Source organism: Xiphophorus couchianus, chromosome 7 (assembly GCF_001444195.1).
Source record: "Xiphophorus couchianus chromosome 7, X_couchianus-1.0, whole genome shotgun sequence".
Lineage (NCBI taxonomy): Eukaryota > Metazoa > Chordata > Actinopteri > Cyprinodontiformes > Poeciliidae > Xiphophorus > Xiphophorus couchianus.
Genome location: NC_040234.1, coordinates 35,882,973 through 36,000,659, shown reverse-complemented (window position 1 = coordinate 36,000,659; position 117,687 = coordinate 35,882,973). Strand labels below are relative to the sequence as shown.

The 117,687-nt window shown below is 40.7% G+C and overlaps 2 protein-coding genes and 1 long non-coding RNA gene across 5 annotated transcripts; all 3 read right to left on the bottom strand.

Annotated features, from left to right (window-relative positions):
- Window positions 1-3,851: 3,851 nt before the first annotated feature.
- Window positions 3,852-49,330, bottom strand: slc4a3 (solute carrier family 4 member 3). 2 transcript variants are annotated; one of them, XM_028023495.1, is made up of 23 exons: window positions 49,177-49,330; window positions 45,970-46,277; window positions 42,531-42,702; window positions 41,600-41,844; window positions 41,347-41,516; window positions 39,829-40,046; window positions 33,754-33,899; window positions 33,495-33,675; window positions 33,271-33,406; window positions 29,999-30,170; window positions 29,148-29,253; window positions 28,888-29,072; window positions 27,499-27,718; window positions 26,854-27,072; window positions 26,630-26,778; window positions 26,285-26,479; window positions 25,443-25,619; window positions 24,709-24,798; window positions 24,472-24,638; window positions 7,880-8,133; window positions 6,522-6,691; window positions 5,264-5,437; window positions 3,852-4,345 (listed from the first exon to the last, which is right to left on the bottom strand). In XM_028023495.1, exons 2-23 carry the CDS (start codon window positions 46,009-46,011, stop codon window positions 4,268-4,270), a joined length of 3,666 nt encoding a protein of 1,221 aa, XP_027879296.1. In that variant the 5' UTR covers window positions 46,012-46,277; window positions 49,177-49,330; the 3' UTR covers window positions 3,852-4,267. The 2 variants fall into 2 exon arrangements, with proteins under 2 accessions (XP_027879296.1, XP_027879297.1); XM_028023496.1 differs by lacking the exons at window positions 39,829-40,046; window positions 41,347-41,516; window positions 41,600-41,844; ... (1 more) ...; window positions 45,970-46,277; window positions 49,177-49,330 and adding an exon at window positions 36,979-37,343 and having other exon boundaries at window positions 4,188-4,345.
- A 6,164-nt stretch (window positions 49,331-55,494) lies between these two features.
- Window positions 55,495-101,134, bottom strand: col5a2a (collagen, type V, alpha 2a). 2 transcript variants are annotated; one of them, XM_028024469.1, is made up of 54 exons: window positions 100,871-101,134; window positions 79,243-79,467; window positions 77,399-77,418; window positions 77,287-77,319; window positions 77,188-77,220; window positions 77,034-77,087; window positions 75,667-75,759; window positions 75,520-75,591; window positions 73,812-73,856; window positions 73,674-73,727; window positions 73,531-73,584; window positions 71,989-72,042; window positions 71,856-71,909; window positions 71,657-71,710; window positions 70,750-70,794; window positions 70,596-70,649; window positions 70,461-70,505; window positions 69,366-69,419; window positions 69,172-69,270; window positions 69,027-69,071; window positions 68,846-68,944; window positions 68,708-68,761; window positions 68,505-68,612; window positions 68,036-68,089; window positions 67,855-67,953; window positions 67,690-67,743; window positions 66,547-66,645; window positions 66,409-66,462; window positions 66,282-66,335; window positions 66,156-66,209; window positions 65,942-65,995; window positions 65,825-65,869; window positions 65,635-65,733; window positions 64,900-65,007; window positions 64,758-64,811; window positions 64,548-64,601; window positions 63,473-63,526; window positions 63,335-63,388; window positions 63,151-63,258; window positions 62,952-63,005; window positions 62,812-62,865; window positions 61,715-61,876; window positions 61,523-61,630; window positions 61,300-61,407; window positions 60,631-60,684; window positions 60,452-60,559; window positions 60,300-60,353; window positions 60,111-60,218; window positions 58,987-59,040; window positions 58,544-58,651; window positions 58,151-58,460; window positions 57,888-58,069; window positions 57,572-57,814; window positions 55,495-56,441 (listed from the first exon to the last, which is right to left on the bottom strand). In XM_028024469.1, exons 1-54 carry the CDS (start codon window positions 100,953-100,955, stop codon window positions 56,295-56,297), a joined length of 4,485 nt encoding a protein of 1,494 aa, XP_027880270.1. In that variant the 5' UTR covers window positions 100,956-101,134; the 3' UTR covers window positions 55,495-56,294. The 2 variants fall into 2 exon arrangements, with proteins under 2 accessions (XP_027880270.1, XP_027880269.1); XM_028024468.1 differs by lacking the exon at window positions 100,871-101,134 and adding an exon at window positions 85,696-85,930.
- A 3,974-nt stretch (window positions 101,135-105,108) lies between these two features.
- LOC114148964 (uncharacterized) lies at window positions 105,109-107,477 on the bottom strand. The gene is made up of 2 exons (XR_003596396.1): window positions 106,431-107,477; window positions 105,109-105,516 (listed from the first exon to the last, which is right to left on the bottom strand). It is a non-coding gene; the product is annotated as an uncharacterized LOC114148964 (long non-coding RNA).
- Between the last annotated feature and the right edge of the window lie 10,210 nt (window positions 107,478-117,687).

Sequence of the window (117,687 nt, the reverse complement as noted above, 5' to 3'; positions counted from 1 at the left end):
GAATGATAAAAGTCTTCAGTCTGATTCTTTAATTTAAACTAGCCTTTTTTGTTGTTGTTTACAGAGACCTAAAAAAATTATTTGTTTCTGATGTTTTGTTTGGATATTTAAAATGTCTGCCAGTTTCAGTCTTAAATGTTCATTAGAATTTAAAATTGAGAATGTGTTCTTGCATTATTACACTTTAAAAACAACATTATCGATTATGGCGATAACCTCTGAGCCAATTTATCGGCTCACATTGATGTCAGCATTTTTTTCCATATTTAGTTTCATTTTTTGAACATTGGCTGTAAGGAAAATTAATAAACTATAAAACCTCTTGGTGTCCCTCAGGGACATAGATTAGGACAGAAACTAAATGCTTCAGTGTCACACCATTCATTTTTATTTCAGACAAAATATAATGTAGAACAATTGTGAACCATCTTTACAGTCATGGTGACTGAATGAATGAATGAATGCATTAGTTCATCTCTGTTGCAGTTTGTGTCTCTCCTCACACGTCCAGGTTGTGTTTACGCTTCAGGTCTTCACTCAGAGTGATGAAGGTCAATTCGACCAGAGTCAGATCACCGTGGGTGGTCCGCCTCGTTGCCATGGCGACGAAATGTGAAGAAGTCACATCATCACCGGCAGAAAATTTAAATCACTGTTTGTCTTTTCATCACTGGTATTTTAACATGGATCAGCTCCTCCAGCTGATCGTAACACGCAAACGAGTAATCAGGGTTTCCATGGTAACCTGGATACATTTGTAATCTGAAAATACATGATGATTATGACTGAATGTTGGGGCCGAAAATAAAATCATAATATTAATAAAATGTAGTGAAAACATTGCAAAACTATATATAAAAAACTAATAAATTGTTATATTTATAAAAATAATACATCATAATTTATTAGAGTAAATAATTCTTATTTATAATACTAATAATTTTAATAAATTATTTTAATAACTTATTGTAAATTAGTTAAAAATGTAATATATAATAAATCATCAAAATAATTTATTTTAACATTATAAACAATTATTTAAAAGTATATGGTACATAATTAATATCTAATTTTAATAACTGTAATAATTACTATAGCAATAATGAACTTATAATTAAAGTAAGTGAGGATAAGTATATTAAATAATTGCTATAACTAATCACATTTTTATTATGCCAAATATATAGTTTATTTTTTAATAAAAAATAAGATCATTATTTATTTTAATAATAAATTATCACATAAAGTCAAAATATTGTCAGAATAAAGTCGGTAAAAGACAGAAATAAATTCATAATGAAAGAAGAAGTCATGATGATAACGTCAAAATAATGAGAATAAAGTGGGAATATTACCAGAAGGTCAAATATTAGGAAAATGAAGCAACAGTTTTATTAGAATTTGATAAAGAAAAATAATTTTTTAAAAATTAAAATGAAGTTTGATGAATATCTTGTGAAGTTTTTAGTTTTACAAATAAAATGTTTCATCTTTTAACACCTCTATTTGTTGTTTCTTTTATTTAGAAGAAAGCCATTTTTTAATAACTATCAACGCCTTGTCTCACTAAAACAATTTTTGTCTTTATTCTCACAATATTTTGAAAAACTCTCTTACTTTGGCCCTAAAACTCCACGGCTGTAACTTGTGGGTTGTAATATTTATATTCAATATAATGTATTTTACCAACTACTAAAATAAATAAACATATTAATAATTTTCTAATTTAATAGAAAGTGTTGCACATTAGTTTTTTATGAAAAATATCTTTAAAACAGAAAAACACTAAATATCTGAGAATTTCCTATAAAATGTTCTACTTTTAGAATTAATTTATATAACAAATATAATTTACACAAACTTTAATTTCAAACGGAGATTTAGAGCCAACAGTTTTTATTTATTTGACACTTAGAAAGGTTAAATAGTCAGAGCTGCTAGTTTTAATTTATTTGAGAAAAGTTCAGATTTAAACATTAAACTAATAATTACAAATAAAAGCAGTTTGGATGTTTTTAAACGATGGGCAGGAGGCTTTGGATGTGATTTAACTGCCAAAACGTGTGAGAAAAAACCCAGAAGTGACACTCAGCTGTATGATGAGCAGAAGGAGAGGAACCCGGTGCGGTCCGGTCCGATACGAAGCGGCTCATTTCCAGGGAACCTCCTGCTGAGCGCTGGTGCAAAGCAGCTCATTAGCTGCAGGTTTGAACACACACTGCAGCAGGTGTGAGCTCCACTGCAAAGATCAGTCAGGGAAATAAACCTCCATGCATTTACAGTCTGCCTCACTTCACAGGAAACGGCGAAACGCTGCCTCTTTAATCCGGCCTCCCCTCTGAGTCGGTACATGAGTTTGGTCGTCGCTCGCTTTATGTACACAAACTGGGTGCTGGGAGTATTTACAGAGCAAAGGTCAGTTTCCTCTGAGACAGAAACCCTGCAGGCTCAAAGTGAAGTGGGGCAGTTTGTTCAGTTTTTACACAGAACGTCTTTATGAGACAATACGTTTGATTTGAGCGAAATCTGGGATGTTAAAGAGTTCAGAAAGTAATAAAATAACTTTAAATATTCAGTAATTTGTAGTTTTTCCACAGATAAAGAAACAAACAGTAATTATCACAAAACTGGGATAATAAGTTAGCTGGGATTGTTGTGTTCAGCTGAACCTTATTAGCAACGCTACTGTTAGCCCATTAGCTAACACTAGCATTACTAGCTATCCAAAAAGCTGCTGGGTTTCAGATGAGAGGATCACACTATGAAGAACTAATGAAATAACTTCCTGATCTGAGGCACTACTTCCTGTTTCCAACTCAGAGCTAACTGATTAATTTATGCTAGCAAAGAAAACATTAGCATATTAGCTAACATATTGACATTCTCTTGTTGAAATTGTGTAGAAGATTGTAGCTAAGCAGCTGGCAGTTAGCCGCTCAGGCTAACGTCATGGAGAAGCTCTTGATGCTCAACTACGGTTTTCTGCTGACGTGATTTCTTTTCATTAAGAGCGTAACGTTACGTCAAGATGATCCTGTTAGCGATTAATAAATAACACCAGAACTGCAAACTGTTTCTCAAGTTGTGCAACAATGAGTTTTTTGCATGACGGCGTATTGTAGACAAAAACAAGGAATAAATGTTCACCAAAAAATCCAGAAATTTTGAGATTAATCTCAGAAATGTTCTACAAAAAAATACAATTCTGAGTTTCAATTTGACAATTTTCAACTTTTTAAACTCAGAAATTTTATAGATTTTTCTAGAAAATTTCTGAGATTAATATAAAAAAAATTCTGAGTTTGAAAAGTCAAACATTTTCTTGCAAAAAAATTTAAATAAATCTCAGAAAATTTAAAATGTCGAGAAATTTAGATGTTTGAAACTCTGAAATTTCCAAAATTTTCTCAGAATATTTCTAAGATTAATCTGAAAAAGTTACAAAAGTCAAAAATTTGCTTGAAAAAAAAAAAACTCAGTTTGAAATCAATCTCAGAAATTTTCTAGAAAAAACTGAAAACTTTCCAATCCAAGATCGATTTCCAAATTTCTGCGTTTTTTGACAGAAATTTGCTTTTTTTTCCCGTCTACAATGGCATTAATGCACCATCGTCTTTTGGAACCAGATTTTTTAAAAGTAGATTTAAAGATCAGTATATAAATGTCACTGTAAAGCAGAAATATTGTGACGTAATCCACTAAATTCCCACCAAAACCTTTACATAACGGTTATGCAACCACACTGATTGAATTTAAAAATCAGCCATTTTTGTCCCATTTTCTGTCCTACAAAATTCAGATTTTGACTGAATTTTACACAAAATCACTAGAAAATAAACAGAGTAGAAAAATTAAGGTTGGGTGGGTGTGAATTATATATTTATAAGTTCAGGGGTCAAACTACTAACAGATTTCCTCTGAGTTTCCACCAGAAAACGACATTTAAAGACGGCCAGGAAGTTCAGCTGTCAGAAAGTTAGTTTCTAAAAGTGAAAGCGATAACGGCAGTACAGAGGAAGAGGCAGCTCATCTACAGGCAGTTCTGATTTCTCCTTACAAAAAGAAAATAAATCATGTTTGTTTCCCCATTGCAGTTTTCCCCAGACCTGCAGAGAAGTTAAAGGGACAAAAGGATCCATAAGATGTTGAAGCGTCTGGTTTCTGGATGGAAACGGAGCGAAGGTGCGTTTTCATCCAGTGTGTAACTCGGTTCAGTGTCTGTGTGCTTCGATCCGGCGGCGCCGCAGGAGGAACCGGGTTCTGATCTTCAGACGAGCATGTGGATCTCGTTGTATTCGTCTCGGCCGTCTTCGTCAAAGTTGGGGGAGTCTTCGTCGCAGTCCAGCTGCAAAGGAGAAATCGTCTTAAAATGAGCAACAAAATGGTGATTTTACACAAAAACGATAAAACTATAAAACACCTGGGTGAGGCTCAGTTATCAGTTTAATTTAAAAACCAGATTAAAACTGAAAATGGTTTTTAAGCAGAAAATCCTGTTCTGAGATTGTCCAAAGAAAAACTTGGTGAATAAGAGCTCGTCACTGATTGGCTGGCTGCTGTGATCCTTTGGAGCCTTTTGATTGGTCGAAGTAACCTTGGTAACCAAGACCAATCAATTTTCAGTCCAGGAAGACAGATTGTGTCAATACCTTAATCTAATATTTTTACAAGTTTAATATTCTATTATTATGGCTTAATCCTGGTAATAAGACTTTAACTGATAAACTGGTGAAATTCTTTATTATTAAGAAGTTATATTTTATTTGCTTCATGTAAGAAAAATAAAGCTATTTGAAAACATTTTGAACATATTGAGTATTCACACTTTAACTTTGCCATAACTGATTGAAGACAATTAATTCTGTGTTAAAAATGTAATAATGAAAAGTAATTACATTTTAATTTACAGGGTAAATTTCATATTAAAGATTAGATTAAAACTAAAACAAATTGGACGATGAAACTAATTAAAAATCTGCTCAACAGTTTTAGTGAACATTATGAAGAGGTTTTATTTGTATTTATTATACTTCTAAAGTTACTGTGATTCCAGAATAAATTTGGTCTCTTTACGGTTAAAAACTTGAAGAAAAATAAATATTTATATCTAATTATCATGTTAAAGTTAATCTTTGTAATTTCTTTAAAAAATTTCCAGTGAAAAAAAAATAAATCCAGGGTGAAATTAGCTTTAATCTGAGCAACAACATGGCCGGCGCTGGCCGCCGTGTCGCTGAACCGTGGCGGCGGCGGCCAGACGTACCGCCTGCAGCTCACGCTCCTCGAAGATCCTGGAGAGGACGAGGCGGCGCAGCGGCACGGTCATGATGAGGATGAAGGGGAAGGCCAGCGACGCCACGGTGGACTTCACCACCCACAGCGCCACGATGCAGGCCAGCTGGATGACGGTGAACATGTTCATACGCCACGTCCTCACCTGGAGCACAGAACAACCACAAAGACTCTCCTCCATCAGGGAAACAAAAATATGCGTTTCTGGCTCCATCTAGTGGACACTGGGTGAACTGATGTCAGTCTGAGGCTTCTTAGAAAAACATGTTCGTGAAAACAGACTCAAAAACGACACAAAAAAACCCAACAGAAATGCTAAAAAATATAAACATTTTGTATTTAGATGAGATTTAACAAAAACCTGATTTGTCTGTAAATATGTTCCACTTCTCTACTGGCAGTTTTATCTTCACCTGCCACTACATGAAAAAGAAAATCACCTGTTTATCCAGTTATTAATCCAATAAATAACCTGTATTGATGTTAAGCAGAAAGTTCTGAACTTTCCACACATTAGAAGGATTTTTTAGCTGCAGATTCATCCTTTCAGTTCAATTAAGTTAAAAATCAAAAATACTTTATGAACCCCAAAGGGAAATTAAATAAGAGTTTACTAAAGGAATGCTGCACTAAAGGAATTCTAAGCAGTAAAATGTTTATTTTCTTATTTCAGAAAGAAATTGATATGTGTGTTTATTTGCACATTTTAATCACAACGTTGTATATAAATGGTTAAACTTTGAAAATGTCGAGTGCATTTAGCTTTCTTTCATTAAAGTTAGAGCTTTAGCATTAGCCTCTTCTAAATACCATGTTGGTTTAGCATTAGCTTCTGCCAAATATCATACTGCTATAGCACATTAGCGCTAACTTCTGCTAAATACTTTATTGGTGTAGCACATTACTGCTAGCTTCTGCTGAGTACAACAGTTATATATTGTGCTATTTACTATATTTGTGTTGCGCTTTAGCATTAGCAGAGCTAATGTTTATGGTTAGTGCCTTTGGGTTAGCGCAGCTAACTCTTTAGCTAGCAGTTGAAAGCCACTGCTGATAATAATTAAAAATGGAGCCAAAGTTTCTGAAAGACATTTAGAAATTCTGGAGGACGGTTAACGAAGATCCGATTTAAAACAACTATTGCACCAGAATCACAGACGTCATGCGGCCAGGGAGCGAATCCGTGGCAAACCTGGAGCTGAAGCACAGATGCCACGGATCCGGGTTACCTTGGTAACGTAGATGTGGTCCGGGTGGTGCTTGGCGGGAGTCACCATGAGCGTGATGCGTTCATAGAGCTGGATGCCGGTCAGCGAGGTGACGCCCATGTAGAGGAAGATGCCGAAGAGGACGGCGAGCGGGATGTGGCGCAGGACGTCGGTCATCACGATGGACATGCCTGGAGCGACGCAAGAGAGTCACATGATCACACCGCTGGGCCGAACCCAGCCAGAAGGTTCATTACGCTCAGTCTGATCATTCTGGGTTACAGCTCACAAAAGGTAGAAACCCCGAAAGTTAAGTGGAAGGAAAAACTATTTGAAAAATATTAATGCAATTTTGGGCTGCACAGTGGCGCAGTTGGTAGCACTGTTGCCTTGCAGCAAGAAGGTCCTGGGTTCGATTCCCGGCCAGGGTCTTTCTGCATGGAGTTTGCATGTTCTCCCTGTGCATGCGTGGGTTCTCTCCGGGTACTCCGGCTTCCTCCCACAGTCCAAAAACATGACTGTTAGGTTAATTGGTCTATCTATATTCTCCCTAGGTGTGTGTTTGTGTGTGAATGGTTGTTTGTCCTGTATGTCTTTGTGTTGCCCTGCGACAGACTGGCGACCTGTCCAGGGTGAACCCCGCCTCTCGCCTGGAACGTAGCTGGAGATAGGCACCAGCAACCCTCCCGACCCCATTAGGGACAAGGGTGCACAGAAAATGGATGGATGGATAATGCAATTTTACCAACAAAACCTTCTTAAAAACAGTTTTACAAAAAAAGAAGTGGTGTTAATTTTAATTTGCCCCTATCTGTCTTATAGCTGACGAAAACCAAAGTCCTGGAAAATTTACTGGAGGGAGAAACTGCTAAGAAAACACATTAATTAAAAGATGTGTCCAATTTTACAAATAAAACTGACTAATCTTTGTTTGTATTTTAATATTTTTAGTTTACAGTGAAGGGGAAATCCAAAATTTAGAAAAATAAGTGGAAGGAAAAACTGCAAGGAAAATTACATGTTTTAGGAAAATATTAGTGCAATTTTACCAGCTGGTTTTTATTTATTTTAATGTTGATAAATTTGTCTTACAGCTGCCAAAAACTGAAAACCTGGAAAGTTAAGTGGAAGAAAAAATGTGCTAGTAAAAAGTAACATGTTAAGTGAAAAATATAGATAAATATTTCAGAACTGGTGTTTCTTTAAATTTAGATAAATTTGACCTCCAGTCAACAAAAACTCTCTTTCTCTGAAAATCATATTTTTTACCGCAGTAACATTAAATCAGCGGCAGAGCGCTGTGAGAAGACATCGATCCCCTTATATTATTATTGGAAAATTGAGTGGAAGGAAGAGCTGTGGGCTGGGTTGCTGCTCACCGACCAGCACCGCCACCAGCAGGCCGGTCAGCCGCTGCTCCTTCACCTCCTGGATCACGGGCTTCTCCCCAGGCGCCGTGGCTTTGCTCATCACCGTCAGCGCGTTGACGTGCGTCACGGAGCGCACCGTGGCGGCGGTGAGCCACGGCAGGCCGAAGAGCGGGCAGACGGCGCCGAGCACGACGATGAGCAGCAGGTCCAGGTGGAAGCCAGAGCCTTTCAACAGGCGGCGCTCCTTCTTACTGACGATCAGCCTGAGTCCAGAAAAGCAGAGAAAAATGAGCAGAACTGGCAACGACGGCAAATCAGGGCCGAAAAACACGAACAAATATCACACAAAAGACTCAGGAAGGAGATTAAACTCAGGAATATTCTGGAAAATAAACCTGGAAAATTCTGAGTTTCAAAAGTAAAAGATTCACTCAAATCAAATTTAAAAAAAAAGGAAATCAATTTCAGAAATTTTTTAGAAAAACAAACCTAGAAATTTTTGAGCTTGTCAAGAAAACTGGAATGGGGTTTGAGATCTATCCAGGTACACGCAAAAGAAGGTGCATGAAGGCCTGAAAGAAATAAAGCAATCTTGTGTTTTGATTTATAATAATTAAGTTGAACATGTATGAGTACAATTGGTAATATGTGTATGTGTATAAGTAATCACTGAATGATTCTGAAATGTATGAATAATGATCTGTAATGATAACAACAAATAATTATGGTTGATGAGTTATAATCTGAAAGAGATGTAAGTTTTAATGAATATTAGAGCTGAGATGATTTAAATGATTTCAATACTAAGTTGAATGTGGTTGATAATGTTAACAAGACAAAGAGGGCAGTTATAGAAAAGAAGGAAGTTGGAACAATACAGTCAGCAGGATGGGTGAGGCCCGGCTGACAGGAAATGTCGCAAGTAGGCAAAAGGAGGAACTTTTTGCTGGACTCAGTAAACAGGATGGGGGCCGGTACTTTCCACCGGAGAGGCAGCAGATGTTCAGGAAGTCATGCAGACCAAGCTGTACACACACACACACAGAGGAGAACAATATAAAAGGAGGCTGAAATGAGAAAGCAAGGGTTCTTTGTCCTCGGCGCTGGAAAGACGTCGATACGGGGAAGCAGATTGAGGAAACAGCAACGGACCGCACCCTGGAACCACGGGAGACTTGAGACTCCGCGCCGCCAAGAAGGGACAAGTACCGGACGCCCAAGCCCTGGTTTCTGATTCGACCGTCGGTCTTGCCTCAACCCAAATACATTGCAACAGACTTGGAGAAAAGACAAAGTTCCCGGAGGGATAAAGAGCTGGGTTTTTAAAGGATTTAAACCCATTCCACTTTGCTACTATTCTAAGGAGGATTTTTCCACATAAGGACAAAGATTCTGACCAAGGCTTCTGGATGTTCCTGTTGCTAAAGATTCATCAGCAACTGGGTGTGAGTTGAATTTGCCCCCAAAAGTCTATCTCAGAACTTGCGACATAAGTTAGGGAAAGGAGACAGCATGGTATGGTTATACATGTGGATCTTATTATACTGTTCTCGAATTTATATACAATTGATTATTGATTTGTATGTCACATATCCCTGCTTAAGCTTGCTTAATAAATTTATACTCTAAAATTCTAATGAGGTTGGTGGACATTGGAATTAATCGAGTCGTTTAATCATTTTTCAGTTCTTTTAATAAAGGTAAAACTAATGTACATGGTTCTAGTAAAGAGGAGGCTTCATAATTTCCTTTGGTGAGAGTAAAATAATGACCCAGGGACTTACATCCAAGTCACTAAATTTAGTCTAGCCGGTTCCAAGAGCGAGTTATATTTTAGAAAGCGAGCTACCGTTAACAGAAGTGGTTATTGGAATTATGCAGCTGTGAGGGCTACTCAGCTGATTGTTTCTTAACTGAAAAGGGTCGTAACTTCTGGATTGGAGGTAGTTAGAGCTAGACGAATCGCTTTCGACACCAGTTTGAATAGATCATCTCTTATAGATCTCGTTTAGGGTAATACCCAGGTCTTAGAGATTTTCCGGACCTGTTAGACAGAGAACTGGTCAGTAGTCAGCCCCGGAGGGTTGTGATGAAGTGGGCGGGGCTAGCTATTGTAGGATAACGGTCATGGCGCCCAATGTGGGGCCCCACCAAGTAGGCGGGCCCTATACACCAAGTCAGTAAAAACAGATGTGTGATTCTGAATAGCTCACTTGGATGGTTAACTCTTAGGGAATAGAGTTAACGGTGACTGATAAGGCCGTCAGTCACAACCCTTGCAGTAACTGTATAGCATGCAGGTGAGGGAAAGCTTCTACTGAGGATAAAAGACAGTATTCAGACAGTGAAGCCAGTAGCCAACACAGCCTGGACCCATCCCTACTCAAGAGCGCAAAGAGAGGCTTTGGGGGATAGGCAACTCGAAGACAAAGACAACTATGAATGAAGAAGAAAGAGGGGAACTGGATCCCCTGCCAAAGCCAGCAATGGGACAAAAGGCGAGCAACATCAGCCAGGACGGGGAGAATCATCAATCCCGTCTTTCCAAATCTACAATATCCCAACTTCCAGTAAAGTTGATATTACTCGGTGATGGACTAGATTCCTTGACTGAGATAAATAAGAAGACCATCTTTGAATCTCACTACACCCTCAAAAAGGACATGGCTCGGAGCTTGATGGAGGTCCTAGTGCGGGATCGAATATACTACTGCTCCCAGCTTAAAAATGGTCACCGACTGGGGGTCGTCAGGTGCCCAATGAAGGTTGCTAAGAAGACGGAGGTTAAAGAATGGCTGGAGTGGTTCGCTGAACTCCTTGAAGGATGGACGGATGGTGAGCTGCGGATCGTCTACAGCCCCTCCGAGAAGTATGACGGCGTAGTGAAGACAGCTACATTGGCAGCGGGCATCGACGGGATCCTGGTGGACCATCTCGCTAGAAGGGTAAGTCAGTACAAAGAGTGTAAGGAGGCCCTGCAGAGACTTTCGACCTACAAAGAGATCAAAGAAAAGGAACGAGCCCCAGACAGGGCAGAGTCGGAGGTGGCTGAGGCTCCATCCCAACTGCCCAGCAGAGCCACAACACCAACTAACCAGCCGAAGCAAGCTCCGAAGGACCTGATAGACCTGACGGGCGGCGACGACAACATCCCAGCTCTACCGGGACCATCGCGAGACGAGGAGATCCCCCCTGAACCGTCGGATGATGAAAACCACGAGGGATCGCACGTCGGCAGTCTCACTGAGGAGCAGTTGGAGCAAGCGGCCAAGGATTGGTCCCCTCAACGAGGTCGGGAGCTCGGGTTTCATCCCCGAGTCCACAGCACGGAGAGGAGGCAGCCACTGCCACCTACGGAGACTCCAGCGGGCAGCAGTTCCAGCGAGGACGGAGAGGAGTCTGATGAAGACCTGTGGGACCCCGGCCGCCCCAAGAAAAAGACCCAGAAATCGAATGCCTGGAGGATGGCCCGAGAGTTAGCAGAAATACCACCAGGGACCATCAGCGTGGGCCTGCAAAGTGGGCTCACGATTTATCAATTTATTGGAGGAATATGGGATCTTGAAGGTGACGGACTGATTGTGTTCACCAATGACAGATACAAGATCCACCACCGAAGATTCCGAAAGAGCCTTAAAAACCAAGCAGGGAAATGTTACCAAAAGGATTCACGGGTGCTAGAAGCTTCCTGTAGTGCAAAAACTAAAGGAGACGTGGTGATAATGAAGGGCTACAGTCTTCCTTATGGTGCCGTAATCCTGGTCCCAATTGATGTTTACAAGAAAGGAGAGAGTCTGGAGGAATATCGGAAGAAGATGTGGCACGGACTCGAACGGGGTCTAGTGACTGCCAGTAATGAAGGCATGAGACGAGTGATGGTGAGCGTGCGGGGACTGAAATCGGCAGATTTGCCAGGGGACACCGCCAGGTCGGTCGCAGAGAACGGAGTGGTGAATATAGCCAAGACCAACAGTCATTTCTTTGTGTTCAAAGAGGTGGTGGTGGTGGTTGACCCCAGTCTGCATCAACTCCGCACTGAGCAAGGTGTACGGATGGCAACTGAGATGGAGGAGCAGTGCCGCATCAGCCAACCATCACAGGGGGTTAAAAAATATCCCTTAAAACTTCCCCAGAGTGAGTTTTCAAACACCACCCAGACCGGCAAAGCCAAGGTTATGGAGCCACTCAGGATAAAGTTGAGGGAAGCACCTGTCGGACCAGAGTCCCACGCAGTAAGATACGTCAAAGAATTCTCATTCGAAGGAAGCCGCAGTGAACTGAAAAAACCCAACACAAACAGAGTCAAGAATGAGCAGCTGACGGTCCAGAAAGGAGAAGGACCGATGAAACCAGCTAAGATTCAACCGCTGAACTCCCCCAGGAGGGAACCTCTTCGACAACAACAGTATGAGGACATCAGCGACTCGGAGGACAGAGAAGAGCAACAGGAGATCGAACATTCTGAAGAAGAAGAAGAAGAAGAAGAGAGTGATCACGGCAGCATCTTCTCCGACCCAAAGCAACCACCGACAGGGCATAAGACACTCCGAACGGGACAGCACCGAGGTAAGAAGAAAGAAATAGAAACCTTTGACATCGAGGGTTCTTCGGAGAGACTGGCGAGAGACGTGACCTGGGGTCCGGTGCAGGCTAAAGATGGACGGCGTACGTATGTACCAGATCCCGGCAGGATGGGCCAGCAGATTGGGAGACCGAGTGATGCTCGAGGTGGAAGCGACAGTCGGGGAATGGGCTAACATCCTGATGACACCATCCTGCTCCACCCTGACAGCACACTATTCCCTGACTACCAACTTCAGGAACGCATACATTGGAATTATGTATGATGTGATGCTGCGACGGCTGAAGAAGGCTGCCTTCAAGTACTCCAGGGAAACTCGACAAAAGCTGGACGAGGTTTCGGCTGATGAAGAGGAGCCGCAGGCGACGTCTTCAGAGCCAGGACCGCAGATCCCGGTGAGACCACAAGGGGTGTCAGCCCAGCTACCTGCCACTTATACGGGGCAGGATGCTTACGCCGAGCTGAAGAATCTAAGACTGGTGATTAGGAGTAAAAACGTGGACGAAAATAATGAGGAATATTTGAAAGATGTTTGGCCAACCGTGCTGTCTACCACCAACCACGAAGGAGCCAAAAAGTTGTGGCTGACCAGCGTGACTACGGACCCGATGGTTGGAACAGAGTCAGCACAGAGCAACTATGAAAGGTTGGTGTTGGAGGACATGGACGATGAAGAATCCCAAGTAAAGAGAGCCAGAGGACGGCTGGACAAAGGAAGCCGGTTGGAACCGCTTTGGCACACGCTAAAGCAAACCGTTTCTCCTGCGAGATATGTGAAGGTACTGCGTGAGGTAACAAAAGGACGAAGAGGAGAGATTGTGTTCGTGAAACTGCCAGTGAGAAACACAACCATCGCTCAGATGGATGTGGCAGTGCAGGGATTCGACCTGGAGCAGCAGTACTACGAGGACAAAAGGAAGAAGGAGGCTAGCCAACCAGCAAAGCCACCTGGAAGGGTCAACATCAGACAGCCATCCAACTTCCAGAGCAGGCCGTTTCCACAAGGCACACAGCCATCCAATTTCCAGGGCCGGCCGTTTCAACAGGGAACACCACCATCCAATTTCCAGAACCGGCCGTTCCAGCAGAAACCACCAGGACCACAAGGGAGACCGACCAACCCGCCGGCTTCACAAAACCAGCCAGGGAAAGGTCAATTCCTGACAGATGAGGAATATAGGAAATTAAGCCCAGAACAGAGGACGGCCCTCCGTGAGTCCCGTAAAGCCGGGGCCGGAGGGTCACCAAAGTAATGGTGTCCAGGTCGCGGGTCATTTTAGAAAATGCCCACTGGGAGGGAGACGAGATCTACGCTAAAGTGGAGGGAGTGCCCTACCTGGTGGACACCGGAGCGGAGGTGTCTATGACCCGCAAAGACCTAAAAACAGCAGGACACCTGAAGGTTCAGTTTGCTAATGGAAAAATAGAAGAAATGCCATATGGGACCTGGAAAGGAGTAGTGTGGGTGAAAGGTCCCTACAATCTCCTCACAGTAAAAGACTTAGATGAACTCAGTAAAAAGAAAGGCACACATCGCCGACTGGAGCGAAGGCTGACGAGCTTGAAAGCAAGATTGGTGAAAGTCGGCCTGACCCAAACAGGATCAGGGCAGCAAGACTGGTACAAACCGATTGACATACCGACGGTGACAGAACAGAAGCTCGCAGAGAGTGACTTCTCCCCGGATGGGAAAGAGAAGCTGCGTGAGATCATCGTTACAGCGCAAGTGGCACGGTTCAAGAATGATTGTGGGGATTTGGGTCCAAAGTTTGTTCATCACATCGAAGGTGGGGTTCATCCACCTGTCCGGCAGTACCCGCTGAACCCGGGAGCAGTCGAGGAGATGGACAAGATCGTGAAGGAACTGAGCGCCCTGGAAATCATCAGAGAGGAGCTCAACCCGATCACCAACAGCCCCATCCAGGCGGTGAAGAAACCTGAATCGGCTGGAGGGGGTTGGAGACCAGTTATCAACTTCAAAGCCCTGAATCGGAGAACAATAGCGAACCGAGCCAGTTTAATCAATCCACAAGGAGCGCTGAAAACTCTTCCGAGTCAAGAAGTTCAAGTCCTGCATCGACCTGGCCAATGGATTTTTCTCTCTACGCCTCGCCAGACAGTCACAAGGTAAAACAGCATTCACCCACAAAGGCAAGAGCTACGTGTGGCAAAGGTTACCCCAGGGATACAAAAACTCCCCAAATGTATTCCAGTCAGCAGTGATGGAAGTATTGGGGGACGTAGGAGCAACTGTGTACATTGATGATGTTTTTATTGCCGATGACACAGAAGAAGAACACCTAGAGAGGCTACAAAAAGTGGTTGAAAACCTCACCAAGGCAGGTCTGAAGCTAAACCTCAAGAAATGTCAATTTGGACAGTTCCAAGTGAATTATCTGGGTTTTCAAGTCACGTCGGACTTGGGACTCTCGGATGGGTACAGAGAAAAGCTGACGAACATTCAACCACCTCAGTCAGAGAATGACTTGCAGAAAATATTGGGATTGTGCAACTATGTCAGGGACCATGTACCCAATTATCAGAAGTATGCCAGACCTCTGTACAACTGCCTGAGAAAGAGTGAGGACGACGAGACAGAAGGAAAAAGACCCTGGGTTTGGACAGCAGACAATCAACAGAACCTAGAGGAATTGAGAAGGGCCATTCAAGCAGCTGTGAGACTGGAGCCAAGAAGTTTGTCAGAAAGACTGGTGGCGGAGATCAGCTGCGAGAATGACGATGCCATGATCAAAGTGAGTAACGAAAACGGAGGCTTGGTTACCCTGTGGAGTTACACCCTGACTTCTGTTGAAAAGAAATATCCGCAGGAGGAGAAAGAGCTAGCGGTGTTAGCTCGGTATTGAGGTGTGCTGAAAGATTTAGCACAGGGACAACCTGTTAAAGTCATCACGCAAAGCCAAGTCCACAAATATCTAAGAAAAGGTACCGTGGAAAGTACTAAAGCAACTAACACACGGTGGGGAAGATGGGAGGACATCCTGCTGGACCCTGAGCTTGAAATTGGGCCAGCACAACCCACCAGTAAGAAACGACCGCCAGAGACACCTGAGAAGCCAGGACAACCGGAATGGACAATCTACACCGATGGATCCAGAAAGGGGTCCGACCAGTCGGCATACTGGGGATTTATTCTGAAGCAAGACGGCAAGGAAAAATGCCGTCAGAAAGGGAAAGCTCCCGGTAGTGCTCAAGCCGGAGAAGTAACGGCCGTACTGGAAGGATTGCTGGAGCTGGTGAAAAGGAAAATCAAGAGTGCCAGGTTAGTAACCGACAGTTACTACTGCGCTCAAGCCCTTAGAGAAGACTTGGCCATTTGGGAAGAAAATGGTTTCGAGACAGCAAAGGGCAAGCCAGTGGCACACAAAGACTTGTGGAAAAAGATTGCTGAGCTAAAACTACAGTTGGAAATAGATGTTGAGCATCAAAAAGCACACACGCATGAGGGAGCTCATTGGCGTGGGAATGATGAAGTGGACTGTTATGTCCAGCAAAGAAAGATCGTCTTTGTCGGTACCGAGAAGTGGGACAGCACTCCCAGAGGACGGGAGGTCCCAGAAGAGTACGTGGTCGAGGTCGTGCGGAGCGTGCATGAGGCCCTTGGACATGCAAGCGTACGACCTACCCGTAAGGAGCTGGAGGAGCAAGATCTTTGGATCCCAGTGAAACAAGTCCAACGCGTGCTAAGGGACTGTGAAGTATGTGGACAATACAACGCAGGTCGCCGAGGACAGCGGATGGATGGGTTATCCATCAAAAGCACGGTCCCCTGGGGTTCAGTCTGCATGGATGTTGCAGGCCCCATGGGGATAACAGGAAGAAGAGGTGAGATGTACCTCTTAGTGCTGGTGGATTCTATGTCGGGGTTTGTAACTACAAAAGCAGCCAGGAAAGCAAACGGCAATAGTGTTGTCGGTATGCTGGAACAAGTATGCAGTGCCCTGGGAATCCCGAAAGAGCTGCGCACGGATAATGGGACTCATTTCCGTAATTCACAGGTTGACCAATGGTGTCAGAAGTTTGGAGTAATGCGAGTTTACTCGCCACCCTACACCCCACAAGCTAACGGAGTGGTGGAACGAGCCATAGGGTTAGTGAAAAGCTGGATAGCTAAAAATGCTAACACCAACAGTTGGAGCACACAGGCGGTGGAAATAGGGCAGGCCCTGAACGACAGAAGCAGAGCCGAGAGGCCCGCCCCTGCAATGGAGCTCAACCAACGGCCGTTCACCACGAAGGAAGTGGGGCGGAGCTCCAGCGACAAAAAGGAGAAGCTGACACCCAGAGTGCCATTCCGAGAGGGACAGCGCGTGTGGGTCAAAGCAAGAGAGCAACCTGTAAGTGCAGCAGTAAAACCCAAGTTTGAGACAACTGACATCGTCAAGCAAGTACTGGATAGGAACACAGTATTGCTGAAAAGAAAAGGGTTTCAAGGAGTTGAGCAGCTCAAGCCAGTTCTTGACTAAAGCGAAACAGAAGCCGGTGAAATGGCCAGTGAATCATGTACCATTCCACCCTATATAGGACTGGCCACCGTGAAAGGGGTGGTTGTAATTAGGAGAACACCTTCAGGGATTTGGGCAGGACGAGCCCTGAAGAAATTGGATTGGGCTAAAAGTGGAGTCCTGTCGGAGGAGCGAGAGATGCTTATATGGGGAAGAGCTAAAAGTTGCTGTCCGGTCTGTTTAGCAGACCACCAACTCCCCATTACCTGGGAGGGACCGGGCCGCGAAAAACCCAGGCGACAGGAGGCTACCGCAGAGATGCTACAACATCTTCGCGTCTCCCCGGTTACGATTATGAACAACACGATCTGCGGGAACTGCCGGGTGGGTTACTTGCCCCGGCTTAAGCTAGAGACCCAATGGGGATTGCGGAACGAGGACCCAAAAAGTTGTTATTGCCTCTGGGATGGAGACGACCTAAGCCACTGCTCTGTGTGCAAGGACCAACTAAGGGGCGGAGACGTGATACTGACGGGTCAGGCTGATGGATGGCAAGTGACAAGGTTTTATAGCTCGCTGCGATATTACCGAACATATGGACAAGTACAACCTGGGGGTACCGCACCAGACTGACTTTGCATGGGCAATCATTGTACACCTACATCACAGTACCCGCCCCAATTGGATACAACCACGACGCATGGAACGACCAAGCATTGAAAAACGGCACCGCCCAAGGCCCGTTTCCTCGGCCGGATTATTGGCGGGTGTTCCACTGGAAGTGGGCGTGGAGGGGGTTGGAGCCTGATTTGCCCTACCCCTCTCCAATATATAAGACATTGCAGCAGGGAAGAGCCACCAGGCGGGTTGCAAAGAACCCTGCCACCCAAGGCCGCCTCAAGGTTTTGAAAAAGATCGGTGCGACGCTTGATACAGCGGATCCTAGGGAATCACTGATCTGGCCCTTGACCTAACCAGGATGGAAGAAATCTACATGAGGCGCAAGCTCACCAACCCCGACATGCTGGATGTTACATCGGATTCGGACAGCACTGCTGACACTGACGACGACTCGGAAACCTCTAACGACCCCTTGCTACGGAAAACGACTACGATAACAAGAAAATCCCTTTGCCTGAAAGGTCTGCTAACGCTTCTTGCCCTGCTGTTTGCTGCTGCTGTTCTTGCTACTATCTTCTACTTCATCGGAGTTGGACCGTGGTATCTTACGCATACAAGAGTCACCTATGGACATTCCAAGTATGCCACCTTCAACTGCTGGAATACAAGCACCACGGCTATTTTCGTGCCATGGGACAACGAAACTTCTGCCCAGAATCGAACCGGATTATTCACCAAAGACAACGGCAAAAAGTATGTGGAAAGCCGAGCCTTCAAATTGAACGTCTCCACCCTAGACGACCTTCTGAATCGGACCTGGGAGATCTACGCCTATGACTTCCTCGACACCGGAGCGCTCTGCTGGATACGGGTTCTACAACGCAAAGAACGACGGACCGTGAGATGCAACTGGATTCATCCGGATCAAGGCTTTCCAGAATGGCATTGCAACATGGCTTGTCGGTCGCTACTACTGTTGCCGAACCAAGGGTACTGGGATACCGAAGTAGTATACCCGGCCCCGCACAGGTCCTCAGGCTGTCAAACCTGGCTCCCACGAGGGGAGTTTTGGGGAGACTATCACCTGAATTGCAGAGAGGATGCCAACATCACAGAGCGACCGTGGGTTAACAGGACCTCCCAAAATGACTTTCGCGACTGGGTGACGAGGCCACCTCCCAACGAAAGTTTGTCTAACATTACGGCTTTCCTGATTCGACAAGGTCCTACACGGTTTATGTATCAAGCCGACCAGCAGCACTGTTACAGACACCACTTTCGGTGGTTGAATGCTTGCCTCTGGAATAAGTTTGTCAGGTGTACGAGCCAGAATTACATTGTTTTAGCTGTGGAAGAGTCCTGGTCAGATTTATGGCACTCTGTACGTTCAGTACGGACAGAAATTGAAACCTGGCTGAATAACACATTCCCATGGACATATATAGCCAAAGACCAAACGTTCTGTATGGGAGACTTCCCGGAGGGAACGATTCGCTCTCATGCTGGGTTAGAAGAGCTACACATTGCCAATTTGCGTACACAACCCCTTCCAACTCCTGATGAACTTCTAAACGCTCCTAAAGACGAGTTTGCAAAGATTGATAGGTGCGTCGCGAAAAGTATCTTTGACAGCCTTAACAACACTTGCTGGGTCAAAACTCACTCTTCCCAACGATGTGACCTCGTACAAACTAGCAAGGCCTTCTATTCCACCTGGAGGTATCACTGCCCTAGTCCTGACGTCCTTCCTACCGCCAAATGGGCTCTACGGGCCTGGTATGAGGATTATTCTCGGAATTGGGACTGGGAATGGTGGGGACTCCAACAAGAAGAACTTCAAGCCTGGGTTATACCCTGTCTCGGTGGATCTAACAATTATTGGATCAAGTACCAGTACCTCGCCACAGTTTATTCTAAGGACCGCATGATTTGGCCTGGAGTTTTTTGGAGACCTGAAAACTACGTCAACCCGAGACCCTGGCGCATGACTTGTAAAAATAATACACGACAAGTCCTTGAGTGTGTCATAAGCTTGGTCAGAAGACCCTGCCACGAGGTCCGAGGTTGGGAAAGCTACTGCAAACAACATTATGCTGATGAATATGACACTCACTCTTCTGAAGTTACTTGGCGCAAAATCAATGGCACATGGCGGAGGGCAATAGTGAGCGGACGGACCTGCACAGACGCCATTCTAGGATATCATCTGCAGAAGCGCAAGAGTATTCTTGGCCTTCCCGTTCCGTTCATCCCAAATCCCCTTACAGCCATCGCCGAAGGACATGCTTTCCGAAAGAGTCTGTGTGAAGGGAAAGTAGACTCAGGGTTTGACTGGGTCGGACCTAATCTTTTGTATTCCAATCTCACCTGCACAATCTCTAAGGAGATTTGGCAGAAATGTGGCGAAGGAGCGGATCAACATGACTGTTTCTGGTATGAAACTATGGGTGCAACCATCGTGACCGCAATCACCGAAGTCGTGGAAGAAGTTGCTAGTGTAGTAGAAGGAGGCCTCCACATCGTCGAACAGTGGCTGCTAGATGCTTTGAGCCTGCTGTGGCCATATCTCTTGGGCTTCCTAGGCGTGGCTGTGGCCTTAATCGTCGGCAAGATTGTCCTGGAGGTGTGGCTAAAAGCACTGTGTCGTTGCAAGAGGAGGGATTACCAGCCCCTTCCCCCGAAGGAGGAGCCTATTTCTGCATAAGAGAGAGCTGCCGTGTGCCTGCGAGCCATTCAACCTTCGCTGCAGCTGCTGACAGGACCTGGACCAAAGGATCCATCATCGGACATCATGGAACCCAACTCTTCAACCAACTCATCAAACCCCAACTCACTTTTTGCACCAATTCAAGTGAGTACCCTTGAGCACTTAGGAGTTACCCTGGCCTGGGTTGTCTACTGCCATACTGGTTCCTGGCCCAGGGGACATCCTATGAGGATCTTCGTCGCGCTACAAGGATATGTCAAGCTTATCCTACGACCCATCATCCTCCAGAAATGGGGGTTAGCTTCATCCTTCTTCGCTTGTTACCTGATGGGCCGTACCCGCATCAACTGGCGCAGGGGCGTTGTGGTTTGCCTATGGCTCGTCACCGATACCACAGCCCTGATACTGGAGTTGGTCCTTGGGGGCAGTCAAGCTACCCGAACTGCTCCACTTAAGATCCTCACAGCTATTCTAGAGGGGCTTTTCGCCGTATCTATCCTCGTCTACTTAGCGCGCCAGGCCTTGTCCATCAAAGGTCGGGGCAGGCGAATCTGGCTACAGAAGTGGATAGTTCTGGCTCTTTGGGCAACGGTTTGGGGGATCTTGGTGGTCCTCTACTGGCTTCAAGAGACCTCAGACCTGGCCATCGTTGTGTGGATGATGACCTATGCTGCCATATTCCATGACTCAGCTCATGTTTATGATCTGGGCGAACCGGCTCCAGATCATGACATTCCGGTTCCTGTGATTAATTCTCCTTGGCTCGCAGCACAAGCAGGCACACGAGCTTAAACCAGCCTACTCTCTCAGCTTTTGCTTTTGCATATTTGTTGTTTATAAGTGAATATACTTAATTAGTAACCCCTAATCATGAAGTTACCTAGGTTGCAATTTCTCTTCAGGCACCGATCTGCTGTGTGGGGTGTGGAACCGCAGCCGAATCCTCTGGATTCGTCTGGGTGGCATCGTTCGCCCGGTGGTGTCACAAATGCGTGTACAACCATCTTGCTGATGTAACGGCAATCCTCTGCGCCTCAGGACGGGAGGATTTGCCCTACATTGCGGCTTCCACATCTCGATCCCTGGAGCGGATGCACAAGATCGTGTGGACCTCTGCTTTTGGCCAAGCAGACGCTGACCTTACAACATCTCCGATGCACAGGGGCCTACTGCTGCCCGTAATTCACAAGTTATGGGAACACCAGCTTACTCGCCAAAGCCTTCCCACTCTCCATCTTCTGGATGGACGGGTTGTGGCTGTGGGCGAATACCTTCCACCTAAATGTCCCATGTCTCCGGACTTGTTTATCGACGTCGGATGCCAAACCAGCAGTGCGACTAACGACAGTGGCACCCAAACTGAGATTCTCAGTTTATCTCGCCAAGCATGCCAGCCTGAGGACACCTTCTCCCCATCATCTCCATCGCAGGAACCGCAGTCAACGGACATGGATTTCCAGGATCTCCTGACGGAGTTGGAGAGCTACTGCAATGACCCTTCAACGCTGCCAGACCTCAAGGTAGACCTACCTTCGACCTTGCAGCCTCCGCTGGACGGCGACCACCTTCCCGTTTCAGGTGAATCTCCACTTGATAATGTACTAGGCGCGGAGCTCTGGCTTTCCCCTCCGTCTCACCTGACGGAGTATGAGGTCGTGGATTCCTGGACACCTTCATCATCTCCGGTAACCTGCTATGAGCGAGACATCCTGACTGCTCATTGTGGTGATGGACTTGACTTATTTTGACTTTGGACTTTGTGTTTTCTGCGAAGCACTGTCGGATCTCAAGGAGGGGGTGTCAAGAAAACTGAAATGGGGTTTGAGATCTATCCAGGTACACGCAGAAGAAGGTGCATGAAGGCCTGAAAGAAATAAAGCAATCTTGTGTTTTGATTTATAATAATTAAGTTGAACATGTATGAGTACAATTGGTAATATGTGTATGTGTATAAGTAATCACTGAATGATTCTGAAATGTATGAATAATGATCTGTAATGATAACAACAAATAATTATGGTTGATGAGTTATAATCTGAAAGAGATGTAAGTTTTAATGAATATTAGAGCTGAGATGATTTAAATGACTTCAATACTAAGTTGAATATGGTTGATAATGTTAACAAGACAAAGAGGGCAGTTATAGAAAAGAAGGAAGTTGGAACAATACAGTCAGCAGGATGGGTGAGGCCCGGCTGACAGGAAATGTCGCAAGTAGGCAAAAGGAGGAACTTTTTGCTGGACTCAGTAAACAGGATGGGGGCCGGTACTTTCCACCGGAGAGGCAGCAGATGTTCAGGAAGTCATGCAGACCAAGCTGTACACACACACACACAGAGGAGAACAATATAAAAGGAGGCTGAAATGAGAAAGCAAGGGTTCTTTGTCCTCGGCGCTGGAAAGACGTCGATACGGGGAAGCAGATTGAGGAAACAGCAACAGACCGCACCCTGGAACCACGGGAGACTTGAGACTCCGCGCCGCCAAGAAGGGACAAGTACCGGACGCCCAAGCCCTGGTTTCTGATTCGACCGTCGGTCTTGCCTCAACCCAAATACATTGCAACAGACTTGGAGAAAAGACAAAGTTCCCGGAGGGATAAAGAGCTGGGTTTTTAAAGGATTTAAACCCGTTCCACTTTGCTACTATTCTAAGGAGGATTTTTCCACATAAGGACAAAGATTCTGACCAAGGCTTCTGGATGTTCCTGTTGCTAAAGATTCATCAGCAACTGAGTGTGAGTTGAATTTGCCCCCAAAAATCTATCTCAGAACTTGCGACATAAGTTAGGGAAAGGAGACAGCATGGTATGGTTATACATGTGGATCTTATTATACTGTTCTCGAATTTATATACAATTGATTATTGATTTGTATGTCACATATCCCTGCTTAAGCTTGCTTAATAAATTTATACTCTAAAATTCTAATGAGGTTGGTGGACATTGGAATTAATCGAGTCGTTTAATCATTTTTCAGTTCTTTTAATAAAGGTAAAACTAATGTACATGGTTCTAGTAAAGAGGAGGCTTCATAATTTCCTTTGGTGAGAGTAAAATAATGACCCAGGGACTTACATCCAAGTCACTAAATTTAATCTAGCCGGTTCCAAGAGCGAGTTATATTTTAGAAAGCGAGCTACCGTTAACAGAAGTGGTTATTGGAATTATGCAGCTGTGAGGGCTACTCAGCTGATTGTTTCTTAACTGAAAAGGGTCGTAACTTCTGGATTGGAGGTAGTTAGAGCTAGACGAATCGCTTTCGACACCAGTTTGAATAGATCATCTCTTATAGATCTCGTTTAGGGTAATACCCAGGTCTTAGAGATTTTCCGGACCTGTTAGACAGAGAACTGGTCAGTAGTCAGCCCCGGAGGGTTGTGATGAAGTGGGCGGGTCTAGGTATTGTAGGATAACGGACAAGCTTCAAAACCAAAGATTTGCTTTAAAGACTCAGAAACTTTCTGATTAATCTTTAAAAATTTTCTAGAAACAAACTTGAAACTTTCTGAGCTCCACTGGTTGAAAAGTTGTTTGAAAAAACATTCTGAAGTTAACGTCACACATTTTCGAGAAAATTACAAAAGTAAAAACCAAAATAAAAAAATCACTTTTGGAATTTTAAAGGTCTACAAATTGCTAGAAAAACATTAAAATTTCAGAAAATTTCCAAAAGTCAAAATGTTTAATGTTTTTTTCAAGAAAATTTTTAAAATTTTTAAATCTCAGAAATTTCCAAGTTTTTTTTTGTTGCAAATTTCAGATCAATCTCAAATTTTCTTTTCAAACTTTCAACTTTTCAAAATCAGACATTTTAAAAATAAAATCTCTGATATTTTACTGTCTGAAAATGTCTGGAAATAAAACATTTTTTTATTTAAAAAAAATTTATTTTTTAAAATAATTTGTCAATCCCAAATTTATTACTTTTTTCCACCAAATCAATTTTTTGACTTTTCAAGCTCAGGAATTTTCATATTTTTTGCACAAATTTTAAACTTTTGGAGTTCAGAAATTTCTTTTTTTATTCTGAAGAATTTCTCAGACAAACTTCAACATTTCATGTTTTTCCGCACAAATTTTCGACTTTCCAATCTCAGAAAGTTTCTGGAAAAAACTTGAAAATAAATGAGATTAATATCAACATTTCTGAGTTTTCTATCTCCATTGGCCCTGAAACGCGCCGTAAACGACGTGTAAACATCCTGATGTGTCGCTAGGGAGACGCACGAGGTGATCTGTGTTTCCATGAAGATGAGGATGAAGACGAGGAGAGCGGGAACGACGGACGCTCCCATCATCCATGTTGGGAACGGCTGCTTGTCTCCGAACGGACTGATGAGCCAGCCTCTCTTGTCGGGAGACGTGACGGAAAACCCAGACGGCACATTGAGTTTCTGAAGGACAAACGTAAAGAGATGAGACCTCCGTAATGTCGACGGCGACGACGCCACAGCCTGAGCTCACCTGAGTGTAGGTGTCAGGAATGGAGATATCCACCAGTACGGACAGCAGGATGGAGATGGGAATCCCGAAGTCACCGATAATTCTTCTAGCCTGAGAAAGAAAAGTGAGAAAACGTCAAAAAACAGCAAATTAACCAGGAGTTAATTTGGCAGCTAAAACGGTTAATAAGACCCTAATCTCAACTGAGTGAGGCAGAGAATCCCTCATTTCCACTGTTGGTACGCTACTTTATTTTAATATACGCCATTTTACGCTACGATACGCTATTTTATGCTACTATACGCTATGTTACGGTCCAACCAGTAGTGAGCACTGCTCTAAGGCTGTGCTAACCTTAGAGCGCTAATCATAAACATTAGTTTCACACATGCTAAATGCTACACCAACATGGTATGTAGAGGAAGCTAATGCTAAATGCTACACCAACATGATATGTAGAGGAAGCTAATGCTAAATGCTACACCAACATGGTATGTAGAGGAAGCTAATGCTAAATGCTACACCAACACAATATTGAGGGTTCAAACGTTGGACATTATTTCATATTTCTCAGTGGTTTGATAAAAGCGTTTGCTGTGTTTATTTTTGATCGGTATGAATGATTGGAGTCTCAAGAATCTTCACTTTCCCATTATTTATAAGATGTGTATGTACATTAAAAGGATGCCGTAAAAACGCATAATGTGATGTAACCTGTTAGCATAAACTCCTAACAGTCAGAGGTGAGTATTTACCTTGCCGCCCAGAAAGCGACTGTTTCTGAACTTCCTGAGGAAAAAAGCAACGAAGAAGGTTCCTATCATGAGCACCAGGGACAGGAGGGCCGTGTTGGGCTGGTTGAGGACCGGACCATCCACATCCACGGTGGAGTCCGACGGGTAAACCGTCATCAGCGGATGCTCCTTAAACACCTGGAGGCCAGAAGATGCTACCACTGTTAGCCACACTGAGAGGGGTTAGCATTAGCTTAATAAGGAGAAGATATTCATCGTTTAACTGTTCAGCTTTGTTGAAAAGGAAGTTTGGTTTCAGGACAATCTGTTCTTGAAAAAATACTAAAAACATCCAACACCCAGCAAAGTAGTTAGTTTGCACATTTCTTTCTGTTTTTTCATAAAAGCCCAGCCTGCCCCTTTTTCTTAATGTGTTCTCCAGTGTTAAATGTTTGTAAAATTTTATTTAAAAAATGTTTTTTACACATTTGTTAAAACTGCCACCAAACTGCTAGAGTATGAGACAGATAATCTGTGAAAAGATCAATCTCCTCCCTGAGCTGCCATCGCTGTCTGAAGAAATGCAACAAAAACAACAAATCAGAGACACTGTCAATCATCCTCATGTACTCGCTGCTAGATGTGCTAATGCTGGAGAAACAACTTAGTTACTGGAAAACCATTTATCTGCTGTCATTGGTCACTATGCTACTAATGCTAGCTTCCTTGGTTGCTAGCATTCAAGGTTATTTGAACTAATCTTGAATGCTAGTCTAGATTTCAAGGTTATTTCTAGTTAGCACGGGGAGAAGGCAGATTAATTGTCTCATTCCAAGTAAGTGTTAAAAGTAAAAATCTGTCACCTTGATGAGTTTGGAGAAGGTTTCGTAGATGAAGATGAGGGAAATGAGGAAGGCGAAGATTTCCTGTGTGAACGGTGAGATGTAGCGGACCAGGAAACTTCCCTCCGCCGCCACGATCACCAGGACGATGAAGATGAGCCAGAAGCCGATCCAGACGCGGCCGGTCAGGTATTCAAAGTCATGCGCCTGACAGAACTGAGACAGACAAGGAGTTAGCAAGCTAACCAAAGCTAACAGATGCTAACCCATAATAAACTACAGTAACTGATGCTAACCGACACTAATTGATGCTAACCACTGCTAACTGATGCTAACGGGCGCTAACCCGGTTCGCTGGCTGATCACCTTGTAGAAAGCCTCTTCGAACACCAGCAGCGGTCCGGAGAAACCGATGATGAGGAGCGGCTGACCGGCCAGCAGGGAGAAGATAACCCCCAGCGTTGCCGTGGAAATGATTAGCTCGGTTACGCCCATCAGGCCTTCGGTTTTCTCCCCTGGAACGAGAATCAGAGAAGAAGCGTCAGCGACGGCGCGCAGCACAATGTGGTTGCTACGGCGACGCGGATTACCCAGCAGGCCTCCGAACGTGATGGTGGGCGACAGCGCAGCAAAGTAGATGAAGATGACGGCGGCGACACACTGCGTGTCCAGGGCGTCCCGCAGGTCGCTGACGTACTGCGGGTAGCGGCGGCGCATGTCGTGGATCAGGCCCCCGAACGGGACGCCTGAGCGCTTCAGAGGGTCCACTTCCTGTTCCGCCTCCTCCTCTTCCTCCGGACTCGCCTCGGCTACAGGGAGGAAGGTACAAGTCAGGGAGTTCAAGGTGTGGCGCGGGGGCCTTTTAGGTAGTTGATAAGAAAATAAAACATTTGATACATAAATGAGGAAATAATGAGATAAAGATGTAAAACAATAAATTATTAAAAAATTCATAAATGAGAAAAAATCAATGAGCAAATGGGGGAAATAAATAAGAATGTAAAAAATGAAAAATAAAGTAAATAAACAAATGAGGAAATAGATAAATGAGGAAATAAAACAGTAAATAAGTGAGAAAATACATTTTAGAATAAATAAAAAAACATGGGGAAAAATTTAAAATACATAAATAAATGTGAAAATAAATAAAAGACAAAATAAATAAATAAAAGGGGAAATAAAACAGTAACTAGGTGAGGAATTGAAAGTGCCTGCTGCGGGTTCTGGCCCGGTACCTTTGCTGTCCTGCTCCGCTCCGTGAGCAGAAGGGAGCTTCTTGCCTTCTCGGTCCCTCCTTTTGCGCAGCAGCTGCTTCTGGAAGTCGGCCACCGTCTTCAGCAGGTCTTTGCCCTCCACGTCCGACGGCGGGATGACGATGCTGCAGTCCAGGAACTCGTTGATGCCGTTCAGGAGGTCCTGCCTGTCGTCTGCGAAGTACGCCACCTCATGGAAGTTCTGCAACCAAACAGAACCGGACCGGACAGCAATGAGACAATATTAACAGTAACATGTTCTGGATGACACCATCAGTTTTTGGTAAGCAATGCTAATCCCCCTCCTTTGCTTTTGCAGCTTGTCTATGTGGCCGATTGGTTATAACGATGCTGGAGTAGGGGATAGGATCTTTGGCCGATGGATGGAAGAGATGGTTTGACTTTCCTCCTCTCTCCGCTGCTCTGCATCCATGAAGCTAAAATGCTATGAACAGCATGTGTGCTGTCACTAGCATGTTGACTAACATTGATTTACTCCATTCAGTATCATAAGTTTAGCTTTAATGTCAAAACAAGCTAAAATGCTAATGTTAGCTTAACTGCTATAACTGGCATGTTAACTAACATTGATTTACTTGATTCAGAATGCAAATCTTACGAATATACCCTAAAATTAGCAAAATGCTAAGGTTAGCTAAAATGCTATGAACATCATGTGTGCAATTTCTCGCATGTTGACTATCATTTAATCACTTCAATATGTTACATTGAGCTTTTATGTCAAAATTAGCTAAAATGCTAATGTTAGCCCAACTTCTACCATTAGCATGCATGCTATCATCACCATGTTAATAAATATTGACTTACTCCACTCAGTACAAAAACCGTAGGGCAGTGGTGCCAAAAGTCGGTCCTGGAGGGCCGGCATCCTGCATGTTTAGTTCTCTCCCTGGTGGTACCAACAACCTTCTCAGCAGGTCAATGTTCTTCTTAGGCCTCTAATGAGCCGTCATTTGGTCCAGGTGCGTTATACCAGGGAGAGACTAGAACATGCAGGATGCCGGCCCTCCAGGACCGACTTTGGGCACCACTGCTGTAGGGTATAAGCTAAAATTAAATCATATTCCAAGGTTAGCTAAAATACTATAAATAGCTTGAGGCTATCCTGCATCAAGTACTCAAACATAAGCATTGGTTTGCTAGCGAAATCTAGCTAAAATGATATTAGCTAAAATGCTATGAATTTTATGCATGTTGTCACTAACATGTTGAGTAACATTGGTTTACTCCATTCAGTATAAAATGACCATTTATAACAAGATTAGCTAGAATGCTAATGTTAGCTTCAATGCTAACATTTGGGGAGTGAATTATGTCTTAAATGGAGTACACAGGCATTGTAAAATGAACCTTTTCAGACATTAGCGTGGCGAAGGAGCGTCCGATCTCGTGGTAGTCCACGTTGGACTGGCTGGGGCCGAGCAGGACGAAGAGAAACCGGACGGGGACGGGAACCTCCAGCACGGACTCCAGGAGGACGGCCTCGCTCAGCCGGACGAAGGCCATAGCAGGCTGCTCCAGAAACTCCACTGATCCTGAGAAACAACAACAAGAGGAGCGGCTTTATCTCCGTCACCGACAGCACTTTCAAAAAATAACGAAATGCTTACCAACTAGAACAATGACGGCTTCGGCGTCTTTGGGAATCTTGGCGAGCAGCTTGAGGGACCTGGCAGCACCTGGATGATGCTCTGGAGGCACAGGGTGGAGGGATTTCTAGGAAGGAAGAACAGTGGAGAGGGTTCCTTCTTTACTGTCACATCCGACACGTGAGCACCAAACCAAAACTTCTGCTTACTGGTGCGTCTTTAGTCCTAATGCAAACCAGAAACTCCTCCTCTGAGCTGCAAGCTAATAAGATTCTGCCTCACAGATCAGCCCTGCCCTGCAACTGGATCTGTGCAGCTGCAGGGCAGGGCACAGATCCCACACAGCTCCTTCAGACTAGCCAGCAGCAATTAGCAAACACCTTGTGGAGCATGTATGCTATCACTAGCATATTGAATAACATTTATTTGCTCTGTTCAGTATGTTAAATTGAGATTTTATGTCAAAATTAGCTTAAATGCTAATGTTAGCGTAACTGCTATTATTAGCATGTATGCTATAACTAGTATGTTGATAAACATTGACTTACTCTACTCAATATAAAATACCTTAGCGTACAAGATAAAATAAGATCCTATTCCAAGGCTAGCTAACATGCTAACTTTGGAATATGCAGCGCTGGTAAAAATGTTGTTAAAGGGTTAATATAGGAGCCATGTTGTAATGACATCCTTAAGTTAGAGTTTCTGAAAGAGCAGAAGCTTCTTAAAGAGACACAGCCCTAATTTCAAGGCATTAAATTTGATATATATGCCATTTTTATAGCAACTGAAGTTAGCACAGTTACTGGATTGTGCTGTAAAATGGCTCAATGTGGATAGAGAACACATTGTACCGGCCCTTTAATTCTTACAAAGAGGCTGACGAAGACGTCCTGCTTCGGGTCGTACACCGGCCCCTTGTCGTCGTTCTCCTCGGCCACTAGGGGCAGGCTGGTCTCCTGGACGTGGTTGTGGTTGAAGCTGCCGTGGAGACTGGCTGACGACTGGTGGCGGTGGAAACGGTGCTTCAGGTCGCTCGGGTGGCTGCGGAGGAATCAAAGAAACCAGAATGAAAAGTCTGTGAAAAGCAAATATGACTCCACTGTCAGAATCATCCTGTTCTTTGACTTTCTGAGTTGGTTCCTAGGAGCAGCAATTCCTTCAGACGATTTTCTTCTCGTTTTCTCATTAAGACGGTGCCAAGATGATTGGATCCTTCTTCTACGGTGGCCCAGAAGGGCCAACAAAGCCACAATGGAAGTCATGCTAATAAATGAAAGTTGTGCTAAAATGCAGTTAATGCTAAAATGGAGTTTATGCTAAAACTGAAGTTATGGCAATAAATATGTGAAAAAAAATGAAAATTATGCTAAAAACAAAAGCTTAAGTTTTAGCATAACGCATGCTAAAACCAAAGTTATGCTAACACAGATTTTATGCTAAAATTGAATTCATGTTAACATTGAACTTATATTAAAACTGAATTTACAATACAATAAAATATATGCTAAAATTGAAGGCATACTAAATAAATTGATGCAAAATCAGAACCAGTTAAATGAAGCTATGCTAAAACAGAAGGCAGCTTAACTTCTGCTTAATCATGACTTCTGCTATGGTTGTTGTGATTTTAGCTTTGGTATGTTGCTAACCCTTCCAGGCTGCTGTATTTAATCTCAGAATGCATCTCCAGTCAGTTAAATTGCAGTTGCTTCAGTTGTATTATTATTATTATTATTATTAAGACATCATTCATCATCTTTCTGATCCAAAAAATGTCAAAATCTCAGACAAAATTTTTCTTGAAGCATTTTAATTTGGAGCCGTTCATTTCAGACAGCATCCAAATCCACGTGAAAATATGACGTCTAAGAGAATATCTGACTTATTTACAGTCAATGGGGACAAACTTGGCTAAAACCTTTCTTGGCGTTTACAGAGGTGTGGATTTGCAAAGAGAATTGAATTTTGGTCTTTTACTGTGTGAAATAAATGTCATTGTTTTTGTCAACTTAAATAAGTCAGAAAATGAATAATATTGTTTTTATTTAGAGCGTAAAGTTTGGAGAGTCTGAACCAAACAGTCTCGGCTGCGTAACTTTATCACTCTTGCTCTCCGTGCGTGTCATGGTGATCACATCCCAGCCCTCCTGGACAGGAATTTTTCCCACTGGCTCGGGTTTTTCAGCAGATTCATTACATCACCGCCGGGTTACGTCACCGCCATCATAAGGTCCACATGGCCCTGTAAGAGCGCCTGTGAAATTGGACGTGACATCGCCCCGAGACAAAAGAGCGCAAAGTGGGGCGCTAAGTCACGCTGATGTCAGGCGGCTCCCTTTGGGACCATTATAGCGCTCAGAGAAAAGAGCTGGATTTCAGCAGCACCTAAACGCGCCCCTGACCGTGTCGTAAATCAGATCCCTCTGGCCGGTGATGACTCTAATAGCAGCGTTTGTTTTTCCCAAACGAGCAGCCGCCTGTGACGCCCCGGGGATTCACATGGAAGGCGAAATGAGCGCATGAAGACCAGCTGGTGGTTTGTTTCGCTCCATCTGTCGAGTGCTGAAAGCAGCCAGCTAATTCTGCTGCAGCATCACAGGCCTCAACTGGCAGGTTAAAGGTTAAAGGTCATGGACCAGTCTGACTGTTTGGACAAGTGTAAAGAGAAACCCATTAATCTTTAGAAACAAGATGGCGGCAGGACTGAGGTTAGCAAAGCGGCTTCTGGATGACGACGTCCTCATTTCTCACTCTGGAAGGAATCCTGAAGTCACTTCTTGTTCTTCACCTCCAGCAGTGGGAACCGCTAGCTAAGAAGCTAGCTGTGCTAACCCCAAAGCACTAATCAGAAACATTAGTTCAAGAGCCAACACAGTATTTAGCAGGAGCTAATGCTAAAGCACTACATCCACACAGTTTTTATTAATAATATTTTATTTATAAAATATTATAATGCACTTAAAGTGCTACAAAATGACAATAAAAACATTGACCAATGTAAAAGTGAAAGCTAATGCTAAATGGCAATATAAACATGGTACTCATGGTAGCTTTCGTTAAATACCATGTTCATATAACGTTTAGCTTCCGCTAACTACTGCATTGATATAGTGGCTTAGCTTTAGCTTCTGCTAATGCTAAAGTGCTAACTTCAATTCAAATTATATCTGAACTTCAAAGACTACAACGCTCGAGCAACAAAATAATTTTTACATTATAATTTACATTTCTATAATTACCTTTGATATTGTATTCATATTTGTTCTCTAGTGTCCATGTTTTATTTTAGACGTTGAACTTTATTTAGCTGAAAGTTTACAGAACATCAAAGTAAATTATCGCTTGAAATTTATCTGGAAACAAATGATCAGGTATCAGGTATTATCAGGTAATTATCGAGTAATTATCTGGTTAAGAGGAAGCCAACTGCACTGAACGTTTTCAAAATTAGCAAAATGTGGATTAGCGCCAACAGTTGGTTTCCTCCAGTGTAACTGAGTAACTGTGTTCTGTTATGTAAGAACGGATCGATCGCGCAGCGCGCGCCGGCTCACTGATCAATAAGTTGGATCAGTGGAGAAAGCTTCGGACGATTTTATTGGATCTCAATCAGCATCATCATCTCTTGATGCGTTAGTCGCATCTTTTTTTGGAGGAAAGTTTGACGTTTTACCAGGAGGAAGAATCTGGCAAATATTTACTTGAACCAGGATCAGATGTCCTGCTGCTAAAAGGAAAAATCTTTCACTAATTTTAAAATAAATGATTTGGTTCTCAGCAGTGAGGTGATGAAAGAAGGATGTGGAAGTGTCTCCAGCTCTGAATTTGTTGGCTCTTGGTTTAGCGCTTTAGCGTGTTTTGCTAACTTTGAAAAAAATGTGTGCATTTAGCTTTCACTGTTTCCCGTTTCCTGAAGCACAAACCATACCGAAAGGTGAGCACTGACACATTTTACCCTGTAGAAGGCGATATAACTGACACGCTGTTTACCAAATGAGCCAATCCAAGACCCGCTTGGCGCTGATTGGCTGCTCCCATGAGTTCAGAGATGCTAGTTTGCTGATATGCCAGCAGTGCTCACCATTTTCTGAAATATTTGAAAGAGAATCTCTGAAACACCAAAACCGGTCGGCTGGCTGACCTGTGTTTGAGAAGCAGCGCTCGCAGAACGCTGGGCCGGTCCTCCGCTCTGATCTGATCCGAGATGATCATGGTTTCCACCACCAGGTGGGCGATGCCGGGCAGAGTGTTCTGCTCCAGGTCCAGAAGGACGGCGCCTGGAAAACAGACAGGAACAAATCTTAGAACTAGAGTCTGATAGGAGCTACAGGTTAGCATCACCTGGAACAGGAAGTAGCGGTTTACCGTGTGTGATGGTGCGGCGAAGCTCCAGCAGGCTCCGGAACGACAGCGACGCCACATGAGGTTTTCCCCAGCGGTCCGTTTCCTCCTCCACGTCCTCCTCAAACTTGATCCAACGCGCTCGCTCCTTCCAGCGCATCTCCTGGTCTTTGTCCACGATGAGCTCGTTCAGCTCCACAAACAGCTGCGGAGCAGAAATATCCGCTTTTAAACTCCATAGAGACGCGAAAACGCATCAGAACTGCCCTGAAAGGCCTCGGACCTCGTGGGTCTTCTTATCCGCCGCTCGCTTCTTCTTCTTCAGACTGGACAGCGGCGTGGAGCTCATGCTGGACCGCGACATCTGGCAACGCGAGGATTTCTTCACCAGGTGGCGCCGAACGCCGGGGTTGTCCTCAAACCTGTGGCCTGAAAAATCAAACGGGAATAAAAAAATCAGAGAGGCATAAAGACGCAACGTTCTCAAAGTGAAACGGAACAATTCCACCAAAAGAGCAACTAGCAACAAATGTTTTGTTTCTTTGAAGGTTTTTTTTCTCAAAATAGCAACTAGCAACAGATTTAGCAACTTTCTTACAGAAAACTGATTAGTGACAAACTCAGAGATATACAGTATTTTGATTTTACAAATAAACAACTAGCGATAAATCTAGTGAAAATTTTTCAAAACAATGTCGAGCGACAAATTTAACAACTTATTTTACTAGCAGAGAGTCGAACACTTCTGAGAAAAACTGAGTGACAGAAACCATGTTCTGTAAAATATAGACAAATTTAACTTTTTCAAATGTTCTCCAATACAGTTGCATGATTTATTGGAGTAGAAAATGCAGCTATGTTGGTTTATTTGATGTTTTACTTTGAATAAAACATCTGTATGGTTGGATGACATAATAGTGACGATATTCTAGTTTATTAAAAGAATCGTTAAAAAAATGGGACCATAAAGCAAATTAAAGTTCAACGTGATTTACATGATGAAAAATAAATTAAAACAACATACAAGAAACAAATATTATTGACTACAATCAATAATATTCCAGTTATTGATTAAAAGCAACGCTAAACATTTGGATTTTTATCTGGAAGGATCTTTAAACCGTTTAGTGATTTACAACAGAAATATTTTAAAGTGTATTCTCTGCAGAAATTGAAGCCACTACAGAGAAACGCTGGATGAGTTTCTCTGATGCTGAGACTTTAGTCCTCTGAAATGTTCTGCAGCAGGTAGAAGGCCCACTGGGGAACCGTCAGAGGTCAGAGGTCATCCTGATCTCTAGCTTCCAGCTGGAATAACTGAAGCTGTGCGTTGACTCTAGATCTATAGCTTTATATCTATTAAATCGTTTTGGTGTTTGAAAGGGTTCTGAGTCGCCTGGTGACACTCTAACGTAGAGCTGCTTATCATAGATAGCTACAGTAATGAGCAACCTCATCAAAGTTCCCACCAGCCTGAACAGGAAGTGATCCCGCCGCCTCAGTAGGCAAAATGGATTTATAATGGAAGTACAGCCTTTTCCTGTGAATAACAAAGTTCTGCTGACAGGCAGTGAATCCATGTAGCAACAAACACGTAGCTGCTATGTTAGCTAGCAGAGAAAAGCTACATTAGCCAAGCTAATTTTGGTAGTTCAGCAGTAACATGTTACACAGAGGTGAGTAGAGAACTCAAAAACTGTCATCAATTAATAGTTGTAATGTACTGATATTGTTTGTAAGTTAGACAGGAAGGTGACTAGATGAGAGCTAGTTCTGAGCTTGTGACTTGCTAATTGTTGTCATAGCAACTGCCTACCAAGATGGCTGCCAGCTACAAAGTTCATGAAAGTGTGACATCACATGAGATCTGTGTGTGTTACTTGTTATAATCTCAACTAGCAGAAACATGTTGATTTTAAACAAAAGGAGTCCAAGAACTGGACCCTGGGGAACTCCACATGAACAACAGAGAACCTTTTTATTCAAAAACCGATGCTAAGAGTTCATGTAGCCTAAATCCTCCCTGCCTTAGTTAACTTTCTATCACTGTTTATGAATTCATTATGATCATATTCACCGTTTAAAAATGGCTCCGTTTTACTTCCTGTTTCTGTTTTACACTTTGAAGGAGTAAAACCTAATGCTGATGTTCTGTGGGTCCAAACCAGAGCTTAAAAAGCAGAACCGCTGCGTTAGTCAATGAGATATTTCCGCTCGGCTGCAGCTGACCCCAACGGGAGCCACTGATCAATGCCAGGCAGGAAGTCCCGACTCGATTCTGCAGCCCGCTGCCCATCAGCGCGCCTCATGAGACCCAAACACATCATGGAAAGTCACTTCCTGCTCCATCGATCAGTCATGTAAAAATATCCCAGAATGCACCAGTTCTCCAGGACAGTGATGTAATAGTTCCCAGTAATATGAGAGCTAAAACTACAGGCAGTAGTTTACACTCACTGAATCAGTAAAGGTCAGAGGTCATGATTCAGAAGGAGAAAAATGACCTCCCTGGGACAGAGGGAAAGCCAGAACCGCTGCTGACCCGGATCGACAAAACGACCTGCATGGAATGGAAAAAAGACCCAAAACTTTACAAATTTATATCTCGTCTTAACGAGTTTCTTAAATCTCGTTTTTTTTTTGTTGCTTTTTTTTATCGCCCCGCAAGGGGTCTTTTTGTGGCTCTAGTGTCTCTTTTTCAAAGTAGGCTGACAGGAAAAGGGGAAGACATGCGGTAAACGTCGTCGGGTCCGGGAGTCGAACCCGCGACAGCCGCGTCGAGGCCACGTTTGCCTGAATGTGGGTCGCGCTGACCCCTCCGGCACCACGGCACGCCTTAAATCTCGTTTTAATGAGATTTAAGATTTATTTTGTTTTCTTTCTGTTTTTGACAAGCTTTGCATTTCAGTTTGACTTGTTTTGCTCCTCATTTTGTTTTCAACCTCAAATTATCAAGTTTTTTTTATCTTGTTTTGATGTTGCATCTGATTAGGTGGCCTGTAAAGACGATTTGATGCGTAAAATTTCATTTAGGGGTAACAGACTGAATGAACGACACACCACACATTTCAGATGTTTCCTTCATCGTTTCCTTCAGCTCCTCAGTCATTTATTAACTTGGTTCCTGCATGATGGAAACCACAGTTTTAACGAGTTTTATGTCTGCAGTCAAACAGAACAGCTGCAGCCAAGCTCGGTGGTGGCAGTGTGGTGATGTGGGGCTCTCTAGCAGAAGATATGGAAGGAGAATATCTCACTATTTGCTGGGACCATAAACTGTAAATGAAACTCATCAGCCAGCCTATTTCTGAATAACTCAAACCACTAAGTTAAGGTTTTGGAGTGTCCTAGTCAAAGTCAGGGAGATCTTGCTGCAAAACCCTCCAGTGAGGCTGAATTGAAGCTATTTAAGTGGGCATCTCGTCCACAGTGGAAATCCCCCACGGTTCCTGCTGGTTTTGGCTGTTTTCCCTCCTAACGAAGGGAAAGCTCGGCGGTTTGGACTCACGGCTCGGTTCCTGCGGCGCCTCCAGGTGGTTGTGGATCGACTCCAGCAGGTCGTAGTCGTCAAAGTCCAGAACAAACTCCTCAAAGTCCTCAGAGCCATCCGCCAGGGAGAAGGAGCCCTGGCGCTCATATTGCTGCGCGGCGGCGGTGCCAAGGCCGCGCAGCACGCTGCAGCGCCGCTCATGCTGCCCGTCAGAAGCGCCGGCGCCGCGGCTCGCCCGTCCCTCAACGTCTGTCATCTCCAGCGCGCGTTCCGCCTGCCGGCCGCCTCTCCACTACCGGTTGCTCTGATCATCCAGCGATCCGGACCCGCGAACCGAGCTGACACGCTGCGAGGGCGCAGAAACCAGAACTTGCAGCCCGCTGGGCGGTGGGAGCTTGGAGGCCAATCTGAGGGAAAGTTTGAGGCTGCAGGATGGAAACGGAGGTATTGATGCTGCGGTGACGCGCCGCCCTCTTTTATCGACGGATTGGAAAACAGGGGGAGCGGATCAAGGGAGGACACGGAACGACCTCTATTTCCGCTGCGCCTCTTTTCCAAAACAGTTTCTGACACGCCGCCCTCAATGAAAAACCAAATCAAGCTTTCATTCATAAATCCTTAAAGCTGAAAGAGGAAAGTTTCTCCTTCAGTTTGACGCCGTTGACTTCGGCTGCTGGAACAACAATAAGTGAAACATTGACCAACTTATTGACGAGTATCTATGATTATGGAGATGGAACTCATCAAAATGTTTTTCTCTATTGTTGTTTTAAATTTCTTCTTCTGCTTTGACGACATAAAGCATTTGAGCTGACTCGTTGCCGATATGTACAAATAGACTTGATTGATTGATTGGTTGGGGTCTTTATTTGAGAAAAGTTTATTTCAGATGTAAAGCCGGCAGTAAAAATGTCTCCTGGACGTAGCTGCTAAGCTAGCTAGCTCACTGAGTAACGTTTAGATTTGAACCGAACTCGTTGAAGTTAAAGTGATGCAGAAATGACAAGAGGTGATGAAGATGAGGAGAACCAAACTGATGAAGAGGAGCGAGTAGGTGGGTTTCTAACTCAAGCTGTTAGCGGTTAGCATCAGGATAAAAACATTTTCTCTAATTTATAAGAAACATTTTTTTACAAAAGACATAAAGATGCTTCATTGCTACTTTAAACATCCTTTCATTACCTCACAATTTGTTTTGACCTTGTGTTAGCTCCTGCTAATGGCATTAGCATCTGCTACTGGTTTAGCTATAACTAATGTCGTTAACTAACTTTATGAAGCAAAGCACTTTGAACTTCCCTGTTGCTGGAATATGCCGTGCAAATAATCTCATTGATAATTAGTGGTGTTAGCTCATGCTACTGGCATTAACTCTAGCTAATGCTGTAGTTGTAGCTAATAGCATTAGCTCATGCTGATGGTATTAGCTTTAGTTAATCATAACAGTTGATCACAAGTAAATAACCTAATATTTTAGGTTAATGAGAAAATTAAAACATATTTAGTCAAATGTGTTTAGCTAGTCGAGAATCCGTTCAATAAACAATAACTGTTAGCATAGCTACTACTGTTAGCCTTTGTGTTGCCAGGTTGGTTTCGTTCCAGGCCTTTAGTGTTCAAAAAAAGGAACAGAGGAAGCTAACGTCCTAAAGTAGCTAAATATTAGTCCGTCTTCATGTTTCAGGTGTTTTGCACATTTTATCAGACAGAAACAGAGCAGCTGCTAGCAGGCAGCCTGTACGTGAAGCGCTGCAGGTTTCAGGGGAGATGGCTCCTGAGCAGTCGATGGCCGCTCTGCTCTGGTTGATGCAGGAACCGCCAGAGGCAGGGTCGCCGCTGAAGGGGAATCGACTCCACCGCCCGTTAATTAACGCCTCCTGACTCTGAAACCTGCTTTTCTTTCCACACACAGGAACTCGTTACAGTTTCGACTGCAGATAGTTCCTCTGGAGAAAAACACTCCGGAAATTATGTCAGAGAAATTATAAGAATTTATGAGAAAATCTCCTATTAAAAGATTCAGATGAAACTGACACTTTTGTCTTATTTAGTTTACATGTAAACAGGTGCAGGTGGGCTTCATTACATCAAATGCAACTTTGTTTAGTTTGACTTAATAAGTTAAAAAAATCTGCAAAATTATGTGGTATTATTTACCAAAATATTCACCACGTTTGGGCTTCAGTATATTTAATTTTGGGATTAATACTTGTATTATTCATTATTTCTAAAAGATTTTTTATTTGTTTGTATTTATTTATTTAGTACTTATTTACTACCTCATTTTAAAACTTTATTTCAGATTTTTATCATTTACTTTTTTATAGTCTATTCAATTTAATTTTAGCACTTTGTTTTTATTTTTAATTAAATTGCCTTGTGTGTGTTTTTTATTTTATTTTAGTCCTTTAATTTGATTTTCATTCATTTATAAAATTATTTTATTACCTTGAGTATGTTATTTTTAGTTTTAATAAACTGCATTGTATTTATTTATTTCATTTTAATACTTTATTTATTTCATTATTTTTATGTAATATTTATTACTTTAGATTTTATTTTATTTATTGATTACTTGTACTTTTATTTATGTTCCTCTGCTTTAATAAATTCATCCTCCCATCAAATAAAGTGAAGTTTTTATTCTGAAGAATAAAATCCTGCCGTTAATCTCAGCAGTGTTTGCTCAACTCAACCAGCAGGTGGCGCCAGATCTTCACTATGAAATACAAACGGATGGCAGATTTTCTTGTTATGCTTTAGAAAAGCTTTTATAATAACAAAACAGAACTGATCATTTTTGATAATTTGATTTGAATTTAACTTAAAATAACTTGATAAACCAACAGAATAATAATCAGATCATACTTTTCATGTCGTCCAGGTCAGCGCTGACCAACATCTGGGCCTCGGCCTCGTCGGTGGGCACCTGCTGGTAGACGGCGGCCTCCATGGCGGTCATGCTGCCGATGCAGAGCCGCTCCCGCAGGTCGTAGTTGCTGCGCTGGGCGGCCGTTAGCCGATGGTGGACGGCTTTCCGCCGCAGCCAGCAGCGGCTCGGCGCCGGACCGACGGCTTCCGACGCACTGATAAGATCAACAAAAGGAAAAATCAGCAAATGTTTCCATTAGCTACTAAATCCAGCTTTGTTTTACTTTAAATGACTAAATCAGGGTTTTCTGTTGACCCTGTGTGAATTGCAATCCCAGAGGTTGGCCAGCAGGGGGCGCTGATGGAAACCTCTGAGTCATCCCAGCGGTTGCTGGGATGCCCGACCCAATCACCATGGAGCCCTGGACCTCCCGCAGCAAAACGCCATGCATGATTCACAAACTCAACAAATTATTCATATTCTGATGGTCCTGCATGTCAGACGCCCAGCCGGCCCAATTAATATGCAACATTCAGGGATGGTAGGAGCCTGAGCTCATTACTGGTTCCTATTGGAAACAGTTACTGGTTCTAATGGTTTTATGTAAAAACAAGAGAAAGAAAAAATATCCTTCTGTCACGATTCCTCTGACTTTATGATCCGTGTTCAGAAGATTATCGGGTTTCAAACTGGCAAAATAAAATTCACCTTTGATTGCAATTTTTTTTTTAAAATTATTCTTATTTTTATTCATTAAGTTGGTTATTTCATTTCAAATGATTTATTTTCATATTTATTATTTTATTTTATCTTTAGTAATAATTTTATGAATATTTTTTCTTTATTATTTTATTTTAATATTCATGGCTTTTTCATTTTTAATTTGACTTTTTATTCATTTATTTCATTTTTAGTACTTTACTATTTAATTTTCCATTTAGTATTTATGAACATTTAATTTCATTCTTGTTATTTTATGTGCATTTTGTATTCAATTTAAATTTTATTCCTTTATTTTATAGTTATTTTCAGTTATTACTTTATTTAATTTTAGCATTTTTAGTAATTTTATTTATTCATGACTATTAATTTATATATATTAATTAAAAATTTTATCAGCATATTCTTGTATTTTATATATTATTTTATTTCAGTACTTCAGATATTTTTTCTTTTGTATTCTGTATTTTCAACACTATTTTTTTCCAGCACATACAGAAATAAAATAACTTGACCAAAAGTCCTGGAATTCAGCTGGGGTTGCTAGGTAACGGGGCTCAACTTGGATCGGGTTGCTAGGTAACGGCGCAGTTCCATGGAAGTGACTTAACATTCGGGGGATTTTGGAAATAGCTTGTTTTCTAGAGACTAAAAAACATGAAATTATCACCAGAAAACAGCTGGGTGAGTTTTTTTAAGTGTTTGGTTTGTTTTTAGAAGCAGTAGAAACATAAATGGAAATACACAAACATCAGATATGGGGGGAAAGAGATGGTTTAAAGGGAACTGCGAACCCTCGGGAAGCTGCTTGTCCTCCATCTTTCTCCTCGGTTCTGTCGTTACTCGCCGCCTCCCTTATCAGCGTGAGCGCCGCTTTCCTGGAAGAGGAACGCTTTTCGTTTTCCACGTGGACGGCAGCAAGTCGTAGCGGTTCCTCCAAGTCCTCTTGGCTCCCAAAACTAAACTGAGAGGAAGACGAAGCTCAGTGAGAAGAGAGGAAACGTCCGTCTATTCAACAGGAACGTCTGTTTCTCCGACTTATTTTACCTGCGGCTGGATGTCTGGGAACTCGGTGGGAGTGGCGGTCGCCAGGCGTGCGTCGGCGTCAGACTCCGCCTCTTCCTCGTCTACTTCCTGGATGGTGGGCGTGACATCAGAGGGCGGCAGCGAGGTTTTTTTTCTCTTGCGTTTCTTCTTGTGCCTGCGGTCGGCGCCGTGCGGCCGCTTGCGCTGCAGCGCAGGCAGGTGAGTGGATAACGGGTGGTGTGTGTGGAGAAACGCATGTCTGTGATCTGCCAACAAAACAAAACGTTAAACTGGATCTGAAGAAGAAAAAGGTCCAGGGTTGCAACAGCTCTGATACAGTTAGCTGTAGCTCTCAGTGTGTTTGATAGTTTTTACTAGCATTTATTAGTTAAACGCTGTTTAGTTTCTATTAGTTTTGATTGGGTAATGAATACTTAATAGAGGATTAAATTGTATTCAATTATTCCTGAACAACAACTGATTTAAGTTAGCTCGGTTAGTCCACAAATGACAAACTTATACTAGTCCACCATTTTGATAGACGAATGGCTTGTCCGTCATGTAATGGCTAACTAATGGGTAACGGACTAGTCATTAGTCTGTTTGCATAAGCTAATTGCTAATGCTAATGACAAGTCTGCCGGTAGCATAAGCATAATGGATGATTTATCCTAGTCTGCCATTTTGTGAACTAGCTCAAGCCTGGCTAGGAAGATTACGGAGTGCCGTCCTGCGACGTAAACTGCTTTGGTGGGAAAAATAAAATCTATTTTACTTCAAAAAGTTAATAAATAGATTCATAAACATAAACGCGAATATCTCTAATGGTTTAGTAAGTTTCATAAACAAATCATATAGTTCCTCATTAATTACCGTTTAACCAAAAAGCAGCACAAAAAAAAAATCAACATTAAGCTAAATGTGATTGTTTGAGCTGTGCCTCCAGGCTTACACTCAAAGTCCTTCTCGGTGTAAAGTCGGCCCATCCGCTCGGCGCCGCAGGACGCTGAATCTCCGATGATGTCTCTGAAGCGCTCCACAGACAGAGCCTTCTCCCAACTCTCCTCCTCTTCCTCTTCTTCTTCCTGCTCCTCCTCAGCTGCATCCTGATCCTCCGCCTTCACCTGGAGGAAAACAGGACAAAAACCATTTAAAGTCTCCAACGCCATTTACACCCAGACATAAGGGAATAATTCATTTTTTGATTTACTGATGATGGATGCTAACGCTAGGCTAGACTCATAGCACAAACAGCAAAGTTTACGAGAAAATACGAGAACCAAGTCATAATAATACGAGAATTAAATTCTAAAAGTACAAAAATAAAGTTGCAAAAATGTGAGAATAAAGTTGAGCATCTTGTGAAGTTTTAGTTTTAGTTTAATAAATCATAAATACCTCTGCGTGAAAACAATTTGTCTCTAACTGCCTTTCCGGCCCAGCTAAACTTGATTCACCTCAAACATAACATTCGAAGGCCTCTATAGTAATCTGATTGATTTCTATTTATTACTGAATATTTTAGAAATATTCTACCTTTAATCTGAGGATATAATCCCAGACAACAGAAAGAAGACCATGTCTTTAAAACTGCAGCTGCATGAAGGAAAACAAATCAATACATCAAAGCGCTAAGCAGCAACAAAAAATAATGCACTTCTTTCCCTGGAGGGCAGGGGGCGTGTCCTCCCCATGCGGAGCTTCTGATTGGTCAAAACACTCAAACAAGTCGCTGACTTAGCGTCCGATTGATGCTGACCCAGGAAGTAGTCTGATCCCTGAGTGGACTCAAGTTTCTGAGACGTCCATTAGCCGCTAATCACCAGAGGGACGTGGGGACAGGATGCATTTAATGCGCTACCTGCTGCAGGGCGGTGCAGGTGGGGGGCAGGTGGGGCAGGCGGGGGCAACAGGGTTTCTACCGGGGAAAAATCCAACTCATCACTGGACAACCCTGAATTTACCAGATGTGATGGAAATGGACTTTTTCCACCAGAAGGACTTTTTCAGCCGACTGAACAAGCCAAACATGACGGAAACCTTAAGTTAAATTAAATTAATAAATATTTTTTGAGTGTAAACAAGAGGAAGCTGCCATGTTGTGCCTCAATGCTCAATCCTGCCCAACATTATTAAAAATAAAAAGCAAATCCGACTGCAGGAAGAGTTTTCTACCAGTAATAATCAAGGACTACAAAGTTTCCATGTCCTTACAGAAAGATTATTTTTATTGACAGACTGGAAAGGTTTCTGTTAAAAACACCAGGTAAGTAGGTTGGTGCCACCCATGGTGAGTCTTTTTGTTAGATTAGTTTTTCCGTTGTTTGTACTTAGAGTAGATGGTAGTTAGACCCAGTTTTGTTTTATTAATTTTTTTGATTTGACACAAACTAACTGTCCTTTTGTCCCCCACAGGCTGTGCAATCTTTGGGATTTTTACTAAACAAAACCCAACAAAAATATATTTTTTATACAACTGGCATCCTGTCAGTTTATTGTGGTTGTTGTTGGTGACAGCTCTGACGCAGAAATGTACGATGAGATCACGTGTACAACATGTCGGACATCTTTCTGTACGTCTTCGGTCATCTGCTGTGGTTCTGATCCAAACCGCTTTCACATGATGCACAGACAACAGATACTAACAGCTGAGGACGAACAGTCGCGGCTGCAGAGAGGACATGAATGAAAGGGGGTTCATCTGCGACGTCTATGAGAAACAACCAGGTGACAGAAAGAATCCAGTTTTGGGATTGACCCGCCCCAGGAACTCTGAAACCCCCCGATGAGACGGTTTCTCCTCTCTGAGACGACAGCGAAGCCAAACATGTTATCAGATAATTCGTCAGAAGAAATTATCACCCAGAACAAAATTAGCGACTGTTTTGAGTCTGGAGAAGTGGAGGGTCCAGAAAGACTAATTCTGAAGTCCTGAATGATTTAAACATTCAGAAAACAAAGAAAGGTGTTGAATAAATGTTTCTGTCTTTGTTTAATATCTTTTGTATTGTATTTCCTTGTCATGCTCTTTTCTTTTCTGGTATTTCCACTTTTTAGTGTTTTGCCATTTTTTGGTTTTGCCTGTTTATGTTTTTGTTGGAAGTTTAAAGTGAAGCACTGGTAAAAATATTTTACCAGTTTCCTGTTTGCAGGTTTCTCTCCGGGCGCTCCGGTTTCCTGCCTCAGTCTAAAAAGATTTTAGATTTTACATGGATGGAAGAAAACAGAAACTTGTTTATAATAATATTATTATTATTATGATTAACTGGTCAGTGATGTAAAGCCTCTTCTTTGCTGCATTACGACACTTTCTGCCCGTCTCTCTGTAAGACCGTCTGAGCGGCTCTAGATCACACACATTTTGGAAAGTGTGTTTTAAATTTAAAAGGCTGTAATGATTTTACCTTCCAGACGTCCTGCCGTGTGTGTGTGTGTGTGTGTGTGTGTGACGTTTCTGTACCTTCACATTCAATCTCAGCATTGCTCAAAACGATTCAGTAGTGTCACCATTTTCATCAGTTTTGGGGAATGAGGGTTTTTTTGTACATAATACATTAATAAATTCTAATATTATTTAAAGTTTTTTTTATTTCAGGTGTTCTGTCACTAATTGAAATATGTTAATTGACCCATCTGTGTTTGTTTCAGTTCCAGTCGTTTGACTTCATGACACATTCAAGTTTACCGTATTTAATCTAATAAAAGAGGAAATAAAGTTGGTGGTTTACATCACCCAGCAGCTTCTGAAGCCTTACATTAAATAAAATACAGTAAATAAACAAGCTAATAGCTAATAGCTTCCAATGAGCAGTTAGCAGCACTTAACAGTGATAAAGTTAAACGTGGTTAAGATGCACAACATAAATTATGTTAAGTTATAAACATACACAAAGCAAATTTACTAATGAAACACTGTATGTGATTAAATTGGTCTAAAATATATGTTGAAATATAATACTTGTAAATAAAACCCAGAGCCAATCCGAATGCAGATCACGGTCACAGAAAACAGGGGAGGGGCCGGCAGTTACTGGTTGCTATGGTAACCACCAACTGCCAAAAGAAGTTAGAAAGTTTCTGAAGAAATTTAAACGGAGCCCGTCGGTTGGATCTCAGCGTTAAGTCAATATGAAAATAAAGTCGTATTGCTACCAGAATAAAGTCGTCATAGTATGAGATTAAAGTCATCAGAATATGAGATTAAATTCGTAATATTACCAGAATAAAGTGATATTAAAACAAGAATAAAGTGATAGAGCGAGACGTTTTTCATTTAGATGAAGTGTTTTGTCCAGAATGTCTACATTACGTCAGTTTTAGAAATGAAGCAAAAGTCTGTAACGTCTCGCCTGGAACAGATAAAACTCACATTAATTTGAAGGAATTCCTACCTGCTGTAGGTTAACCAGAACATCATGACCTCCAGTAGCCATGAGTCCAAACCAGCAGCCAACAGGAAGAGTCTCGACTCACAGGCTAGCTAACACGGCCGAAGGCTAATTTAGAAGAGCTAACGGGCAGGAACCTGTGCAGGGTAATGGAAGAGTTTAACAGGGAAAGGACTGAAGGGGAGGTACGGTTAGCGCCATGGGGAGAGGAGGAACGGATCGGGCGGGAAACTGAGAGAACCTGGAGAAGGACGGGATCAGCCCTTCTCTTTCACCGCAGGGGGTCCAGTAATCCTTTGGGGTGGCATAACCTGAAGGGGAAAGACAAAACGAGACACATCAACCTCTGAGTTATCACTTTTACCTGTTAGAGAGATAAACACTATCAGAATTTATCACTGGATAGCAACTGTTAGCTGGTGACGCCTGTTAGCCTCTATAGCTAGTGACAGCTGTTAGCCGCTATAGCTAGTGACAGTTGTTAGCCGCTATAGCTAGTGACAGCTGTTAGCCGCTATAGCTAAGCATTGAATCATGTCAACAAAATTATCCGTCACAAAGTTAGTCGTAGCTCATTAATTTCTTACCCAATTTCTATAAAATATGGCTGAAATTAAAGCTGAGGAAACTTTTTTTGATATGTAAAATATGGATCTATTTAGTTGCAGCTAGTGAGTATTTTAGTAATCAAATAAGTAATTGGATAGAAGTTGTCACACTGCAGATTTTCATTTAACCACTTCAGCCTATTTTATACAATATCTCAAATACACTAGGATGCAAATAAACAAATTCCTTTTTTAAAATAAGGAAATAAACATTTTATTGCAAAAAATGCAACAACATAGCATTCCTCTATTGTACGCGTCATCATTCATAGATTAACTGATTAATTTTTGCATTAACTGATTTAATTACTGGAGAGCCTATATTCTCCCTATGGGTTTTTTTTAAATTTATTTTTGCAGAATTTGAACCATGTGAAGCTACTGACAGGGAAACGCTGGCTCAGCTTCTACGCAGCCAGCTCTATACTATTTACTACAATGATAATATCAAATGTCTGTGTAATGAGATAGCTTTGAATGGATCAGCTTTTAAACGACTGAAGGAGACGGTGATACATGAAGCTGGAGTAATACTCTGTTAGCACACAGTGTGGTCTAAAGGTGAATGATAAATACCAAAACAGAGGCTAGACAGGAAAATAAAACCTGTGGGCAACGACCTCTTCGATGGAAAGATGAACCGTTGGTATCAAAATAAAGCTATCAGAGCTGGAGCTAAAAAGGAAGCTAACCAGCTTCACCTTTAGCACTGAAAAGCTGCTAACATAGCTTTATCTTTAGCACTGAAAGGTGACTAATACAGCTTCACTGTTGGCACTGAAAGGCAGCCAGCAGAGTTTTGCCGTTAGCGCTGTAAGGCGGCTAACATAGATTTGCTATCAAGGCAGCTCTAACAGCTTGACAGTTAGCACATAATGGCAGCTAATAGGGCTTCAACTTTAGCATGAAAAGGCAGCTAACAGAGCGTGACCATTAGCAATGACAGGTGGCTAACAGCTTTAGCACTGAAAGGCATGGCTAATGCGCTCCACTGTTAGCATTAAAAACCAAAGCTAGCTTCATTGCCTTCATTACACGATGTCCTTCCATCTCCTCTCTCCCAGCTTCTCCTTCAGTTATTTTGGGTACTGAATGGGAATAAAATCAGCAAACATAGCAGTTGCATAATTTATAAATAAAACATTTATCGTGGGAAAACATATCAGCTTCTTTAGGCAACAATAAATCTTGAAGAAAAGCTCTCGGTTGTACAGATGGGTTGTTGTAAATGATAAAATCTTGTGATTTGGGTTTTTTTTTAACACAGTTGGACTTGGCATCATTGCAGAGACATCCTGCAGAGTTTCACAGCCCACACTGACAAACTGACAAGGTTTTTTCATAAGCAGCAGAGAGTCGAAGATTGTGACTTTACTGGAGTTAATCCGGTAAATAAAACGCACCATTCTCCCAAAATGGCTGAAACAAAATTCAAATCTTTATACGTTAAATCCAGAGTCTGAACCAGAAACTATCAGCAGACTCAGAATTCATTTGTACCTGACAAACTTGAACTGGTTTCAGACAGAAGACCGTCTGGTTCCTCTTTGAAACAAATTACTCAGAAGCACGTTAGCAGCAGTATTTAGCAAATATGAAAACAAACTTAATATTTAGCAAACTAAACAAGTTTGAAGCTAAACATTTCATTTGAATCTAAGCATTTAGTTTGAAGCTAAATACTTAGCTAGCTGTGTTAAAATTAAATGTTTAGTTTTCTAAGTAAATTTAGCTTAGCATCAAATGAAATATTTTACCTTGCTAACTAAGCTTTTAGCTAGCAAGCTAAATATTTTGCAAACAGTATTTTGTTTGTTTGAAACTGAATGTTTAGTTTATGAAACGTTTAGCCTCAAAGTAAATAGCTTGCTAACTGAAAATTTCGTTTTGCAACTAAGTATTTAGCTTGATATGCAAAGGTTTAAGTAAACAATTAGCTTGTTTACTAAATATTTCATTTGAAACTAAATATTAAGCTTGGTTACTTAGTATTTAGTTAACAGGCTAAATATTTAGCTCGTTATCTATATATTTAGATAAGGTCAAGGTTCTACAAATAATCAAAAATAATTAGCTTCAAACTAAATATTTAGCTAGATAATAAAATATTTCGTTTAAAACGGACCTTTATATAAATTGATGTTAAAAATATAACCTTTTCTCTTGGGCTGAAAAACCCAAATGATCGCTGTTAATTTTTACAGTGTAACTTTACAAGCAACACATCCTTCCTATAGTTCCTTTTCACGGTAAAATATTCTATTTATATCGAATCTAAATCGAATCGCCCGCCTGTCGTGTGTAGCGGATCTCGATGTTTGCAGAGTCAGGATTCACTGGCTGCCTCTCCAACAGGCTCCCTGTCCTGCAGATCCTCCGCTGCTGCGGTGCATTTCCCGCTGCATCACCCAGCGCGCTGCAGCACATCAACACTAACCAGGGAAACGGCAGCCTCCGACTCTCCTGACGGCACCTGAACACACCACGCTGCTGTAAAGCTGCACAATCAGCGCTGTAATCTGCAGCTGCGATTTACACGCAACATGCGTGTCTTTGCTGCAGCCACCCACTCGGGATCATTTCCACCGCAGCGGAAACCTACCTGCGCCGTGGCAGCGCAGCAGTCCGGCTGCAGAGACGGAAAGAGCCGATGTATCCCGCGGCTATGCGCGGAACCAGCCCGACTGCTCCGCGGTTCCGTAACCCAGTAAAGACACGCCAGTCTGCCCACTGGAAGGATGCGACACCACGTGACCGTGGACGGACTGCGAGGAAAAAAATAAAACCGAAGACTGCTTCAGTGTTTCACATCTGAATTAAGTCAGTTTTGCTAATTACGTAAATTTCGATCTCGTTAAAAATAAATAAATAAATAATTAAATGTGATGTAAATAGAAAAACTGAATAAATTTCTGCCAAAAATTTTATATTAATCTAGAAAATATTCAAGAAAAAAAAAAAACCAAGACAATTTATGAGATTGAAAAGTCAAAAGATTTTCTGGAAAAAATCTGAAATTTTGAGATTAAATTCAGAAATTTTCTAGAAAAAAATTATACATATATATAGTTAAAGAAAAGTTTTGAAGTTGAAAATGTAAAATCTTTGGAAAAATGAAAAAAATTGGTTTTTCTAAATTTCCAAGTCTTTTTCTAGAACATTTCTGAAATTGATCTCAAATTTTCTACATTTTTTCTAGCAATCTTTTACTTTTGAAACTGAAATTTCTCCTCAAAGGATTTACAGACTTACCAGAAATGTGCAAAACTCACAAACACCAAAGTCCCATTCAGAATATTTCTCTGTAAAACTAAAAAAAAAATTAAAAAAGTGATTAAAATTGTGAAGTAAACCCATGAAATGATTTAGTCTGTATGTTACAGCACAAATTTAATCCTCTGTTGCTGAACTCTGCTAACCTCATTCTTTGAAAGTCGTTTTCCTGGTGATGGAAGATCATCATTAACGTTCCTCAGGGTTTGTAGGAGAAATTTTACTCTCAGCAGATTATCGTCAACATGGCAGATAAAAACAGAAACGTGATTGAATCTTTTGGAAAACAGTGAAAAGTTTCAGTAGATTTCTTTCTATTTTTCCCTCCTAAGAGTTTTTGCGGCGCTAGTGGCTCGTATTTTTTTCCACAGTAGGCAGACAGGAAGGAGGGTGAGAAGCGGGGGGAAGACATGCGGCAAAGGTCGTCGGGACCGGGAGTCGAACCCGCGACGTCCGCGTCGAGGACTAAGGCCTCCAAACATGGGGCGTGCTAACCCGCTGCGCCACCACAGCCCCTCAGTAGTTTTCTAATATCGCCATCTGCTGTATCGGAGTGTCATCGCCTGATCTGCAGCCGTCTTATCTGGGATCGATTTGTCTTGACTTGCTGTCAGTCACCATCAAATTACTAAATACACATTTTATTTGTTTTCTTCATCAGCTGCAATAAAACTGACATATAGAAGTGAATTGTTATTAAATTATGTAAATATTTATTTGTTTCATAGTTTGTTTAATTAATGATATATTTATTTATGTATTTACTTAATTTTGCATCTCACTTTTTTCACCTTATCTGCTGATAAAAGAGAAGATGATGATGAATCATCCAAAAACACAAATATAGTCTCAGTAAAACATTAGTTAGCTTCATTAGTTTCCTGTTTGGTTGAACGTTTCTTATTTCATGCAGGAGTGGAAACCGGATCAGACATTTCACCAGCCAGTTTGTTTTTTTCTTCTTTTGATTACAAACCCCACAAATGATAGAAAACGTATGATTTATTCTTACCTCTATGAAAATCAATTTACTGACAATAAGTTTACCATACAGATGTACAGAATAATTTAACATAAAGCCTGGACACCTTAACAGGGTTGTAGTGCAATAAGTTAATTTGAAGTAATTACTAACGCAAACTTTAACTACACAACCCTAACATTGCAATCATATGTTGAACATTTCCAAATTTTGGCAACGACTGTCCCTGATAGTATTTATTAAAGATGTCTAGTCATTTTTAAAATATCTTTAAATTGTATCGATAGCTGTTTTCTAACTGTTATATTTGTTTTCCCTTACTTATTACAATTATTACTAAAATATGTCAGAACGTGTTCATTATTAATTCCACGGGCCATCATCATCATCATCATCATCCTGTGTTACTCCAGTTTTTCTGACTTCCTTTTAGCTTAGCATTAGCTTCCTCCTCACACTCACCTGCCTTCCTGTTAGCTTAGCGTTAGCTTCCTCCTCACACTCACCTGCCTTCCTGTTAGCTTAGCGTTAGCTTCCTCCTCACACTCACCTGCCTTCCTGTTAGCTTAGCGTTAGCTTCCTCCTCACACTCACCTGCCTTCCTGTTAGCTTAGCGTTAGCTTCCTCCTCACACTCACCTGCCTTCCTGTTAGCTTAGCGTTAGCTTCCTCCTCACACTCACCTGCCTTCCTGCCTGCATGAAACTTTTTCTTTCTGAACATTTTCACTCCTTCTTGCCGGGCAGCAGCAGCTAATCTGAACTCTTCCTCAATCTGTCCCTGGTCACGTGTCTCTCTCTCATCATCATCATCATCATCCTCCTCCTCCTCCTCCGACGATAATAAGCCCCTGAATCGCTCATTCCCTCTCCTTGTCAGTTACTGAATCTCCTCCAACAGTCAAAGTTAGTGTGGTAATTAACATATCGGTTAGTGTGACACGTTTTTCTGAACGGGCTAATGCGCTTTTTAGCTTTTGTCATAGTTTTTCTGACCCGCCCGTCTCATATCCGCTCACTTCCTGGGACTCCGGTTAGCAGCTAACCGTTAGCTGAAATGGCGCCATTTATAACCTTAGAGGGGAGGGGCGGGCCAAGGAGGACTGAGGGATTTCATTGGATAAGCCCAATGTCCATCAATAAAATCAACCAATGGTCTGTCGCGGTCGATAAAAATGAGATTTAATATAATTTTTAGTTAAATTATGACAGCGTAGCGCCGCCAGATATGAACATTATGTACATCAGTCTGGACTCCAGACGGTCAGTCCTCCCCTGGACGGAAGTTCAAGCTGAATGCAGCTTGTTTTTTTTTGCTCAAATTGTCAACCCGCCACAGTGGCGGTGCGTTGCTCCAATTTACAGGCCACTTCATACTTTTACCCGCATTTGGCCAGAGGCGGCTGCTAATTTCCACCCCTGATTTCATGTAAACAAAAACTGCGAGAATCTTTCCAATAAAAACTCTCTGAAGTTGAATTCATTCATCCCTCCACTAGATGGCAGCACAACTTCAAATTTAACATAATATTGAACTCTAAATAAAACATGTTTCAAAGCCTTTTCATTTTTAATGACTCTTAAATCACTAGTAATGGCGAACAGGTCAATTATGTGACAAACTTTAAAATAAATTAAGGACTCTGCTTCACACAGGATGGATTATTAGCATTCAAACTCTTTCTTTTGTCTTTATTTACTGCCTTTATTCTTTACTAACCTTGCCTTTAACTTGGAAAAAAGTTACCATACATGAACTGAGAAACATTTTTTCCAGTTTTGGTTTAACTGGAAAGGTTAGGGTTAAATTCATAAATTCAATCCTTTCAGTAGAGATGCATCATTGTTTCTGGTTTTCTGCCGCTCTTTATGAAACTGCTCCTGTTGGATGATGCTGTGCTTTATTTTTAGTTTGGTGGGCTTTGCCAAAAAAACACGAGTAACTTTTATCAGTAAAAAATATACAACTAAATCTAATAAAAACCTTCAAAACCAAAGACAAAAGTGAAGCTGTTTCTTCATGATCACTAAGTTTACAGAAACTCTGTTTGCTGATTGGATGATCTATAAAGTGCAACTAAACCCTGAATCAACTTTCTTTTTTTTTAATAAAGTGTCTAAATTGGTCCATAGAAGTGCTATTTTTATGTTTCTGGACACATTTGTACATTTTTCTGTAAATTTATTTAATTTTGCAACATTTTTCCCAAACCGTCCCAGTGCTGCCCTCGTTGGGGCGAATGGTGGTACTGCATGCGATTTTCCTATTGGTTCCAATCCAGCTTGGTTGATGTTTACCTCACTCAGACGCGCCCCCTAGTGGCGAGTCAGGAGGTGGACTAGCTAGCATTGATTGATGGCGTTTCTCAGCTTTGCACATTTGAGATTTATTTACATTATTGACGTTTTGTTGCCATTAAAATCTCCAGAAACAAATAAAAAAGCGTTAGATTTATTACTAGTTGCTTTTTTAAAAAGTTGCTGAGACGTGTTGCTCGTTGTTTCTTTGACAAAAATTAACTAGATTTGTCACTAGGTGCTTTGTGAAGAACCTGATTTGTTGCTAATCACTTATTTTAAAAAAAGTCATTATATTTGTTTCTACTTGCTTTTTTTTTTTTTTTACAAAATAATCAGACGTGTCACTTTTTGGAAGAAACTAACTACATTTGTTGTTTTTTTTAAGTTGTTAGCTTTGTCGCTAGTTGCTGTTTTGCAAAAACATCACTAAGTTTGTTTGTAGCCATTTTTGTCTCTAATGTTTTTTAAAAATGTATCAGATTTGTTATTAGTTGCTGTTTTGAATAAAAGTCGGTGATTTGTTTGCAGAAGTCGTCAGATTTGTCGCCAGCTGCTTTTGTCCCAGAAGGTCTGAATATACAGCAACATATTTTCTAAGTTAAACTAAACTTTTCTAAACTTTTCCTTGTCCGGATGATTAACCCCTTTGACGCTCTCCACTCATTCCCAAGCTTGGCCACGCCCCTCCGTATATTTTGGCTCCGCCCACTTTCAAAATGTTCAACATTTGTTTGGGGGCGGGGCTAAGTTTTCACAGGGGGTTGGTTCCTCTCTGAAAGCAGCTGGTTGCAGAGGATTTTGTTTGTGGGTATCGCAGTAAAGGCGCTGATTACTGATGCGTCTCAGCAGGCTGTAGGTCTGCGGTTCAACTCCGACCTCAGGGGCGTTTGCTGCAGGTTTTCCCTCATTTCCTGCCCAAAAGGCAAAGAGAGTGTCCATTATACTCCATCCACCATGCGGTTTAATACGACTGTTGTTCTGTCACATAAAATCAAAACATTTTACATTTTAATGTGACAAAATGTGTAAAAAAAAAAAAGTGTTGTGAATAATTTTGCAAGCTGTTGTGAATTTAAATTCATAAATGAGATTTGAACCCTGCAACCTCTTCTTATCAGCAGGAAAAAAAAACAATTAATCAGTTGATCACACAATCAATTAGTGATTTTTTTAAACAAAAGTTTGGATATTTAATTTTTTTTTCCAGTGTTGAATGTTCTTTAGAAATTAAAGTTTTTTTGTTTTTTTATCTTTGCAAGGATTTGGATTAATGCCATGTACTCTTACTATCAGTTGAAAATTGTCTCAAAATAATACTTTTGTTAATTTAAATAGTTTCTGGAACAATTGATCCAGAAAAAGTTGTTATTGTGACGGACGTATTTATAAACATCCAAACTTTTCCACTTCCTGTGTGAAAAATTTCCTCTTGCCCGCTCTTTTCCACGGTGGCCGAAAGGTGCAAATATGCATCAAACACATGAATGATGCAAACTCCAAAATGCATAAACATAATCTCAAACTTTTTAAACCAAATAAAATGCACAATTTTAATAGAATACAGAAATAATACAATTTTCTTCCTTGCAAAAAATTACAAATGACAGAAAATGTTTTAAAAAATGTTTTTTATTTCAGCTGTTCCTTCTGTGACTTGACCTGAATTCAAAGTTTAAAAAGGAAAAAGAAAATGATTGTCAAACAAGATGGTAGTTCTTAGGTATGCTAACATTACTCTCAATTATGGAAGCCCAAAAGTGCACTGGTGAAAAAAAAATCCAAAAATGTAACTTTCAGAAACAGAAAATTTGATAAATCTGTAAAATTGATTTATCATCTGGCTTTACACAAACACAAAAAAAACAAATGGAACATTAAAAATGCTGCCGTCACAGAAAATAGAAGCGGGAGAGAAAATGCTGCCAATCGCAGAAACAGGAAGTATAAAATACTGCATTCTCGCTTTACTAAACGCAAGTCCTCCTGACCACTAGAGGGAGTCTGGAGTCGGTAATAATAGCTACGTAAAAGTGCTGCTCAAAGATTAGCACACTTTCTCTTACTTCCTCAAACTTTCTTCTGTTCGTCCAGTCTTTCTTGAAGGTCTGTTCCCAGATGATTCGGCGGTCGACGCCCCCTGGTGGTTTGGAGGACCTTACAGTTTACTTCTTCTATTTCCTGTTTTCTTTTGCGTTTGTTTTGTTATGTTTGTGTGTTTTGGAGTTTGAATCATTCATATGTTTACATAATAAATGCTGTTGACTGAAATAGTGACAGAAGATCCTTTAAAAATTTTTTTAAAAACCCGGTTCACGTTAGCGCCACCTCCAGCCTGACAGGACTTTCATTAATTTGACAAAAACTTGGGCGATTAAAAAGCATTCATTTAATTTGTTGCAAAGCAAAAAGTACAAAGCAGACAGCTAGTTATTCCAAAAAACTGAATATAAGAAGGATTTCTAGAGCATCATTATAAGTCCAGAATACGGCAAACCGGGAACCGGCGTGCATTGGATGGTGATATTTGCGCTACCTGTTGCTGTACCGTTTATTTGGGTCAAAAGTCACCACACAGGACTTCACTCGTCCCTCCATCATCTTTATTTACACCCCAAGCAGCTCTGCACCGGGATTAGAAATCACTTGGAAAACAGCACCTGGCAGGACAGATTTACACGTGGTTTTCTGATTTCTGAGCGTCGGTGGCGAGGTAGCTAACTCGGAGCGATCCGATCCCCCGCCTGGCCGTGCGGCGATCCGGGGAACTCATCATCCGGGGCTGCCTTCCCCTCTATAGCACCACAATGTGTTCAATTCAAACATAAAAACAGAGTTCTTATTTAAAACAGTAACAACAATAATAATAAAAGCAATGAGAGTGGGACACGGGCTTATGAACAGCAGCTCTCAGTTACTTTGTGTCCAATTTGTGGAGTGAAATTTGCTGCATGAAGCTTTGAGCAAACAAACACGAGATGACAAAGGAATGATTTAGGTTTTTCTTTTTTTACCAATTATTTTTCTTAAAAACCAAAAATTCATACAAAATTAGAAATCTTGGATGTCTTGTTGTGGGTGAAAAGCACAATAAATATCCTGCCACAGGGCCAGAAGAGTCCTCAGTACTCTGACCGTGTCAGCTGTCAGTCCAACAGTCTAAGGAAGTTTACAAGAAGCATACTGGCCCGATGTCGATGCCGAACTCTTGACTGGGGCCACCAATGTCCACAGGGGCCAAATCCACTATGGGAAGTCTCGCTGTTTTCTGTGTCCTGTACTCAAACACTGTCTTGCCCCAGCTGCTGGACGCTTGCTGTAAAACAGAGAAACCAAATCAGTTCCTGACGGCCTGAAGCGCTCAGGGTGTTTACACTAGTAGAAATAACAGAAAATGATGACTTTTCCTTCAAATAATTCCTAACTTTAGCATCAGCTTCTGCTATACAGTGAACCGTCGCTACATCGCCGTTCACCTGTCGCGGTCTCACTGCTTCACGGATTTGCATCGTGCATTGTGTTCTGCATTCTGATTGGCTAAACAGTCTCTCCGCTTCTTCTCTACCTGTGTGTCAACAACGTTGTGGTTTAATATGTACACGTACGTAAAGCACCTTGCCATATTTAAGTTTGCAAATTCTCTTGCAATTTCAAGAATCTTTTTGCCCAGAAGAACAAAGAGCGACAACATCTACCGATAACTATGTTCTTCTCTCTAAGAAACCCACCTGCACCGCGGGCTTTAGAAGAAAAAACCCGCTACAGAGCGGAGTCAGGATGCAGCGGCTCAGTCAGAAGAGCAGTGAAATACACGGGAGTCACTATTTGTCCTACTGTACTTTGTTTTTTTTCATAATCATTTTTCATTTTCTCCCGTTCTAATCCAATAACTCGGGTCGCAGTGGGGCGGCGCTGATCTCCGCAATTTGAAGCCTTCAGTTCATATTGATGAATAAAATTATTACTTTACAGTACAGTAGTTATTTGTAAAAAAAAACCAAAAACATTTATACAGTACTTTTATTTGTTAAACAAATGTTTGGGCCTGTAAAAAGGTTTTGTTCTTTGGTTTCAATGTATTATGGAGTATTTTATTGTATAATAATTGTAAAAAAAAAAAAAGGTTACTACTTCGCGGATTTCGTCTATCACAGGTTCTTTTCAGAACGTAACACTGTGAAAAACGAGGGTTCACTGTGTACCATGTTGGTTTTATTGTATTAGCATTAGCTTCTGTTATATATCATTAGCGATATGATTAGTTAATGATTAGTGCTTCAGGGTTAGAGCAGCTAACGTTTAGCTAGGGTCAAACACTGCTGGATTTATTGAATAGCTTTCCTGAAGTTGTTCCTCTCTAACATATCCAGGATAGTTTTGGAACAGGCAGTCTTCCTCTGTTTCTCTGTCTTGTATCTGTTGGTGTTTCGGGGCGATGAGCCGTACCGAACAGGAGTCCTCCAGCACCGTGTATCTGAAGCGGTTGTTGCCCTCGGCTTTCAGCTCCAGGTCGTTGGAGCCTTTGAGGATCACGGCTTTCTTCAGGTTGCCCGCCTTGGCGTCGTTGTAGCCCACGGAGTTCTTGCAGTGGTAGGTGACGGTCTGAGACGCCTCCTTGGACAGGAGGCGGATGAAGGTCATCTGCACCGCCACGGAGTTCGCCGGCTGATCCCTGTTGCCGTAGGTAAACTGGAAACACAGAAAAAAAGTTAGCGCTGTGCCATGAAGATTCTCGGCTAATGCTGAAGAAGTTCTGGCTCACGTGCGTCCCGCCGTTGATGTCGGCTCCAAACCACACAGGTTTGTTCCTGGACGCGGTCCACCACACTTTGCGAGGTATGCTGGCCGGGTTGGCGGAGATGCAGGTTTCTCCGGTGTCCATGTTGCAGTGAACCTTGATGGCATCTTCTGAACTGCCCTGGTTTGGATCCACCCAGTACTCACCTGCAGACAAAGTCACCAAAAGCTACTTCACAACCCAAACAGTTCCCTTCCTGAGGCGCTGCAGGCTGTAAAGTGACGTACCGCTCGTCTTCATGGGGTAGCACCTCTTCAGGTCGTCGCAGGTCCTGGCCGGGTGCTTCCTGCTGCCGTCCGGACTCTTCATGCTGTCGATCTGACTGCTGAGGGCCTTCAAGGTCGCCTGGACGCCCGGGTCCACGGGGATGATGGTGGAGGAGTTGCTGTTGGGCAGGGCTTCGTCTTCACTGAACTCTGGAGGAGGAGGGGGCCCGGAGTCGTAATCCTGGGGGCCGCCAAACAGATCGTCCATAGCCGCCACGGGTGGTCCTGGAGGCCCGGGAGGACCGGTGGGTCCGGGTTCTCCTGGAGGGCCCTGTCGATTCCACACACAGCTTTATTTATTCTAGGTAAATAAAGCTTTCAGTGACTCTCAGATTAAGTATTTCAAATCATTACCTGAGGCCCAATTTCTCCACTGAGTCCTCGTGTCCCTGGAGGTCCCATCGGGCCCGGCTGACCCATATACCCCTCCTTTCCAGGAGGCCCGATGGGCCCAGGAGGACCCTGAGTCAGATTCAAGGAGAACTCAACATTAGAAGAAATCAATGGTCTGAGCTGAACTGATGCTAATGCTAATGTTGTTATGCTAATGTTTGGTTTATCATTTACAGCTAATTATTCAAATTTTTGGCCTCATTAAAAAAATCAGAAATTTATCTGCTGCTCCTGTAAAACTATAGAGATCATACACCTGATCCACAACACAGCACTGAACTGGCCAGAGCTAACGAACATTTTGTATGTGACAGTTACTGGAGGCATCAGCAGCTATAGTTTTTATCTTGCATTAAAATGAAAACATGTTTTCATGATAAAACCCATGTAAGCGCAGCGCTTACCCTCGGCCCGCCCGGTCCGACTATCCCAGGAGCTCCTTGCTCTCCAGTTGTGCCCTAAAAAATATTAATAACAAACATGAGGAGCAATTTTCAGGCAGAAAATCTCACATAATTGCTCTTTTGTTCACCGTTAATCAGATAAATGGAAGCTCATTTTGAGGATCTCGGTATCTTCTCATCTAAAACCTTAGAAAATAATCCCATCTTAGAAAATTGGCCTTGTGATTCCTGTCAACACTGCTTGTCTCTAAAGTACAAATACTTCAGAAATGTCAATGTTTACACTTTATTAGCCTGAAATTAATATCTTATATCTCCAATTTCTAAGTGGAGTTAGAGAGTTGTATTTTCAATTCCTTCAACAACAAACGCCAATCAGACACAACATTATGGCCTTATGGAGACTTTGCCTCCAGTAGATGGTAACCTGTGGTATTTGGCAGTGGACGGTTGTCGTGGGTTGGAATTGTTTGTCCAGTACATCCCAAAAGTCCGCTTCAATAGATAAACTTTCTGTTTATCTAGAAAGTCCGGATCGTTTGGGGAGCTGTGAATAAGTAATCAAAGTCTGAAACAAACTTGGGTCCTTCTATAAACCTCGGTTCGGTTGAAGTGGACTCTGGTTCGGTTCCAATGCATATGTGAACACCAAGCAGACCAGAGAGAGGTTGGTTTGACTCAGAGAACCACAGCAGGTGGAGGTGGAGCAGATTATGAAGTTCTGGTTCCAGTAGAACCGGGTCAACAGGTCTGTCACATGTGAAAACATCTGAAGATCTGAGGAATCTGGAGACCAAACCAACACTTCCTGCTGGTTCTGGTCTGTAGCCATGCTTAGGTAGGCATCAAAGTAAAATCCATGTAGATGGAGGAATCCAAAGTTTCCTATTAGAACACGACCCAAACATTCACATGTCCCGGTTTTGATTCTCTTGTGCCCATTGTTGGGGAATCAGTGGACAGGGGTCAGATTGGACCCACCAACAGGGGTCACCTGGACAGTCACTGGTCATAATGTTATGCCTGGTCAGGGATCAGTTATGTTGAGTTGGACAGCATCTGTCATTACTGAGGAACCTGTTCATGTCTGGACTCTTAAAGGTGGGAGGAGGAGCAGGCTGTACCGGAGGTCCAGGGAGACCCTGCAGACCCGTGTATCCTCTGTGTCCTTTCTGTCCTCTCTCTCCATGATCGCCCAGGTCACCCTTATCTCCTCTCGGTCCTTGTGGTCCCTGAATTGGAAGAACAAAGTCTGTAGCTGCAGTTCATCTCAAACTGTATCATTTGTTTTGTTTCACGGCTTTAAGACGGACCACCAGTCCTCGTTTTCCAGCTGCTCCAGGTGGTCCTTGGGGTCCTCTTGAGCCCTAAAGTCAGTAGAAAGATCTGTGGTTAACCTTTGACCCAAACCAAACCCTCAACGCGCTCCAACAGATGATGTTAGAGCTGAATGGTAAAGACTTACAGGCTCGCCTCTCTTTCCTGGAGAACCCGGGGCACCGACGGGTCCCGGGGTTCCAGGAAGTCCTTGTGGACCAATCAAACCCTCTGGACCAGAATCTCCTCGGTCTCCCTGAAACGTTTTGGACTGTCAGTGTTTTGCATCATAAGAATCAGAACCAGAATGTTTGGTTTTCCTCCTACCCTCTGACCCAGACCGCCGTCTTTCCCTGGAGGTCCGTCGGATCCGGCCGGGCCCTGAGCAGAACCAACACCATGAGTTACAGAGTCCAGAAGGTTAAGCAAAGGAAACTGATAAAAATGAAACTCCTGCGGAGTTCTTCATAGACGTTGGCACTATAGATCATGAATTGCTCTAGAATAAATCATAGAAATACGGTGGAAGAGGAATCGATCATTCTTAACTGATCAATGATCAAAGATATCGACACTAAAGCTGGGCAATAAAACGATAACACAGGCAAACATAAAAAAAGATATAGAATAAATATTAATGTTTTTATTCTTCATTTGTGACTTGTCTTTTTTATTTGCTAAAGTCGTTAGCATGTAGCCTGGTAAAGACAGGAAGTGGTTATGGTTCCAGTAAATAAACAGAACTGACTATGTCAATAAAAAAACTGTAATAAACAAACTTAGTCTGGTGGGGAGCAATTAAAGCCTGGCAGCCCACCAGGCTGATAATTCACTGGGAGAAACCGTGCTTATGTTTCTGATGGAAAAGTTAAAAATTACCTAAATAAAAAAATTCATAACAATAATAATAATAATAATAATAATAATAATAATAATAATAATAATAATAATCACATCTTTGTTGAACAACTTGGGGAAAAACCAGCTTTTACTTACATCCGGACCGGGATCGCCACGGGGTCCGTTAGCGCCGGGAATGCCGACCGGACCTGGAGGGCCTTTATCTCCTGTTGATCCTGGGGAGCCCTGCTTCCCTGGAGGCCCCTGGAACCAGGAAAACGGAACCGGATTAACGGTGGAAAACAAAACCGGATTAAGGTCTGATGGATCCAGATTCTAGATTATTTTGCAGATGAAGCAGAAGGTCGGGGAAACTCACTGCTGGTCCTGGAAGACCCGGCATGCCCCGTTCTCCTCTCTGCCCAGGAAGACCCACGATGCCTCTCTGTCCTGTGGTTCCAGCCGGACCCGGAGGGCCATCAGGACCCTGAAGCACACAGCAAACTTTAACTACACACCTGCAGACTGAAAGGCTTTGTGGGTCGGCTGAACGGAGGCGTCGTTAGCTCACCGTGGGGCCGTCCTCTCCGGGGTCGCCCTTGTCCCCGGGGCTCCCTGAGGGCCCCGCCGGGCCGCGCTCGCCTTGCCTCCCAGGCGACCCGTGGTCCCCGCGGAGTCCTGGGGGGCCCTCTTTCCCCGGGGCTCCCTGGGGCCCTGCTTCCCCGACTGGGCCCTGAAAATCCACAGACACAATCAGAGAAACTAAACGAGCATCGGTTTTAGGAGCTGCTGTACCTTTAAATCTCAACGTGAAATAAATCCTAAACATTTCAGCCGAAAAGCAGAATATGAATATTTAATCTGCCTGCGGCGCTGTGGACCGACACGCAGCAGCTAAAGGAACAGATCCGGGTTTTAGCCGGAATAATTGGACAAATCTCCATAAAAAGCAACTCTAAAGCAATCAGTAATATTCATTTTATATCTTTTTGTTATTAGATTGAATCAGAATCAATTTCATAAGATAAGATTTGGTTCTGACTTTAGATTTTAAGAACTTATATTTTGGATGATAACTATAATACATTAATGAAGGATTTTATTTTGGAAAAATGGCTCTTTAAATAATAAAATTCAAACATAAGTAAATTAACATTAGTGGAAATAAAATGTTGCAGATCTCTTGATCTGAAATTACAAAAAACTGAAGAAAACTACAGAAATGTAATACACCCTGCTTGGTTAACTGCAATTTTTCCACAAATTGATTAAACACGTTGGGTAAATGCGATGCTAACTCCCACCTGAGGGTGGCAGTATTACCGCTTCCTTCTGAAAAATTATTGGAAAATTCCTTACTATTATTTTTAAAGCAGCAGCAAAAAAAAGTGAAATGAAATGAAACGAGTTTAGATGATGGCTGAAGAAAAGTCAGTGAAATCAGTAAATTATATTTATTTTAAATAAAGTTATAACTCCAGAGTTAAAGCTCTGCACTAAAAGTGCCTCTTAACAGATGACAGGAATTATTTCAAACTAAAGGTGGAAAAAGATTGAATTCATTCAGTTTCAGTTAGTTAAAGAAGTTAAACTGAGGAACTAGTTACTGAATGTTAGTCAAAACCATTTCATCAAAGTCCAGTCCGGTTTTTACAGAGCGGTACCTACAGGTGGGCCCGGCGGTCCGACTTTTCCTGCAGATCCAGGGAAACCAGTGGGGCCCTAAAACAGGAAAACACAAAACAATTGATTCATGAGGCGTTTAGGGCTTGCTGGGGTAAATCAGTTCCAATGAATCGTCATCGTACCGGTGCACCCTGCGTTCCTCGACCTCCTTTCAGCCCAGAAACACCAATTGGACCCTAAAACAATAAACCAGCACCTTAAGAAACTTCTCAGCAACATAAGCAGGAAAGATGATGTTCTGTTAAGTGTTTAAACTCTAAAACGACGGATAAAATTGTAACTCAGTCTTGGTGACGGTGTAAGACCGAGTCTGAGACCCACCGGAGGTCCGTGGGCTCCGGCCAGACCCTGTGGTCCTGGAGAACCAGCATCTCCTTTCTGACCGGGCTCTCCAGGTTCTCCCTTCACTCCAGGTTGACCATCGGGACCCTGGGAAACACGGATTTTTAGGCTGGAGCTACGGACAGCGAGGCGTTACATGAGCGACGGACATTATTTTAGCTACCTGTGGTCCGGTGAACCCAACAGCGCCGATCGGACCGGGGTCACCCCTCGATCCCTGTAAGAAAACAAAGTTTTGATTGGAAATATCTAAAATAATACGTAATTGTAGATAAAAAAATGACGGTTTAGGTCAGCGTACCGGAGTTCCTCTGGATCCTGGAGGTCCGGCTGGCCCTTTGGGTCCAGGTTCCCCCTGGAAAGATGCCACATACTCACTGACAGTAAAGACCTTTAATGTATTCCATACCTTTAAATGTGACCGATCATGAACAGGATAGGACAGATCTACGATCTACAGATCTACAATCTACAGATCTACGATCAGATCAAAACATGACATCTTTTTGACAAAATGTGCTGGAACTTTGCTGGGGTTGCTAGGTAACGGGGTGGAACTCTGCTGGGGTTGCTAGGTAACGGGGTGGAACTCTGCCCCGTTACCCCCGTTAGCAATCCCATTGCTAGGTAACGGGTTGGGATTGCTAGGTGAAGGGTAGTGCCTGCTTTAACGCCATGTTGCCAGATTGGGCTGTTTTTCAACACGTTGGCCCGGGAAAAAAACTGTTTGTGTCAGTTGGTAAACTTTTAGCTGCTTTTAACAAGACTGATCGGATTTTTAGAAAGGTTTTATAGGAAAATTATTTCAAATAGTTCTTTCAATCTGTCCTGCTTGACATCACCAGTGATCAGTCAGTGGCTAATCTGGTGTCACTGTAAAACAGTTTTGTTGTGTTCAAAGACTCAAGTCCTTTGCAGTCCGAATGGGATCTGGAAGGTTGTGATAAAATATCTGTAATAACAGACTTTGTTAATATATGTATTTATAACGCTAGTTTCTTTAGAGGTTGAGATTTGGGCTTTTATTTTTTGGAGTTGAACAGTTTCACTTTGCTTTTGGGCTGGAAACTATCAGCCAGATCTGGCAACCCAGTTTAACATCAACCTGCCAATGGGACTAGAGATGGAGATTAGCCACCTAGCTGTAATCTCATGTATTTACATGTAAATGTTCATTTATATGCAGTGGAAGTATAAACATTTTTAAAATAAGTTGTGACGTTACAACTGGGAAGGTTTTGAAGTGTTTCTACATCCAGGCACCAAAAAACATCGACTTAATGCCAAAACCCGGCTGTTTTTAGAAGCAGTAGAGACCCAAATGTGTAAAATGTTTCTAAAAACATTTAAAATCAGTGATGAAACAGGAGGTGAACCTTTTCTCCGCTGGGTCCGGCGGGTCCCACTGGGCCGAGGGGGCCGGGCGCTCCCTGCGGAGGGAACAGAGGCAGTCAGCAACAGGCAGCGCGCTGTCGGCTCAGACGAGCCGGGACAAGCCGTGAGCCGCACCGATCCATCATCAGTTTATATTAAACGCCTTTGTTCAGGGCTGAGGCGGAGGAAAACTCAGTGGAGGATGAACTCACTCTTGCTCCGTCGTTTCCGGGCGTACCTTCTGATCCCTTCTCACCGATGGCTCCCTGAACAGAAACCACAAAAACAAACCGTTTGCTACCTTTTTCATCCTCCTCCAGTGAAGAACCCTGGCACTGCGGCTGAGGAACTCACCCGATCACCCTTGGGCCCAGGAGGTCCAGAGATTCCTCGCTCTCCTGGCATCCCTTGAAGACCAGGAGGACCGACATCTCCCAGAGTGCCAGGCGGACCCGGGCTGCCCTACAGTCACATTTGGATTGATGATGTTCATATTGTCAGTGAATTGAAGCTAAACAAGGTTTTTAACTGAGAAACTTGAAAAAACGTCTTTTTACCGTCATCTGACAGACAGTAATCTGATTACATCCAGTAATTAGATCAAAGTTATGTGTTATTAATTTAGTCATTTTACTTTTACTAAAAACATATATTGTTGTTTCCTGTTGTGTTACACAAACGTAGACAGCAGAGGGAGGAGAGAGATCTGAGTTTTCCAGTTACTGTTACATTCAGAGTCACTAAACGTGACAGTCAGATTTTACTGCTCCCTCTATGCCGATGATAACGTGTTATTGCTGCATCTTTGAAAATAAGGGAGACAGAATAACGAGAGACTTTCTAAACTTCTTCAGATCACAATTTCCTTAAAATAAAATGATACAAACATTTACAAAACATGAAACATTATTTCCATTAAGCGTGTGCAGTAAAGGTCTTTCAGGTCTGAACTCAGGAAAACATTAATAATAATAATAATAATAATAATAATAATAATAATAATAATAATAATAATAGCCTTCTGACCTATCAAACTTCTAGCTTCAAAAACATCAGATTTAAGGAAACGTCTTGGATCAGTGGTGCTACCTTTGGTCCGTCTGGACCTGGCGCTCCAGGAATCCCTTTAGGTCCCTGCAGGCCGGATGCACCCAGTTCCCCTCTCTCTCCAGGGATTCCTCGCTCGCCCTGGAAGATATATCATCATTTAATCTAAATATTAATTTAGATTTTACAATTTTAGGTCATTTAAATTTGATGTAAGCTGAAATTCACTGACCCTCGGTCCAATTTGACCAAGTGGACCAATTTCTCCAGGAATGCCCTGAAAGCAACATAGAGGTGAGTTATTGATTTGAAACCTTGTGGATAAAAATTTTATGTTTGTTGGACTTACTTGGTCACCTGGTTTACCAGACTCTCCAGGGGGTCCTTGGTTTCCTGGCAAACCCTACAGATGAATAAATAAGAAATGAAACAATGAAAAATCAGCGGAAAGACAATCTTTACCAAAGTCAGTGTGTTTTATTTAAGCATTTCTCTTCCGATGATAGTTTATATATCTAGAATGCTGTGAAGGTTTTGTTCTAGAAAAAATAAACTCAACGCACCGGGAATCCGTTCACGCCAGGTGGCCCCTGCTCTCCTCTGTCTCCTGCGGGGCCCTTTAGTCAACAAAAGTCATTTTTTAGGTCTAGAAATGATGCATCAAGTTCATAACACATAAAGATACGTACAGGCGGGCCGGGCGGGCCTGCAGGGCCAACTTCTCCATCTTTTCCTGGAGGTCCCTGATGGCAAAGTGACAAATAAGTTCATCGTAGAAGGTAAACGGCCTAGTTAAAGCTGGAGGAAATGACTTACTCTTTGACCGAGTACTCCTGGAGATCCTTGTTCGCCTGTTTTTCCAGGATCACCCTTTATGTGAAAAACATATTTAAAGTCAGAAACAAAATGAGATTTTAGCTAAAATGTGTAAAAATGAAGGAAAAGCGAGCTTACACTGAAACCTTTGGGGCCCGGGGCCCCCATGGTGCCCACCGGGCCTCTATTACCAATCGATCCTGCCGGGCCTGGGCGTCCGTCTTCACCAGACGGACCCTAAAAAAAACACACTGCGTATTTTAATCAGAGAATCAAAACTTCAAAGTAAATTTAAAGACAGTAAAATATGTAAGTGTGTAAAGTTTTAACACAAACTGTTTCCTGTGCTCCAAACAAGGCTAACAATGCTAACAGTTAGCATCGTTGTGTAGTCCTTCCTTATGAATATAAACATTTAATCTCCTGGTAAATATATATCTGCTAGTTGACCCCTTTTATGCAACTGCACCTAACGCAGTTTATGCTAACCGCTAAAGCTAATGGTGCTAATTATTAGCACGGTTACTGTTGATATGATGTGTAGTTTTCCCATATGTATGGAGAAATTACACTGGCAAATTTCTCTGTTAAAACTTATTTTATAAATTATCACACTTTATAATCCTTCTAGGTAACTGAAATTACTGCAACTTATTCTAACTGCAAAAGCTAAAGATGCTAATGATCAGCAAGGCTAACTTGTGCTTTTCTCCAGTCCAACTTGACACAAACACTTGACTTAGAATCTCTCTGGGTGATTTTATTGAATTGATTTGATATTTCTGTATGTAAACTGGATATTTTTTTCATTCTAAAGTAAATTAAGAGCTTTTAGTGTGAATTGGGGCATCATAATTGTTTACAGTTTATCCAATATCTAATTACCTCCAAACACGTTTCTTATTGATAGAAAGGTTGATTTATTGATTTTGGGTAAAAATACATGCTGCAGTTTAAGCTTGCCATGTACTGCAAAAAAAGCCTCATTTAGTTCAAACATAATGCAGGAATGAATATGCATGTTGACAGGAAACACAGAAATATAGAAACTAAGGAATGCTACAAAATAAATACACCTGTAAATGTAAACATTGTATTCTAAAATGAAAGAGGTGTATGAAAAAACATAAAGGAGAAACATTAAAAAAAGCTTACTGAGATAAAATGATAAATTTGCAGACACGTTTATCATATAAACCATTGAGCCAATCCTACATTTAAACATCTATCTGTGATTTTGGCTTTGAATCGGCCCTGCTAACCAATGAGTAAGTGACGTACCAGTGGCCCTGGCTTGCCTTCTGCCCCCTGGACTCCTGGGGTACCTGTAAGACCCTGTGGAAGATTTACCAAATAAAAAGTAGTGATTGATCAGACAGAACCAGTAAGATTTAACCAACAGGTGACATCCAGCAGTTTGAAGGTAAAAGACAGCGCTTGTGTTACCCTTGCACCTGGTAGACCAGGCTCCCCTGGACGGCCCGGGTCCCCTAGAGAACCTTTAGGGCCTGCAGGGCCAGAAATGCCACGATCTCCTTGAGCACCCTTTCCAAAAGGAGGGAATTATTCTTTAGGTATATGAATCAGATAAAATAAGACAGAAATATTCACAGCAAATGTACAATACCTTAGGTCCTGGCAGGCCATCAGCACCAGGGAAACCTCTGTTGCCAGGAGAACCCTGAAAAACCAGGCAAGGGTTCAGATCAGTCCAAAGTTCGCTCCAGTACCAGATAATCCCTAAGGAAGACATTTCTGGGCAACTTTTCTTGCACAGACCAGCAGCTCTGGTCAACAGGTGGACTTGTCTTGACCAATGACAGTCAACAAACATTGTCTATGCTAGCTCATCCTGGCAGCTTTAGCTTTAGCAACAAATGGGGGAAAGGAGAAGGACTCAGTCAACATCCCTGTTCAAAATCGGTCCAAAGGTCATAGATGGACCGATTTGGTAAGAAGGAACGTCCAGTGAATGTCCACAGATTTGAAGTTGTGAATGTGAACATGAGTAAAAGATCAGGACTTTTGAAAACCCTGTTGTGAAATTATGGGATTATTTAGAACAAGGTATTGTTGTGAACAAAACGGTGACTCACTCTCTCACCGACGGGCCCTGGAGGGCCAACCGAGCCAGGATCTCCACGTGTTCCTCGCTTTCCTTCCTCACCCTGAGGTCCTATCACTCCCTGGGAACCTGGTGGACCCTAACAAAGACAGAAACACAAACCAGAAAGGATCCAAAAGTTAGAAAATTGTTCGTCAGGCTCAGGTAATCAGCTTCTTTTCAATGGACTCTTACCGGTTCTCCCTTTGGTCCTGCTTCACCTTTGAAACCGGGAACTCCAACGTCTCCCTTTGGTCAGAGGTCACTCTCATTAACATGAGTGGAAGTTTAACAGAGATCCAGAAACAGGTGAAAACTTTAGAGTCAGCTCACCCCCTGTCCTTTAATGCCAGGCTGACCGGTGCTTCCCTGGGGTCCTGGTGGGCCGGACGGTCCAGGGTGGCCTCCAGGACCTTGTGGACCCAAGTTACCCTGTAAAGAGTGACCCATTGGTTGGTTGATTGGTTTGTAGTAAAGAATGTAGCTCAGTTGGAGCTGAACAACATTTACACACCACTGGTCCTTTGGTTCCTGGGCCTCCATCTGTACCCATGGGTCCCTGTGAACACAAAGCTCCTAACATTATATCTGTCAACAGCATTACATCCATTTAATGCCCTACATGTGCGCTGCCAGTATAAGAAATGTCAGATGCTGACCCTCAGTCCAACTGGTCCAGCTCTGCCTTGGTGACCGGTCTCTCCTCTCTGACCCTGAGGGCCTTCTGGACCTCTGACCCCTGTGGGACCAGGCTGTCCCTGTGAAAGATGACAACCATGTACAATAAGCATCATGAAGTTTGTATGTGTCATGTTGTCATGATGTACAGGCCTCAGTGAGTTTCTGTACTTGCCTTCATTCCCGGGCCTCCTGGATACCCGGCAGGACCGCTGAGACCCAACGGGCCCTGAAGTCCGGCAGACCAGAGAATATTACAGTTATACTGATGAAATTATTAATTAGGATGACAGATAAACAAAAGCATGACCTAAAACTGGCTTTATGAACTGTCTTAACATGGTGAAGAAAATATTTTTCCAAGTAGATTCTAAGGAAACGTTGCTGTTATGCACAAAATATGCCTCAACATGTTTTCTGTCTGATAAGAAATCTTTTAGACGCATGAGGACAATCCATTTGATAACAGGCTAGCAGTGGTTAGCACACTCCAGCTAATCCACTAATGCGCTAAAGCGTTCAGCGTTTTTGCTAACTTTGAAAACATTTAGCGCACTTAGCTTCTCCTACATTTATTTTTCCAGATAAATCCTAAAGCGATTTAGCTAATGTTGAAAATGTTTAGTACTTTAACTAACTTTGAAAACATTTAGTGCACTTAGCTTCCTGTACGCTACATTTTCTGGATAAATCCTAAAGCGCTAATTTACTTGACTGTTTTGTATTTCATATTGGTTACTGACTGTTGAGATGTTTATATTCATGCTCTTATTTTGAAGTGGTTTACGTAGCAGTTCCATTTCCTCTCTCTCTCTGTTTTTCCAAAATGCAGGAGCAACATAAAAAACAGACAGTAGAGAACAAGATATAAACATCATAATGTCTAAGGATGTGATAGAAAATGTAAATCATAATGTCAAAATTAAATTGGTTTTCAGGGTTTGTAGTCTTTCAAGGACAGATATAATTAGAATTTAAATTAGCGCTTTAGCATTAGTTTCTGCTAAATACCATGTTGCTGTAGCGCTTCAAAAAAACCTAAATTCTCGTCATCTGTAGTATATCTAAGCTCAATAGTAGAACTCGCTTTGACAACAACTGCTCTTGCTTCTTGTTAAACCCGTGAACTGTCTCCACCTGCTGGCCAGGAGGGTTAAAAAAGATGAATGATTGTAATGTTGGAATCCACGCGCATCAGAAATGCCAGCCGGTTTTATCTGACATGGTTTTGTTTGGTAAATACTCAAAAGCAGAACATTATATCACTCACCAGTGGACCAGGTTTCCCAATGTTGCCAGGCATGCCACGCTTTCCCTAACAGACATTGAGTTTCATGTTTATGAGTGTTATTTTTTTTACAATTCAGTGTCTAATAAAAGTAAAAGTTAGCATGAACAGACGTACTGCCACTCCACCAGGTCCAGGCCGGCCTCTTTCGCCAGGCATCCCAGCAGGACCCTGTTAGTTAAACACAAATAAATTACCCATCCATAAAACTGATTTAAATTAAATTTACACTTTTATGCTTCTAAGAAAAAGAAAATGTATTTGAACTCACCATGGGTCCAGGTGCTCCCATCGGGCCAGGCGGTCCTGTAGCCCCCTACAAAACCAAATAAACCTCCTTTTATTGCTCAATAAAGATGCTGCATCAACACATCCCTCTCTGTCAGTCTTAATGACAGTTCAGTGGGAACTAGGCGTGCCTCAGGGATGACTCCTTCACTCCTTTCTATTTCTGTTCCTGCCTGGTTTGAATACCAGGCAGGAATAAAATTATTTGATCAATTCTACGCAGATGACACTCAGATTAGTCCATAAATCTGAAAATACATCCTATTGTACTGTCTTCACAAATTATTTCAGTGTAGTTGGACAGATTCCTGGCAGTCTGTCGTATAATGAAGAATTTGATTAAATTTGATTTATGTTTCTGCTCCAGTTGAAACATTTTCAGACTTGCTATTAGATGTTAGCACCACCATATTTGAGGCATTTATATATATCAAATTGATACCACAGAACTTAGTTTTTATAAACCTAATTTGATGTGACAATTTCATAATCAACCTCTTGACCAGGGGTTCCCAAAGTGGAGGTTGGGACCCCTGGGGAGGTCGTGAGACATCAACTGCAGGTCGAGAAATTATTTTCTGCATCATAATGATGTGACCCATGAGGTGTGTGTAAGATCATAAATAAATGTACCCTTAAATGTCTCATTAAACAATGAACAGTAATACTTTTAATCACTTTTATGAAATAAATTCATTTAAAAATGCATTTTATTATTTAGGGGGCGCTATTACCACAATACATCAGATCTGCTGCTGAAAGCAAACCTCAAGTTACCAAAGAGGGAAATGGATAGTTACCATGGAAACAATACCCAATGGAAATTGTTCTCATTATTGTCATTAAATCCAAATCTTCAAACCTTCAGAAAACGATAGGATTATTTTTACCTTGGATCCCAAAGCTCCAGCTTCACCCTTTAGACCAAGAGGCCCAATGTGACCCTAAAGGTCAGAAACAGAGAATTCAGTAAACAAATTCAATATTAATGAGATTTTTAACAATCATCTAGAAGAAACAAAAATCAACTAAATTCATTTTTAGAACCCCTTGATTAATAAAATCAATTTAAAGTTTTTTGTTACTCACTCGGTGCCCCTTCAGGCCGGGCGGACCGGGCGTTCCAGGAAATCCTCTTGGTCCCTAAATATGAACGAAATGTAAGATTATTTATGGGAAATGAAGATTTTAGTAAAATAAACTCCATTGTGTCCAAAGTTACCGATGATCCAGGGAATCCAACTTCTCCAGAATTTCCTGCTCTACCAGCTTCTCCCTGGATGAGAAAAATACATTTACAATCTAAGGAAATGCGGGAATGTTTAATGAGTTTAGAAAATGTTATTTTATTATTGGTTCTCATTTATACCAGGCTTAAATAAAGTGTAAATTTGTTCATTATTTTACAGTAAATCCATTTTGTTCTTTTTGGGTTTTCAAGTATTTTAAATACTTGTACTTAAACCTGAAATCAGACAATCAACATGTAAGCTGTGTTTTTTATGCAAGTGAAGCACATCATGCTTGACCTTTCACCTCTAAGAAATTATTTCCTGAGAAAGTTCAGGATCCTTTTGATGAACCTGTTTTTCCACGCAGATAGTTGACATTTTCGTCCTTATTTAGGGTTCATTCACGCCATTCCTGTTTAATCCAACTCCAGTCTGTCTGCCTAGTCAAAGTCCGGTTCGGTTCAGGAAAGCTAATCGAACTCTGGTCGGCCTACAAACCTCCATCTCGGTTCGGTTGAAGTGAACTTTGGTGTGGTTTGAATGTGAACACCAAGTGGACTAGAGACCACTTGGAAAGCGCAGGGCATTCTGGGTAAATACAACCAGAACAAATAGGCTAGCTTAGCGCTAGCAGGAGAAACTGCTAATAGATTTTAGCCAAAGACAAAAAAGTAATCCTCCAACTACTAAAATCTGACGACACTCCATTTTGTTTACAGTTAGTTGCGCTCAATGTCTTCAGAGATTTTCATGTTGTTTCTTTCAGTGGTTCTTGGTGCAGCGCCCCCACAGGCCAGGAGGGGAACAGGTTTCTCAAAGGGTTTGATTGGTTTGACTCAGAGTAGAAACAACTGTATCAACTGAAAATGTAACAGAAGATGCCGTTTTGTTTCCCAGTTGAACCGAGTCTACCGGACTATCAGATGTAAAAACACCTTTAGTTCATCTGGTGTGTAGAGGGTTTAAATACCTCATCATAAAAACCTTTCTTGGTAGGTTGGAGTAGTGCTGGTAGAACAGAATTATGCGTCGTTTCCACTGAGTTGTGCGGCTTGGTACACTATTCTGTCTGTTTCCATTTTAAATATTCTTGGTCCCACTTCAGTTGTTCATCAATAGGATGATGGTACTGTTTAGGTGGAGCTACAACACCTACACCGTACTCATGTACGTGTCTGTTGATTGTGTCCAATCAATGGAAACAACTCCGTCCATTGATTGGAGGACAGAGTTAGACGTTTTGGTTTACCTTTACCTGCCCTGTGAGAATCAAACCGGCGCTGGAAACGTCTCCTGAAATCGCCGGACCGTAAAATATTGAACCATGGCGTTCTGCCACTAACGAGGCATTAGTGTCCATCTCTCCTCTTTAGATTTAATTGAGTTTATTTTGATTTTATGGCTGCAGAGTTACAAAGACAAAATGTTTCTGCTCCTTTCTCCAAGACATATTCAACATTAAGTGGCACTTTTTATGTGTTATTGAAAATGTTTTAACAGGGTTAAAGTTCTCTAACGCTGCAGAGACTCACATCTTCGCCTGGTTTTCCTGGAGGGCCCTCCGGTCCCCTCTGTCCCGGCGAACCCTGATAAACAAAACCAGCCATGAAATTAAAATAGCACAATAAATGATTGCTCTGTAGTACAAAGTAAAGTTAGAAAATGATCTCCGTACCATGTGACCAGGATCACCAACTTCTCCGGCAGGTCCTTGTGGTCCAGGGTGACCCTGTAAAGGTAGGATTAACATGTTTCAGGACAAACAGAGCGAACATGCAGACATCATTAGATAGGAGACGTGTTACAGACTTACAGGTGAGCCGTTTGGTCCGACTGGTCCTCTGGCTCCAGCTTCTCCCTAAAACAAACATCCAAAGGATTCATTTCAGGAGCTGCTTCATATTTATGGTGGTGCAACTGAACGTTCCCAAATAATCCCCCTGAGAAACCATCAAGAAACATGCAATACTTTGATACTTTGGTTTACTTCTTCAACTTTTAATAATAAAATCTATCCATTGGTCAATAAACAATCTATCCATTGGTCAATAGGTTGGTTTAACATAGAGACAAATCCACCAATGGATTGCTATCAGTTAACCTAATATGGATGTTTTTTACTGTAAGAGGAAGCTGGAGTATCTGGAGAAAACTCTCATATTCACGTAGAAACTATGCTAACTTCACAGAGTTAGACTCGAGCCAGCACCGACTCCAGCACCTTCCACAACCAACAATCTCCAGATTATTCTCAGGATCCCAAGGTGTTTACGAGGCTGAAGGAGTTTCAGAAGAACCGGGACAGAGTGATCCAGAATACAGTTCCTCCAGTAAACTCTGGGTCAGAACCTGAGGCGTCTCTGCAGTGGAACATGGTTGGAAAACCTCCAAAGGGACTCAATTCATCGTGAAGAGTTGCTCCGATCTCCCCCAACACGAGAGACCTCCTCACCCGTTCCTTTCTCTAAGCCAGAGTCCAGTGACCTTGTAAAGTTCAACAGGGATGAACTGGCGAGTCTCAGCTTCGCTTTTATGCAGATGATAATCACCTATTTCTGTCTTGGAGCAATGGCCTTCATCATGCAGTGAAGAGGTTCAAAGCAGAGCCAGGATTATGGTCTCTGCGTTTGCAGTCACACCAGTCTAGTTTAGTCCACTTTATTCCAACCCCAGTCTGTTTTTCTGGGAAGTCCAGCTCAGTTAGTGGGGTGTGAATGCTAATCAAACTCTGTGGTGAACTCTGGTCCTGCAAACCTCTGTCTGGGTTTGGTAGAAGTGAACTCTGGTTCGGTTTGAATGTGAACGCCAAACAGAGTTGAGGCCGTTCCAAAAGCAGGAAGTGGACTACAGCGCAGGGGATTCTGGGTAAATACAACCAAAGCAAATGTGCTAGCAGGAGAAATGGCTTGTCTTTAGCCAAAGACTTAAAATAAATCCTCCAAACACTAAAATTTGACGCCTCCATCTTGTTTCCATCTGGTGAAGAAGGAAGTTGCTCTCAGTGTCTTCTGAGGTTTTTGAGTCGTTTCCTTCAGTCGCTCTTGGTGCAGCGCCCCCACAGGCCAGGAGGGGAACAGGTTGCTCAAAGGAAAGTAAACTATCAATTGAAAATGTAACTATTGTTGAAATTTTGGTCTCCAATCAAACCAACCCGACCTGAGAGGAGAAACAGCCTCAGACTACAATGAGTTCAGTTCATGTTTTGTAGGTTTTCATGTTCTTGGTGTTTTGTCTCCATCTAGTGGTCATTGTTATGCCTAATTTTGTAAATGTGCATGCTAAGTATGTAAATCCAAAAAGTAATGAATTGTTTTCTGTAAAAGATGCAGCTTTTATGTTGAAAGAAATCAGAAATATTCACCATCTAGAGATGTTTTCATATCTTTAACCCTAACAGCAAACCAAACAACATCCCCTCTAAAGGCCCAGAAGGTCCGAAATCAGGAAACAGCTCCTGATGTTCTTCATTTCGAACCAAAACCACCAGAGCCGCCCCTGCTGCTGCGCCGGCCGGTTCTTACCCTGGCTCCACTCAGCATGTGCTGCGGTCCTGTTTTTGAATCCATTCCTTGAGCCATATGCGCTCCCAGCCCCTGCAGACGACACATTTCAGATTAGATCAGGCTGCTTCCAGCTGCGAACTGTTCAGAAGCGACTTCTCCTCTCACCCCCGGGTGTGACGGAGGACCCGGAGGTCCCGGTTCTCCAGGCTGGCCCGGAATACCCGGCTCTCCATCAAACCCTGGCAGTCCTCGCAGTCCCTTTAAAGTAAAACAGACGGACTCAGACCGACTCCAACTGATTCTCCTCTGGTGCTGAATGTTTTTATCAAACTGAAACATGGAAATAAAAGTCAGAGCTGCCAGACTTAGTTTGATCCTACTGATCTAATTTAGTTAGTTTTGGTTTGGATATATTAACCCTTTAAACTAAAACCCTGAAGCATAAATGGATTTGAACCTCACATTGTTTTTGGAGTTTCAATAATTCAATTGTTCTGGTCTTTTCTGGTGTGGAAAGGATTTTAAGCTTGTGGGATTATTCTCAAACTAGCATTAAAAATGTCCAGTCACCCCAGAGTTTAATCTCAGAGCCAATAAAAGCTGACCGGATGACTTCACAAACACTTAAAAATCAGATAAATAAGGAGGTCAGAGGTCGTTAATAAAAGTTTAAAATGACCAGAAAGTCAGGATGGGGATATAAAACAGGCAGCATCAATCCGCCAACGGTGGAGCTGATATGCTTTAGCACTTTTACTAAATAAAAACATCAACAGCTACGAGGAGCTGTTTAAGTTACACTGTCAAAAGTTAACAGCTATAATTTTGTTTTTTCATCCCTAAGAGACAAAAATTGGGGCTTAATATTTCAGCCATGTGTTATTAATTTATTTCACAGCTTCATACTAAATATTTAATTACCAAACTAAATATTTAGTAAACTAACAAAATATTAAGCTCCAAATTAAATATTTGACAGAGCAATTTGGGAAATAGTTCAATGTGTGTTTAAATGTTTGCGTAACACTTTAGGTGTTTGAGGTCAAAAGACTTTTATTGAGGCAAACTAAACATTTAGCTTGCTAACTAAATATTTAGTGTGCAAGATAAATATAGTTTTAACCTAAATATTTAGTTTCAGACTAAATACTGACTTAGCTAGCAAACTTAGCTTCAAACTAAATAGTTAGTTTGAAGCTAAGTATTTAACTTCAAACTATTTAGTTTGAAGCCAAATACTTAGCTTCAGTTTGAAGCTAAATACTTAGCTTCAAATTGGGTTGCAGCTAACATTTTCCATTTAAAGTTAAAAAAAGGCCACACAAAGTTTTGCCAAGAGCTGCAAATGGCCCATGAACCTCACTTTGAACACCACTGCTTTGTATTAATGTCTGTGTATAATTTAACCTGCTTCAAAGAATTATTACAGGTCAGAATAAAAGCTTAAATTAATGTGACTCTAATGCCGATGATGGAAACGTCTTCCTGTTGCTTCAGGTTTAGAACATTTTGTTTTCCAGAACCAGACGTACGGGTCTTCCTTTGTTTCCGTGAGGTCCTCTATGTCCTGGTGGCCCCGGCGGCCCCTGTCAGACAAAACGAGCATTTCAAACCAACGGATAAAAACAGGGCGAGCTTAGCAGGAAGTGACATGTTTGGGCGTAAAGGTGAGGCGGAGCGACGCACCATGGGTCCGGGTCGGCCCCGGATCCCCGTCACCTGCAGAGAAAAACCCGTTAGATCTGTGAAACCAGAACCGCTTTAGAGATGTGCAGCTCTACTCACATAAGGAACCTCTCCTGGTTCTCCTTTCTGACCCTGAGGACGCAGACAGAAAGCGTCAGAGAAACGCTGGCAGCGCCAGGCGGGCGACACGAAGCAGGAAACGGCGCCTTACCTTGTAAATTCTGCCTCCGCCTGCAAGACAGAGAAAACATTTCAGATCAACACAGATGGTTAAAGTTTTTATTTTCTAAATTTATCATTTATCACTTATCGTGATCTTATCAAGAAAATAATTCTGATATGCTGTCATGATAAAAGCCAAACTGTCCGTATTGTCTGGATTGTTTTTGTTTTTCTATTTTCTCCACTGAAAGCATCGATAAAAGATGAAGATATGATTAAAAGCTGTTAGCAGTTTAGTGACACAAATAACTCTTCTTATTTAACTGGTGTCCTAAAGAAGCGTTTTTAAATGGGAAGGCCTTTTGCAACAATCAATAAGTCAATTAACCACATGAAAAACTAAAATGATCTCAATAATTTCCTTTTACATAATTTATCATTTTTTATCATTTTTTCTCTTTCCAGACACGACATGATAAAAGTCTACGGTCTCAAGAAGACAATTTAAAATCATTTCACTTGTAATCTGTCAAATTTTTTTTAAAAAGATGTTGAATGAGCACGCCACACTTTTCAGCAGGGGTGGGCAACATGGATTTAAAGCAGGGGTCTCAAACTCCTGTCCTGGAGGGCCGCTGTCCTGCAACCTTTAGATGAGCCTCTGCTGCAGAACCTGAACAGAATAATCAGGTCATTAAGGTTCTGGAGAACCGATCTACACCAGGAGGAGGAAATTAAACCGTTTCATTCCAGCGTTTTGTACCTAAAAACTGCAGATCTGAAAACTGCAGATCTAAAAACTGCAGGACAGCGACTGGAGGACTGGAGTTTAACACCTGATTTAAAGTTTTATTACTATTACTATGTTTTGTGGTAAAATTGTGAACTATTTGTTACTACTGTTTTAGGTAACTGTGATCAACTATAATATATCACTGTCATTTATCACACAGATTATGTTTTAGATAATTTTCTAGTAATATAATAATAATAGCATAATAGCATAATAATAATAATAATAATAATAATAATAATAATAATGCAAGAAAACATTCTCAAAGATCAATAAACTTTAAAATCTAGCAAACATTTAACACTGGAACTGGAAGACATTTTAAACATTCAAAATAAATAAAACAACAGAAACCACAAATAAAATGAACTATGCCCAAAATTAATATTCAAAAACTGTTTAGTTGAGATTGAAACACCAAACTGCAGAGAAAAATGATAAATCACACAACTGGAAATTATTTATCAGGCAATTAATTGATTTATTGTGACCAGCCTGTTTGTTTGTACAGATTTAAAGCTGATAAATCAGGGGTGTCCAAAATGTGGTTCGCAGGCCATTCGTGGTCCCTGGATTAGTTTTGTGGGTCACAAATTTTTGTAATTTTTTAGGATGAGATCTTTCGTTGGAAGTTTACATCTTCATAAAATGTTCAACAGAAATATTTTTTCTTTAGTTAGCTTTTATTATTATTTATTCTTACCTCATAATAAGTTGCGTAAAAAACATCCAGCAGGTTTTTACTAAAAAACAAACTTGGTCACACCTGTTCGTTATATTTGGACAAATGAAGCAAAATTTGTAGAAGTTTTCTTTTCTGGAAATAAACTAAAAACATTTTATAAACTTAAGAAATTGAAAATAATAGATATAAAAAATTAAGGCAAATATTACATGTTTTATCTATTGTTTTGCAAGTAAAAGAAAAATAATTCACAATAGTATTTTTTTTTAATTGGGGGGGAACAAATAATTGGCCCCTGAATATATTCAACTTGGGGTTTTGGCCCTCAGAGCTAAAATGATAAGACATCAGTTTTGCTTGTTTTGAGGTTTTAGCAAAGCGCCGTAGGAAGGACTTCCTGTCTGTGGCAGCTCACCGACGCTCCCCGTCCCGCCGCCGCCGCCAGTGCTGGGCGAGTCGCCCTGGCAGACGGGGCAGCACTCGCCCTCCGGGATGTACATCTTCTCACAGTTGGTCACGTCGTCGCAATGAATGTCGTCGCACAGAACGTTCCCTTTGTCGCAAACGCAGATCCGGCACGGCGTCGGCTTCCAGATGTCGTTGTTGGTGTAGATCTGGCCGTCCTGTTCGCAGCTGCCGTCTGGAAACACAGGAAGAGGAAGATTAGCTTCTGATGGAAGAGAGGCTGAAAAGATCCTGTTATCATCACACAGAGGAAGAAACAAACCTTTTTCATTTGGGAATAAAGTCGTGATATTAAAGGAATCAAGTTGTACAACAGAGTCATAACAGGAGAATAAAGTCATGATTTTACAATAATAAATTAATATTAAGAGAATAAAATCATACAATAAAGTCCAAATAATACAAGAAAAAAGTGGAACAACAAAGTAAATATGAGAATAAAGTTGATTTTATGATAATAAATTACTAATTTTAAGAGAATAAAATTGTACCACAAAGTCGAAATGATAGGAGAAAAAAGTTATAATTTTATGAGAACAGATTAATAATAAGAAAATAAAATCGTATGACTATAAAGTCAAAATAATATGAGCATAAATTCATAGTTATACTAAAATAAAGTCATAATACTAGAATAAAGTAGAATGGTAGGAAATTATGAAAATTCCTAAAAAAATAATTTAATAAATTCAAAAATAATAATTAAATGAAAAGAGGAACTTTTAGCATCTTGTGAAGTTATATTTTGGTATTGGTTTTATACATAAGTAAATATTTTATCTTTTAACAACATCAGTATAAAACAATTATTATTAGCAAAACTTTAATACGATTAGAAGAAAGAATCAGATTAAATTTGTTGGTAACGATAGTTAATAACTATCAAAACTTTTTTCTCAAAATTTTACAACTTTATTCTGTTGAAATTTCATCTTTAATTCACTGATATTCTAACTATTGTGATAATAATATGATTTTGCTCTAAGAGACACAAATTGCCGTTTTTCTGATTCTGCTTCCCAACTGTAGAAAAACCGGAACCAACCAGAACGGTTGCTAGGAAACGGCGGTTGCCTTCTGGAGGCGGGGCTTCAGAGTGACCAAAGCCAAACGCTGCAGCAGAAACACCGTCTAAAGTTTAAACGTCTCACAGAAGGTTGGATTTTACACGACTGGACCGCCGATTCAGTCCGGCTGCAGGTTTGACACAAAAACAATCTAAAATGTGAAGATTTTCTCAGATTACCCCCAACGTTCAGCTTAGAGATGATGTCACACAGGAACATATTCAGATTTTTACGCCCACAGATTAATCTCCACATGTACATATTATACTCGAAAATGTGGGTATTTTTCTCAACTTTTAGCCAAAGTTTCTCCCTTTAATGCAGGACCGATAGTTTTCAGTCAAATCAGCTCAGAGTGCAGAGAAACATTATATTTCAGCTCCAAACTCATCATGAACCGTCCCTTTCAGCGATCATTTGTCCTAAATAAAACACAGAACGTTTGTGAAAAGTTCAACGTTCAGCCACCATAAGGTCGGACATCTCAGTTCAAAGTGTTTTAGTTTTATAGTTTTGCTCCAGCCTCTGATTGTTTGAGGCTTTTATTCCTGCCCGACTCGCCATTTCCTGAAGTTTCAGATTCCTCAGTTACTCAGCAGTAATCTGAAATGTTCTGGTTCTGCATGTTCTGCTGCTGCACAAACAGCATTAATGTGAAACACAGGTTGCCTCCATGTGCTGCCCATACCGAGAGAAAAGAAGAGGCCTGGAAAACGTCTCCGTCTTTTAGACATGAGGTCATCCCTCCAGAGGAAACAACCGACAGACCAGAAAACTTCCAAAAAACTTCAGGTGTTTCACATGAACTCTGGAAATAATGGTCAATAACCAGAAACATAACCTGCATGATGAGCGGGTGCAGAGAGGACGACCTCTGACCTCTACCTGTTTCTGCTTCTAACAGCAGGTGGCAGCTGTGAGCTTCAGTCTGCAAGTGAGCCAGGTTAGCGACAGACAGAAAACGGCCATTTTTCACTGCTGTGTTGAATTCTCAGCTCATAGTGAAAACAAAATTATTTTTAACAGGTTATGAAATGATTAAAATCCAAAATGAAGGAAACAGAATCATACAGAACGTCCTACGTTGTTATTTATTAAAGAGAAACGAAGCTTCTGGCCCATGACACCGCCATGATTCTTTACTTTTTCAGCCAGTCATGACCTTTAACCTTTAACCTGGTAACTGAACCCTGTAGGGTCTGAGATGTTTTTCTCCTGGGAATAATTTTACTCTCTGGAGATGAAGGATTTCAGGTAGTTTGGACCTTATAACTCTTCCCAGATTGACAGGCAGCAGAAGTTGCTGAACCTGGTTGCTAATAGTTTAAAGCAATGTAAGGAACAATGTTTTTAGTTGCCTTTCCTAATTTATTTTCCTCTTGATTAATAAATGCGGAATTTGTTGTATTTTCAGTTAATTTGCATAATTTTACAAGCTATTAGATTATTTCTAATATCTGCTGAAGCCAGGAGCCGATGCAGGATGTACTTTCTTTCTTTTTACCACGACTGTAATGCTTTTAATAAGCCACATCAGAACAGACAGCACTAAAAATCTTCAACAAACCTCCACAGTCAAACATCAACGTAAATAATTCATTTATAGTGGGAGAAAAAGGACAAACAGGCTAATTAGAGCAGAAAATCGCGCATTATTCATCTCTGTGCTTATAGTTTTTTATTTACCTGAACATCTATAAAGGAGTTTATAAATATTAGTACATTAATCTTCACAACAAATTTGGAAATCAATAACTGATGAATATATTTAAACAAAACAAACCCAAAGGAACCTAAATGAGTAGAAAGTTATTTTCTTGTTGTAAATTTTGTAAAAGAAATGATGAAGAAATGTTTGTTCACTATAATTTTACTTAAAAAACCACTTAAAATAATAAAATGGCAAAAATTTATCTCCATTTTCTTTCTTGTTTAGGTATGAGCTAGCACTGCAGCACAGCTAGCTGTTGCAGGAAGTTTCAGTAAAACTTTACAGCTTTACTTAAAAAACAAAAGTTTGATTTTTCATTTACCTTTTTACAAGAGTCAAAGGGTTATACAAAGACGTGAAATAAAGTTAACATTCTGAAACATTATTAAGATAGCTGCTGCGGATGAAAACTGGCAAATTAAACAACAAAGCAAAGCGTCATAAGAGTCTTTATGATGTATTTAATTGCATTACCACCAGTATGAACAATGAAAATAAAAATAACAGCTGAGAAGTATCTATTTTTGAAGCTTAAGTTACAGGAAACAAGACTTTAAGGCAACGTTAACACAGCAGGAAAACATGATCGTTTGACTTTTTACGGCCCAATTTTCACAAAAAACACCACCAGCCACTTCGAACGAGATAAATCTGGACGTAAACAATGGCTGAAAATGAACTGATGAGGTCAGTCAGTCAGTGAACGCATCACATCCCAACATCTCTCAATAAACTTTGAAGTGAATCCAAAGAAGGCGGCGGCCATTTTTACCGCTTTTAAACGCATCGCAGTGGGAACGTAAACCGCTCACACACTGGTCTGAATGCCGTCGAGTTTATTTAGCAATACGAACGGCCACAAAATGGAGACTTTGTTTTTTAATTAATTAGACAAATTAAAATGTTCTACAATAGAAAATATTAAATAAACACAAAGTATTTGTCTTTTAACAACCATGCTTTTGGCTTTCTCTTTAACTTTATAGTAAACAGGACCAGATTTATCAACTGAGCTCTACATAGAAACAGACGTTAGAGAACCCAAATCTGTTTTTATTCAACTTATTAAACCTCACTTGATACAGCAAACAGTTTTAGAGAAAGAATGAACCAAATTCTAATCTTATTACTGAGAAAAGCCTAAATATTTTTCTTTTTCTTTCATTTGAGCTCAAAGGAACTTGCAAGCTTTCTTTTAATAACATAAAAAACTTTAACTTTTTTAATCTACAATGATTTAAACTTCAATTTCCTACAAAAACCTAACTTTTTTACATGTTTAATTACAATTGCTGTATGCTTAGTTCATTGTTAGGAAGTGCAAAAATGTTTTCTGATCCACAAGTCCGTTTGAGGCGAAGGCTGCATTTATCTCCTTCATCGCTCAGATGAAAACTGTTGACAATGATGCTATAATGCGCTTTAATAAGGTGGAAGCACCAAAATTGATCAAAATTAGAGGTTTGGAAAATGCACAACAGCAGCAAATCATCAGAATTGGACTACATTGAGATTTATTGCTTTAACCTCCCATCCAGAAAGCAACAAAGTTCTCAATAAAGCAACATTTATGTGTTTAAGGTATAACAATGATGGTGTTAAAGCCTCATTGACGTCCATCAACCTCGCTGCGCAACGTGAGAAACGTGTCTTCGTTTAGTAATCCTTCGGAGAAAACGTCACAACGTCTCGCAGAGTTTTCTGCTTTTTTCCTGTTGCGGTCTTGGGGGGATTTGAATCACCTCAAGTCAACAGAGTTTGAAGTTTACTGGAAAAGAAATGTGGGTTTTATTAAAAAAAAAAAAAAGTAACCACGGAGCCTCTCGAAGAGGGGAAACGAAGAGCAACGTTCATTTTTCACCTCCTCGTTTTCCACCAGTCAGCTTTTCTGAAACATTCAGAGCTTTTCCTCATGACTCACGTGTCTGTTCGTCAGACATCACAATCATTACTCAGAAAAAAAAAATTAAAACAGGATCCGTTGTCTTCAGCAGGAAAGAAAAACCTTCGACTTCTGTGATGTAGCTGGCAGATGTGGGGAGCCAAGAGAAAAAGCGGCAGATAGTTTATGGATTTTTCCTTGGCTAATATGGAAATATTCATAATGTGTTTGGGGGGAAGCTTTGGCAGGAAGAGGTTAGAAAATGACCAAATGGAAACAATGAGTCACTTCATTTTAAACACAAGAACAGGCTTTTGAAACAAACCAAACTGTCTTCTTATTTGAAAAATATGAGGCGCCTGATTCCTCTCCGCTGTTCCTCTCTGCGCTAACATACGGAGCGCTGGTCCAGATGAGTTACAGCTGCTTCCTGCTTTAAACTCCTCTGAGTCGCAGAAAATCGTAAATCTGCCTCTGGAGAAACTTTCAGCTTGACGAACAAAAACGTGCAGACGGTTTGTTTTTGTTGCAAAGAAACATTTTCAGGGAGAATCTGGACCAGAGACTGAGATTTTAAACTGGCGCTGTCCAAACGTTTCCTCATCAGATTATTGAGTCAAAAGTCAAGAAAAAGAAGCTAAAGCTAAAACAGTAAATAAAGTAGCCCAATTCTTTTGTAGGAACGGGAAATTTTGACTCATTGTCCAAACATTTAAAAGGATTTTACACATTTGCTTTATTAAACAAAAGACATTTAGTTTTCTAATTCTTTTAGGCGCAGTTGAAGAAATTTATATTTAGTTCTAAAAACAGGATTTAGGCAACTTTCTTTGCGATGTTTAGCCAAGTTGAATAAATTAAATAAAAGGTCATTTGGCTGCAGCAACGTCGACTGTTCAGTAAAAAATCTCTGGATAAATGTGGTATACTTATAAAAGCTTGGCTATAAAAAGATCAGTATGTCATACTTAACATTTTCCATTCTAAGAAAAGTTTGTCGTAATAAACTCATTAAAACGAGAATATGTTATGAAATTGCGATGCTCATTAAACAAGAAAACATTTTGCTAGTTTCTCGTTTTGTAACTTGTACATATTCGTTTCTCAGTTTAGGGAGATGAGTTTGGTATCTTTTTAAATTAGAAATTTCTTAGTTTAAAAATAAAAAGTCAAAAAACAAATTTGTATTATTCTTCAACTGCAAACTTGGGATCCACAAAACATCAGTCCAGGGACAACAAATGGCCCCCGGGCCACACTTTGGAAACCCCCGTTTTAAATGGAAGCCACAGAAATCTAATATATAGTTATAACGAGAAACCTTCTCATTATTTGATAAAACAAAAACTAGATAAACAAGAAAACGTTTAACGAAATACTGTGCAGTACTTTTTTAACATGAAAACTTCCTATTCATAACAAGACACAATATTCATTAAAATGAGAATATTTTAATATATTAAAACGAAATAAAATACTTTTTAAACAAGAAAATGCAAAACAGGTTACAAACTTTCTCGTTTTAACTAGTTTAAAAAGAGAGAATAAAACAAAATAAGTTTCTCGTTTGTTTTTTTTTACGTTTAAATGAGTTGTTTTATATTTTTGATAAAATATGAAAGTTTCTTGTTCGTTTCTCGTTTTAGGAAGTTTTAAACCTCGTTTGAACATGAGAGTTTCTCCTCAGTTCTCATTTTAAATCTTGTTGCAGATTAATTTCCCAGCCCTGTCAGTAAAACTCGCCTGTAGTTTCGTGATGTAAACAGATCTCTGAGGAGCGAGGAGGGAGGAAGAGGAGCGCGCCAGGAAAGTAGAAACGAAGAAGCAGCTCTCTGGTTTTCCGTCTCCAGTTGGTCTTGACTTTTTTAAAGAGCCAGCCACAGTTATGAGCCGTTCTCATCCCGTGTTCGACCCACAGAGGATTGTGGTCTCTCTCTGAGCTACTCCTCCTCCTCCTCTTCATCACTATCGAGCCATCAAGCATTTTAAAAACGAGCTGCTCGCTGGGATCTAATCTCTGATGCAGTTTTCTATCCTAAAATCAAAACAATCAGCCCTGAAGGAGCTTAATGAACAACAGAGTCTGAACTCTCTGTGGTCCGGCCCGGGGCTTTCACTGAGGTCAGGGTCAAAGGTTAGAGCAGAGGGTGAATCTCTCTCATTGTCTATCGCGTTCAGCTGGAGGGAATCATGCTGATTTAAGTCCAAACAACAATATTAGAGACGCCAGACCCCCATGAAACACACTTCACTTTCTATTTTAACAGTTCAAACATGAAATATTCCTTAAAATCCACTGACAGGCGCATTGGAAACCATTTTAACGCAACCAACAAAGTTTATCCACATCCACAGCAACACAGCTTTTCTATGTTCCTGTCGTAGCTAGTTGTGCTGCAGAGCTAACGCTAGCTGATATGTAAACAAACTCAGAATCAGTCAAACACATTACACTATTCAACATTCAGTAAAATATTCCTACAGTGTGATCAAGGTTTATATTGGTAATTATTAACTTCTATGCTAACAGACAGCTAACATTCTGTTAGCATTCCATTTGCTGCCAAGCTAACAGCTCATTAGCTGCTATACTAACATTGTTTATAGTACATTGTTAGCTTATCATCTGTTTACTAGCTATTCTGTTAATGGATAGGTAACATTTTATTAGCATTTCATTAGCTAAAAAGCAACAAGAGGCTAACGTTTCTGCTTGTGAAAGTTTCCAGATGTTTTCATCCAAAGCAGACTTACACACAGAGCTTTAAAAACATGTTCTTCATGCATGTTAGCTTCAATCACACATAAAAAAAATTAGAAAAGATCAAGATATCTCTATACCTGAAATGTAGCTGCACTGTAAAAATAAGTGCCAAGTATTTTTGGTCCAGTTTCTAGTCAATACACTTGTAATAAGACAAAACTGACTATAGAGCAGCTCTTTAGCAACAGGAGCTTGTTTTAAGTCAATGTTATTTTACAAGTCCAGTTCTAATTCAGTTGGCAGATTATTTCTCTTATAACACAGGAAAATGTCTTATTGTAAATAAAATAATCTGCCAGTGGAACTGGCACTTTTCCATCAATATTGAGAAACTAACTTAAAACAAGCTCCTATATATCACTAAAAAGTTATTTATAAGTCTTATTTTAAGTGTACCAACATATTTGTATTAAGAAACACTTGGTAATATTTTGTGTTTTTGCAGTGTGGAGCAGAAAATCCAGGCAGCCAGACTTGGCTTTGGGAACATTTTTTACAGTGCTGTGGGAGTGATGTGTGTGAGGGTCGGGAATAACTCAACATTACGTCACTTGAAGAGAATGTAGATGCGACAGCGTTAACGGCTACTTTCTGCCAAAGCTTCGCCAACAATACGACAAAAATCACGTTCTTCAGAAACAAATAAATCTGTTTATCTGATGGTGAAACCAAGCAGGAGTCCAGATTAATCCCAGCTGGTATTCCTAAAGGATGACGTCAAACATTCCAGACTTTCCAGAGCTGTCGGTCAAACTTCGACAGCAGGTCGGAGCGCCCCGGTGTTTTACGTCTGCTAAACAAACGGCCAGAGAGGAAACTGGTTTCCAGTGTAGGAAAATCCGTTTTCCTGATAAAACACACAGAAATGCAACAGAACCGAGCGGCTGGGCTTCGAAACGAAATGTAACATCTGGAAATCAGATTACAGCGACAAAAAGCGAAGAGAAACTCACGACTGGAACCAGATTTTAGATTTATTCATGTTGTTTGTAGTTTTGGATGAATATTTGGTGGATTTAATTCAGACTGGGAGTAAATGTACTTTAACTTTTTCCAACTATAAACATATAAATACATTTCACTGGAATTTAATGTGACAAACACAAAGTGGTTCACAACCATGCACTAGAGGAAAAATGAAAAACGATTCAAAACATTTTCACAAATAAAAAACAGCTGCAATTGCAGCAAAACGCGGTTCCATGAAGTATTGGCTCAGAGGGGCTGAATACTTGGAATAATGAACTTTTATTTGTAGAAAAATGTTTTGAATCATGTAGAATTTTCTTTGTGTTTCACATTAAATTCCAATGAAATATATTTATGTTTGTGGGTATAATTTGACAAAATACAAAAAATCCAAGGGGTGGGAATACTTTTGCTGGCACTTTTCGCTGTAAATTTTTGAACATGAAATGATTCCTCACAGTAAGGATTATAACAGCCTTACAACGCATATTTTGAGAATAAAATCTGGATTATAACTTCTAAAATGACACTTAATTAATAAAAGTTTGATTTACTCGTGATCATACAATATCTGATTTATGTTGCCATGACAACACATACATGCCGGCCTGGAGGTTGGTGAAGTTATTTAAAGCGTTTGGGTTTGTTGAGCCTTACGGCTCTCTGCCCAGGGCGTCCTGCTGTCCATGGGCGGACCACAAAGATTAAAAACAGTTTTAACCAAAACAACTTTATAGTCTTAAGTGACATTAAAATATATAAAAACTTTATTCATTTAAAAGATATTTGTTTTTTTGTTTTTTTCTAGTCGACACTCAAACGTGTCGTTTTACAGATGACCTTTCTCGTTAAACAGGGACATTTTGTTTTCAACAGGATATGAAACTCTTTATATTTCGTATTTAAACTTCTTGTGCATATAGACGTGTTATAGATTTATAAAATGCTTGAATATTTCTGTCAGTTCTGAGAATCAGTGAAGTGAAATTCCAACGTTTACATGATTAAAACTACATACGTTTGCTCCAATATGATGATTAAAGCAGAAAATCAGGCAGACTGTCAAACTGAACGCTAAACATCCTTAAATCCTTTTTCAGATTTTTGTTTTAAAAATGATCTTTTCGACCTCGTTTATCTGCTATGTGTTCAGTTTTCAGATACACCAACCATGATGTTAGCAATGTTACCTTCCCATATAAACCCAGATGTCTTTACAAGACCTTCAGCATGTAAACACAACCAGATGCAGCAACAAGTTGCTAACGCTCTTAATGATTAAACAAGTCTTGCTTTGCGTTTTGTTGTCCCCAAATTGACCTGGATTTTATTACTCTACAGTGAAAACGGTGGAATGTAATTTCATTTTAATGACCTGTAAGCTTCAGCTTCATGAAACGAACCTCCAGGCGTGAATATAACGAACAGAATCAGGTCTAATGGATTCCAGTTCTGCTTTACAGTATTTAAATTAACATAATACCTCTTTGTGCTCTCTATAACTGTCTGCACCCAAATGTTACTTTTGGATTTCTCACCTTGAAGAACCGCAAACTGTTATTAAGGCTCCAAACATTTTTATGCTGATGACAAACAGCTGCATTTGTCTTTTAAGCCACACTAGTTTGGTAACTCATTTAATCTGGCGCCAGATTAAAGGCTGTCTGGCTGATAATTTACCTTCTTTTTAATTCCAGTCAATCAAAAGCAATAATCAATAAAATGGACATTTAAAGTGGAACAGAATGGATTAGGATCTGATGAAGTTTCCTTCATCTCTAGCTCTCCGTTGGGTCACTGTGGTGTACCTCAGGGCTCTGTTTTGGGCCCTTTTCAGAATCTCTCATCTTACTGCTACACAGATGATAATAAGGTTTACATTTCTGCAAAGCCTCATGAAATCTCTAAACTGAACGTGCTAAAACTCTGTAAAACATTAGATGGCTGGAAATTTTAAAGAAGAAAAACTGAAATTCTCGTTTGTGCTCCATAACATTGGATTCTGCTTTTACATGGATTTCTTTGAAGAGCAGATCTGAAATATCTGAAATAAAATGCAGCTTGGGAAGCTGAAATAACTTGACACGAGTTGCAAAGCAGCCAATCCAGAAGCTACATTTATTTTCCTTGACGCTGATTAGTAAGGAAGACTGAAGGTGTTAGCTTTAGCAGTAGCGCTGAGATGGTTTCCACTGGAAGTACTAATGTACATGAAGGTATATCTGGTGTTTGAACAATAAAAATAGGCAGTTATTAGTGTGTTAGAGGAGTGAAACAAGTTAATTAATTAAATTAGGTAAATGCAATCGGACTTCTGTGTGAACGCTGCACAGGAGTAATAATGGCCGCCGGTGTCTATGGATGGATTTTAATGCTATTCAGCAATGAAAGCTGACAGTATCATAATAAGGTCATAACAAGACAAAGGAAGATTTAGTGTCTCATGTTATAAAAGTCAGATAAAATATTCTGATGCTTTGAAAACTATCGGATACAGCTCAGCTCCAGATGTGGAAGTGTGACACAAATCGGATCTTTGGGGGGATAAACAGAGCAGAACTGGGCCGTTCAGACTCCTGTGAAAAAGCCAGACTTTGACCAAAAAGAAACTATATTTTGGTCACAATGTTTGCGTATCAGAAATTAGAAGATCCCAGTTCTTGTTTACTGGGCTTTAACTGGTCCAGAACCATCAAACATCTGCAAACCTTTACGTCTACATGTCTCTGGTAGGTTGATGAGGTCATGTGACCATGGCGATCACACGGACATGGACCAAGGAAACGATGGGATCAAATGTAAAGTCGGTTTGGGTTTGCACTGAAGACATTAGCTTTAGCGGTAGAGCTAATTTCCACTGCAAGTCTTCATGCATATTAATGTACATTTGGTGTTTAAACAGCAGCAAATATACCATAATTATCCTAATTGACAAAATGTTTAAGATTTTTTTTACTTAGTAAATCACTTTGAACTGCCGTGTTGCTGAAATGCTACATAAATAAACCTGATTGAAATAATCTTAAAATGGTTTTTAATTGGTCACTTTGTGACCTTAAAAGGTGCTAGTAAATAAAGTTTTACTCTTTCCCACATTTCCATTTCCATTAAGGTGTTAGTTGCTCCTCAGGTGGAGAACAGCTCTGAGTTGTTTTATGAGACATCCCAGATGTTTGTGTCGTCGTCCAGCGCCACCGGCAGCAGATTTATTGCTCTGACCTCAGCGCTGCAGAACAACTAAAATGGCCGCCTGAGGCCCTTCTTTCCCAAATCCCACTTCTTCTTCCGCATTAATCTGGGTTTTCTCATATCCCCTCTTCCTTATCCCTATCAAAACAAGGTGATTTTCCCCACGCGCAGCTTTTCTATTTTCTGCTTCAAGGAATAAAGCAGATGCTCTGAAGTCCGAGCAGAACCAGAACTTCACAGCTGAACCCAATTAGATTTCATTGGCAAACGTCTCGGGACATCTTTGCATCACGGTTTCTACGAAGCTGTGCGCCGAGTGAAATGATGGTGTAAACAGAAATGCAGCTTTAGGTCCTGGAAACCAAACAATGCCAGAGGAGCGTCTGTAATTATGGAGAAAGCAGAACCTGAGGTGTTTGGGCCAAAACAGTCGGCAGGATGTTGTACTGAGATCCATCAAACAAAACCCTCGAACACATTCAGTCCAGACTCAGAAACGAGGCAACGACTCGCAGATTAGATGGAAGGAAAGGAAGAAGCAGAGGTTACTGTGACCCGGGGAACTTCGTCGTTCTGTCTGAGGATTTACGACTTTCTCTTCTGAACAAAGAAGTCCTTGAAGTCCATTTCTAGTAAAAGACGGAGACATCGAGTACTGATGAGGTCAGATTGCTTTTTATGTCGTTTCCTTCAGTGGTTCTTGGTGCAGCGCCCCCACAGGCCAGGAGGGGAGCAGGTTGGTTTGACTCAGAGAACCACAGCAGCTGGAGGTGGAGCAGATGATGAAACTTTGGTCTCTGACCAGACCGAGTCTCAGGGGCTAAAACACCAATAAACGGTTTATCTGCTAAAAATAGTCAATTTGTGGCTCAGTTTTTTATTTAATACAGCAGAAGGCGCCACTTTTCTCAATCTCGGTTACATATTCATGCATAAAAAGTTTCTGTTTTATATTAATATTCCAATCAAGGCCCTGAGCACAACTTCCTTCTTCCCAGATGCCTTATATGGTACGCTTATAAGGTCAAAACTCATAAAATACCCAGAAAAACAGTGATGTTCACTGATTGTGGCCTTACAGTTCATGCTAGCTGTAGCCTAAGCTTGACAACATGGATGTTTCTTCAAATTAAATGTTTAATTAAATGACATTGTGTCGTTTTTATCTTAGCTCTAAAATCTCAGTCTTTCAATAAAACCCAACTTGTTTGATATGTCTCTCTGAAGGCTGTAAACTTACAATTTTAAAAACGAGAAAGCTCATGAACTTTGTTGAACTTGGTAATTTCCTGGGGATGAAAGGTGAACATGTGGCTCTAATCTGGAAGACATTTTCCATGCAGTTATTTAGTTGCATGTATTTCTATTTACGGGAATGAAGGAAATCTAAATAAGTTCTCGCTGTTACTCATTTTTTCTGCAGATCACCTAGGACACGACCTTTGACCTCCGCTGTAGCCCAAGTCGGTCACTTCCTGGCGTTTCCATTCAGACTCCTCCCATTGACCTTCTGCAGTTTAATATTTTATTCAGCAGATCATCAACAGCTGTGTGGGATGCAAATACGGAAGGCTTATCCTACCAAAATTGACAAATTATTAAATGAGGAAATAAAACAACATAAAATGAAAGTAAACATATGTAGTAATTACTTACTTATATACATTTTTATTTTGTGTTTTGTTCATTTTCCTCAATTATTTATATTTCCTCATTTATTTCCTGTTTTATTTCCTAATTTATGTATTTACTGTTTTATTTTGTGATTTGATTTTTTCCTGTTAATTTCTCATTACATACTGCTTTATTTCCACTTTATTTGTTGTTTTATTTCCTCCTTTTTGTTTACCATTTTATTTTCTACTTTATTTCCCTAAGTATTAAATATTTTTCATTTATTTATTAACTGTTTTATTTTCTAATTTATGTATTTATTTTCCACCACATTTATTGATTTTTTACTGTTTTATTTCCTTATTTTTATATTCCTTGTTGTATTTACTGTTATTTCCTCATGTACTTATTTTTTGCCATTATTTTGGCAAGATCAGTCCTCCATATGCAAGCAGTTTAAAAAGGCATAGTGAAGAACGTTGGTTGGTCACATGTGACCTAGTTTTGAAACACGTTGTGGAGACATTTTCTTTCCAGCTCTTCACTTATTAACAGGAATATTTATTCAGTGGGAGATAAAAGCAGGAAGAAGACATTCCCAGTGAAACCATCATCAACAACCTGATCCCAAAACTACTTCAGAGGAGATTCCAGTTAAGCAGAACTTCCTGAGCTGGATCCCAGAACGTTTTCATCCCTGATAAACCGCTGGCTTTTCTTCTGAATTTACAGACTCCTCCTTCACCGAGTCGTTGCGCTGAAACAGTTCGATGTTTGAAATTTACTTCATTTTCTCCTCTAAACATCAGGGAAGATCTTCCAAACAACATCGTCTCTTTGCTCTGCAGTGAGTCGTCCGTGTTTGCCCGGTTAAAGCGAGTCTGTCATAAACTACGGCGCGTTTCCAGCTGTGTTTTGTTCTGTGCGCCACAGAAATGATACGGTTGCTTTACAGCCTTTAGGCTTTGTATGTAAATGGGCGGCGTGGCTTCACATTTGTCCACAAAGATCAGAGATGTTTGTGTTCGAAGGAATTCGTGTGATCACTGGAAAGCCAGCAGCAGGACTCAGACATGTCTGCCGAAAAATTAAACCCATTGGGAGGAACCTCTGAGGTTAAATGTCGGCCATGAGTCACTATGTAGAAGCAGACGTTTCCACGTCCGGCTGAATGGGAGCGTGAAGCGGACAGACGTATCGTTGTGTTCAGAGAAAGAATCTTTGTGTTTGCTGAATAATTCACAGTCCCTGCAGTCGGCCACGTTTTTATCCCAACAACAGAGAAACTCTGATCGTAGACCACAGCGTTAACGGTGGAGGCGAGAGCGCGCCGTTTCTGAAACGCCATCAAATGGAAAGTTGAAAAGTGAATGTTCTTTTTGTCACTTGTTTTTGAATCAGACAAAAATAAAAACATCTAATTTTTCATCATTTATATTTTAGTCTCAGCTCAAATATATGAAAAGGGAATATTGGCCAAGTTTAAACTTAAGATATAATTTGCTTGGGTTTAATTTCTGCGATTAAAAGTGTGAGACACCAAATAAAATACTGTAGACATGAGTTACTGCTCCTCGTTTTACAGAAAGCCATTAGTACCGAATATAATCTGTGAAAACTGAATGTCATTTTTTTTGTGGAACTACGTTGTGAATCTCAACACGAGGCGACTTAAATAATAATAGTGTCAAAAATATACAAAGTTGGTAACAGAATGTCTTTTTTTACACAACCACGTTGTGAATCTCAATGTACATAAATGACAGGAACAAACAATAGTATCAAAAATGATCCATCTCAACATGCAGACACGTAAATTCTAATTGTGTTAAAAAATAATACAAAAAATAAAATAATTTCATAAATAACAGGATGTAATTTTTTTACGCAGCTACATTGTGAATCTCAACGCCTGGTCAATTAAGTAATAATAGCATCAAAAAATATTTTTTAGAAATCCGTAAATAACTGGATGTCATTTTTATCGTGGTAGCGCGTTGTGAATCTTATTCTCATTTTAACTACATATAAAAGCTGTTTTATGTCACTTGCATCCTGTTGCAATAAACTTTATTTGTCTGAAATATAAAACTCATTTTGGTAAAACGACTAACGAGAAACGTTCTTGTTGTAGTTTGTTAATAACTATAATCAGAAAGTTACTCTTGAATTTATTTCAGAAGTTCGGTCGTTCTGCTTGTTAATTGTGGATCAGATATTCTTATACAAGATAGTCTGAGTTTATGTTGCTGCAGCCTTATTATAAGGTGGTATCAACTTTTATATAATGTTCTCATTTATTGAGATGCACAAGAGAAATTTAAACATTTTCTATAAATAAAAAATTCATTTTGCACCAAGAATAAATGAGTTTTTCCTTTGTGTGCAGCAGCTGCATGAGGACCACCCACCGACGCTGGTCACCATCAAGGTATTCAGACATCCAACAGCCTGCGGGGAGCCTGAACACATCGCCAGCCGCAGTGTTGGCCCTTGTCACCGCGCCGCTCTGTTCGTTTGCCCTCTGGGGTTTTAATACGCCACCGAGCTGCAACGTAGAATTTATCCCCGACCAAAACCTGCAATTATGGCCGACTGTCACCAGACTGCGGCTCTAAAACACAAGCAGCACTTCAGGATTTTCACGTCTCATCCAGAACAAGCTGTTCACTACAAAGCAACAAAGAATCTCTGGACGCCTTTTGGGATTTTATTGAGATTTTAACACACTGAAGTTCACATTCAGTTTCTACAGAAGCTTTTTAGTAAAGCGTGGACGCTGGAAAAATGTCAGGGGGAAAAACGATTCTAATCTGCTGTGAAAACCACAAGCAGCTGCATCAACAGCACTGCAGCTGAACGCTTCACTGGAGCCATGTTTGTTTCTCTGGGCTGTCACTGTTGCTTTTTAATTGTTGACAGAGATAATATTTGGCTTTAAAAGCAACACTTACAGGAGCAAAGCAGCACAACATGCTGTGCTGGTCCAGTACTGGCTCCAGAGTCACATGGCAGGATCAGGTTTGAAAATCATTTTGAGACAAACGGCGATAAAATCCAATCAGAAACGTTTGACTTCTGCAATCTGACTGTTTCACGTTAAAACTATTCATTTTTTACTAAGAGAAATCTGAAAAGTGTGGCATGCATTTATGTAGGCCAAACAGCTTGGCCTACATAAAAACTTTAAAAGGTTTTCCCTTTATTTAGGGGTATCAGAGTAAAGCTATGTTTCATTTTCCTCAATAAAATATTTGACCGGTAATATTTCATGTCATATTTTCACTCATTTTAGCTAATTAAATTAAAAAAAAAATTTTCTTGATCATAAAAACAAAATTAAATATGCTACTCATAAAAACCAAGCCTCCAGTAGCAGTCAGGCTTGCAGTACATCTGAAGACGCCTCTGAGTGAAGACTGTTGTGTTTGACTGTCATGCCAGGCTAATGTCAGGCAGCAGAGATGATTTTCCACAGAAACACGACCTGGATGACACCAACAGTTGTTAGCTAGCTCTGCTAATCCACCTCATTTGCTTTTGCCTCTTGTTTTAAAACGGGAAAAACACTAATTAGATTATTTAACATTTAGCACCTATAAAATATATTTTTGCAATATAAAAACGTAGTAATCCTGGTTTGTTGTGAAGATGGGTTAGTGTGATATCAGCGGTTTTTTTTGTTGTTGAGCAGCTGTCTTGTCAGTAAGGATGATAACAGCCTGTTGGGTTCAGCTGCTGGTTCTGTTCAGTTTCTGTCCTGTCATTTCCCAGCAGGGATCACAGAGCAGACCGGTGACAAGGTGCCAATCAGTTCAGGAGGTTCGTTCTTCAAAATAAACTCAAAGTCTTGCCACTTCTAAAAATTTGATGTGTTAAAAGTTTTTATTGGTAAAACCGACAGAAGATGCTCAACATTCCTCATCTTAGTGGTAAAACTCCAGTTTTACGTTAATTACCTTATTCTCATACTTTTATGAGTTTATTCCTGTAGTATCATGACTTTATTCTCATGTTGCTACAACTTTATTTTTGTATCACTACAACTTTAATATTATTTTTGTATAATTATGAATTCATTCTCAAACGATTGAGTCTTTATTCTCATATTGTTACAACTTTATTCTGGTATTATTGATACTTTACTCTCATTTTATTTCAACTTTTGACGCCTTTTCTCCTAAGACTGCAACTTTATTGTCAAATTATTGCAACTTCATTTTATTTTCATGACTATTGTATCATAACGAATTCATTCTCATATTATTGCTGCTTTATTTTATTTTGGGGCTCTATTCTCATATTTTCATGACTACGTTCTGTATCATTATGACTTTATTCTCAAAAAACGTTATTCTTGTATAACAGTCACATTATTCTGTTGTCATTCTTGTGTCTTACTTCTCTTTAAACAATCCCTGTTTTTTTATTTTCTTGTATTTTCATAAAACTGCCAGAGAAGAGACATCTGGAGTGATCCCAGTTTGTTTCATGAGTATTTCCCATCATGCAGCGATCCTCGCAGGCAGTGTGATCTATCGCTGCCCTCGGCAACGCCGGCCAAACGCTTCGCCATCGGACAGCTGATGATCCCCGGACCCGACGGCCGACCCCTCAGGAGAAAATGGAGGCGTGTAATAAAGTCATAGCTGAAAAATGCAGCATGTGTTGCTAATGGAAGCCGTCTGCGGACCTGGCCCGCTTCGCATGTTTGGCCGTTTTCTGGCTTCGGTAGAAAACGGCCCATTTGTTGCGATGTCAGTGATGTGGCAACAACAACTGGAAGTAATTTGGAGAACCAACATGAGGGTGACGTCATGTTAGTTAGTCTGCAACGAATACTTTTGACTTGTTTTTAATATGTTTTACTGCTTCAGTCAATCCTCTCTGCAGAACTGTGGTTGAAGAAGAAAAGAACGACTGGTTTTTATTACCAAAGTCAGAAAGAGGCTTTACTGCCATTTTATTCCAAGCCTCAGCTCTGTCTCAGAATATTATTACAGCTTTTCTTCGTCGTCTTCTGGGTGTAAAATTGTCCGTTTTGTCTGAACGACAGAATCCGATTCCCGCTGAAGAAGTTTACAAGATGGCAGAAGCTCAAGTTTCTGTTTTCCCAACAATTCCTCAGATTGTTTTGAGTCAAGCCGTAAAAAAAAAGATCATTCCAGCAGCCTGATGCACAACAGGGCCGGCCCAAGATTACATGGGGCCCTGAGCAGGGTTTGATTTGGGGCCCCAGCTTCCAGCTCATTACATTTCTTTTAAAGTGCCCACACTAAAACTAACAAAAAAGCTACATTTGCTGTTATTTCTGTTTTTACTGGATGAATAAAAATAAAAAATCTAAAAAATGTCCATGTTAAAACCTCTGCTATAGTTTATGGAATATTAATAATCAAATCTACTGAAGTCCACAAATAGCTGGATATCTGGAATATTTATAAAAACTGACCAGATTTGAGAAAAACATATTTGTGTTTATATTGGAACATGGCTGAACTGAGATTTAGGGTCACACACATCCATCCCTCCACCCTTCCATCCATCATCCATCTATCCACCCATCCATCCACCCATCTACCCATCTATCCATCTATCCACCCATCTATCCATCTATCCACCCATCCATCCATCCATCCATCCATCCCATCAGGGTCTGGTGCCTCTCCAGTTCATCCACTTTCTTGCTTTGACTCGATTTCCAGTCGACTTTGTTTTGTGTTTCATTAAGTTTATGTTGAAACATCTTATATCTGTCCACAGAAACTGACCTCCTTGCCCGTGTTTAATTCCAAACAGGAAGTTGTAGTTGTGGTTTTGAAGGATTCCGATTGGCTGACGTAGGTTTTAGCTTTGCACTCTACTGCCCCCTATCTGTTAGGTATTAATAACGGTCATGGGCTGAAAACTTTTCTGAAATCAATACCATGTTGTGTTTTTAACAATGTGGAAGAGAACACCTAAAATTTTAAAACTTTTTAGTCAAATCTAAACTAAATTTGAAGCTTAAAATTAGATTATCATGAGATTAATCCAGAATGAACAAATTTGATCCGTATTCTCGTGTGGTGCCCCCTGCGCTTATGTGTTGGGCCGGCTCTGTTACAGCTGGAGTTCGTTTCTGAGGAAAGAGCCTAAAATCTTTCAGTTTTAACCACTTTCTTTATGATGAAAGAATGGAAAATAAAACCGGTCGCTGTGCCTTTAAATCCTTTCACAGACGTTCCCAAAGTGCCGGTGAACCACATTTTCCCCCCCAGCCTTCAGCCACCCTGAACTTTCCACAGTTTTCACATGGTCCAAAAGCAGCCGCCCCCTCCCCACATATGGAAAGACGCTCAGCAGGCTGCTGCGCCGTTTTATGGGCTCAAACAGACAAACGGGAGCAGAACTAACCAAAGACCAATACGATTCAAAAAAAGGTTTTATCCTAAAATCGAAGCTTCTTTAATTTCCTTTAAGAAAATTAAAGAATTTAAGGATCAGCGCTCTGTTGCGCTGATCCTTAAAATGCAGCATCTGAACCCACAACCTGAGCTTTTACTCCAAGGTTTTAAAGACATTTGGGTCTAGAAATGATGATTCTACATAAAATAATGCTCAAACATTCAAAATATTTTCTCAAGAAGCTGTTTTGTTTGTTGCATTTTATTCAGATTCGTTGACATTTAAAAGCAATTATTAACAGTCAATCCGATCTACTGGAGTTATAATTATACTTTATGACTGTAGCACAATGGAGAATCAGGGCCAGACTAAGATCATATTGTTTTTTGAAATTATTGGAATAAAATTCACGATAATACGAGAATAAACTTACAACACTACGAGAAAAAGGTAGTAATAATACCAGAATAAAGTGAAAATATGAGAATAAAGTAATAATAAAACAAGAGGGTGTTTTATTATGAGCTGTCAGAATAAAACAATTTGAGAGTGAATAAGGTTGTAAAAATACGAGAGTAATGTTGTAATTTTATCAGAATAAAGTCCTGAAAAATTGCAACATGGCAGTAAAGTCGTAAAAATTTGTGAACCAAAGTGTAATAACATCAGGATAAAGTCACAAACGTAATTTTTATGTAATTTTATGAGAATAAAGTTGTAAGAATATACCATAAATAAACCACCTGGACATAAGTCTGACCACTAGATGGCGACTAAACTATTCCAAGATGGCCTCTAGTAAATGTAGATTGATCATCAACTGACACACAGCAGTTTAATCTTTGGTTAAACGATAATCTGTCGCGTTAAGAACAAAATGTCCCCAAAGTTCACAGTCAGAACGAAACATCCCGGATCGTCTTTAGGTCCAAAACTTTACGACAAAGAGAAGGAGCGAAGCTATTCAACGTTATAAAGAATAATCATTTAAAATTTGATTATCAAGAACAACAAACAGCAAGGCACTAGGATCCATAAATTTAGAGTTTTTTGTGTTTTAACCTGCAGACATCGTGAGTGAAGGCATAAAGTGAAAAATCGTATGTGGCGCTGCACCAGTTCCGGTCACAAAGCGGCGACAGTTTGTGACTCTTCGTGGTCATAACTGACCACTAGATGGCGACTAAGTCATTCCAATACGGCTTATAGTAAATGTAGATTAAGCATCAACTGACACCATGGCGAGCGGTTCAACCGTCGTCTGTCGCGGTCAGAACAAAACGTCCCTCCATCATCTGCAGGTCCAAAACTTTAAAAAATGGAGAAGCAGCAAAACGACTCAACGACATAAAGAACAACAAAACAGTTTTTTATTGATTGTTAAGAACAATCATAAAACTAGACACTGGAGAGTTTTGTGCTTTAACCGACATCGTGAGGCTTCATGAGTGAAGGAATAAAGTGTGAAAAGTCGTATTTTAAAAGGTCTATGTTGAGTAACTCCTTTACAGCGCCACAAGGTGGCGCTCTACCAGTTCCAGAGTCACGAAGCAGCAACAAGTCGTGAAACTTTGTGACTCTTTGTGACTTTTAGAACCTGTAAAGACTTGCAAACTAAAGCTGATGATAAAATGAAAGAAAACCAACAATTATCAGTTTATAACAACGACCAGAACCATCAGCAGATGATGTCAGAAGACGAGACGGATCCAAACTATTCCTGAAACGAAGTAAAACAGAAAAACCCGGGAGAATCCGACAGCGCCTCCTCAGCGTGCCGGCTCTCCTCACAGGTCCACAACCAGGTCCAGAGATGCTGCTCAAGCCTCCCAACGAAAGGCTAAAAATCAGAAATAATCCACTTTGACGGACGACAAGCACTCCTGAGATGTGTTTGAACAAGCCATGTAAAGGAATCCAACAGGAAAATCTGCTCAACCTCAGCTTCACCTCTAACATCTTTACAGCATTTAGGTGTTAAAGTCAAACACTTACCGCTGTCCGCATCCTGACATGTCACAATCAGAACCTGCGAGACCACCAGAAAAACCAAAATCCTTAAACGCACACAGATCATCATCTCTACAAGGCAGACATGAGCCGTCCCTGTGTGCAAATCAAAAATGAAAAAGGGGGGAAGAGGGAAAAGTGTTCAGGTTGTCACAGCAGCACCATGAATACGGAGAGATCGTCTCCTTGTAAGCAGACCCAGCCCAGACTGCCTGAGTGCCTTTTCTCCTGTAGTTACAGCTTTAAATGAGAAGAATGCTGGCAAGCCTAATTTTCCTCCCCCTTTTGTCGGCCCTCTCCCATCCCCTCACGCAGAACTACACCCATGTTCGCAGGACCTTCCAGCAGGGTTACGACAGCGTGGGTTTCATCATGCCTCTATTTCATTGTCTGATTCAGTTTGTCTTCATTAGTGTGTTTGCTAGTTTTTATTAGCTGTGGTAACAGTTTAGGTTTTTCCTAGAATCAAAAAAGGTCAAAGTACTGTGATTATGTATACATCAATGAATACTTAACACAAGATACCATTTACACAACAATGTTGAATAACCAACTGATTAGATTTTTTTATTTTTCCAAACTTTTGCTGTCGTCATTTTGTGGACTAGCATGCTAGCGTATGCGCCGTAAATTGCAGACAGCTGACGTAAAGGGGAAAAAAATCAATTTCACATCGAAAGTTTGAAAGGCAAACAGCAAATAGATTCATAAACACGGAAACAAAGGAAACTATATGTGCATATGTTTATTGTTTCAGTATATTAGTTTTATAAACTTTTTTACAATTTTTATGTATTTCAGTTAACAAAGATTATTTCTCAATTTCAGTTTCCGTTATTAGTTTTAGTTAACGTTAATAACCTTGATCAAAAGTTAATAAATCTGTCGTGTTGACGAGTCAGAGGAGTGAAACACGCCACAATACATTAGGGCAACTTGAAACTGCTCCTGCGCATGGTTACCTAGCAACCGGTTGTTGCTAGGTAACCAAAGAGTGAGCAAATTAACAAAATTGTTTTCTCAATTTCAGTTTTTGCTAGTTTTAGGTAATCCTGATAAAGTTGGCTGTATTGCATTATGATGTTTACATCGATTGGTTACTGAATACTCAAACGAAATGCTGTTTTCAAAATATGTATTAAAATTTTGTTGAACAACTTGACTTTTTGTGGACTAGCTTAAGTGCCGTCATTTTAGTTACTTTTATAACTAAAATGTGATATAATTTCAGTTAGTTTTTGTTTTTCCCCATTTTATTACCATTTTTATTCGTTTCATTTAATAAAAACGTTTTCAGTTTTTTTAATTTTGTTAGTTAATTATAATAACCTTGGTGCCCACTAAGCAGTTCTTTGTGAAAATTACTTCAAGGTTTTATACGGACATGTAAATTTGTATTTGTTGAGTAAATTTGTTCGGAAAATGTTTAGTAGTAACAACTTTTAAACAGCAACTGTCTGCGTGTAGCTAACATTGGCAGGAATAGTTACCGTAAATGACAGAGATTGAGTTTTTGTTATGCTTTATGTAACATGTAACTCACAAGAAAGGTTAATTTAAATTCACCGGATAATAATAATTGGCAGATAAATTAATTTACTTCAATGACTAAAACCAATTCTATACAATTACAAAGAAAGTTGGGCCGGATCAGAAGATTCTAAATTCTAGGGAACCTGGGTGTGAGTAGCAACAGAGAGTACAGTGTTTATAAGAAAGAATAGAATTTAATATACCGTATTTTCCGCACTATAAGGCTCGTAGAATAGACGCTACAGTAGAGGCTGGGGTTACGTTATGCATCCATTAGATGGAGCTGCGCTAAAGGGAATGTCAACAAAATAGTCAGATAGGTCAGTCAAACTTTATTAATAAATTACAAACCAGCGTTCTGAAAACTCTGTTCATTCCCTAAATGAACAAACAGCTGTTTTATTATTTTCCCGAGGTAAAGTAAGCGACGTGGTATTTTCGTGACACAGTTTATCTTTTAAGGTATAACATATAGTGGAGGGGAACGTTTCCTCGATTCAAGAAACATGTAAAAAACAGTCTGATACTGTTACGGTAAATCAAATCACAATATATATCCACTTCCACTATAACCATTGATTGGTTCATGTTAAATTCTCTGCTGCTGCTCTGTTCCCGTGTTTTACTGCATCACTGATCGCCTGCAGCTTAGACTCTGCGTCGTCAGCATGTCTCTTAATAGGAGCCATTTTGGGGTCTTTACACAAAACCCAGCCTGCACCGCACGCTTCTTCTTCTACGGGGGAAATGAAGTCGGCGGCTGCTTACCATAGTTGCGAGACCTGTTGTGGCTCAATATTGGTCCATATATATGGCGCACCGGATTATAAGGCGCACTCTCGGCTTTTGAGAAAATTGAAGGTTTTAGGTGCGCCTTATAGTGCGGAAAATACGGTAATAACAATTGTGGATCCAAATTTATAAACAAATCAAAATTGCGCGCTTTTGAAAGAGAAAATAAAATAAAAATAAATAACACAGTCTTTTCCAATATGTCTGTCAATCCAATGTTTCACAGTTAGTGACCAGTTGGGTCACTGTCTACCGGTTCTCTTGATTCTCTGGGCTGGGGCTCGCCATCCAAGTTCAGATGAGGATGATCATCGGGTCTCTGGTCACCACAGGCCAGAAAATGCGCCATAACATGGCAAAAATAAAAACCTGACCTGGAACAAGGCCAAAGTAAAACATCTTAGAATATAAAATGCCAATATAATTAAAGAGATCTTGCACACTTTCTCAAGTTTTTTTTCATCATGTTGTACAACAATATCCAAGTCTTCAGAATACAATGTTACCAACACATTAGCAAACTAAAGAAATTAGTTTATATGTGGTAAAGGAAAATAATAATAATAACAATAATATATATTTAAATGAAAATGCCAACGGAAAAGCTCTTATAAAGCACTTAACTGCAATAGCACCGCTGAAATACCAGAACATGTACTAATAATAACAAAACAAGTACAACTACACAGGGAAAGAAAAAAAATACAACACCCACAATAATAATAATACAAAATCGTACAATAAAAATGTATTTTTAATAAATTTGATCAGATATGACGTATTTTAGCCAATTTTCAACAAATTTACTGAGCCAACTGCCGAGCGCGTGCGGTCACCCACCGACGCCACCAACGGTTTTCTCCGGGCTTCAGTCGCTCACAAGGGAAACCCTCCGAGATCTAACAAAAGCGGATATACTATTTTTAATTATATATTTTGCGAATTTATATTAATATTGTTTTTCTTACCGATTTCCAGATTCATCAAATTTCGACAAGTTCTTCGCGGATACAACCGTCATCTTTGAGCTCTCACGCTTGTCTGACGCGTTCTGAGCAAAATCTCAGCACAGCAGCTGAAAGGGGCGGGACAAACAACCTCATTGGCTGACGTGAAATCAGACTGTGCCAGCCATTGGTTGCTTCATCCGTCACTAACAGTAGTCATCTAAAGGAATATTTCACAGTTTTCGAAGATTAATAGCACTTTTAACCTATATCTATGAACATATTTATCAACTTATTTTTCAACTTTGCTACTTTTTAACTCTTAATTTTTACTTGTGTTTTTAAGACTGGGTTACATTTATCTCAGTGTGTCACTTAGCTTAGGGCTGAAACGATTAATCATGATTAATTGACATAATTGTTAACTAATTTAGTAAATGATTGTTAACTACAATAAAAGTTAACAGCATTTGCTGAAGGAACAACATATTCAGAGCAGAAATTAAGTCAAAATTGTACAAAAAAATATATTTGTTTTCTATTTTTTTGTTAATTTTAGCTTGCTTCCCAGCGATGTTCCATATCTGACCCTGAAAAATTGTCCCTGTATTTTTCTTGCTCTAAATAAAGTTATTTGCAATATAATTCTCTGAACCTCAAACTCTGAGTCGGAAAGTGTTAGCATCCATCAAATTAAAGTAGAAAGTTTTCCCTGTCAGCCACAGGGACGCTCCCATCAGACATGGCGTTCCCCAAGGCTCCCTTCTCAGTCCTGTGCTTTTTCACCTTATTTTGGTTTTATTTCATCTTTATGATATAATTTATATCCTCAAACAGAAATCCACTTGAAGGTCATCGTGGATTTTCCAAACATTTTAAAAGTCGTGGCTCACACAAAACATTCTCAGAATAAAACTAATAAATCTCAAAAAGCCGAGGAAAGTGTTTCCCAGAATCCCTTTAATATATTTCCATAAATGTGCATTAAAGAGGCTGTGTTGTAAACCAAACCAATTACAATGAGCTATTTTATGCTTTTCAACAACTTAGGTCAGAAAAGCCAATGTGGCGTAAACATCAGGCCTCGTTTCCACTGAGCGCTACTGGACGGGTCGCTTTGGTACAAATGGTTGGAGCAAAATGTTCAAAGTCGTTTGTTGCACCACAAACACCCAGGCGGACCGGTGTGAGAGGAAACAGCTGCTGGTGCGCTGAAAACACAACCAGGTGATGGTTGTTCATCCGACCCGGGACGATGTGCTGAACCCTGCTGTTTGTGGCTCCGCCCACAAAACGGACCGACCAGAGGCACGAAGAAGAGCAGCAGAAACAACATGGCCGCCGCCGCCGTTGGACCGGCTGCCAAGGAGAGAGTTGATGATGTGGGAGTGAATTTGTTTAGCTTGTGGTTTCTGCCTTGATGGCTTGTAGACAAACTGTTGGCATTTGATTGGTTGGAGAGATAATGGCAGAGCAGGCAGTGTGTTTAGCTAAATGCATGAACTGAAACAAGATGGCTCCACTTATTTACAGTTTCTGAACAGCAAGTAACCTTCAGTCAGGTCATCAGTTCATCACAACCTCTTTTCAGAAACAGATTATTTTAAATATTTATGGCAGAAACTGCTTAATAGCTTGTTTAATGGCCTAATAACTTCATTCTGAATGAGAATAAAGTAATTATATTAACACAATAAAGTTATAATAAGCAGAGAACAAAGTCGTACAACAAATAATAGCAGAATAACATGATATTACAGGAATAAAGTCAAAATAATGCAAAAATAGTCAGAATAAAATAAAAATATGAGAATAAAGTGTTAATAATATGAACATAAAACCTCAATATTACAAGAATAATGTCATATTATGAGTATAAAGTCTTAGTATTATGAGAATAATTTAGTTATAAGATAATAATTTTAATTATTTCCAAAATGAATTTGTAATTTTATGAGAAAATTAAAAATAGGATCGTTGATACACTTTGGTTTCTGTTTTACAGATAAGGAAATATTTTTAAAACATCAGCATCAAATTATTACCAGCAGCAGAAACGACTGATTTTGTAACTGTCCAGGTTTCTTTCTTATTGTTTGTAATATTGTGACTTTATTCTCATCATTTAGCGTTTTGGCTCCAGTTCTCTGAAACCGAGCAGTTTAAATGCAGCATAAAGCTTTTCAGTGAAGTTTGTTGGTTTTCAGAACTTTTCCCATTTTGTTGGTTCAGGAGGGAAGAAATAAAGCCAAACTGCAGCTGGCTTCACTCACCACTTCTCTCCTCCCACCGTTTCAAACATTTCTTTCTTCCTCTGAGTTCAGAGTGAGATCAAATTACCGTGGGCTTTTCTTCCTCAACTCAAACTGTTACAGCAGAACATTCTCCAGTAATCTGCTGATTCAGCTGAACGTCGGCAGCAACGCGTTGCCTTAAAATCTCCTGAAAACATGGCGGCAGTTTGTGGAGCTGCCTGACGTTGAGGGTTTGGTTGAGTTTCACCAGAGGCTGCTGGCGGACGTGGAGACGGGCCGTTCTCTGGTAGCTCAGCTCAGAAATGAGTCGCAGAATGGAAATGATTATCTGCGAGTCTCCAAGGCTACGTCAGCCAAAATACTGCAGTAAACATGCTGCTAGCCAGCGCTCAGGGACCCAGGAGTTTGATTCAGCCTCATTAGAGAGATCTTCACTCTCTGCAGGATTGTTGTTCACATCCAAGTTGCAGCAACCAGAGAAAACGTTCCGGTTTGGGCTGGAAACCACAACGTATGGGGAAGCTAAAGCAGGCAGCTAAATATTTAGCTAATGAAATATTTAGCTTCCAGCTAAGAATTTAGTTAGAAAACTAAAAAATTGTAAACTAAATATTTAGTTCCAAGTTACATAGTTAGTTTGAAAGCTAAATATATAGTTAGCAAGCTAAATGTGTAGCTTGCTAACTATATATTTAGCTTAGTAACTCAATATTTTGATAGCAAGCTAAATATTTAATGCTTAGTTTATCAACTAAACATTTAGCTTGGTATCTAAACATATGACTTGGAAACTAGAGATTTAGAATGATAACTAAATATTTCGATAGTAAGCTAAATTTATTATGATAAATACTTGTAAACTAAATATTTAGCTGCAAGTTAAATATTTACTTTGCTAACTAAATAATCAACTTCATTCCTGAAATGTATCTCCAAACTAGATATTTAGATTACCAACTAAATATTTAGCTGCTATCTAAATATTTACCTCCAAATGTATCTATGTATTTAACTTGCTAAACAAATATTTAGATTGAAACTAAATATTTAGTTTACGAAGCTTTAGCTAACTAAATATTTAGTTTACGAAGCTTTAGCTAACTAAATATTTAGTTTACAAAGCTTTAGCTAACTAAATATTTAGTTTACGAAGCTTTAGCTAACTAAATATTTAGTTTACGAAGCTTTAGCTAACTAAATATTTAGTTGCCAGTTAAATATGAAGTGTTTAATTATGACATTTATATATGAATCTCTTGTGACTAGTTTTATGAATTTGTTTTGTTTTGAGGAAAACTGATGTCACCTTCCTGGGAGTAAAACGTTCAACATGTTGCCTGGAGTTGACTTGTCAACAGAAACATGCTGTGAACAATCTGCAGAACATTTTAAAGTTTGGGATCCGATCCCTGCTGCAAACAGAACATGAGCGGACTGCGCCAGAACAGCGTAAACCATCTGGACCCGTCCGTTTGTTTCATTCTGGATTATCAGATTTGATGAAAACGATGAATCTTTGTTAGCTGGACTCAGACGTCCTGCAGTGGAAAAACCTCCCTGATTCTCCCTCTCCCCTCTCGCTGATGGCTGCCAAGGCCGACGGGACTCCCCCCTCCTCCTTCTCTTCCTCCTTCTTCTCCTGCTCCTCCTCTTCTTCCTTCTCCTCCTCCTCCTCTTCCTCCTCCTCCTGAAGCTGCGAACGCTTCGGGCCGAACGGAGACAATGACAGAAATGAGACGAACTTCACTGAACATGGAGAAAGTACAAAGTGTTCGATCAGAACATCAGGGCTGCACATTTTCAGTTTCAGTCTGCAGAACATCTTGGGAACTAGAATCTGTTTGGAAATTTTATTCTTTATTTCATAAAACTGAAATGTAAACATGGATTAACCCTTCACTCTGTTAACTCAGTGACATCTTGTCTTTCTGGATAAAGTCAGAATCTGAGGTCTGCAGATGACTTTGTGTTTTAACTCTGTCTGTCTGTCTGGTTGTGACGCGTCCTGTGCTCTGATTCCAGATGTTTCTTTTGCACTTTTAAGATGTTTTTGTATCCAGTTTCTTCCATCTGTTGGATTCATCAGTTTTATGGGTTTATTAGTTTCAGTGCTGGGAAAACTTCCACTAAAACGCTGAGATTTCCCATTTAGTGCTTCTGTTAACTTTAACTTCTGCTAATTACTATACTCATATAGCGTATTAGCATTAGCTTTGGCTAATTACTATAATGATATAGCATATTAGCATTAGCTTTGGCTAATTGCCACACTGATATAGCATATCAACATTAGCTTTGGCTAGTTACGATATTTGTGTACTGCTTTAGCATTAGCTTCCACTTATTGCTATATTAGTTTAGCACTTTAGCATTAGCTTCTGCAATATAACCTGTTGGTATTGTGCCTTAGCATTAGCTTTCACTATTTGCTATGTTGATTTAGCACGTTAGCATTAGTTTTTACTAATTACTGTGTCAGCATAGTGTATTAGCATTACCTTCTGCTAACTGCTATATTTGTATAGCATTTAGCATTATTTTACACCATTTACTATGTTGGTTTAGCACTTTAGCATTAGCTTCTACTAATTACAATGTTCATGTTACGCGTTAGCATTAACAGAACTGATGTTTATGATCACTAGCTTAGGTTCAGCGCTGCTAGCATTGCGGTTAGCCGTCGGTTCCCTCTGGTATTTATTCAGTTTGGGTTCTGGAACTCGGCCGTTCAGCTGCTTCCTACTGGATCCATATTTCAGTTTAATCTCCCTGAATCGGCTCTGGCTCCACACTCGGGTTCCACTTCAAAGAAAACTGAAGTGACTCCTCGCTGCTTCCTGCTGTAAATGTGCAGTAATTTCTGTTTTAGTCGCCTTTACCTCCTCATTGACATGAGCAGACAGGACTTTAAATGATGATGGAGGCTTATGGGGCGGAGATTCAGACAAGCTCACACAAAGCCCTCCAACCGAGCGGCCAATGAGACGCTGAGGAGAAACACGTCTGAAGGGATTTTCCCACCAACATGGGAGAAAGTGGATTTACAAAATCACGTTTATGGAGAATTATATCCCAGCCTCCAGCAGAAAGTCACGTCATGTGCTTCACATCATAAAACCGCTTCAATCTCATGTTATCTTCAGCTGCTAGGTTGTTACCACAGCAACTTACAGACAGAAGAAAGTCAATTTCTGCCAAAAAACCTTTTAGTTTAAGAAAAACTTGGACATTTCAGTTTGAAAAGTCAAAACATTTTCTAGAAAAGAAAACTTCCAAAATGTTAAAATCATTTTCAGCAAAAAAGTTGTTTGAAGAGTCGAAAATCTGAACTCAAATTTTGAGACTAATTTCATAAATGTAAAAAAATCTTCCAAGTAAGTGTGCGATGTTTGAAACTCAGAAATTTTATGTTTTTCCCCCAGCAAATTACTGAGATTAATCTAAAATGTTCAGATGATTCTTCTTCAACATATTTGACTTTCCAATCTCAGACATTTTCAAGATTTTCTAGAAAATTTTGGGATTCTTTTCTAGCAAATTTTCAACTTTTCAAACACAGAGATGATTGTCAAAACTTCTGAGTTTTTTCTAGAAAATGTGACTTTTCAAGCTCCTAACTTTTCTTGTTTTTTTGACAGAAATGTTTTTGTTCCCCATGTGAAGCTGCCTCATCCTCCGTCAGATGTTGCTGCTCATGAACTGAATCTGGTTTTCTTCCAGCCTCCTCAGACTGAGCGCTGCTGCAGTCGCAGGTTTCTACGCGGTTGCAGGGAAATGATTTGCACTTTGTGGAAAATGTGAGGCGGGTTGAAGCCGCGGCGCCGTGAGTCATGGGCCAGATTTCTCTGAGGGGGCTGGACGCTTCTCTGCTGAACTCACTTTGTTTAGTTTCCAAAAGCAGCACAACGATTTGGCTGCATCACGTTACAGCATAAAAACACATCCAGTTTAATCAGACCAAACTTCACTTGTTTCAGTTAGCATCTTTAAAATTATCTCTAAAATCAACACTAATGAGAGAATTAATAGTTATTAATGTCTTTATAATCAGAGGTTTAACAGCTGCGTAGATATTGGCGATATAATCCAAAGCTTCAGCAGGAAAGTTGCAGCAACAGTTGTTAAAACGTATTTCTATGTGAAACAAAGGCTAAGCAAACTTCAACATTTTGCTTATTTTGTAACTAAAAGGTTTTTCTGTCCAACAAAAAGTTTCAAACTCCTAAATTTTACGTTTCCATGAGTGATTTTATATTATGTTTAGTTCCAGGTTATTACAGTAAACTAAAACAAACCAAAACTGAAATTGGGAAAACATTTCCATGTGACTCACTCTCTGGTTACCTAGCAACGACCCGTTGCCTAGCAACGACCCAATGCTGGGCAACCATGTGCAGCAGCACACTGCGGCGTACTTCACTCCTCAGACTCGTCCACACAGCGGTACATTTTTATGACTTTTTACGAGTTATTAACGTTACAAAAACTAACAATGGAAACTGAAACTGAGAAAACATATTTGTTAACGGAAATAAATAAAAACAGTAATTAATGAGAAAACTAACTGGAACTATATTTTAGTTCATAAAACTAAATAAAACACACTGAAACCATAAATATCATTTCCTTCGTTTTTGTGTTTATGAATTTATTTATTAGCCTTTTGAAATTATGCAAAACAGATTTTTTTTCCTGCGTCAGCTGGCGGCTAATTAGTCCACAAAATACATCGATTGTTTTTACTCAATCGATGTATTCACAATATTTTGACGTTTGGACTCTGATGCTGAATAATTCCTCATCTCAGATCATTTATAACAGACAGAATATGCGATTAATATATGATTAGCATTTATCTTACATTGTTTTAGTCAGAAAGAGCTTCAAACTGGCATGAAATCCAACTGGGACTCAAAGCAAACAGCAGCCAGACTGGTGGTGAGTTACCGACTGTTTGAACAGAAACTAGATCTATTTTCATGCACGTCCTCCAGCAGGGAATTAGCGATACACTGTCCAGAGCAGCAAAAAAAAAAAGTAAAATTATGTCTGAGTTTGTTTAAATGAAGTAGCAGCAATGTTCTCTGAGCAAACAGAGAAGAAACTGAATCCACAGCAGGAAAATCTTTGATTCTCTGTCCTGAAAAACGGTAAAACAGCCTTTCAACTTTTTCAGTTTAACTCTGAAGTATTTTCTGCAGCGACAGCATGTGTCCTGTAGAGGGCGAACAGCTAAACTCTACAAATACTGGAGACCTGCTCTAAAAATGCAACTGAGTGCTTATTTTTAATCACTGAAACACCAAATATACCTTAATATACATTAATTTGTATATTGGAAACCATCTTGGCGTCAATGCAGAAGCTAGCATCTACAGTTAGCTTATCTCCACTCTTCAGCGTTCAGCCAATCAGCACCAAGGAAAGTAAATGCCTCTCCAGGATTGGCTGGTTTTCAAATACCAACCAGTAACATGTCAAGTAGCATTTTGTTTCAAACATTTTATGTAGACTCTATGTTCCAGTGTTAAAATTTCTTTATAAATTAAAAATTTTTTTTTATATCTTTTTTCAACCAATGGAGCTCTTAGATTGGATGCTTTGAAAATGCCAGCCAATAGTGTGTCTTTTTAATATTTTATGTATACTGTAAGATAAAAACTGCTAATAATTTGGAGTTTCCGCAGTAAAATGTGAATATGGCGCCGTGAAAAGGCGGGTTCCCTGTAAGTGTGAGTGAATTATTGGTCCAAACGTTAGAACATTACTGCCTGCAGAAGCAAAAAAAAGTCCAGCCCACATGGAGATCTGGTAATAAAAGCTTCTCCTTTTCCACCGGGAATCAGGCGCAATCAACCCTTCAGCTGCTGGGAGAGGGACTGTGGGAAACTTCACAGAAACCCAGAGACCTTCTGCTCTAAGGGAAACCCAGAGATCTTCCCTAAACTTCCTTATCATGAACCTTTCTTTCCGTGGCGTTCCAGATGTCAGCGTGTCTCAGTGGGGGGTCTCTCCTCCGGCCCAAACTGGAATGTTCTGGACTCGTTTATCACTCTGAGGTCTGTGAGTCAAATGGAAAAAGCCACATCTTCCAACTGAGTCTGGTTCAGTTATCCCCTCTGCCTCCCTTGAGTCCCGAAACAAAAGTTTGACTTGATTATCTTTCAGACGCCTCAGAAATGTCTGAACGCGGCGTTACTTAAGGAAAGCCGACCTGAGGCTGGTAAATATCTGATAGTTGAGTAATGACAAGCCTTCAGAGTTATTTATTCAGCCATGTCAAGACAGGGCCTGCCTGCACTGATCCGCCGCTGCTTTATTCTTATCTACCAGCCATTGGTGATGTGTTTACTTTCCTCGCCAAATATCCGCCGTGAACTCCTTCCTCGTCTTGTACCGACTTGCAGGGAAACGGAGAGAGGCTCTGAGTTTAACGTGAAAATAAACAACATAAAACCTTCAGGCAACAAAACCTTTAAAGCCCTTCTGTAAATGAGACAAAAACAAAAAGGAATAAGGATTTCTAAAAATGATCCTGGCTGAAGGAATTCTGCTCTACAGTCCCAAATGTTTTCTCCTGAGAACAAACAGTCAGTTAGCTAAACAGTAAATGTGGTTTTGCAAAAATGAGTCAGTACCTTTGTTTCCATTGACCATAAAACTTCACAATAAATTCAATAAACTAAAATGCATAAATTTGGTTAAAAAAAACCCCAACACATTTCTTGATAAAAATGTTTGGCACTCTGGTGAGATTTTTTTTTACCATTTCAAAATTGGTTTATCTTGAAAAACAGCAACGGAAAAACTTTTTCGCATCACACGAGTCACATGGTCAACAGCAGGATGTTACCACTGGCGGAAACAACAAAACGACAGGAAGTGGTTGGAGGCTGGCAGTATTTTCAAATGTTGATTGGGGAAAATTCCACATTTAGACAAAAAAGAGGGAGTAAATTTCCAACAAGAAAAGTTTTTCTGGAAAAAACAAGAAAATTTCAGAATTTAAAAGATCAAGAATTTGCTAGATAAAAACACCAGAAATTTTTTATTTTTAGATTAATCTCGGAAACATTTCTAAAAAAAAATTTAAATGTATGAGTTTCAAATATCAAAAAAATCCTAGAAAAATCTCAGAAACTTTTGAGAAAAAAAACTTCTGAATTTCTGAGTGTGAAAAGTCAAAACTTTACTAAAAATAAATCTGAAATTTTCATGAAAAAACTAAATCTGGTGTAGTTCTCATGCCAGGCCACAAGATGGCGCTGCGGTTTTCGCATATAGACGAAATATGCATGAACTTTAGCTTCCAAACGGGCCGGTGGTCATTTCAGACTTTCTGTTAAAATTAAGTTAAATTAATTAGATTTAGGTCAAACAGAACCGATTTGTCCTGCAGCAAGTAAACACATCTGATCCTCTCGGCTCGTTGCTCGGTAACCAGAGACGGTTTGCTGCTCGTTAGCTAGCTAGCTAGCTGCCGTTTGTTCCCCCTCAACAGCCTGAAATAGAAAATTTTTGTTTGTTTTTGCTCAGCAGCAGGATTATAGCTCAGTAACTTCAAAATAAAATGCTCCTCCTGGTGTTTCTCTAGACATGGGCCGGACCTCTCCCCGCTGTATTCCCTCTTTCTTTGGACGCAGTTCTTAGCAGAGATCAGATTTCAGCTCATCTGCTGAACGTTGAGCCGTTTTGTAGAAAATCTCTGCACGCAGGAAGGCGGGACAACGGAGCGAAAAGATAAACCTCTGCTGGGGTTTCCGCCGCGCAGGGAGCAGAAACGTTTGGAGAACATCTGCAGGGTTAGGGAGCCCATGAAGCGGCGCTGAGTCATTTCTTCCACATCAGCTGAACGGCTGGAGGGCGGAGAAAAAACAGCGTTAACCTCAGAACCATCAGATCCTACATTTAGTTCTGTGTTAAAAAGAAGCTATTAATTCTGCTTATTGTTACAGCCAGGCTAATTTCAAAATAAAACAACCAACTTTACTTATGATTAGAAAGTTTACACAGATTTATAGTTAAACGATGAAAGTGTTGCAACATTAAAAACAATAATTTAAGCATTTGACAGTTTTTAAGATCTGCAGAGGAAGAAATAACACACCAGCTAAAAATGTTACATTTCAGATTTACTTGAAGATTTAAATGCAGCACAAATGTTATAAATTATTGGATCAGTTTATAATGTAGTTGAAAATCAAACAATTTTCTCTAAAGTTAACAGCATCACGTTCAAAAATCACCAAGATTACTCTGACTGTCGAAAAGCTGCACAATGCATAAAACATTTTATAAATATTTCATGTACATTCAAAGAAAATAAAGTCACAGACGTCATAATGTTTATGCTGCAATGCATCCTGGGTAGATGCCGTACGCCAAGTGCTACAGCACTAGCTCTGCGCTAGCTCTGTTCTGCCTGAATGGTCATTTTTATAGTTTGTGTGATATTCTGGGGTTGGAAAGAACAAGCAGAGGGAATGTGGAGACGAAGTCTTTTTAATGGTGGAACGCAGGAACAGAACAGCTACTACAGTACAGGTTTTCTGACAAACCCCACCTAATAAGTTGGCCTACTAAGAACTATACCTAGAACAGGTATATCTGTATTTCTACCACTAGGGGCAAACAAACCACTCTATTACATTCCTCCCCTTTTAGATTTCTACTGCAACTAATATGTAGGAAGAAATGCATAATAACAGCAAATAAATTCCCTATGGCCTTCACTAAGAATTTAACAATTTTGGCTGCACTTAATGCTTTATTACCTCAAAAATCAACTAGCAGTAACTAAATCATACTTTATACATTTTCAAAGATTCAGTCTCTTTGGAGGAACTCTGTGCCTCACAGGGTATCTGCGCTCCGCTGATGGGCTTTGGGTTGTTTTAGGGGTTGATACCGAGGGTTCTTCTGTTGTCTGCCGAGGTGATTCAGCAGGCAAAGGTGATGCTGTCAGGGTTCCTCTCGGACTTCCTGGAACAACACAGTCTCTGATCTCTTCGGGTTCCTCCACGAGCACTTGGGAAGACATAACTGGAGATTTCTCCACATCTTGTTTCCATGGTAACATGTGGTCGACATGTATGGTGCGCGTTCTCTGTCCGTCTTGTATCCGATAAGTAACGCTTCCCAACTTCTTCAGAACTGTTCCACAGGTCCACTTCACAAACCCTCCTCTGAAATTTCGGACACGAACAGTCTCTCCTTCCGAAAAAACGCGCAAAGCTGGAGCTCTGCGATCATGATGTCGCTTTTGCTTGAACTGCCCCTGTTTAATGTGTTGGGCAAGTTCAGGTTTGAGAAGACTGAAACGGGTTCGGATCTGACGTTTCAGGAATAGCTCTGCTGGTGTGCAACCTGTCACGGTGTGCGGTGTACTGCGATACATGATAAGGAAGTTTGCCAATCGATGACTGAGTGGCAATGTGGCCTTCCCATCTGTCTCCAGTACATTTTTCATCAAAGATCGTTTCAGGATTTGTACTGACCTCTCTGCTGCTCCATTTGATGCAGGGTGATATGCAGGAACAGCTGTGTGACGGATTCCGTTTAACTCCAAAAACTGGTGGAATTCTTGTGACACCAGCTGAGGTCCATTGTCTGAAACAAGTTCTTCTGGAAGTCCATATGAAGAGAATAACCTTCTCAAGATTTCAATGGTATTGTGTGACGTGATGGATGTCATCGGGAATACTTCCAACCATTTTGAATGGCTGTCAATGACCACTAAGAAATAGTGTTTGTCCTTTTCAGCGAAGTCAATGTGAATCCGTTGCCACGCTCTTTCAGGCCATTTCCACGGGTGGAGTGGTGCGACTGCTGGCAACTTCTGCACAGCTTGACAGATTTGACAGCTTTGGACCAGTTCTTGGATGTCACCGTCACACCCTGGCCACCACAGGTAACTGCGAGCGAGAGCTTTCATACGACATATGCCTGGATGTTCATGATGCAGGTCTTTCAGCACTTTCTGTCGGTAACTTGGTGGGATGATAACACGTTGTCCCCAAAGAACACATCCTTGTTCTGCTGACAGTTCCTGTCTGCGAATGAAATAAGGTTTAAGTGTTTCATCCTGCACATAATTTGGCCACCCATTCATGGTGTAGCTCCACACTCTGCTGAGAAGTGGATCTTTCATAGTCGCTTTCTCAATGTCTTTTGCTAATACTGGTAGTTCTTCCACATGAGAGAAGTAGAAGATGCTTCCTTCTTCTGCAGTGTTGTCTGGTGAGTTCCGCGGTAAACGTGACAACGCATCCGCATTTGCATGGTCAGCTGATCTTCTGTACTCAATGTCATAGTTATATGCCATCAGAATAAGAGCCCAGCGTTGCATCCTCAAAGCAGCAAGTGTTGGCACCGCTGACTTTGGTCCCAGTATAGTCAACAATGGCTTGTGATCTGTTACGAGTGTGAATTTCCTTCCGTACAGATATTTGTGGAATTTCTTGACTCCAAAAATGATGGCAAGAGCCTCTTTCTCTATTTGGGCATACTTCCGCTCAGCATCGGTTAGCGTTCTTGATGCAAATGCCACCGGCCTTTCCTCTCCATTTCCCAAGATATGAGAAATGACTGCACCAACCCCATAAGGTGATGCATCACAGGCTAATTTCAATGGCAGGCGTGTGCTATAATGCACTAACACTTTGTTCTGCAGCAGTAGTCTTTTTGCATCTTCAAATGCTTGTGTACATGCTGTTGTCCAAATCCATGTTTCATCTTTTCTCAACAGGTTGTGGAGAGGCTGAAGGATGGTAGATGGATTGTTTAGAAATCGACTGTAGTAATTCAGAAGACCCAAAAAAGACTTCAGTTCAGTGACATTGGTTGGTTCTGGTGCCTTTGTTATGGCTGCAACCTTTTCCTCCATGGGGTGCAGTCCATCTTTGTCGATCCTGTGTCCCAAATATTCCACACTGCTCTGAAGGAAACGACACTTTGCAAGCTTAACTCTCACACCATGCTTCTCCAGGCGTGTGAGAACTTCTTCCAACCTCTGTAGATGTTCCTTCTCCGATGACGCAGTGATGAGAACATCATCCAGAAAACAGGTCACATGATCCATCCCTTGTAAAATCTGATCCATCACAGACTGAAAAATAGCAGGAGCACTGGAAACGCCATAGCTGAGGCGACTGTACTTGTACAGACCTTTGTGGGTGTTGATAGCCAGATACTTCTCTGACTCTTCATCTAACTCCAGCTGCTGGTAGGCATGAGAAAGGTCCAGTTTACTGAATGATGTTCCTCCCTCCAAAGT

Bases quoted from the DNA above. Each gene is read 5' to 3' on its own strand.
- slc4a3 (XM_028023495.1), bottom strand. From the start codon at position 46,011: ATGGCTACTGGAGGTCATGATGTTCTGGTTAACCTACAGCAG. The intron at 41,517-41,599 runs GTAAAATAAGTC...TCTTCCTCTCAG, and splicing joins TCCCAGACATCCAGCCGCAG to TTTAGTTTTGGGAGCCAAGA. The intron at 26,480-26,629 runs GTGATCAGCCAG...TGTCTGTCTCAG, and splicing joins TCGAAGAGGCTTTCTACAAG to TTCTGTCAGGCGCATGACTT.
- col5a2a (XM_028024468.1), bottom strand. From the start codon at position 85,915: ATGAAGAGGAGGAGGAGGAGTAGCTCAGAGAGAGACCACAATCCTCTG. The intron at 77,320-77,398 runs GTAAGGCGCCGT...CTGCGTCCTCAG, and splicing joins GCGGAGGCAGAATTTACAAG to GGTCAGAAAGGAGAACCAGG. The intron at 63,389-63,472 runs GTACGCTGACCT...GTTTTCTTACAG, and splicing joins CAGGATCCAGAGGAACTCCG to GGATCGAGGGGTGACCCCGG.